The following is a 134,667-nucleotide window of genomic DNA, read 5'->3' on the forward strand; positions in this document are numbered from 1 at the left end:
AAATTGATGTTTGCATATCTTACAGTTTCACATCACAGCTTGATAATGAGGTGTCTATTTTTCCGATATTCGTCACAGTTATTCCGATACTTAATTTACAAGTAACCTACTGCATAAAATTTGAATTGTGTACAGTGAAAAATGTGGTCGCTGGCTACTTTACGTGTGGTTCACGTTAGGTCATACATCGTTGCCGATGAAAAGAAGCTAACGCATCGAAATTATTTTTAAAGTTGAGATCAGAATGATATCGATCTCCGTTTCCGAGATTTGGGCTCATACATCTCCGGGAGCGTCGCGACTAGCCGCCAGTTCTGTCGACGCGCAACGAGAATCGTGTGGTCATCACACGATAGAGAATGCATTTGTTTTGTTTCGCTGACACATTTGGACCTAATGAAACCATTTTATGTCATATTTCTCCGGTATGAGTTACTAATATTTCTCCATATGCTCTTGACAATTTCATTTAAAATGCCACGAAATGTAGGTTTCTTAAAGCCAAGTGATCAAGCAGAACCCATTTTCTTGGTTTTGCTGAGGCATCTGAACCTGTTCCAAGCTTTCTTTCTCGTTTATTTCTCTGATACGAGTCCCGAATATTCCTCCATCTGTTTTTGCACATTTCACCTAAAATTCCAATGAAAGATAAGTTTATTAACATTAAGCGGACGCTAGCGTCATTGCATTGTTTCAAGTTCTTGACAACAAGATAGGGCTACACCTTAAACATCTCTAGAATTTTGATTCTGAACGTCTACAGTATACACCGGCAGAAATGTGGAAGAAATAATGTCCGTGCTTGTTCACAAAATTTCCCTAAATTATACTTGTCAGTTTCTCCCATGCAGAAACTTTTGGAACAAGCTAAGGCAACTTTCATAGCCGACTGAATCTTTATTCCCATCCAAATGAACTTCCATATTCTTATATTCTCACAGCATACATCGTTATGGATGACATGAACATTTAATCTTGCCAAGCTGCACTCAAACGATGACTCCAGGATTTACAAAAGACGAATTGCAATTGTGAACTGTGTCAGACCAGAAGGGCCTTGTAAAACAGTAGTGCACTTTTGGCACAAGTTTTTTGAGCACCATCTTCTACCAATGAAATGAAGTGAATGTGACAAATTACTTATTGCAGCATACTGTTTGCGCAATCTGTTGAGAAACGCCTTCCTCAAAAACGAACATCTATTGATTACAGAAAGCTGTACAACAATCTGGTGGTGGTTTTTCACAACTAGAAGGTATCATCAAGACACCAATCTACCGTTTACTTTCAAAGTGAAGGTATTGTAAAATGTAACTTTCTCGTTGTACTTTAGATTGTTCATTTTATAATGTACTTGCCGTTTTCAATTTTTATCGTCACAAAAAAGAGTAATGCGAAAATTGACGTTCAAGTTCATTTTCATCATTCTAATTCTACATCTGCATGGATTATACTGATTTTCATAACAGGCCTGAAAAATTTGCATTAATGGGAAAATATTATATATTTCACTCACCTGGCAGTTTCAACTGTGCACCAATTTCTTCCCAAATTCTGTCTCTGAACATAGTGTCTCTATATTTAGGGTTCTTCAAATCGTAAAGGCAAGGATGTTGCGAGACCAGCTCACAGAGTATCACATCCTGTGAGTGGCTCATTTCAGTTTTCCTTGATTGGCTCGACATCTTTCTGGCAGCCGTACGTCTTTGTGTCGTCCGACTTCCGTCGCAACACTGCTCACTGGTGCAGTGCTGCGGCAGCTGCCGCAACAGTCGCGCGTCGCATCCCAAACTCGAACTGCGCATGCGCCAGCAGCCAACTTCTGACGTCACGTAGCGACCCGTCGCAGTCGCTAGTGTGAGTCGCGTCTTGGACAACGTACCTTTAGTGTTACATATCGGGACGGCATGGACTGAACAAGTCGTTGAAAGTCCAATGCAGAAGCATTGAGTCTTGCTGCATCTATAGCCATCCATAATTGCGAAAGTGCTGTCGATACCTGATTTTGTGCACGAACTGACCTATTGATTGTACCCCACAAATGTTCGATGAGATTCATGTCGGGTGATCGCTGTAGCCAAATCATTCGCTCGAACTGCCCAGAATATTCTTCAAACCAGTCGCAAGCAATTGTGGTCCGATGACACAGTGCATTGTCATCCACAAAAATTACATCGTTTTTTGGAATATACAGCCCATGTACGGTTGAATTGGTCTCCAAGTAGTCGAACATAACAATTTTCAGTCAGCTGGTCCATATGACCCAGTCCATTCCATGCAAAACACAGCCCATGCCATTATGGAGCCGCCACCAGTTTGCACAGGGCCTTTTTGACAACTTGGGTCAATGGCATCGTGGGGTCTGCGTCACGGGTTTCCAGTCGTCTGGGGTCTAACCAATGTGGTCATGAGCCCAGCCACGTCCGCAGCTCGTGGTCTTGCGGTAGCGTTCTCGCTTCTCGCGCACGGGGTCCCGGGTTCGAATCCCGGCGGGGCCAGGGATTTTTCTCTGCCTCGTGATGACTGGGTGTTGTGTGTCTTTCATCATCATCCATCATCATCCATCGACACGCAAGTCACCGAAGTGGCGTCAACTCGAAAGACTTGCACCAGGCGAACGGTCTACCCGACGGAAGGCCCTAACCACACGGCATTTCCATCTACTGCCATAGCCCATTAACGCCAAATTTCGCCGCACTGTCCGAACGGATACGTTTGTCGTAAGTCCGACATTGATTTCTGCGGTTATTTCAAGCGTTGTTTCATATCTATTAGCAGTGCTCTCGATCGTTAAGTGAACGCCGCCAGCCACTGCGTTGTCCGTGGTGAGAGTTAATGTCTGAAATGTGGCATGTTCGACTCATTCTTGACAGTGTGGATTTCGGAATATTGAATCCTATAAAGATTTCCGAAATGGAGTGTCCGGTACGTCTAGCTCCAACTAACAGTTAGCTTTCAATGTCTGTTAATTCCCGTCGTCCGGCCATAATCATGCCGGAAACCTTTTCACGTGGATCACCTGAGTGGAAGTGACAGCTCCACCAATGCAGTGCTGTCCTTTTATACCTTATGTACGCGATACTAGCGGCATCTGTATAGGTGCATATCGCTAACCCATGACTTTTGTCACCTGAGTGTAAAATAGAAAAGTAGCTCTCACCAGCTTACATTTCTTACGCGAAATGTAGATAATTGTCGGCTTTTAAATGGTGAGGCAACATCATACTTCATCATATTTCCTCCTGAAACACGATACCGCAAGCGGTCTGTATTCCTTATGCGCACTATGTAACGATCACGGATTGCACAATATCGTTGCAGGTGTCCTTTGCTATAATTACCTACAGGTCAAAAACTGAAGCTTCATATGGAATCTTCGAAAGTACAGCTATGTCAGTATCGTGTAACCACTGCAACATCTACAGATAACATGTAGCACATATTGTAAAATGTCTTCCGTCTAGTAAATTGTGGAATTTCCCATTATGGAGCTCACATAATAGTTGTTTCTTACATGCAGCAATGTGTCAGTCTTCTCAGAAAACCTTGTGTGTAACAGGGAATGTGAAAGTGAGGATGATTATCACTTAAGTTGACGAATTCAGTGTTAGAAGGTTTCCATTAGGCAGTGTACAGCACAAGCTGCTGAGACATTTCTTGAGTCTCTCATTAAGCTGCATTTCCAGTTCCAGGTGAACCAGAGGACATTAAGGCACTGGTTATGGACTCAAGAACAATACTTCTCTCGTGGAGGCCTCCTCGATATCCAAATGGAAGAATCAAGAAGTACAAAGTATACATACGGTCCGTAGATGGTGTCGGTATGGTACGTATCTAGAAAAATATATATATTTTTCCAGTGAATCGTCGAAATTGCTATTATCTCCAAAGAGTCTGTAAATTTTTTCTCGAGTGTCCCAACTCCAAACACAGCGTGATACTAATAAGTTATGTCGAGTAATTCCTTTCAATGTGTGCATAATCTGTTCTGATATTTGTACAATTACCAGGACAGGGACCAGTACGATTTGCCTTCAGAGCAGACCTACTACAGTATATCGCATTTGGAAACTCACCACAGATACGAATTCTGGGTGACGGCCTTCACTATTGTTGGCGAAAGCAAGCCGTCAAGACACGTGGTGCAGGCACCAACCAACCACGTTCCAGCTCGGATTGCCTCGTTCAGTGAATCGGTAACTGTGGCATGGAAAGAAGAACTCAGACTACCTTGCTTAACAGTGGGACAACCCGCTCCAATTTTACGTTGGCACAAAAAGTAAGTCAAGTCTCGATTTCTGGCATTGTTAACTGTCTACAGTATTGACATTATGATAGCACCTGCAGTAGACATAAAATGTTTTCTTTAAAATCTCGGTTTTTCTTGTTTCATAAATACTGATACATGGTATTGGTTCTCTACAGTGGTAAAACAATTCAAGGGAACAGGCACATACAAATAAACTCAGAAGGTACTGTTTATATAAGCTCCATACAAAGCTCGGATGCAGGAAATTATTCTTGCTTGGCGGAAAACGTTTTCGGAAAGGAAGAAATAATATATTTCGTGTCTGTTCAAGGTAAATTAAATGCGTGTACAGATAAAACTTCTCTCTTGAAAGTAGGAGGTAAATCAGTAACTACATTTCACAATAAGACTTCATACTGTGTCTTTGAAATTAACGTCAGATATTTTGATCATAAGTAGAACAAAAGAATAACGTAAGATTCTGATGTACGCTCTTTTTTTCTTTTTTGCAACCTTCTATGAAGAAAGCAGGAGCAGAGGAAGTAAGTATATCGTTCTCCCGTAAATTTAAGTGACAATATGTATATCTTTACAAAATGGAGTCCACACTGAGTGCTAACGTTCTTCCTCATTTAGTTCTTCGACATTAGAAAGTCGTTGAAAACCACTTACCTCAAAAATTTGAAAGATCAGTGACTCAAGGAAGTAAAGACCAACATTGAACCACGACAAATACATCATTGACTTCACACTGAGCAAAACGTTTGTATGGCCACTGTCAGTGGCTAGTGATGTCGGGATCTGTTTCACTTCCCGTTACTGTCTCAGATACTACCATTGTGAAATGATCTGTACATAACAATGTATTTGAGATCAAATGACGAGTTGCACCACACAGAGACAAGCAAGCAACCCAAGAGAATAAACCACTACGAGCAGCATGACCTTCTTAATTTTTTCTATATTTATTCTATCTTTTCCGTGTGACCTGCAGACTATTAACCATCTAGTTAAACATGGCATCTTTTGTGTTCTTAATTCTTGCTGTATCATAGCAGGACACACAAACAGTTCTGAGTTTGATGTTTAAAGTTTTTCTCACAATGTCAAATTCGGTTTAAATTAAGAAGAGGAGACGAGGTGCCATCTACCGACTAAATACGCAATACATTGAATCCACATTGTTTTTCTTTTTGGTGTTCATAAAGAAAATATATTGTGTCGCAAAATAGAGAGATCCAGAATTACACTATACAAACTTGCAAATGTATCTAATACACACTTATATTTTAAGGCATGCACAACGTCGTCAATCTACAGATTTCAAGTCGCATCGTACTGTTATATTTCTGTCCATTACCTATGAATAACGTGATTAATGTGTGTAGACTATAAGCTTGATAGTATCCTTGAAATGCAGTTCTGGAATTCGTTTGTTGCATCACTAGCTTTTGTGTGAGAAACGCAGTAAAATTCATCAATGTTGTCAGATTATTTCGCAAAGAACGCATACCTCCCTACTGAGATCAAAGCGAAGTTCCAACCCGGGACTTAAGGAATCTATGACAAAAATTGGAACTGCTTGTGTAAATGGCACTGATACAACAATTGATATTGTATGGACGTCATACCTCGGCTACCTAGGTACAAAATTTTCACTACTTTGTTCTGTCTGAGTAAAATGTGTTTCTTAGAACTGATCAAGTTGGAGACATGTACATGCAGAATGACGGTTCCAATAGTAGCACGAGTTGGGGCAAAACATGCGATATGTTAAATGCACTATTAGCCAATAAAATTGCAACACTATAATGGTAGCATGCAACGGATATTAAACTGGCAAAATGTGTACTAAATGCTTGATTCTGCAGATGATTAGCATTTCAGGGCAACGCCTCAAAGTGGACGAGAGTGATGCCATCAGTGAGGGGCGTTCAATAGGTAATGCAACACTTTTTTTCTCGGCTGATTTTGGTCGAAAAAATATGGAATTTGTTGTGAGACATTGTGAAATATTCCCGCTTCAGCCGCCATAGTTCCATGAAGTTCTGATAGGTGGCGCCGGTAACGGAGGCGTGTTCCAAGCAGAGAGCTGTCACTGAGTTTCTTTTGGCGGAAAACCACAGCAACACAGATATTCGTAGGCGTTTGCACAATGTTTCAGAAGGTCTGGAAGTGAACAAAGGCACGGTGAGTTAGTGCAATAGTCCTCTGTCATCATCGCAGCAAAGTCCGCGAACCTGTCCAACCTACCACGCGGCGACCAGCCTCACACGACTGGGACTGCTGCAATGTTGGAACGTGCAGACACTCTCATTCTGGGTGATCGACGGATCACTGCCGGTAAAGTCATGACGACGCTCTTGTGGGACTCTGAAGAAGTTATTCTGTTTGATAACGTCCCTCATCGTGCAATGATCAACTCTGAAAAGTATTGTGCTGCCCTCAAGAAACAGAGGGAACGATTTCAGCGTATTCGTCGCCCAAAAATGAAGCGAACTTATTCTTTTCCATGACAAGGCAAGGCCCGACACAAGTCTGCGCATCCAATATTTCACAAAACTTCATTAGACTGTTCTTCCTCATCCATCCTACAGCCCGCTTCTGGCGTCTTCCTGACTTCCATCTGCTTGGCCCAATGAAGGATTTATTTATTTATTTATTTATTTAATCGTATGGTTAGGGCCCCCCGTCGGGCAGACCGTTGGACGGGTGCCTGTCTTTCAATTTGATGCCGCTTCGGCGACGTGCAGTCCAAATGGTTCAAATGGCTCTGAGCACTATAGGACTTAACATCTGAGGTCATCAGTTCCCTAGAACTTAGAACTACTTAAACCTAACTGACCTAAGGACTTCACACACATCCATGCCTGAGGCAGGATTCGAACCTGCGACTGTAGCAGTCGCGCGGTTCCGGACTGAAGCGCTTAGAACCGCTCGGCCACAGCGGCCGGCGACCTGCAGTCGATGAGGATGATAGGATGATGATGAGGACACCACAACACCCAGTCCCTTGGCGGAGAAAATTCCCCGACCCAACCGGGAATCGAACCTGGGCCCAGAGGATTGACAATCCGTCGCACTGCCCATTGAGCTACCGGGGGCGGATGGCCCAATGAAGGATGCACTCCACGGAAAGCAATACGTGGATGACAGGGAAGTTATTGATGCTGTAAAACGTTGGCTCCGACGTCGACCAGTAGATGATGATGTGATGATGATGTTTTGGTTTGTGGGGGGGCTCAACTGCGCGGTTATCAGTGCCCGCACAAATTCCCAACTTTTGCTCAGTCTGGTCTCGCCACTTACATGAATGATGATGAAATGATGAGGACAACATAAACACCAAGTCATCTTGAGGCAGGAGAAAATCCCTGACCCCGCTGGGAATCGAACCTGGGACCCCGTGCTCGGGAAGCGAGGACGTGACCGCGAGACCATGAGCTGCGGACTCGACCAGTAAGGTGGCCTAAGACCGTCCCATCGAACAGAGCCTGCTTTCAATAATGGGTTTTGGAGCCAAAATACTTGGGGATAATACGGCATATTGGCATCGTGAATAAAACCAACCTGCTTTCCGAAAAAAAGTGTTGCATTGCTTACTGAACTTACCTCGTGTGAAACTTCCTGGCATATTAAAACTGTGTGCCGGACCGAGACTCGAGCTCGGGACCTTTGCCTTTCGCAGGCAAGTGCTCTATCATCTGAGCTACCCAAGCACGACTTACGCCCCGTCCCCACAGCTTTACTTCCGCCAGTACCACGTCTCCTACTTTCCAAACTTCACAGAAGTTCTCCTGCGAACCTTGCAGACCTAGCACTCCTGGAAGAAAGGATATTGCAGAGACATGGTTTAGCTCAGATGGTAGAGCACTTGCCCGCGAAAGGCAAAGGTCCCGAGTTCGAGTCTCGGTCCGACACACAGTTTTAATCTGCCAGGAAGTTTCATATCAGCGCACACTCCGCTGCAGAGTGAAAGTCTCATTTTCCATACCTCATATGTTAGGTATAATAAGGAAACAACGAGTGAAAATCTCATTTTCCATACCTCATATGTTAGGTATAATAAGGAAACAACGAGTTTCTTAGTTAGAAATTGTGCCTGAATGTTGGTTGTTTCTGAGAAGGTCATTTTATGCCTCTTGCAAGAGGAACAAACGTCTGCTGGTACGCGTTAAAATTCAACAGTGACAGGATTGTGGTCTATAAACATTGGGTTCATCATTCTATAATGTTGCTTCTCGAGTTGGTCGTGACCCTGCGACTGTCATGCGGTTATGAAATTAATCGATTGAGGAGCACCATACTAAAAGTTAGGGTCTCAAGTACCTCACACGACTAACGTCGGAGTGGAGGGTCATATTGTTTGTTCGGCCGTGCAGGACCATACAACCATGTCACGTACTTTGAGTCAGAAAATGGGCTTGTTCTCAGCAAGACAAGTATTCACACAGTCAGTGTGTTGACATCTGTAGTACCACACAGTGCCATCAAGGAATCTTTGTTGCAACTTCCCATGACATGACAGCAGAGACATGTGCGCCCAGCAACGACACTGGACAAAGAAGTTGTACAACGTCGTTTCCACAGCCGAGTCCCAATTCTGCGCAGAGATCATAAGGGATGTATCTGTGTATGGAAGCTCATACGAGAATGAACGTTGCCAAATTGCATTCATTCTCCATCTGGAACAGCACCTAGTGGTTTGCTGCGGAATTCTTGAACATTTGCTCAGTTCGAATATAACAAATTCCCTCGAGACGAAAGAGCTTCTGTCCACATATCAGCACAGATTTGGAAGGCATCACTCGTGCGAAACTCAGCTTGCCCTTTTCTTGCACGATATCTTGCGAACCATGGCTGAAGGGCAACGGGCAGATTCCATATTACTAGATATCCAGAAAACGTGTTACACAGTGCCCTACTGCAGACTTTTAACGAAGATAGACGCATTCGGAACAGGTTCCAAGATATGTGGGTGGCTCGAAAACATCTTAAGTAATAGAATCCAGTATGCTGTCCTCGACTTTCAGTGTTCATCAGAGACAAGGGCATTGTCAGCAATGCCACAGGGAGGTGAGATTAGACTGATCTTGTCCTCTGTACACATAAATGATCTGACGGACAGGGTGAGCAGCAATTTGTGGCTGTTTACTGACGATCGCATGGTGTACGAGGAGGAGTCATTGTTGAGTAACTGTAGAAGCATACGACCGATGGAAGATCTAGTTCGTGTGATGAATGGCAGTGGGCTCTAAATGTAGATAAATATACGAGGGGTGCCCGTAAAATAAGGTTCCCAATTTCTTTTTCACAGTGTAAAACATGTTTATCTCATGAATACGTACATTTTAGGAAAGTTCAGATTTTAACCTATTTTGCCACATAGTCGCCACTGAGGTCAATACATTTTTGCATGCGGTGTACGAGCTTTTGAATGCCCGAGTCAAAAAAATCTGCCGCCAAGCCGCGCAGTTACCTGAGAACCGCTTCTTCCAGCTCTTCTCTGTCACCGAAATGCGTTCCACCCAGGTGTTTCTTCATGTCAGGGAAGACATGGTAGTCATTTGGGCTAAGTCCGGGTTGTAGGGTGGGTGTTTGACAATACCCCATCCAAATTTTCCGATGAGCTCGTTGGTGCTTTAGCAGTGTGCGGTCGAGCTTTATCCTGATGCAAACGCACCCCCTTGGACAGCATACACCTCCTCTTGCTTTGAATTGCACGGCGCAATTTTTGCAGTGTCTCGCAGTGCCTGGCAGCGATGATTGCTGTACCACTGGGCAAAAATTCGCACAACAATACCCCCTTCCTGTCCCAAAACACTGTTGCTATCTATTTGCCGACACTTTGCGTTTGTCTAAATTTTCGCGATCTCGGCGACTCTGGGTGCTTCCATTGTTTGGACTGTTCTTTGGTTTCGGGTGTGCAGTAGTGCAACCAAATCTCGGCTCCAATGACGATGGAGTCGAGATATTCCTCGCCATGGGTTCCGTGATCTTGAAGAAGTTCTTGGGCCGCAACGCGTTGACGTTTGTGGTCTTCGGTCAACATTCTTGGCACCCACCTCGCGCAAACCTTAGCGTACCCTAGATGCTCCGTCAAAATCTTGTCAATAGAGGTTTTTCTAACATGAGGGATCACTTCGTAAAGCTCAAGAACCGTCACTCTTCGATCTGAGAGCACCGCTGCCTCCACTTTTGCGATTGTTTCGTCAGAAACACATGGGCGTCCGGAACGCTCCTCATCATGGACGTCAGTACGCCCGTTCTTGAATTCTCTCCACCATTTGCGCACCTGTTGTACGCTCATACACTTGTCTCCATAGATTTCGCATAGCTGGGAATGTATTTCTGAAGGCGCAATGTTTTTTGCAGACAGGAAACGTATCACCGAGCGCAGCTCACACCTGGCGGGCGAAGCGAGCGGGAGATCCATCACGTACGGCTGCCAAACCGAGGCTGAGCTCCGCAGGCGGATCGCTAGGGAGGGGATTTGGAGTGGGGGAACCAAGGTACACTACCGAATCGCGGGATCCACCGTAACAGCGCTTTTCAGGACTGTAGCGCCATGGGAACCTTATTTTATGGACAATCCTCGTAAGTTAACGCGGATGAGTGGGAAGAACAGTCCCATAATGTTCGAATACAGCATTAGTAGTGTTCTTCTTGACACAGTCATGTCGATTAAATGTCTAGGCACAACGTTTCAAGGCAATATGAGATGGAACGAGCACGTAAGGACTGTAGTACCCACGCCCGGGTTCCCGGGTTCGATTCCCGGCGGGGTCAGGGATTTTCTCTGCCTCGTGATGACTGGGTGTTGTGTGACGTCCTTAGGTTAGTTAGGTTTAAGTAGTTCTAAGTTCTAGGGGACTGATGACCATAGATATTAAGTCCCATAGTGCTCAGAGCCATTTGAACCACTTGAAGGACTGTAGTAGGGAATGCGAATGGTTGACTTCGGTTGGTTGGAACAATTTTAGGAAACTGTGGTTCAACTGTGGGGGTGACCGAGTATGGAATCCTAACGCAACCCATTCCTGAGTACTGCTGAATTGCTTGGGATTCCCTCCAGGTCGTATTATAGGATGACATCGATTCAATTCAGCGGCGAGCTGCTCCATTTGTTGCCGGTAGGTTCAGTCAAAACAAGAGTATTATGGAGATCCTTCATGATCACAAATGGGAATCCATAGAAAGAAGACAACGTTCTTTTCACGAAACACTACTGCGAAAATTTGAAGACCGGCACTTGAAGTTGATTAGAAGGCGATTTTACTGCTACCAACATTTCGTATAAAGACCACCAAGGTAACAGAAACTAGGTCTCGTGAGGAGATATATAATCTTTTCTTCTCGCCCTATTTGCGAGAGGAACAGAAAAGGAAATGACTACTAGTGGTATAAGGTAGTCTTCTCCATGCATCGTACGGTGGGCTTGCGGAGTATGTATGTAGATGTAGATGGTATTACGTGCCTTTGAGATCACAACACAATCACCACCGATTCGTATAGCCCGTAATCTAGATAGCGGTCATTACATTTCTGATGTGTCAAAACTGGTAACAATGCTCTATCTTCGATGTCTCTATGACATTATCTTTCTTTCATGTAAAAATGTACACTTCACAAAACGTAATAACATAGTATCCTATGGCTACAGTATCAGTGATCACAAGTGGGATCAGTCAACTCAGGCAAGTATCTACGAGTAATAACTTGTGAGACATGAAATGGAACTGTTACATACCCTCAATAGTAGGTGAAGCAGTAAAGAAAGTGGCAGGCGTCGGTTCATTTGTAGCATACAGGGTAAATTCATTCAGGTTGTGATACAGATTGCTGAAGATACAGTTGTACGATTAATCCTAGAATATTCCTCTTGTGGGACATGTACCACATAAAACTAACAGGGGATAATGAGTTTCTATAAGGGGCAATCAAATGAAAACCGAACACCCGCCACAACGGGACCATGGAATGGTTCCTTTCAAAAGTAATCACCAGATTTATTAAGAAATGTATCCCACAGGGTGACAAAACGATGAGTTCCTGCTGCGTGGAAAGCACTTAGCCACTGACAGATCCACAACCGTACCCACTCTTGCAATTTCTGAAACTGACATCCACGCATATCTTTGTTGAGGTGGTCAAAGATCACATGGCAAAAGGTTCGGGCTGCACAGAGGATGTTGCCGTGTCTCCCAACCAAGTCCCGAAGCATAGCCTTCGTCCGATTGGCAGTGTCGGGGTGGCAACAGGGTGTATCCTTGTCTAGTTGCTTGTCTAGTTGCTCGAGCGTGGAACCACAATCAACTCGCTGCGCTATGAAGACACGTTCCAAAAACTAAGACGCACCGTAAAGTCAAAACGCCTGGGAATGCTGTCGAACTGAATCATCGTGTTGTACGATGGATCCCGCCCCACACTGCCAGCTGAACGAAGACTGCGCTTCAGTGATTTGGTTGGGAAACACTCCAACATCTTCCGTACAGCCCGGATCTCTTACCATACGATTTTCACATCTTTGGCAACCGGTTTCAGCCGGACGAGGAAGTGTAAGAGTGTCTGCGTTTGTGAATCCGTCAGCAGCCGACCGCGCTCTACAAAACAGGACTCGATCGTCTCGTATCCCAGTGGGATAAATGTCTTAACACATGTGGTGTTTGCTTTTGAATGGAACCATTCCATAGTCCCGTTGTGGCGGGTGTTCGCTTTTTCATTTGACTGCCCCTAATACAAAGAGGATACAACGGTGAATACCATGCATTGCACAGTGGATTGCAGAGTATGGATAGCTACGCAAGTGTAGGATAACATTTATTCAATAAATAAATCAATAATTTCTCGTGTTACGACTCAAACTGTGCGCAATAGGCTGCATGATGCGCAACTTCACTCCTGACGTCCATGACGAGGTCCATTTTTGCACCCGTGACACCATGCAGCGCAGTACATATGGGTCTAATATGATGCTCAATCGACCGCTCAGGACTGGAATCACGTTCTCTTCACTGATCGGTGTCACATATGTCTGCAAACAGACAATCGTCGGAGACGTGTTTGGAAGCAAACCCGGCCAGACTAAACGCCTTAGACACACTATCCAGCGAGTGCAGCAAGGTTGAGGTTCCCTGCTGTTTTGAAGTGGTATTATGTGGGCCGACGTACGCCGCTGGTGGTTACGGAAGGCACCGAAACGGCTGTACGATACGTGAATGCCAACCTCCGATAGATAGTGCAGCCATATCGGCAGCAATTTGGCGAGGCATTCGTCTTCATGGACGACAATTCGAGCCCCCATCGTGCACATCTTGTGAATTTCTTCCTTCAGGATAACGACATCGCTCGACTAGTGTGGCCACCATGTTCTCCAGACATGAACCCTACAGAACATGCCTGGGATAGATTGATAAGGGCTGTTTATGGACTGCGTGACCCACCAACCGCCGACCAGTGTGGCCGAGCGGTTCTAGGCGCTTCAGTCTGGAACCACGCGACCGCTACGGTCGCAGGTTCAAATCCTGCCCCGGGCATGGATGTGTGTGATGTCCTTAGGTTAGTTAGGTTTAAGTAGTTCTAAGTTCTAGGGGACTGATGACCTCAGATGTTAAGTCCCATTGTGCTCAGAGCCATTTGAACCAATTTTGACCCACCAACCACTCTGAGGGATCTACTCCGAATCGCGGTTGAGGAGTGGGACAATCTGGACCAACAGTGCCTTGATGAACTTGTCGATAGTATGCCACGACGAATACAGGCATGCAGCAGTGCAAGAGGAGGTGCTACTGGGTATTAGAAGTACTGGTGTGTACAGCAATCTGGATCACCAGCCGTGAAAGTCTCGCTGTATGGTGGTGCAACATGCAATGTGTATTTTTCTTGAGTAATAAAAAGGGCGGGAATGATGTTCACATTTATCTCTATTCCAATTTTCTGTTCAGGTTTCGGAACTCTCGGAACCGAGGTGACGCAAAACTTGTTTTGATATGTGTATCTTGCACCTTTTCCGCCTCGAACAAGGCAAAGGCTGTTTCCGGAAAGTGAGTGGAACCCAAGACCGAAGAGCCCACTACGCACCTAAATCTACGCACTCAGGTAAAGTTCCTAACAGTTGTTGAAGCCTCCTGAAGTGGAAGCATTTTCCGCCAATTACGGTTAAGTGCTTTCCTGTCCGTTATTTTTTTTTTAAACAGGAAAAGAAGGTGTTCGAGTTTTATTTTTGATGCTTTGAAACAAATATCTTCTACTGCAATCTCTTTGCTTTCCATATTTTGGGAGGAGGTAGTTGGACCAAAACAAGAAACAATTATGTTGTAAACACGGACTCTAAAATGCATACCTTAAAAGGTATGAATACTTGTTCAGTAGAAGGGATGTGTTCCAGAGTTGCTAAGATGAACAAGTGCTAGTGGCTCTTAAGGTACGCACTTAAGAGTCCATGATTACAATACTGTTTTTTCTTCTTTTGATCCCTACTTCCACCTCTCAGAATATCGAAAACGATGAACTTGCTGTATATGAAATTTGTATCACGGTTGCTAAGATGAAAAAGTGCTCATAGCTCTTAACTACGCATTTTAGACCCCATGTTTACTAGACTTTTTTTGCTTCATTTGCACAAGGATACTCTGCAAATCACACTAAATTGCGTAACAAAGGGTTCATCGAACCACGTTCACAATAATTCTCTTCTGTTCCACTCTTGAACAGCGAGCGGAAGAAAGAAGAAACGAACATCTGCATCTTTCCGTGCCAGCCCTGATTTCCCTTATTTTATCATACGATCATTTCTCCCTAGGTAGGTCGGCGTCAACAAACATTTTCGCATTCGGAGGATAAAGTTAGTGATTGAAATTTCGTGAGAAGATCCCGTTGCAACGATAAACGCCTTTGTTTTAATAATGTCCACCCCAAATTCTGTGTCGTGTCCGCTCTCTTCCCTATTTCTCGATAATACAAAACGTGCTGCTCTTCTTTGACGTATTCCGTTGATCTTATCTGGTAAGGATCCCATACCGCGCAGCAGTACTCCAAAACAGGATGGACAAGCGTAGTTTAGGCAATCTCTATGGTAAATCTGTTGCATCTTCTAAGTGCTCTGCCAATACAACGCAGTCTTTGGTTCGCCTTCACCACAACATTTTCTGTGTGTTCTTTCCAATGTAAGTTGTTTGTAACTGTAATTCCTAGGTATTTAGTTGAATTTACAGCCTTTAGATTTGACTGATTTACCGTGTAACCGAAGTTCAACGGATTCCTTTTAGCACTCATGTGGATGACCTCACACTTTTCATTATTTGGGGTCAATTGCCAATTTTGCTCCACACAGATACCTTTTCTAAATTGTTTTGCAATTCGCTCTGACGCGACAGTGCCTGTAGCACTACAGACTGCTAGCACAACAACGGTTTCTGCGGCTTCCTGTGACACAGAAGCAGAGAGATGTGCCGAAAGAGGTGTGCCTAAGACAACGCTGGACACATAGTGGCACCACGTTGTCTTTTCGGATGAATCCTCATTCCGCGTAGAGCATAGCTATGAACATACCCATGTGTGAAAGCTCTGGGAATGGACGTTGCCAGATTGCAGTGGTCGTCAGCATACAGGCGCAACACTTGGACTGATACTAAAGAGTGCCATTGGGTACACAGCATTATCACCTTTCCTTTGCGTAGCTGGTAATTTGAACGACGCGCATTACGTTTCTGACATGTTAAGGCAGCGGTAGTGCTGTATCTTCGAGGTCTCCGTGGCGTTATCATTCAACGAAATAACGCAAGGCACCATGTTGTACATTCTATACTGAACTATCTATATGCAAAGGATGTTCATTGTTTCCCTTGGCTAACTTTTGAAACTTATTCTCACCCACTGGAAACATTTGGTCATGGGTTGCTAGGATGCTGGTGACCCACTACTCACCAGCCACTCCGACTGATCAAAATTTTTATCATAGAACTAGAGTACATGAAATGTTGTTGTTGTTGTTGTTGTTGTTGTGGTCTTCAGTCCTGAGACTGGTTTGATGCAGCTCTCCATGCTACTCAATCCTGTGCAAGCTTCTTCATCTCCCAGTACCTACTGCAGCCTACATACTTCTGAATCTGCTTAGTGTATTCATCTCTTGGTCTCCCTCTACGATTTTTACCCTCCACGCTGCCCTCCAATACTAAATTGGTGATCCCTCGATGTCTCAGAATTTGCCCTACCAACCGATCCCTTCTTCTAGTCAAGTTGTGCCACAAGCTCCTCTTCTCCCCAATTCTATTCAATACCTCCTCGTTAGTTTTGTGAGCTACCCATCTAATCTTCAGCATTCTTCTGAAGCACCACATTTCTAAAGCTTCTATTCTCTTCTTGTCTAAACTATTTATCGTCCACGTTTCACTTCCATACATGGCTACACTCCATACAAATACTTTCAGAAACGACTTACTGACACTTAAATCTATACTCGATGTTCACAAATCTCTCTTCTTCAGAAACGCTTTCCTTGCCATTGCCAGTCTACATTTTATATCCTCTCTACTTCGACCATCATCAGTTATTTTGCTCCCCAAATAGCAAAACTCCTTTATTTCTTTAAGTGTCTCATTTCCTAGTCTGATTCCCTCAGCATCACCCGGCTTAATTCGACTACATTCCATTATCCTCGTTTTGCTTTTGTTGATGTTCATCTTATACCCTCCTTTCAAGACACTGTCCATTCCGTTCAACTGCTCTTCCAAGTCCTTTGCTGTCTCTGACAGAATTACAATGTCATCGGCGAACCTCAGAGTTTTTATTTCTTCTCCATGGATTTTAATACCTACTCCGAACTTTTCTTTTGTTTCCACATGAAATAAGATACCCATATCTCTCATCCAGTCTCAAGTAGACTCGATGCACACCCAGTTTAAAACTATTGTTTGCAGACAGTATGCAAACTCAAATGTTCTTTCCCACCCGTCCTGCTGACCAAACACAGACTTAGGTAGGCATGTGGCAATATGCCGTAGCATTCATTCCAATCAGCGACACACGCTTGATGAATGCCCAGTAACGTTGTGCCAAATAGTCAGAATCAGACCATGACTTGATACTTCACAATATGTTGTCTGCTGTGCAGTAACGTTCAGTGGAGCTTTTGTCTAAAGATTATAATGTGACCAACAGTGTCGTTTCGTTACCTACAGTCAAGTATGAACGCCAGATTGTGATTGTACCCACACTCTACCCCAGCGTACTCAAACTTCTGCACACAACACATTGGGGAATGTGGTGATTGAAGACTCTATCATGGCATCCCGTCAACTAGCTCATTTCTGATATCAGCATAGGGGGTATGGTGCAGAGCCTCCAGTCCTGCACCCAAACCCAGAAAGCCCCTGAGCAGCATTTCAACCCTGGAGACCAGACCATTCCCGGGATAATGTGGTTGCTAGTTGTCGATGCCCTCCCTGATGTCAAGTATGTGGCATGGATGGCTAATACATTGATATCAGCTAGCGTCTGTATCCTGTCCACCGTGCGGCTGGTCCTGGCGGAGGTTCGAGTCCTCCCTCGGACACGGGTGTGTGTGTTTTGTCCTTAGGATAATTTAGGTTAAGTAGTGTGTAAGCTTAGGGACTGATGACCTTAGCAGTTAAGTCCCATAAGATTTCACACACATTTAAACATTTTTCTGTCCACCATGTTTGCAATATAATAGCTTCTGATAAAGGCCATCACTTCATGGTATCTGTGTTTCAAGGACTCCTACAAATGTAACAGGACACACCACTTGACCACCACACTGTTCCACTCAGCACTGCTTTCTGAAGTAGGCCAGTTGGTCAGGGCTTCCAAAACATATTCGTGCAAGATTATGAAGATAGCCACTTCCTCTGGGCCAGTCAATGGACATGCTCTGGCCAAAGTATTGTGTGTGCCTACACTTACAAACACACAAACACATACCGTCTTAATGTCGTGTTGACTCCCATGTATGTGTCCCTGTTTTTGGCCAGAATCCCTGGTGGATTTATGGTGCTGTCATTGGCAATAAGGGAGGGTTAATATTTGAGTAGCCCAGATGCAAAAGGTGATAAATGCATTTTTTTTGTCGATTTTGAGTTGAGCACATTGTCAAATATATTTATTCAGCACCTACACGATGGAATAGGTTTCAGGGTACAAAACCCGCTGTAAACCGTTGAAAATAGCTGTAGAAAATCGTGTTCTGTTGCAAAAGCCGCTAACTGTACCTTTATCTTTGGGTGCAAAGCCCACTAAATGTCTATCGTTTGCAAAACCTGCCAAGTTCGACAGGCATGGCGGTCGCCGTGCCTTGTCTGGATGCAAAGCACACTAGCTGACATCAGATTTACCAATCTTGACATTCAAAGCTGCATTTCAGTTGTTGGGATTAGAAGGGATTTTTTTCTTACTCAGAGTTAGGTTGGCTGCGCTGCAGTGAACGCGTATTCAACAGCTAAGCTCTCGCTGGCGATACATTCTCGAAATATACTCCGGTACTAAGCACAGTTCAGCTAATCGGCACAATGTTTGTTGACGTATTTGAGTGAGTGTTTTGAAGAAAATGAATGATTTTGTGGTCGTTTTAAATGGATAATATGGTACAAACGAAGTAGGAATTCTGCAAAAAATCGAACCCGTCGTAGTAGTTGAAAATGACCAGAGCGGGTCCGCTGGCGACGGTCCCTCCCAGATAAAGAAGCGGCGTCCTAATCAGTGGAAAAGAAATATTCCAGAACAGGAAGGTAATGACATGAAATGTATTATTAAAGCAATGTTATGCAATGAAAACTTTGGTGACACAAATTGTGATGACATACGCGCAAGGCTTAGTGAACGGAATGCCAGATTCAAAACGCCGAAAAAATCGCGTTCACAGAAGCAAAAACAGAAAATTTGTCTAGTTCGTGGAGTGCCCTTCTACAATTTTGAAGCTAGACAGGGGAACAGCATTCTGAAAAGAGAAAAAATTTCGGCGTAGGAAACGGCCGAACACCAATCACAGCAAGTGTAGAACTTTCAACAGCTCAACTCGGAAATGTCAAGAAGCTTTTGGAGTTCCACGTTGTGAAGGCTGGGCAACCAACGACAAATTCAAATTCTACACTGAACTGCTTGATGAGCAGGAAGGCACTGCTAGGGTGGCTTCTGCCGCCAACAATCCTTACCATGAAAAAGCCGGAAGCGATATTGAGTTGACGGACAGTGTTAAGGTCAAAGTCACTTAAAATCAATTTTCAGCCAGTTTCATTTTCTAGAATTTTTGTCACCGTTTTAACTAAGATGCAACTTTCTGCCAGTTTTATAATTTTCTGAAATTTTGTCAATTTATTACAAAGACGCAACTTGGAGCTTATTTTATTTTCTACAGTATCTTGTGATGTTGAAAGCACGAGGGTGTATTTTTCTTTTTATAAAAAAAACCTAATCTTGAACATTCATTTCTGTCCTCTTTTTGACGTTATATTAGCTTTTCCTGGTTAAATGATGACACCCTCGTATTTTTATATGCCAATTTTATAGAATTTTCAAACTTCTCTTTGAAATAATACGTATTCTGTTTATATTCGCAATAACGAAATTCCATCCTTCTGTCATTCCTCACATATCACCAAATAGTGGGTTTTTCCGCCGACTATTTGTTTCGTAATTGGACCGATTATTTGCAAAAACTGGTAACTGCATGAATCGGGTGTAAAAACCACTAAGTCAATATTTCACTTAAGATTACCGTAACTTATAAAACATAATCGCAGATTTCTGCCATTAATACCAAGCAATTAATATTTGTTTACATGTTTTAAAAAAGGAATTAAGCCTATAACATTAATAGCTGGATGGGACAAGTTTTTCGCGATTATCTCAGTTTCACTTATCATGCAGTTAGCGGCTTTCGCATCTGGGCTATTCATTTGAAGTCGTGACTGATCCATCCCCACAGTTAACTTTGGCACAGAGATAAAACCACAACTATTACAACTCAGCCTACCAACCTACTTGATAGCACTGTTAGGTAATTTCCAAGAATGATTGCTTATCGAAGTCGCGGGGTCCAAAGGATACTATCGAACTTGCGATAGTAAATCGATCATTACGCTACAGGGACAGTTCCCTTTTTCCCATAGCCAGGGTAAACTCTGCCAATATCACTCAAGAATATCGGCAGTGTCGGATACGTTAACTTTTCCCCGGAAACGCATGTTGTGGATGTATAGGTACTGAAACAAGTACAGTTCATCTCTTTGTCTGGGACGCCCTTCTCTTTTTATGGAAGACTTTGCAGATTTCTGCAGCCGCTAAATATTCTGGGTGTGGACACTGGGGTCATCCGAAGACACGAACTCCACAGAATGGTTCATGAATTAGTGGTCGAACCCTTCAGCTTTCAATGTCTTTTAAGACTGTACTTTAAGACTGGATGTATAGGTACTGAAACAAGTACAGTTCATCTCTTTGTCTGGGACGCCCTTCTCTTTTTATGGAAGACTTTGCAGATTTCTGCAGCCGCTAAATATTCTGGGTGTGGACACTGGGGTCATCCGAAGACACGAACTCCACAGAATGGTTCATGAATTAGTGGTCGAACCCTTCAGCTTTCAATGTCTTTTAAGACTGAAACCCGTCTGTAATAACTTCAGTAACAGGCAGTATGAGGTGTTTTATGAGACCCACTAAAGTGACCTTGTCTCGGGACAATACTCTGACAATGAAACACTTCCGGGACCCTCTTTCTATTCCACCGAATTCCCAAATGTGATCTATTTCACTTTTTGAATGTCGTCCTCTCTGGCTCTTTCGTCTAGCTATATGAGATTCGTCTATTTCTACAACTTTATTCGCCTCACCAATTGGTACACTATCATTTGTCACTACCATGTAACAGACTTCTCAGCAAAACCCGAAGTAGTCACACATGGTATTTGCAGATAACTCAGTTTCCGATGCTGCTGCTTGCAACGTGTAGTCTCGAATCCACCACAATACAAGAATTACTCTCGTCTGAATGGATAAGTTGGAAGAGTCGAACCACGTATTTTTCCAGATACTCGTTCGTTTTCTGCACTCTCCGCAATGAAATGGCAACGGTATTTCAGTATCGACACTCCTCTTACGAAGTTTTACAGACTTAGCAGCACCACAGTCAACACAGTCCCTCCTTCTCTCGTCCGTTAGAACTCCATATTTGCGGCAAAAAGTCAAACAACTCTCTATGCTGGATATAGGCTACATGGAATTAGAGTTTTGCATGTCAGAGAATCTGGAGAAGAAACGTCAGGAACACCAGACATTACACTTGCTATCGACAGAAACCGTCTGGGTTTCCTAATCAAGTCACAAATAATTAGAGTGGGAATGTAATGTAGACGAACTAAAGGAACGACAGAAAGCAAATAAAAATGACAATCACAAATAATTGATCATATAGCCCGCCATGAGACTCGCATGATTGATTTACTATCGCGCGTTCGATATGTATCGTTTGGACCCCGAGACTTCGATAGGCAATCATTCTTGGAAATTACACACTGTTATGCCCTCTACCCCCATCTCTGAAACCTACTTAGTCAACAGCGGCATTCCAGACAAAATCATTAAACACAGCAGATATATTTCCCCTCTTCTTGTAGATATAATTAATGCATCTTTCAGTACTGGCACTTTCCCTAGAAAGCTGAAACAATCAATTATAAAACCATTATACAAAAATGGGGATCATTATGATGTAAAAAACTACAGGCCTTTATCAATGTTATCTTGTTTTTCAAAAATTATAGAAAGAGTAATGTATGGAAGACTCTCTACTTTCCTAAAAAAAAGTGGAATATTGGTCGACGAACAAAATGGCATTCGAAAGAATAGATCAACTGAAACAGCTATATACAACTTTCTAAAACTTGTCCTAAATTCCATTGATAATAATGAAGTAAATTGTGGGGTCTTTTTAGATTTATCAAAGGCTTTTGACGTTATTGATCATAAACTACTGCTCGAAAAACTTAGTTGCTATGGACTCCGTGGTACTGCTCATGCATGGTTTAAGTCATATTTATCTGGCAGATCCCAGAAAGTAGAAATAGTTCATGATGGAAAGTCATACTTTTCTGGTTATAAGGAAGTTAGTTATGGGGTGCCCCAAGGATCGGTGTTGGGACCCCTGTTGTTCTTGATCTTTATAAATGACTTGCCAAACTATTTAACACAAGCTGATTGTGTACTTTTTGCTGATGATACAAGTCTCTTTATTAAAGCTCAGAATGAGACTGACCTTAACAGCAAAATTGAAACAACAGCAGTTGAAGCAAGTAAATGGTTCAGGGACAACAGTTTATTTGTGAATGAGGGGAAAACATTATGGATGAATTACAGACATGTTTCAAATAATATGAAGCCCAATATAACTGTGAAGCTAGGCCAACAGAATATACTACAAACGCCAAATACAAAATTCTTAGGAATTTGGTTAGATGAGCATCTAAAATGGGACAAGCATATAGATGTGCTCAATAAAAAGTTAAGTAAATGTTGCTATGTATTTAGAATGCTCAAAAATTGCTGCAGTGATCAAACAGTATTGTGTACATATTATGCATTTATGCATAGTCTTTTGCGATATGGTGTCATATTTTGGGGCAGTTCAAGTCAGGCAAAACGCTCCTTTATTATTCAAAAACGAGCGATAAGAATCATAAAAGGAGCTGCACCTAGAGATCCATGTAGGGAAATTTTCAAAGAATATAAAATCATGACTCTTCCATCCATTTACATCTATGAAAGTATATGCTTTCTGAAGTCTCACCCCCAGTTTTCTTCTTTAAACAGTGAGTTCCATGACTATACAACAAGACAGAGTAATGAATTTCACAGAGAAGTGCATAAGAAAGCCCAATACAACAAGAGTGCAATATACCACCCAAAAATTCTCTATAGTGCTCTTCCCTTAAAAATAAAAAGGATTCAGCAGCTGAGCAGTTTTAAAAGTGAACTCAAAAGAATGTTAATCAGTAATAGTTTTTACAGTGTTAGTGAATATATGAATTCTTCAGAAAGATAGCGTGCCTTCACCTATCTTATAAGTTACTCATATACAAACTTGTGTCGTGTGGTAGACTCTTTTATGTACACACAAAAATTAATTAATCTGTCAATATAGAGTGTTATAATCATTGTTTCTTGTTGCTGTCCATTATACACAGAATATATGTAACCTATTTGTGTCCTATATTGTTACAAATTTATATCATGTAAGCTATAATTGTTTTGCCCATATATTTAATTCAGATTATTCACTGATAGTTTTTACATAATATGTTGTTATTCATATTTTTTCTGTATGTAACATATGACAAATCCCATATCATTGTACAAGATAAAACGGGTGCTCAATAAACTGAAACTGAAACTGAGAAATGGATTAATGGAGGTGGACACACTGCTTCCCCTCACTCAAAAGGGTTGCAGAGGTTAGAATCAAAAATGATGGAGTGCTCACTGAGATGGAATTACAGTCCCCCCATCTGGTCCAACACTAGCATCCACCTCCCTGCGGGTAAGCCCAAACAGCATCTCAGAGAAATACAATCAGTCAGTAATACTGTACACTGTACTGGAACCAATAAACGAATCAGTCAGTCACAATGTAGACTTGTAATAGGGTCCTTCAGTTACAATTCCAGTCCTCTCTCTTGCCTTTCTTCGTGTACCAGACACGAATCTAACTATTTTTGATACTACTAATCAATTGAAGGTGGAACTGATACATACTATCGATACAGACAAATGGTCAGAGATCCCTGGGTTGTGTGGCCATCAAGTTGAGTCACAGTCCCATGGAGGGAGCAGGTGACACATGGCTTGAGCGTGCCCACTCGTATGACATTGCTGCTACATATCTGGAATCAGGCATTTGCCAGTCACTCTCATTTAGGCTATAAAGCCCTTATATATGCACTAAAAGATTATTCTTAGTCTGACTTTGCTATTTATGTTTATCGTTTTGGACTACTCTCTGAACAGATATAGCAATCTTTCTGACAACTTTTGCTGTGTTTTGGAGTTCAGTTCTGGTCAGCAATTCACTAAGTGAACTCTGTCATGACTGATCACATGAAGCTGCGTATTTGTTCCACCAGTCTCAGCAACATGGTCTGTGCAGGTAATCACTAACTCTGTTTCTACTTATGTCCAGTCTCAGCAACATGGTCTGTGCAAGTAATCACTAACTCTGTTTCTACTTATGTCCAAGTAGGATAGAAAAGCCTCTTTCTTTATCTAAGTTTAGTTTGTCTATGCAGTGGTGAGTTCTCATGTAGCACATGTGACTGCGTTCTCTGTTCCACCAAATCACTGTGGAACAGAGCTGTGCCATCTTGTGACTCTCATATTTTATTGTATATATTGTTGCTTCTTTTATATGCTAGCAAGCCCAGCAATGCTTTGTAATTATTGAATATATATGGGAATTGGATATATGTCCTAATCTGAGATATCCCTGGGAACTGTCTCAGGACGCAGATTTCATCTCATCATTATGACTTTACCCACTTTACAAGTATTAAACTCGAAACTATCATAAATCATATAGTATATGAATGAAAAACACTCCTTTGTTTTCGTTTTTGGTTTTTATTGTTTATAAGGTTTTTTTTAAAAAAAATTGTACTCAATACAACTACAAAACGTAAAAGGATGCAACATTTTTCGTTTATTGGATACAGTGTGGTAAGAGTATGAACTGGTTGTCTGAACTACCAGTTCATGGAAGGCAACATACAATTGAATATGGTAAGAATGCTTCAGTTGTGAATCAATTTCAAAGCATTTTAATGTCTGACCTTGAGTCTTCTTTACTGATACTCCAAATCAAACATTGATTCACCTAAACTTAATGAGTAGATATGCTGGGATTATTGGTCATGGGGTATGAGAGAGATCTTTCCAGCTGCTGGATCTATGAAGGTAGCTTCAATGACATTATTTTGCATAGTTTTAGTTAACAAACAGATAGCATTATAAAGTTCTGAGTCATTGAGATTGCATAGTAGTAGTTTGGTCAAAGGTCAGTAAGTAACAAATACAACTTCCCTTCCCTAACATGCAGGTTTTCTATTAGAACCAACTGCATGGAAGAAGACAGATCAGCAAGAGTTGTGTATACAATTTTTATTTAAAATTACATATACAGAGAAACAATATGTATGGGAGAAAAAAATTTTCTAATGGTTTAAAGGCCATGTTATTATAGTTAAAACTGATTGTGAGAAAGAAAACAAAACCACACAATTTTACAGAATAGCACATTAGTTTCTTTCTTGAAGACATTTTCAAAAGAAAAGCTGTACAATTTTGCTTAAAAAATAATTAAATATGCTTCTTAATGTCCATTGGAATGTTCAATAGAGTATTGTAAGAATTTGTAAAATGGTCAAGAACGTTTCAAGATCTTTGCCAATAATGTTTCCTCTTTGCACATTAGTATTGATTTGATCATGCTGCCTATGAAATGGGCATATAGAATTTGTACATTCATTGGAGTCTAACCATACCACAACACAGTTTATATCAGACACTCAACATTTGAGGTGTTTTTCTTGTTGTGGGTTGATTGTAAGTGGGCTAGGCAGTCCCACATATTTGACTGCTGACTTCTTCTTCAGCTGCAGAGGAGTGAGGCCTATAAGTGAGCTTCTACATTTAAACAACTCACTACAAAATCACAAATCACATTTTCCATAGTTTATCTATATTCAAACAAGTTCTCAACTCACAACAACTGATAATTAACAAAGCTTTCCAGACAATACTTCAAAGCTCAACCAAAACCATAAGTTCATACTTAGCCCAAAATAGCATAGCATAGAGTCTATATAACAACATTCATTTTTCTTTAGTGCTCAACCATTGGCGTCAGCCTTCTTCTTTGGAGTTCACTGCACTCCTAAAGCATTACTGTGAAGTGCGTGTGGCCCCTCACTGACCAGTCCAAATTACACATCTGTCATCGCTTCCTGTGCTGTGCCCACATTTTTCTTTCTCATATCTGCAAATAAATTCCAAAAAGCCTGAGCACATTAGTGGTTCTTTACACTACTACTAGTTACAGTCATGTTTTTCACACACACACACACACACACATTGTTTTCATTGATCTAGTAAAAGGAAAGTGACATGTTGCTATGCTGTATAGCAACAAGTACCTCTCCATATTCGAGAGTACATAGGCTGCAACTGTTCACTGTCTACACTGTGATAGATCATACCTTAAAGTGTTAACCATGTAGGTAGCAAGGAGAGTTTTGAATAGCATTGCACAAACTAGAAAATATACTTGCATATATTCTGAAAATCATTAAATGAGTGTAAGCAAATGCATTTTACAGTTCTTAAGTGTCAGTCATATCTGTGTGACCAGAATTAATCAGTGATTGTTCAATATTGTGTGACAAGTTCAGAATATTTTTGCAAGCTAGTTCTGCAATAAAGTTTATAAGCACTGATATCATACTGTTGGTAAACTAGTTATTCACAAGAAGCACAGTTTATTTTAGTAAGGTTACTGAAGTTTGTCAGTGATACAGTCAGAAATATATGAATAATAATTCATGTTCACATGTACATAAACACTGTGAGCAAACAACACTTTCCATTCATTACTGAATGCAGTGTATGTCTATAAAAATACTGTTCTTTAGTTTTTCACAATACTCAAACCACATTGTGATAAAACATTGGTAGAGATGTTACCACTTCTCACATAATGCATTTTACTTTATGACATGGCACTGTCCAGTTATTCATGCAAGTCCTAACACATGCTGACCTCCAGCTGCCATGTGATGGTGCTGGGAACAATGATCAGCTCTGTTGACAAAACCTCAAAGCAAATTATAAGCACCACTGTGCTACTGAAATGTTCAAATATTGTACAAGGTGGTATGACAGTATGCTCACAAATATTATTTTGTGACTGATGCTGTTATCTGAGGTGAATTACTGTCCTTACTTGAACTGAACCTCATGTATTCTGCAGAAGGCTGGAGAAAATTGCAAATGGATAGCTTCCATTTTAACCCAGCTGTTTTTATTTAGGAAGCTGAGGGCATTTTCATTCTATTTGATCTTTTGGTGCACTTAACAGTAACTATCACATTATTTATTAATTTTTACATATTGGAATGTTCTGAATGTGTTGTCCTAGGAAGTGGAAAAAATTGATAAATGTAGCAGAAAAACGGTTTATAAATTACCAAGCCTCATTTGGAATGTTAGCCAAGACTTGCTTTCAATAGGTTCCCGAAAACCAGTATTAGAGATGGGTTCTTTCCTCTACGTTGGTGAATAAGTAGTTTGACTACAGAATAAGGTACCAACCAATAACTGTTCCAGTAACAAAAATGGCATTTAAATGGCTACACAGCTGGAATGTTTCATTTTGTCTCTTGTTTACCACAAGTAGCAACCAAACAGCTTGATAACACTGATTGCTCACAGATCAACCTATTGATTTATTTCTGTATATTTGGAACTTTGTGTTTGATAGGAGATGGATTGGGAACAAAAAAAGTAATTGTTGTCCATGTTTGATGTGTTTTGTTGCCTTTGAAACATATTGCCTGACTTGGACCATGCAAAAACTGATCTACAAACTTATGACCATCCAGAGTCTCAGGATACCATAATTAAACTGTGTAGGTAGCCTATGATGCATACATTTGCTTACATTACTTAACACAGTGATGAAGCATGAACCTAATTGCTAAGGCATGTGAGAATAATGTTCTGGAAACTCAATTTTTCTGTCTGAAATAATTTATAAAGTAGCATGTTATTCTAATGAAAGTACACATTTTTGGAAACAAAAAATTAGTAATACAAGATAATGGCACTGTAATTATGAAAGGACAACATTTTAGAATTTGAAAATTCTGCAATTGTAGTGATAATACTAATTTCGAATGAAGAAATTATCTTAGTTATGTAAGTTTCAAGAAAGATAATATTTTCATCAGAATGAAGAAAATAAGATGTACCAACTGTGAAAAAAATAATTGTTAGCAGGATAAAATGTTCAAGAGCCTGTGGTTTTTGTGAAATATTGAATATTTTTTAAAATAAAATGTTTGTACATATGCTACTTATACTGTTATTATCAGCAGCCAGGAAAATATGCACCACATGACAAAATCAAAAAAGAATATTATGTAAAGGATAGAGTCTATTCACCATACAGCAGAGATCCTGAGTCGCAGATAGACACAACAAAAAGCCTGTCTCAAAATAAGCTTTTGGCCTACAAGACCTTTGTCAAAAGTAGACAACACACACACACACACACACACACACACACACACACACACACACACACACAATTGCAACTCACACACACATGACCACAGTCTCCGGCAGCTGAAGCCAGTCTTTCTGTTGTGCCTATTTGTGATCAGTATCTCTGCTATATGGTGAATAGCAACTATCCTTTTCATAATAATGTTATGTTCCATCCTGGATTTTCCAAAGTTAAGAAAGAAATGGTTTGGATAATAATTTGCCGATTTCATATTTGCGAGTACAGTAAAGAGAGCAGAAAAGATAAATAATAGTATTTTCATAAAAGATAAATAATTGTATTTTTGTTGGCATTATACTAAATAAAGCTATTTTGCCTTGTTACATCTCCAAACAACAGAGAAGCACATAGGCATAGGCCAAATTATCAGACCATCAAAATAAATCCAACAAAAAAAGAAGGGAAACAAACAATCAAGAATGCATTGCGTGATTTTCTATTTTGTGAACATTCTCAATTCCCACGATACTGCAACTCTTGCAGATCCATGTTACTGAAACTAGCACCAAAGAACTTGATTAGTTTTCGAAAGTGGGCATTAGTTCAATAACTACATCTGAAATATAGTGGCTTTAAGTAACCTCTGCTATCAACACAAGATTTTTCACTTTATTTTTAAATATCTGTCTTGATTACACAAATTTTTACAATTCACTGTTATCAGTTTTGGCTACTGCCATCTTCCGATTAATGAATTTCAGATCTATTTGGATGAGCTACGGTCTACAAATCCTGTTGATACTATTTGCATTTCTGAACATCATTTAGGTAGTGAAATTGAAATGCTTGATATGGAAGGGTATACCTTAGCTTCAAAGTATTGTAGAACAGGGATAGAGAAAGGAGGAGTTGCCACTTACATTATAAAGGGTCACAATTATAAAAACATTGACATTCTTAAGTAATGTAGTTCCTCAGAAGACAGCTTAAAATATTTTAAAAAATGCATTTCCACAGAAGTTTGACAAAATTCAACTATATCCTACCCCACCAAAAGAGATTTCTAATAATATTAGCTCTCTTAAAAATAAATGTTCCAGTGGTTATGATGAAGCCAGCACTGCCATAATTAAATGTTGCTCCTCAGAACTTTGTGACATACTGAGTTATTTTTTTAATGAATCCCTCCACAGTGGTACTTTTCCAGATAGGCTTAAATATGCTATTGTCAAACCATTACACAAAAAAGGAGACAAATCATCAGTGGAAAACTTCCATCCCGTTTCAATATTGGTGATATTTTCAAAAGTGTTTGAAAGAGTTATGTACAGTAGACTTCATAAACACTTAGTACAGAAAGACATTCTCATTCGCAATCAGTTTGGATTTCGGAAAGGATTGTCAACTGATCAAGCTATATTCACTTTTACAGATGATATATTAGAACCAATAAATCAAAAGTTATTACCACTTGGAATATTCTGTTATCTGGGTAAAGCTTTTGATTGTGTTAAGCATGATATCCTTATAGGAAAGTTAAAATATTATGGGATAACAGGAGTAGCAGGCTCATTATTCTCATCCTATCTTTTTTCTATTTGCAACAGATCTGAAGATGGCAGTAGGGGAAACCAATAATTGTGGATTGTAAAATGTGTTATCAAGACAGACCTTCACATATAAAAGTTCTAAAACATGAGCACGGACTCACTTACAGACTTTATGTCATCAACAGACACAATTTTTCAGACAATTTGAATATTCTTATAGTCTTCTGTAAGGTTTAAATGCATCTGCATACAACCAAGAGTGTGCATCATATATTACATGTGTATTCATTTCATGCACATTTTTAATGCCCATTTTATAAAGCATGTACTTTTTTTTCCAGTTCCATCTGCTCCAACAGAATTTCAAGCAACTTCGCTTTCTACATCCACTATCACAGTGACATGGCAAGCACCTCTATCAAAAGGAAGCACTATTAAAGGTAAAACCCCAACTGTTAGCTTCCATGCTAATACAATCTTCCATCAAGTAAATCACTGTCAAGAAGAGTGAAAGATGTAGAGAAAAAATATGTGGCTGTAAAATACACTCCTGGAAATGGAAAAAAGAACACATTGACACCGGTGTGTCAGACCCACCATACTTGCTCCGGACACTGCGAGAGGGCTGTACAAGCAATGATCACACGCACGGCACAGCGGACACACCAGGAACCGCGGTGTTGGCCGTCAAATGGCGCTAGCTGCGCAGCATTTGTGCACCGCCGCCGTCAGTGTCAGCCAGTTTGCCGTGGCATACGGAGCTCCATCGCAGTCTTTAACACTGGTAGCATGCCGCGACAGCGTGGACGTGAACCGTATGTGCAGTTGACGGACTTTGAGCGAGGGCGTATAGTGGGCATGCGGGAGGCCGGGTGGACGTACCGCCGAATTGCTCAACACGTGGGCCGTGAGGTCTCCACAGTACATCGATGTTGTCGCCAGTGGTCGGCGGAAGGTGCACGTGCCCGTCGACCTGGGACCGGACCGCAGCGACGCACGGATGCACGCCACGACCGTAGGATCCTACGCAGTGCCGTAGGGGACCGCACCGCCACTTCCCAGCAAATTAGGGACACTGTTGCTCCTGGGGTATTGGCGAGGACCATTCGCAACCGTCTCCATGAAGCTGGGCTACGGTCCTGCACACCGTTAGGCCGTCTTCCGCTCACGCCCCAACATCGTGCAGTCCACCTCCAGTGGTGTCGCGACAGGCGTGAATGGAGGGACGAATGGAGACGTGTCGTCTTCAGTGATGAGAGTCGCTTCTGCCTTGGTGCCAATGATGGTCGTATGCGTGTTTGGCGCCGTGCAGGTGAGCGCCACAATCAGGACTGCATACGACCGAGGCACACAGGGCCAACACCTGGCATCATGGTGTGGGGAGCGATCTCCTACACTGGCCGTACACCACTGGTGATCGTTGAGGGGACACTGAATAGTGCACGGTACATCCAAACCGTCATCGAACCCATCGTTCTACCATTCCTAGACCGGCAAGGGAACTTGCTGTTCCAACAGGACAATGCACGTCCGCATGTATCCCGTGCCACCCAACGTGCTCTAGAAGGTGTAAGTCAACTACCCTGGCCAGCAAGATCTCCGGATCTGTCCCCCATTGAGCATGTTTGGGACTGGATGAAGCGTCGTCTCACGCGGTCTGCACGTCCAGCACGAACGCTGGTCCAACTGAGGCGCCAGGTGGAAATGGCATGGCAAGCCGTTCCACAGGACTACATCCAGCATCTCTACGATCGTCTCCATGGGAGAATAGCAGCCTGCATTGCTGCGAAAGGTGGATATACAATGTACTAGTGCTGACATTGTGCATGCTCTGTTGCCTGTGTCTATGTGCCTGTGGTTCTGTCAGTGTGATCATGTAATGTATCTGACCCCAGGAATGTGTCAATAAAGTTTCCCCTTCCTGGGACAATGAATTCACGGTGTTCTTATTTCAATTTCCAGGAGTGTACATAACAAGAAAGAAAAGTAAAATTCAGGGGAAAGAGAGTAGCACAGTATCACAGAAGTTACTTTCCACTTAATAACTAATTTACATATATAGAATTATATTTTGAAATGAAACTATTAATTCAAAATACAGAACTAAGTCTGTAATTAAAGGGGAAGGGTGATATACTTTGTCTCTGTAAGTATAGAATGTCAAAGAGATGGCAGTGCAAACTACCTGCAACTTCTCTCCAAAACTTATTGCTAAGCATTTATGACCCTTCTATAAAATTAAATAACACACTAAAGTATCTTGGACTAACCCTCAGGCATAAACTGTTATGGAAATCCTACCTGCTAATTACCTAGCACAAAGCTTACAACACAATAAGACTACTAACAGGCCAAACAAGTGTTGGCATCCCTCCGCCATTCTCCATATTCACCAACCAGACTCAAACAAACCCATTATTTCAACTGTAATTTCCAGTCGTAATAAGTTGTCATGCCTATACTAACAGATCCAACTAGCAAAACATCTGCAAACTAACCACATCCTCTAGCACACAATTCCAACTCCTCCCCACCCCCACCCCCCCTCTTCCACACAGTTACAACCACCCTGACTTTTACCAGAAATCCACTCTCTAACACTCCTTTCTTAACACACTGTGTTCTATAAGTCTCATTATGAAGGAGAACTTTCATGTACATAGGGGTCCAGAAAAATGTAGACAATCTCTGAGAGTCAATAATAATGTAACAAAGTGATGTACCATTACATTTCTTGCACTGGGGGAAGGTTATTTTATGTGTTCAAAGTGACTCCCATTTGCAGCCAAATAACATCAATGCCACTGAGCTGTTGACCGAACTATGGCTGTCAGTATTGCTAGTATAATAGCTGCACAGGATTCCTCAATAGTTTGTCATAGGTTGTCCAGTGTAGCTGGCTTCTGTTGATAAACTTCATTTTTCCAGTGTCCCATAGATAGAAGTCAAGAGGTGTAAGGTCTGGAGACTGTGGTAGGTACCTATCCACTGTCCAGGAAGATTTCCAGCCAAGTAGGCTCTGACATCTCTGGTAATCAGAAAGAAAAGTAAAATTCAGAGGAGAGAGTAGTGGACTATCACTGAAGTTACTTTCTACTTAATAAATAACTGCCATATCCTGAATGGTGCGAACTGGAAAGTGTACATTCCAACATTGCTGCATGCTATGAACAAGTATGACCTGGGTCGAGAGATGGAGTACTATGTGTGGTTTGGTGGTTTGAAGGCATGCTTTGTGAGGATGAACAGTTTGCAGGTATGGTTATCTGGTCTGACAAGGTGTAATTCAAACTGAGTGGTAATGTAAACTGCCACAACTGCATAGACTCAGCTCCTGAAAATCCTCACATTCACATTGACAAACATTTTAATCTCCTGTGTGTGGTGTGGTCTGTCATCATGTGGTTTGACTGGTCCATTCTTCTTTGAAGATAACATAACTAGCAAACTTCCATTTTACCTGACATCCGAGAGGTGTTTGGAAATGAAAGATTTTACCTACAACAAGTATGGATCCTAAGACCACTGTTGATACTCTGAAGTATGTTTGGTTATTAACTTTAAACTATATTTTTATGCATTCTTCTGCGTAGAATAAGTACTCTCCTGACCTTATTTGCGTTGTTCGAGAAGATTGGCATAGGATAGTATTAAGTGAAAGTGTGCAAAGTGTGCTGTTAATCCAATGTGCAGGTTGTGAGATCACCATTTCTACATCTTGATCAATACAAGAGCAAACACAAGGTTTTGGAGGTGTGACAATGTGTGATTAAATATCTCTGTGCTCAATAATTAATTTTATCCAAGTTAGGAAGAAGGGTAGCATTAGTCATAAATTTTTAATCTGTTTAATGCAGATTGATTTCAGCTACTGTGTAGCTACCTTAGTTTTATGGTGGCTTGTTTTTAAGAATTCACCAGTGTTTCAGTCATTAATCAAGAGCCTCCAGGTGTGATCAGTCAAGAAACCCTGGTCAGAGAACGTGTACTGATTTTTTCTAGTTGTGTGTCAGAAGAACATTGAACATCAATCTGCATGCAGGGAATGTCATCTGAGATTGAGGCACTCATGAAAGTTATTTTGTTTGAAGTTCATGGCATGATTTTATTACTATGATTCAATAATAACCTTTGACAAAAGATCAGACAGAATTATAACTCTAATGATTAACTTGTCTACCAATTGTGTGTAAGTATACAAAGTTACAGTGACACCTGACCATTTATCCTGAGTGCTTCACTTTTTTTGTCCGGCAGTGTGCTTGTATCATAAGCAAATATTACAGTTGCTGACATCCTGCAATGTCTTGGGTAAATCTCGAATACCATGATGTGTCCCCACTCCATATTTAGTTTTGTTCTTGTTCTTTAACTTGCTAATTTAACTGTCTGTTGTTAAGATAATACTTTGTCCATACAAGCTGAATGCTTCAGTAAGTTCACAGAAAATAGCAGCAGAATAATGAAGTTTCATTCTATTATAACTGAGTTTGTGACCCCATAAGTTGCTTTCTCTTTACAGCAGCCTTTTTGAAAGGCAAATGTGATGCTGTTAACATGTAATTCTCATACAGATAGTTTATTTTCTTCTCTACATTGCCTTTCCCAAAAATATTGAGAATTCAGACACAAGGGACCTCAGCCAGTAATTAGAGATCATTTGTTTACCTTAATGGTTATACGAGTATTTCAGTCTTTCAGGAAATACACCTTCACTTATTGACTGGTTACAAAGGCAACTCAAGGGAAAGACTACCAAGTCAGCACAACATTTTGATGCTTTGGTTAACTTTTGTTATCTCTGGAAAAACTGATACTATGTCTACCAAAATAATTCAGACACATCTGCCTTTGTGCGTCTTTTTTGTCCTTGTACTTCCTTTGTAGATACTGTTAGCAACAGTTTGTTAATTTTAGTAGCCAACAATTTGAATTTAGTACCATGTTTTGCTGCTACTGTCATCAGGGAGCTGAATATCATTTGGCTTACTGAAACATTATTCTTATTGTCATTTTCCACTCTTCAGAATTTAATTTTTGTTTTCTTCTTAACAGAAGATACCTTGACTGCAGATGTTAGCCACACTTACTCTTGACTTCCACTGTAAGTGTCCCTGACCCACTGGAAACAAAACTAGGTTAATGTTGTTCTCAGAATATTTTAAGGAAAGAATTAAGTTTATCAGCTACTATATATCCTTGATAAAGTTAGTCTATTTTCTTCATCCTGTAATTTCTCCCTAAATAACATAACTGAGTCAGTATTTACAATTCTTTGGTGTTTTACTCTTTACTTATAAGTTACTCTTGATGGATGGGGATACTTCATGGCTGGCATTTGATCTCACATCTATTTCATTAAATAAACAAATTACCAATTCCTACTGCACTACATCAGCCTTTCATGTTGGGAGCGTTACTGTGCATTTCACTTCAAAGCTGTACATCAGTAACTCAGTGTCTTCTCTTTCAATACAAAACCAGATTAAATCAATATTAATATCTCCATATACAATTAATTCTCAGTTATTTTTACTAATTCCTACTAGTATCCTCCCTAATCACTAAACAAAATATAAAACATTTCCAATTGGTATCTGCAGGCTGTCCGAATTGCTATGTTGTACGTTTGGAAATCTACAGAACTCAATGAATTGGTCAAAGCTGTACTCATTTAGATCTATGGTTCATGACATTATTCAACTTTTGTTTACATAATCATTCCCTTTCTCTCATATTACACCTGTGGTAATATGATACTAACTTATATCAATTGTTGTACACCTGTTTAATTTCTGTGACTTCCAATTTATGTGTTTTTATGCAGTATTCATCTGTAAAAATATCTTAAGCTTTTTGTATTTCATGCTGTGATGCAGGAAGCTCAGCTTTCTTGTTTAACAAGTTTCCCATGTTTTGATTGAAACGTCCAGATATATTATGATTGCTACACTTTTCATCATCCAAATTCCCATTTTTTTTATTTCTAAACTTGCTGTTGGAACGGTGTCTTAACTTATTCAGCAATTCTATTTGTTGGAAACATATTCCCTAAAAAAGTCCTACCAAAATTATTAGGAATCCCAAGAACTGGACAGACAGTCATCTGGTTACACTGAATGATTGTGGAAACCAGTCAAGTTGCTGAAAACATTCAGATGTAGGCTATGCTGCATGTGAGGTTATGCTTGTATCATACCCATGTGTAATTACAGTCCTCTAGCAAACAGTTCCTGTAGTTTTTCATTTATGTTTTTAAGAAAATGCTTCATCCAAGGCTTGTTAGAATTACACAGTCATCACATTTGTCCAAAAATCATTCACTGCTATGTGCCTGGTATTATCCTCAACTGCATAGTTGGGGCTATGATTCAAACTATTTCTTCCCCACATGAGGACTCCATCTCTCCTTCCCATCCTCTCCTACTGTTTCCTCTTCATAACCATATCCTAGTCTCCATCAACTTAACCTGTCTCAAATCTCATGTTTCCCTATGATCCACTCTCCCATATTACACTCATTCTCAAATATTGACCCTCGTGCTTCATTAATACATGTCATACACTACCCCCAAATTATCTCCTACCAGCATAAGAACTTTCATTTCAGTGCAAATCCTGCATTGTTTTCATCAGTAAACATTAATTATTTTAATCCGTGTCAAAGCATCATTTTAATCACTTTAAAAATCATGTAAATATTTTTTTTAAAAATAGATTTGAACTTCTGTCTGACTCCTTAGCTGAGTAGACAGCATGTATGACTGCCCTGCAGCAGGCCTGGGTTCAATTCCCAGTTGGGTGAGAGATTTTCTCCACTTGGGGACTTGGTTTTGTGTTGTCCTCATCATCATTTCATCACCATTGACACACAAATCACTCAGTATGGTGTAAAATGAAAAGATTTGTAATGCAGTGGATGAACTTCCTTAGGTGGGGACTCAGCCATCAATGCCATTTCAGCTGAAATCATAGTGGCTGAGCAACAGCCTTATCCTTGAGAGATGAAGGAATGAAAGAGTAATAAAGGAAAAGATTTGACTTCTTCATGTAAGAAGTAGTAAACAGCAGAGTATAAACATTAATTTAGGTAATCTGTAGGCCTACAGCACTTCACTGTTTGTTCTAATGTAGCAGTCACCACAGTCCTCTACTGTAGCAGTCACCCCTTTCCATGTTTCACTAATTTCACTTTAGATTTTTATACATGGTCTTCCAGTAACAAGTGTTTTTTACAGCAGAAGAAGCTAGGTGCACTAGAAACTGGAAATAAATGTTCTACAGTCAGAAATTTATATCAGCAAAATATTTAACAAAAATTAAAAGTGAGAATATATTTCTGATAAATGAAGGACTAAATGTAGTTGTCCCCAGAACAAACATTAATCCAACTTTTAGCCTTGAGAGATAGTATTCCTTCATTTATAATACAAGGACATAAACATATGAAAATGGTAAAAGAAAAATTGAAAACGTGATAATAATGATAATAACAACAACAATAATAGGTCTACTACAACCTGAGACCCATTTGTGATGTGTTCCATGTATTTTTCTGTTAGTCACTCATTGGCCATAGACCCTGACTGTTGTTGAAACAGTTTCATTACATTAACATTTAAACACATTGTTATGGTATTTGGTGTTACAGGCATTTCATAATTAATAATGATGAAATATCATTTCAGGTTATTATCTACACTTCAAAAGAGAATTTGGTGAGTGGGAGAAGATCAAAATTCCAGCTCATGATATGAGTTTCACTCTAAACAACCTTCAATGTGGTACAAGACACCAGTTCTATCTTCAAGCATTTAATCAATTGGGACAAAGCTCTCCAACTTCCACAATATCACAGCGAACACAGGGCTCTGGTATGTATTAAATGTACAATGCAATGTTGTCATAAAGCCTTACTATTTCTCAACATTTCTAACAAGTAATATGCTACTGTACAGTGCACTGTACAGAAGAAGATCAGGAAATAAACTAAACCTCACACACCAAGCCATTTTCAGTAATGTGTATTACCAAGGGGTGGGGGGTACTTTGTGCCATCACAAAAAAAGTAAAAAATAAATAAAATTTATTAATTGTTCTTGAATTACATTAAAAACATACTTTTGAAAGATCTGTTGATGCATAACCAGAATCCAGAACCTGAATATCTCTTTTAAAACTGTTTTCATAAATTCATTTTATATCTTTCACTTCCTGTGTCATATAAGTTTATTAAGTCTAATTATCTTGAGAAAAATTAGTAGTAAACACCATTACAGTACTATTGAAGTACACCTTACTATAATTAAAAATATTACAAAACTTGAGGTATTATACAAATAGTTTAGGCACATAACATAGTTTTGTGAGAAGAATTATTCACCATTTTCTTTGGAATCTACTTCACACATGGAACAGACAACAGTTTTCTTGTTGTGTTTACTGCATGTGTATCTCTTACAATTGTTACAGATTATTGTTATTTGCTTCACTTTGTTGTACTTTTCTGACTCTGTATGACTTTCCCTAATGCACAGATGACATCTACCTATATCTCCATGAGCTTCCTTTTCACCGAAGTTCTCCTTGATTGTTAAATTCTCATTGTTAAATTTTCTGTACTTGTTATCTACATGTGAGGTGGGGAGGGGGGCATGTGCAAGTGGGAACATGTGCGATTGTGTACAAATTCATGCAGAATATTTATAAATGAATGGTGTGCAACAAAAACTGAAGACATTATTGGACTTTTAAAACCATTCATTTTTCTTAATTAAGATAGCTGCAGATCATCTGCATATTTCCGACTGTATAAGAAATTCTTGATTTGATTATTTGACAAAAATATATTATAGAGTAATATTATGGTTAAAAGTCTGTGCAAATAAGGGAACTGAGATCCATATTCCTATGTTGCTTTTCCTTATCTACAAGCCTTCTATCTAAATCCACATTTGTGGATGTTACTATTTTGTAAACCATTTTAACCCATTCAATTCACCAGAGCTCTGATGGGAGGATTAACCCTGGCATAAATTTTCCATTGACTAGGAAACTAGCAGCTGATCATTGTCATATTTTAATACTTCATATCATTTCATATCTATGATACATTCTGTAAGTTATGTAATTAATGAAAGAGATTCTTTGAACTTTTCTAAGGAGTATTCCCAAAACACTGGGAAGTGTTATGAAGTCATGTTATAAGTTGCTGTTACATACTGCATACTGTTTAAAGTTAATCCATCAAATTTACATTAATTCACCACAGCAATAAATCACATTAACATGCTACACTCCTCAGTGTAATAAGAGTTGCATTGTGTGCTTATAAATACACTGCTAGAAAAAAATTTGTATAGCTGGATAGATGATGATGAGTTTGATCCGATGATGGCATATGCTACCTGGAGGCAGTAGATGTACTGACAATGGTTTCAGCATCATCCGCCAACAGATAGTGTAGTGGCATAGCCATCAGAGCACCGTCTGTGCCTATCCTTTAATAGGAAATGCTCACAGCCAGAAGGCTCAGTGTACGAAGCAAGCAGGCTGCCATGCTGCAGACATGCAATCATGCTTCCTATAGCCAAATGAGCAAGTTTAAAAGAGATCAAATTGTGGCCTTCCAAGTAGTGGGATGTCCTTTTGGAGAGTTGCCACACAAGTTGGACATGCCACATCAGTTGTGCAATGATGCTGGTGTCTGTGGTCATGTGAACATTCTCACACTTGTAGATGTGGTTCTGGGCACCAACACATCACTGATGCCTGCCAGTGTCATCATATTGTAAGGGCAGCAGTGGCAGTTCATACAGCTACCACAACACAGATAAGAGGGCTTGTTAGTGCAGACATGTCAACATGAATTTTTGCAAACTGGTTATTAGCAGTGGGACTGTGATCATGCACTCTCTAGCCCATCTTCCACTCACATCACAGCATCGATGCGCATTGCTTGACTGGTGCTGTCAGAGGATCACATGGAAGATGGAATGACACACCATGGTCTTCAGCAATGATAGCAGATTCTGCCTGCATGCAAGTGATGGTCATTTGCGTGTTCAGTGTAGGCCTGGCAAGTGCTGTCTTGTAGAGTGCATTTGTCCAAGACACACTAAATCCATCCTAGGTCTTATGGTCTGGGATGCTATAAGCTACAACTCTTATTCACTCTTGGTATTTCTGGAGGGGACACTAACCGGCTCTCACTATATGTAGAATGTTATTAAATTTGTTCTTCTGCCATTCTTTCAACAGCACAGTGATGTGTTGTTCTAACAGGGTAATGGTTGCCCACACACTGCCCTTGAAACTCAATGTGCTCTACAAGATGCGCAGCAACTGCTCTGGCAGCATGATCTCCAGGCATGTCTGTAATCAGGCACGTGTGGGAGTTGGTATGACAAGATTTGTGTGACTCATCTACCAACAATTCTTACAGAACTATGTGAACAGGTAGAGCAGGTGTGGACAGTATTCACCATCTGTATGACTGACTGGATGCCAGAATCAGTGCCTACATTGCCACCCATGAAGGTTATACCATGTACTAATGTAGATGTTTCTGCATCGCAATACCAATGAAACTAAGATGGCGGTGAAAACAGGTACGCGAAATTCGAGTTCCGTGAAAATCACGAAACAAAATGAGTTTCTATGCAACCAGTGCAGAAAAACTAGTTTAATCCAACGAGGGAAATGTTATTGCTGTAAGTTAAAAGTAAAAAACGTACATGAAATCATCACAAGATCGAAAGCAAGTGAAAAGACAGAAGCAAGTTCAGTGCACAACAAGTTTAAACATTGTGACGACTTTTGTACTGTGATATCCGCAAGAAATAGTGAAATAGAAGAACTAAAAAGGACTGTAATCCAACTAGAGAAACAGTTGGAAAATTGGGACTGTAATAATCAAGAAGAACATTATCAACACAAGCTCCAAACAACATCGGACACCAGGGAAGTAAACGAAAAAAGTACAGCAGCCACAAGCACAAAACTTGGACATATCAAAGTAACTGCTTCAAACAAAACTCCAAACGAGTCTGAAAACAGTGTAGCTGAAAAACAAGTGAGTCCAGAAACTATTAAAAAACAACAGGAGTCACGTTCCGTGAAATCTACTAGTGTTTCAAAACATGACCAACGCAAAAAAGATAAAAAAGTAATAATTTTTGCCGATCGTCACGGTCGTCAACTGGCGGAAAAAGTGACAGACAAACAGTCAAACCTAAGTGTACAAGCCTTTATAAAGCCTGGGGCAGGAATGGAAGAAGTTACGAAGTCTCTTGCAAAATCATGTGAAAACCTTGACTTCAATGACTGTGTCCTGATTTGTGCAGGCGCAAACGACGTTGACAGATATAAAGGTAAAATACTCATCACAGTTCTCGACAGTGTGCTGCCTAAATTAAACAAAACAAATGTAACTGTGGTAAATCAACCCCATAGGTATGACTTACCACCCTGGTCATGTGTAAACAAACTGATAGAAAGAGTGAACATTGAGATAAATGAACTGTGCAAAAAATATCCTTATGTGAATCTAATAGATGTCAGTACATTAAACAGAGACATGCATACCACTCACGGCCTACATTTGAATTACTATGGTAAACACTTCTTGGCTGAAGAAATCTGCCATCTTGTAAACAAGAGTGACAAGAAGCACAAAAAGATTGCAGGTCAGAGTACCTTGGAGAAATGGATCACTAGGGAAGCCTCATCTCGCCCAACTAGAAGAAACATCAGGCAGCCTCCTCATCTGAACGATTTTTTACTGCCAAAAGCAGTAGCTACAAATTGCACAAACAAGAAACATTTAAACTGAAGGTAGGTGGTACTGTAGGTGTTCCCACAAATTCTGTAATAAAGATCTTTCACCAAAATGTTCAGTCCCTAAGCAATAAAGTAGAAGAACTAAATATTTTATTAATACATGAACTAGAGGATATTTCCGTAATGTGTCTTTCAGAACACTGGCTTGACGAGAACTTAATTAAATCTGTCTGCCTACACAATTTCACTCTGACTGAGTACTATTGTAGACCTAGTGGTCATTATGGAGGTGTAGCCATATGTGTAAGAGATAATATAGAGTTTACTAAAATAGATAATGTCACCTCCCTAAGTTGTGAAAAAGACTTTGAGATGACAGTGATAAAAATTCCGAAATTAGGTTTGATAATAGCCACAGTGTACAGCTCTCCAACGGTAAAGTTTGAGGTATTTTTAGAAAAAATGGAAATTTTCTTAAATAAGCTGCATAAAACAAGGTGTGATGTTGTAGTATGTGGTGACTTTAACATAGATTTTCTTAGTAAATATAAGCAGAAAACCGCCCTTGGCAATCTCATTAAAACACATAACCTTACAGCCACAGTTAAAGTTGCAATGAGAATAACACCAACCAGTCAGACAGGTTTAGATCAAATCCTGATTGATAAAGAGAAATTGGAGTGGTCAGTAAAAGTGTTTAACACAGGGTACAGTGACCACAAAGCTCAAATACTTACCACCACAAAGGAAGGAAGACCAGTTAAGAATAACTTACTAAAGGTCAAGAGAAGGATCTACAGGCAGAAAAGCATTGATCACTTTAACTCACTATTGCATACTGAAGACTGGTCTGCTGTCTATGAAAAGCAAACTCTGAATTCGAAGTTCAGTATTTTTCTAGAAAAAATGGTAAAGCATTTTGATACAGCCTTCCCTCAAAAAATGGTAAATATAAGAGAGAAGACAAGACGAAAGGGTTGGATTACTAAGGGAATCAGAACTTCTTGCCAGAAAAAAAGGGATCTCCACATAATGTGCAAAGAAAACAATGCCACTGAGGAAATGCATACTCACTACAAAACATACACTAAAATCTTACAAAAGGACATTAAACAGGCAAAAACAATGTACAATGATTACTACATAAATAATTCTACAAATAAAGTGAAAGCTATGTGGGACATCATTAAAAAAGAAACTGGCAAAAATAAGAGAACTGAGGAGAACATTGTCTTGGTACACAACAATAAAAAGATTTTACAGCCTACAGAAACAGCGAACATATTCAACAAATACTTCACTGGGATAGCTGAAAATTTAATAAAAACTAATTTTAGTTCAACTCAGCATCAAGTGGTAAACAAGTGCAACAGTAATAAATTTTCAATGTTTGTGGACCAAGTAAGCAGGGAGGAGACATTGAAGGCTGTCAGAGAACTGAAGACAACATACTCAGCAGGAATTGATGGTATACCGAACCGAATCCTAAAACTCTGTATCCAAAATATAATTGACCCTCTTACTCACTTATGCAACTGTTCCCTAGAGTCAGGCATCTTTCCAGATCAACTAAAAACATCAAAAGTCATCCCTATTTTCAAAGCTGGTGACAAAGATGAAGTAATAAACTATCGTCCCATTACATTAACATCCTGTTTCTCAAAAGTAATAGAAAAAATTGTGTGTAGCAAGTTGTTAAAGTTTATAAACAAAAATAGTGTGCTATCTAATACTCAACATGGCTTTAGAAGCAAGAAATCAACGGAGACAGCAATCTATGAATGCATATCTACTGTATTAAAAACAATAGATGTAAAACAACAAACAACAGGTATATTTTTGGACCTAACCAAAGCCTTTGATATGGTAAACCACAAAACCCTATTGAAGAAGCTAGAGCACTATGGAATTAGGGGGTTGGCAAATGATTGGATTCATTCATTTCTCAGCGACCGTAAACAAAAGGTATCCATCAGACATATAGATGATAAAGCATGAATAATCACAGAATATGTATCATCAGAAAGCCCAATCACTTACGGGGTACCACAAGGGTCGGTAATGGGACCCCTACTTTTCTTGTTATATATCAATGATTTGGATATACATATTGATTCCCACAAAGTAATACTGTTTGCTGACGACACAACAATACTGGTAAAAGCAGCAAAAAATGAAGATATACAAGAAGAGTAAACACAGTTACAAAACATCTAAGTAACTGGACAGCAGAAAATCAGTTGATAATAAACTACAACAAAACAGTAGCCTTAAATTTCCATAACCACCAAAACACCACATTGATATATCCAGAAATAAAAATCAATCAACACCCTATTGCAAATGATGAGGCTACAAAATTTCTCGGCATCTGGATACAAAGAGACTTAAAATGGGACAAACACATAGAACAAATTAATGCCAAGCTGAGCATGGGCTGTTATCTTCTTAGGGTTCTCAAACGATGCATAAATGAACAATCAATATTGTGTGCCTATTATGCGTACTTCAATTCCCATCTCAATTATGGACTCATATTCTGGGGAAATTCCCCAGCAGCTCAAGGGACTTTCAGAAAACAAAAAGAGCCATTAGGATTATGACAGGGAGTGGTACTCGACAGTCCTGCAAACCAATATTTAAAGCACTGAATATACTACCTCTACTGTGTATGTTTATTGTTGACACACTAATGTATGTAAAAAAGTATATGATTGGAAATCATGATAATACTTTAAAAAACAAAGATATACATGATTATAATACTCGAATAAAATATAACTTGCATGTACCCCCAGCCAATACCAGTTTGTATCAGAAAGGTACATGCTATCTGGGTATTAAACACTACAATAGACTATCAAATAGTATAAAATGCTTACAAAATATTAGTGCTTTTGAAAGATCTGTCAGAGAATATCTACAGTACCACTGTTTCTACTCAGTAAAGGAATACTTGCACCAGAATAACTGTTAAGAACTAAAGCTACTGTAATTTGTAACATTGTATCATTGTAAGAACTACAACTATTGAAACTGGTAGCATGTTGAAAAATGATTATTTAAATATGTATCATTTTGCACTTAGTAATAAGTCCAATATCATCCTGTACACTGTACTACATATGATCAAAGGACTCAATAAATAAATAAATAAATGTTACCTCAGAACTGCTTGTACTATTGATTTGGAAAGTAATTGTTTCATTGACTCTGTGTGCACCATTGCACAATAAATCTTGAGTGAACTGGGAACCTCTAAAAGGGTGTACTATTTTATTTCTGGCAGTGTTTATTTAAGAGAGACACTGATTTTGTACTGACGCATTATTTGTGTCCTATTTTCCAGAACACTGCCCATCAAAGCTAATATAGTGTTACTCCATCCCAAATAGTTGATAATAGTGGCTTAAATCAATCATTATAATTACTGTATATTGCATGTAATGCAAATAGATGAGATCATAATACTGGTACTGACCTTTATCCATTACTTTGAACATTTGGAGATATACCTACAGATATCTGATTCAGCACAGCCATTTATATACAAAGTAGTTGTTACTGCTGGAATCTTCTGATATCTGCATTCAGGACTACTTCCAATTATGGCTCTGTAATACCATAAAAAAAATTTTACTGTATAAATGAGAAATTCAGTCACACAAATCAAAACAATATTTTGTTTTGTTTTCAGCTCCAGTTGCACCAAGTATATTTGACCTCATACATGTCAACTCAACTTCAATTTCCTTAAATGTTACATCATGGGGAGATGGTGGCTGTCCCATAACTTCATTTGTCGTGGAATATAAGTTGAAACATGGAGTGGACTGGACGTTAGTCTCAAATAATGTAAAATTTGATCAAACAGAATTTTTGGTGCTTGATCTTAATCCTGAGACTTGGTACACACTGCGGATGACAGCACATAATAGTGCAGGGTCTACAATTCACAAATATGACTTTGTAACCCTTACTCATTCTGGAGGTAATAATATAAGTCAAGATAGTCCATAGTCTCTAAGTAATGATGTTTCGTTGAAAGTAGTCAATGCAAAATTATATTTTATAATTGTAGTATAATAATTGTAAAATAAATATGTTTGTTTAATAAGTTATTCTGGCTACAAAGTTAAATTTACATACTTTCACCATAAATTATTGAAAGGTATTCTATAATTAAGTTGAAATGTGCATGCATAAATTTACTGTAAGGTATTATAAAATTGAATGAATTGTACATCATTTCATATTTTTATATAAGCTTCAGTGTAAGTCTTCTAAGAAAACAATGTCTGAAGGAATCATTATTATGTGGTAAGTCATACATAAGAATTAAAGTTTTTATTGTGTGAAAGTATGCATCAAGAATAATATGTGGTGCTCACCCCAGAGCAGCTTGTATATAACAGTTAATTATGGTCTCATAAGAAATTAAATAATAGAAGAATTAGATGTAATCAATCATATAGTTGAATTTTGGGGTCAACAAGTACATAAACAATATTGTCTGAAATGTTAGTAATTACATAATGTTCTTCCTCAGAGATCATTAACAACAAAAGTGAGCAAACACATGTGTGACTACATTGTTTTCCAGGCTGTTATATTGGCCCAGTGGTGGTAGTAGGAGGGGGGGGGGGCAATTATGTTGATGATGTCAATGAGATAAACAAGGAGGAGAGGAGGGGCAGGTAGGGGTAGAGAGAGTGGAGATTAGTAGCAGAGAGAGAGAGGTGACAAGGCCACAAGGTAGGAATGTGGCACTGGCCTGACAAGCAGGGAAAGTTGCAAGTGACACATAGTGAAGTGGATGAGTCATTTGAGAGGGAGAGAGTTTGGTTGATAACAAAAGAGGGAGACAGCAGGGGTAATGCTGTTGGAGATAATTAATAAAGTGGGAGGTATGAGGCCAGGGCTGGAGATGGGGCATAACAGAGATAAGCTATGACTGAGGCTAGAAGTGCATGGTCAGAGCTATGATGTAAGGGACCTCCCACCTGTGTAATTCAGAGATGCTGGTATGGGGGAAGAAGAAGATATAAGATGGCAGAGGGCACAAGGAGGAGATTCAGAATGCATAGGTTGTAAGGAGGCCATTGAAGTAGACCACATTACACAAAGTGGCATGTTAAGCCTCTCGGTGCCTCTGAGGTGGAGATACTATACGGGGGAGAGATTTATTTTAGTATGAAGGCATGGCAGTTATTGAAATGGAGTAACTGCTGGCAGTTGGTTGTCTTTAGATGGGTGGAAGTCTTTGTGGAGGCATCAATGAGGTGAAAGTCATATGTCCAGGAAGTTGGCACATTTAACATACAGGTAACAGGTAAATTGTGAAGGTCGTGGAGGAAGGCTATAGTGTACTGACCCTGTATTAAGAATACAAGAACATAAGTATGTCACAGATTTGTTTATAAATCTTCCCTCCGAAGGAGAAGCTGTGTGTAAGGTTCTAGTTGGTCATTCATAAACCTATCTCTAATTATGAAAACATCTCCTTGTTGAAGGGTGTTTTCATTTTTTAATTTGAATTTCATGTGTGCCAGATTTATTTCTAAAACCTATTAGATTTTTGCAGATTTCTTGCATTCACTGTTCCCCTTTTCTCATTTCCCTCAAAAACATTTTTCCCTCTCATATTTAACTTTTCACTACTTCTTAATATGCTACCTTTGTAGGTGCAACTTCAAGTTCTGTTGATTACATTTTGCTATAAATATGACAACATTCTGCATGGGTTATGATGTTACTTCCAACTTTTAAGAAAAGACTGAATTTTACTGATCTATTTCTAGTTCTTTTTGGCAGTCATTGTACCACGACATAACACTTAACAGTACTGAAGGCAGAATATTCAGAGAACTGAGAATAATTTTATGAACATAAGATATTAACACTCTAATTTTCATTTTCCCTGTAGTTGTGTCCAGATTACATTCACTTTTTGATATTATTTTCATTGTTGTACAACAGCATCAGAATTTACTAAACAAATAATTTGATTTATGAAATGTTTGTATGTGGAATTCATCTTCACATTTATTTACAGCTATTGTAGCTCCAGAGCTAATCATTCACTCTGGTTATGGGCAAAACAGTATCTTTAGTGATCTTGGAATAATAATACCAACAGGAGCTGCTTTAGTCATCATAGTAGTGTCTGGTGCAGGATTTTTCTTGTATATGAAGAGAAAACAAGAATTATACAATGCAAATAAGTATGGAGGTAAGGAGAAGGTTTCATTCTTATAATGTACAGATGTCTTATAGAAACCTACAGAAAGGCACTTGTAACATTATTTTGTTTCTCTTAGCTTATATTACGAACATGTCAGCTTAATATTGTGACCATTAAGGGAAGAGGAAAACAACCAACTTGTAAAAACTGTGTCATCAGACATTATAATGAAATTCCTCTTTACATCTCAGCAAAATTATGTTGTCTTTAAAGTCATACATTAGTTTTCTTTTCGTGTTCTAAAGATACTAGCATAAATTAAATCCCTAGGGCTGTAGAACAAATCAGAAAACATGTTTATACAATCAGCCATTGTAAACTGTTACATTTTGCCTCATTTGCTGTCAACTATCATAAATAAAAGTTGACTTATGTAGTATTAATAAAGGCTTGCTTTACTTTTTGTTTATAAGAGCAGCAAATATGTAGTGGATCACAGACTGATGAGAAATACCCATTGCAAAAAGCTGCTGTTTTCCACTTTTATGATTCATCTGCTATTTAATTTTTTTTTCTTTGCCTCTGTAGGATTATTCATAACATTAATTCTGATCATAAATTCTGGCAAGATGACCGTAAAGATGCAGTTTTGTGAATGCATTACACACACAATTTGTTTGCTTATTTGGAGGTGTATGATATTTGTTTTTAGTTGTGAACTGTATATTAGTGATGCCAGGCATTTACAAACACAAGCAGAACCAAAATTACTGCAAATACAAAAATCAATGGTGACTCAGTTTTTAATTTCATAAAACATGAACAACAGACTGCATTCTCTGACAAATTTGTTTGATTTTGAGGATGAGAAGCTGTGTAAAACTATTATTCATAGGCAGCTGTAAACATTCACTTCATGATGCAGAAATGTTCTTGATTAAGCAAACATGGTTAGCCATCAACTATGAGAGAGTAATATATAGAAACAATAAATGTAGCACTTAGGGAGAACACATGTTCCATAATAAAAATACTTCTCCTTTGATGCAAAAAGTGAAATGAGCTGTCACTTGTAGTCATTCTAAAACTTAGACAGGGATGTGAGCTGCAGAATATAGTAAGTAGGGCTGGAATTACGTAGTTATGGCTACAGACAATAAAGATTAAATATTTGACTTCTGTAACTTCAAACCAACAAATTGTTGTACATGACATAACCAAATGATGAAAAAGTTTCTCAACTGCACTGGTGCTTTAGAGTATTACGAGTCAACTAGCAAACTTTTTGTCAAGTGTTGCCAATGTGATGTCCTCCAATCTTTGCAGCAGTTTCCTACCAGTACCATCTCCATATACCAGTAACACTATCTGAGAGCTACAAAACAGTTAATATGAACTGTATATAGTTATTGTCCTGGCACACTGTGTTCATGTGCAGCTGATATTAATTTTTATTGTTGGTAGCAGCATACTGGGTGTTCTCACTAGAAAATTCCCAGTCCAGTCCTTTAGCTAGTTTTATACCCTATAAGAATCTCTTTAAAGAGAGCATCATTCTAAAATTGTATTCAAGACATTCCAAAAGTTAAGAAATGTGAAATCAATCAAGTGTCATTGTGTACTTCATTCTAGAACTTATAAATGAATGGATAGAGCTGAGTTTTGTGCAATTTTCAGTTGCAAAATTTGCAACAATCCTGCTGCTTACAGGGACCATTTGGTCTTCAAATCAGTTGTCATGTGTGAGCACAAAACAGTTCCATAACTCTACAAGAAACTAATGTCATCAGTGTAGGCCTTTATTTTCAGAAGTCCATCCTGTGGAATTTCTAAAAAATTTGGAATTACCTTCATGGTTTTCCAGAAAATTGTCTAATCTAAAAAATATATAAATGAATTTGAAATGACCTTCATGGTCTTCCACAAAAGTTATGTACTATAATGAGCTTGTAGAAGAGAAATCAGTTCTATTGCAGAGCTGATGAAGACTCAAAAGATATATCATCAGTTCTAGAGATGTTATCACATTAACACTCAGTATGCTGCCAACATCTCTGTGAATTGCACTCCTTGTGACATTAGGCTTTACATCCAGGGGTTTATAAATGAGTGAGCAGAGAGAACTCACTGAAATTGAAAGGGACATGACTGTCACACTCAAAAGTTTGGGAATTTCCAAAAAGAGCTTTCAGTTTATTTACATGGCAGTAGATTCACTCTTGCTACTGCATAATTTGTACTTTTCTTCTGTCTTCTGTTCCTTTTCACATAGTAAAATATTATGTGTCTTCTTATTTCTTATGCCTTTGATGTTCTTGAGAAGGCCACAAATCTCTTGTCTCATTCTTATTTTGCATCTTCTTCATGGTTCACTCTGTTTCCATTGCTGTGCATTCCCTCCATGTATGTTCCCTCTTCGATATTTTGGTTGAATTACTAATGTTGGCTTTACTTCAGTCTGTTTTTCTTCTTACCTGTATTCTTCCAGAATGCCATCTCAAAATCTCCATAGCTTTTCCTCTTGTTCCTACACATATACACTTCATGGTTGCATCTCCTGTTAGCTTCCTCAATACAAAACTGATCTTTTCCTCTTCTGTCCAACTGTCTGTCAGGCTAGATCAAGCCTTTTGGATCCCTTTGATCTTGTTATTTTTTTTAATGATGTCACACCTTGTTATTTCCATTTCATTATAAATTCTATCACATTTCTTGTGTATTTTCACTACAATATCCTGGAGTTTTGTGACATCACTATGCACTACTTGTAAGTCACTTTCTGTTTTCACATTTTGTTCTTTAGTTAATCCACACTGATGTGTATTTTCCCTCCCATATTTCTATCTGTTTCAGATTTGTTTTGTAGTCTTGCTTCCAGTTCAGAAATTCTTTCCTGATTGTTTGTACCTAATCCCTCATATTTACCTGTATAGTCTTCCAACTTTTGATATATTGACTCAGAAATTCTTCAAATTCTTATTTTGCTTTAATCATTGTGCCTCCTGTTCTTTTTTCTTTTGCAATTGTTCCTCCTTCTTTCACATTATTAAACCCATCAATGCTATGGGTTGATTTTGTATTCCCTATTCACTAACAGTCAGCTCTTCCTTTTGTTGATCTTTACATGAACCATGAACAAGACATACTAGTGTCTGTAAGATTTTCCTCCAGTCTGACATCACTAAAAAATAAAAAAAAAACAAAAAACAGACACCATCTATACAGGCATTGAAGGGTACCAACTGGGTATTATGTCATCCCAAGACCTTAGGCTTCACTGGATGCGGACACAGAGGGGCATGAGGTCAGCACACTACTTTTCCTGTGATTTTCAGTTTTCGTGACCAGTGTCACTACTTCTCAGTTGGCCTCACAAGGGCTGAGTGCTGTTGGCAGAGCCAGACGGTGACCCATCCAAGTGCTAGCCAAGCCCGTCAGTTGTTAACTTAAGTGATCTGATGGGGACCAGTTTTACCAATGACATCACTATTGTCCAAAAATCCTGAATCTTCATCCCCTTCTTCCATTTTGTTATCATTCTGGTCCTTATTTATCTGCTGTTTTGCCACAGTTATAAATTAAAATAGTACAAACTTGACAATCACACTTTACTTAAATAAATGGGTAAGATATGGAGTGATTCAAAAAGAAAGAACAGGGTTCAATTTATTATTACAGATCAGTTGGGGAAGACAGAAACATATTGGGCATCTCACTAGATAGAGGAAGGTTCAAAGTATTACATTCACACAGACGCTGTACCATACACTCACCATTAGCGCTAAGCATTGTTCAAGAAATATCAAAACAGTAGCCCGTTTTGTTCCACACTTGAAACCAGAGGTCCCTGTTTATTGAATTGAATTGACAGCTTCAACAATTTGATTTCTCAGCTCTTGAAGAGTAGCTGCCATATTTGGGACAAAGACTCTGCCTTTTATGTACCCCCACAGAAAACAATTGCAGTTTGTGAGCTCTGATGACCTGGGATGCCAAAAGTAATGAACAAGATCTTGTTGACCACTTCTTCCAATCCAACACTGTGAGATAATATTGTTAAGATAATCCCTTACCTCAAGATGATAGTGAGGCAGGGCACCATTTTGCATAGAAATGAAATCATTGGAAACTTCATGAAATTGAGGAAACAATCAGTTTTCTAGTATGTCGAGGTACAACATTCCTGACTTTGTACAAAATCCAATATACAAAATGATTTCTCTTGTGGTGTAGTTGCCATATTTCTATGAACAAACAACACTGCAGCAGTGTCAAAACTTTGAACCTTCCTCTATCTCATGACATGTGCAATGTGTTGCTATCTTTTACAGTTTGTGCATAATAAACAACTGAAATCTTTTCTTTCTTTTTGAATCAACCAATATAATTACAACATAGTTCAAAATCTTCAGATGCTATTTCACACCCAAAAATTCAACTGTTATTTCCAAAAATTCTACTGGAGCAATTCTAAGCAAAACTACAGCCTTGCTTCTTGAAGCACTTAATTCTTGTTCTCTTGAACTGTTGTGGATGCATGGCACAGTGTACTCTGTCATGTTGGAAATTGCTCCACAGCATTATTGTGGCTGTCTTAGTTGTTCAACATACAACGTTATTCCGTTTCTCACTTGATGTTCATTCCAGCAATGGGAGGTTAATTATGCTGGTTGCTACTCACTGTTCAAGACGGTCTACTCTCCCACCAGTCAGTTCCTTTGTTGGCATGTAAAATTAGTCTCTTCATTAGTACTTTTAATTTTAATATTTAATTTCAGTATGTGCTCCTTCATATTCTTCTGCACCAAAGATTGTGCTAATCACTCATTGCCACTTGTAAGGTTTCAGAGAGGGGGAAAAGTAACTAAACAAAAATATTACTTTGAAGAACAAAACCTTAAAACTTTTAGAAGGCAACAGTAATCAAAACTTTTTGTTTCACTACAACAATTATCTATGATGACAAATGATGAACACATGCCCCTGCTTTTCTTCTCATGTGCTTAGTAGTATGACTACCATTCTCATTTCAGTCCCACATTCCTCCACTCATCAAGCTACCCTCTGCGAAACTAAAAATCATCCAAAGAGCTCTAAAGACACAGTAATCTTACTATCATAACCTTATAACAAGCTTACTGATACTAATAAAGAGTCCAAAGTCATCTTCACCAGACAAAGCTCAGATGCTAGCTGAACAGCCTAAAACTGGTTCCCAGCAAACAGTTTAATGCTTCATCTCATAAAGACTCACATAATGTGATTTTAAACATGTGATAGTTACCTGTTACCATCAGAAGCAGATGTTAATGATTGTATACTAAATGAAACACTGTATGTCTGGGATACAGATGGATAACGAACCAAAATTAAGTCAAAACATAGTGAAAGCAGTCTAGAAAATCAGTTCAGCATGTTTACCCTTGGGAATATCTCTCATCATGTTGATCTAAAGACAAGAAAGTTGGCTTATTCCACATATTATTACTTGCTGTTGTCTTATGGACTCACCTTTAGGCAGTTCACCTTAAGTAAATAGAATACTTAGTCAACAGAAGTGAGCAGAATAAATATTGTGTGAGGAAGATAAATACACATGTTACAGAACCTTTTTTTCTAAGAACCTTGGAATTTATTTAGCCTTGTCTTAGTACACATATTTATTCCATGATTTTTTTATTGCTGACAATAAAAAACAGTTTCAGTTGAACTAAAGTCTACACAGTCACAATTAGTATACAGAAATAGTTTTTATGTAGACTTTTCTTCTTTGTCTAAGATTCAGAGTGGAGTTACATTCTCTAGTGCAAAGATATTTAAGAAGCTCCTATCTAATACAGAGCAAAAAGTTTTGAAAGCCAAACCATTCAAAAGAAAACTAAAAACATGTTCCATTAACTATTCCTTTACAAATTACTTTATATCCCAAACTCAGTGATTGAAAAGTTGTGTTGGCTACATAACAAGTAGCAGTATTTATGTGAAGCATCAAGACAAGTAGTAACATATTGTAATCAGCATTTTGTACTTACAGATGTAGGCAAAAATCCCCCCCATGAACCAAGGACCTTGCCATTGGTGGGGAGGCTTGCGTGTCTCAGTGATACAGATAGCCATACCATAGGTGCAACCTCAACGGAGGGGTATCAGTTGAAAGGCCAGACAAATGTGTGGTTCCTAAAGAGGGGTAGCAGCCTTTTCAGTAGTTGCAGGGGCAACAGTCTGCATGATTGACAGATCTGGCCTTGTAACATTAACCAAAACGGCCTTGCTGTGCGGGTACTGTGAACAGCTGAAAGCAAGGGGAAACTACAGCCATAATTTTTCCCGAGGGCATGCAGCTTTACTGTATGGTTAAATGATGATGGCGTCCTCTTGGGTAAAATGTTCCGGATGTAAAATAGTCCCCCATTTGCATCTCCAAGCGGGGACTACTCAGGAGGATGTTGTTATCAAGAGAAAGAAAACTTGCGTTCTACGGATCGGAGCGTGGAATGTCACATCCCTTAATAGGGCAGGTAGATTAGAAAGTTAAAAAAGGGAAATGGATAGGTTAAAGTTAGATATAGAGGGAATTAGTGAAGTTCGGTGGCAGGAGGAACAAGATTTCTGGTCAGGTGGATACAGGGTTATGAATACAAAATCAAATAGGGGTAATGCAGGAGTAGGTTTAATAATGAATAGGAAAGTATGAATGTGGGTAAGCTACTACAAACAGCATAGTGAAAGCATTATTGTGGCCAAGACAGATACGAAACCCGTGCCTACCACAGTAGTACAAATTTATATGACAACTAGCTCTGCAGATGACAAAGAGATCAATGAAATGTATGATGAGATAAAATAAATTATCCAGATAGTGAAGGGAGATGGAAGTTTTTAATAGTCATGGGTGACTGGAATTCGATAGTAGGAAAAGGAAGAGAAGGAAACGTAGTAGGTGAATATGGAATGGGGGTAAGGAATGAAAGAGGAAGCCACCTGGTAGAATTTTGCACAGAGCATAGCTTAATCATAGCTAACACTTGGTTCAAGAATCATGAAGAAGATTATATACATGGACGAGGCATGGAGATACTATAAGGTTTCAGATAGATTAAATAATGGGAAGACAGAGATTTAGGGACCAGGTTTTAAATTGTAAGACATTTCCAGGGGCAGATGTGGTCTCTGACCACAATCTATTGATTATGAACTGTAGATTAAAACTGAAGAAACTGCAAAAAGGTGGGAATTTGAGGAGATGGAACCTGGATAAACTGAAAGAACCAGTGGTTGTAGAGAGCTTCAGGGAGAGCATTAGGGAATGATTGACAAGAATGGGCAAAATAAATACAGTAGAAGAAGAATTTGTACCTTTGAGAGATGAAATTGTGAAGGTAACAGAGGATCAAGTAGGTAAAAAGATGAGGGCTAATAGAAATCCTAGGGTGACAGAAGAGATAATGAATTTCATTGATGAAAGGAGAAAATACAAAAATGCAGTAAATGAAGTGGGCAGAAAGGAATACAAAGGTCTCAAAACTGAGATCGACAGGAAGTGCAAAGTGGCTAAGCAGGGATGGCTAGAGGACAAATGTAAGGATGTAGAGGCATATATCACTAGGGGTAAGACAGATACTGCCTACAGGAAAATTAAAGAGACCTTTGGAGGAAACAGAACCACTTGCACGAATATCAAGTGCTCAAATGGAGATCCTGTTCTAAGAAAAGAAGGGAAAGCAGAAAGGTGGAAGGAGTATATAGAGTGTCTATACAAGGGTGATGTTCTTGAGGACAAAATTACGGAAATGGAAGAGAATGTAGATGAAGATGAAATAGGAGATATGATCCTGCATGAAAAGTTTGACAGATCACTGAAAGACCTAAGTCAAAACGAGGCCCTGGGAGTAGACAACATTCCATTAGAACTACTGATAGCCTTGGGAGAGCCAGCCCTGACAAAACTCTACCATCTTGTGAGCAAGCTGTATAAGACAGGCGAAATACCCTCTGACTTCAAGAAGAATATAATAATTCCAATCCCTAAGAAGGCATTTGTTGACAGGTGTTGAAAATTACTGCACTATGAGTTTAATAAACCACGGCTGCAAAATACTAACACAAATTCTTTACAGACAAATGGAAAAACTGGTAGAAGCTGACCTTGGGGAAGATCAGTTTGGATTCTGTAGAAATGTTGGAACATGTGAGGCAATACTGACCCTACGACTTATCTTACAAAATAGATTAAGGAAAGGCAAACCTACATTTCTAGCATTTGTAGACTTAGAGAAAGTTTTGGCAATGTTGACTAGAATACTCTCTTTCAAATTCTGAAGGTGGCAGAGGTAAAATAAAGGGAGCATAAGGCTATTTACAATTTGTACGGAAACCAGATTGCAGTAGCCACCAGAAAGATTGCAGGAGGCGCACATCGGCACGGCGCATCACGGACAGTAGTTGCCGCAAGTAAAGTCCCGTCCACCAGAGGGCACGCGAGAATTCGGCTCCACCCTCTGGCAGCAGAAGAACAACTCAGGCAGCATGGGCCGTGCGCAGTCAGTTTTACATCGGGCCTGCCTAGCAGACAGTTCCCGGTCTACACTATGTGAAATGCGACGGACAACGTGGATCGTGTTAGTACACAATTGGCGACGAGTAGGGTCATTCTTTCACATGTTGTGTCATTGCTCCGGTTTTGCAGCTTATCCATGGCATGAAGGATTTAGAGCGGGTTTTGGTTGAGCAGCAGACGGAGCTCATGGCAACCATGAAACAAGCACTTCCGGCGTAGCTCTCCACGCAGTCTGCTGCAGTGCCGTTCCCTCCTCCCTTTCTCCCATATGACGAGACAGCGGAGGATTGGGACGCATATGAACATCACCTTTGGCAGCATTTCCAGGCATTTCATGTTGCTGATGTGGAGGTATGTCATGCTCTTTTCTTGTCTTGGATATCTCCCTCGCTGTATCAAGATTTGCGTCTCTGTGGTTATGGTAAACAGTTCATCTTCCTACTGGGTCAATTCACTGCCGACATTACTTACAAATCAGTCACTCAGCCTCTTACTTTTATTGTTGTCAATGATGTGAGCTCTGCTAACCTTTTTGGATTGTGATGCCTTTCAAGCTTTCGGTTTTTCTATCGCAGACACCATACAGTTGATCTCCAAAGATGTTCCCTATCAATCATTGGAATCTTTGACTTCTGACTTTAAGAATATCTTTGAGGAGGGCCTGGGGCATGTTTCAGACTTTGAAGCTTACTTAACATTGAAGGCGTCGGCTCGCAAGCGTTTTCTCTGTGTGAGGCAGATCCCCTTGGCTCTCCGCCCTCAGGTAAAAGCAGAGCTAGACCAGCTGACAGCCCTCGAGCTCGTTCTTCCCATTTCTTCTAGTGAGTGGGCATCACCCCTCGTTATTGTCAGGAAACCCTCAGGAAAATTATGTCTTTGTGGCGATTTCAAGGCCACCATTAATTCCCAATTGGTGGTGGACACCTATCCCTTGCCTCGTTCTGATGAATTGTTCTCCAACGTAGTGGGAGGCCAATATTTTTCAAAAATCGATCTTTCAGAGGTTTATCATCAGATATCGCTTGATGAGAACTCCAAACAGCTGGCGGTTGTCAACATCCCATTTGGCCTTTACCAATTCCAGCAGTTGGCCTTCAGAATATCCAGTGCCCCGGCGATATTTCAGTGTTATCTTGAGCACGTCACGTCAACAATCCCTCATTGTATTAATTACCTGGACGACATAATTGTCACAGGCCACAGCACAAAGGAACACTTGCACAACCTTCGAACCCTCTTTCTCAAATTCAGGTCCGTGGGCCTGTATTGCAACCTGCGTAAGTCGAACTTCTTCCAACCGTCCATTGAGTATGTGGGCTACACCATCTCTCGGCATGGCGTCCAGCCGCTAGGAAGTTTGGTCCAAGGTATCATCAACCTCCCATGGCCCGCTTCGCTGAAGGAGTTACAAGGTTTTTTAAGCAAGATTGCCTATTACCACCAGTTCATTCTCAAGGCTTCCACCATAGCCCACTCCCTGTACTGCCTTCTGCACAAGGGTGTTCCTTTTGATTGGTCGCCTGCATGTGAGCGCACGTTCACCTCATTGAAGGGCCTCCTCATGTCAGCACCTTGTTTGGCTACTTTTGACCCCAATAAGCCATTGTTCCTGGCTACAGATGCTTTGCAGTATGGGGTGGGGGCAGTCCTGGCCCATCGCAATGCGGATGGCTCCAAGCAGCCACTAGCATTTGCGTCTAAAACTCTTAGTCCCACGCAGGCCCATTACTCCCAGGTGGAAAAAGAGGCTTTGGCCATTGTCTATGCTGTTACCAAGTTTCACCCTTTCTTGTATGGCATGAAGTTTCAGTTAATCACTGACCATGAGCCATTAATATTGTTGTTTGGCTCCACCTCTCAGATTCCGGATAGGGCAGCCCACAGACTGCAGCGTTGGGGCTTGTTCCTCTCTAAGTATCATTATGACTCATTTTCGTCCTAACGGGCAGCATGCCAACACCGACGCTCTTTATTGTCCTCTGGTGGGCCTGGATCTTAAGTATGATCGGGAGGAGATTATGTGTTTTCATTTGGATGTGGTGTCCCGCCAAGCAGTTGATGGCCTCCCAATCACTAGTTCTCGAGTCACCAGGGAAACGGTAGCTGAACAGGTTCTCCGGCAAGTAATTTGGCTTGTTCAGCAGGGGTGGTCATCCCGACCTCCAGGCCGGGCCTCGGACCCTCTTCGTAATTATTTTGTTCTATGAGACTGCCTCTCAGTCTTGGAAGGAGTTCTCCTTCTGGCTACCAATGATACAGCTCCTCGCGTGGTTGTTCATGCAAATTTGCGAATGGAGGTCCTCACGTTATTACACGAAGGGCACTGGGGTGTTTCCTGTACTAAAACCTTGGCTCGCAGACATGTGTACTGGCCTGGTATTGACAGAGAAATTGAGCACTTGGTGGCCGCCTGTTCCCAGTGTGCGAGCCAAAAGGCGTCTCCCAGGTCAGCGTTCTCTTCATGGCCACCTGCAACCCAGGCAAGGGAACGTGTTCACATAGATTTTGTGGCCCCGTTTCTCAATGGCTTTTGTCTCATTGTCATTGATGCTTATTCCCAATTCCCATATGTGGTTCACTGCTCCTCAACCACTTTAGAAGTTGCAATCCAGGCACTTGCAAAAATCTTTTCTGTTGAAGGTCTGCCAGTCACCCTGGTATCTGACAATGGATCTCAGTTTATTTTGCAGACCTTCCAGGATTTTTGTCGGCGCTTCAGTATTCGGCATGTTTGCTCTCCCCCCTTTCATCCACAATTGAATGGGAAGCTGAGCACATGGTGCACACATTTAAGACGCAGATGAAAAAGTATGTGCACGACTTTCCTGCGGAGGAGGCGTTGACATTTTTTGTGACGGCATACCAGACCACACCAATGGGTAACGCAGCCCCGCCGAGCTCCTCGACGGGTGCCAACCTAGGACTCTGCTGCACCTCCTCCAGCCTGGTCCTTGCCAGTCTTTGCAAAACGGGCTTTCTACTGGGTATGTCAGTCTGGGCATGTGGGGGTGGTCGCAATCCACGTTGGATACCAGTGGTGGTCTTGTGCCACAATGGCCACTGGCTCTATACCTTGCAGGTGGTGGACCAGGAGGTACGTCGTCACCAAAATCAGCTACATCCACGTTTGGGCACCCACCCTCCGACCCCTCAGGTGCCGGCTTCCCCATTGCCGGCACCCGTGTTGTTTTCTCAGTGGACGCTACCGCCCCTCCCACCCGTGACTCCACCACACTGCAATGGTTCTCAGCCTTGGCGGCCTCCAGTAGCTCCAGCACCAGTATCGCCATCGTTAGAGATGCCCCGGTGAGAGCCGGCCCCCCTTGCAGGTCCGGTTTCTCAGGAGGCTGGTTCACCAGTGGTCATGCCTTCCCCATTGTCCCCGCCACTGGGTCTTGCCCCTCCCAAGGTGGAATGGGATCCGGAGTTCAACAGTTTGTCACCCATTCTGCCCTGGGCTCCAGTGGTGGGACGATGGGGGACTCTTCGTGTGGGTCACTTCCAACCGTATTCAAAGGTTCCAGCTCGAGGGTTGGCAGATCCCCCCGGCTCCAGCATTCCAATGGATGTGGAGGTCATCACTACTGCACGATGCTCCACCTTCTGATGCAGTGGATCACAGTGGCTTCACCCCCCGAAGGAGGAGGAGTGCAGTAGCCACCAGAAAGATCACAGGAGGCACACATCGGCACGGCGCGTCACGGACAGTAGTTGCTGCAAGTAAAGTCCCATCCACCAGAGGGCACGCGAGAATTTGGCCGTGACCTCTGCCAGTGGAACAATAACAACTCAGGCAGTATGGGCCATGCCCAGTCAGTTTTACATTGGGCACGCCTAGCAGACAGTTCCCGGTCTACACTATGTGAAGTGCAATGGACAATGTGAATCATGTTAGTACACAGATGGCAGTTATAAGAGTTGATGGGCATGAAAGTGAAGCAGTGGTTGGGAAGGGAGTGAGACAGGGTTGTAGCCTATCCCCGATGTTATTCAATCTGTATACTGAGCAAGCAGTAAAGGAAAGAAAAGAAAAATTTGTAGTAGGAATTAAAATCCGTGGAGAAGAAATAAAAACTTTGAGGTTTGACGATGATATTGTAATTCTGTCAGAGACAGCAAAGGACCTGGAGGAGTAGCTGAATGTAATGGACAGTGTCTTGAAAGGAGGATATAAGATGAACATCAACAAGAGCAAAATGAGGATAATGGAATGTAGTTGAATTAAATTGGGTGATGCTGTGGGAATTAGATTAGGAAATGAGACACTTAAAGTAGTAAATGAGTTTTGCTATTTGGGGAGCAAAATAACTGACGATGGTCAAAGTAGAGAGGATATAAAATGTAGACTGGCAGTGGTAAGGTAAGCATTTCTGAAGAAAAGTAATTCGTTTACATCGAGTATAGATTTAAGTGTCAGGAAGTCGTTTCTGAAAGTATTTGTATGGAGTGTAGCCATGTTTGGAAGTGAAACATGGATGATAAATAGTTTAGACAAGAGGAGAATAGAAGCTTTCAAAATGTGGTGCTACACAAGAATGCTGAAGATTAGATGGGTAGATCACATAACTAATGAGGAGGTATTGATTAGAATTGGAGAGAAGAGAAATTTGTGGCACAACTTGACTAGAAGAAGGGATATGTTGGTAGGGCAAATTCTGAGGCATCAAGAAATCACCAGTTTAGTATTGGATGGCAGGGTGGAGGGTAAAAATTGTAGAGGGAGACTAAGAGATGAATACTCTAAACAGATTCAGAAGTATGTAGGTTGCAGTAGGTACTTGTAGATGAAGAAGCTTGCCCAGGATAGAGTAGCATCAAAAGCTGCATCAAATCAGTCTCTGGACTGAAGACCACAACAACAACAAGCAAAAATTTTCTTTGAAAAATACCAGTACAATCAGTAGTAGATAAATAAGGGCTTCTTACGTCACTGCCCTTTTACTGACTCATAAATCATCTTCAGTTAACATCAGATACATGACTGCTAGATAGTTTAGACAAGTTTTTAAATAATTCAAGTCAAGACCATCGAAGTTAATTTTCAACTGACACATATTTATTTTCAATGGTCATATTAATTATGATAATATTTCACATATCAGGATTCTTAATCATCACAAAATAATTCAGTAATACACAAAGATTTCAAAGTGTCTAACTTAAATAATGAGTGTCTGTTCATAGGGATACAAATGATAGAATACACAGAATTTTATTCAGCTTAGGCTAAATGCAGACTCTATATACATTGATGAGTGGCTTCTCAACCATAACTGACAGTAGTGGTGCATACACTAAGAACCACAAAGTTCTCTATTCTCTGTGTTCTCGAGAAGCAATCTTGATACTCTGTTCTTGGTTTTCAGTCCACACCTCTAAACTCTCCATTGATTGTTCTCACTTCTTAGTTTTTGTGTTTCAGTTCCCATATGGGCATGTATTTCCGGAGCAAATGTGATCAAAGTTCCCATTCTCAGATTTGCAGTCATTTTCATTTCATGCTTGCTGGTAGTTACAGTAGGAATTACAGTAATGTCATTGATTTGGTAATTTGCTATAAAGTGGAATGTTAAATTGAAGGCATTTTCTTTTTTTAAAAAAAAGCATAAAATATGTTTACCACAACAATCACATAGAATTATGCTATGAAAGTTATATTTTAATTTTCAAAAATGATTATGAAACTGCAAGAAGATAAAATATTTTTAAAACAAATTCAAATGAAAATAATAATGTTGTTTAAGGACTAATGGTAAATGAGCAGCAGAAATCTTTGTGGACACACTGAAAATATTTCTACATGCCAATAAAGAATGTCATGGTGGTTGGGCTGCTGTCTGTCTAACTGGCATCAGATGGACTCTGGGAAAGTAACAGGTGACCATAGATTCAAGTCCTGTGTGGGCATTAAATTTAGTATGAGCCATTGGTGAATATGCCCTCAATACAGATCAGAATGATAACATCAATGAAATTCAGATTTCAGTTGGATTTGTTGTTCGTATATTAAAACAAATTCTCATGAGAATAATAAATAATAAGTGATGTGTAATTCAACAGTGATGAGCAGATTGGAATCAGTGTCCTTGTATATGTTTCTACATTTCTCTGGAAGATTTGGGGCAATATCAGCCTGTAACACATATAACTTACTATCTGGGCAAAAATAGAATAAGGATAAGACAGCCTTTGCACGCTTATGGATGAGGGTAGCAGAGTACTGCGTGTACTGAGAATGACCAAGAATAGTTCAGACACCCAGTATTTTGGGTCACTTGACCAACTGATAAAACACATGGTGAAATTGATCCCAAATATTAGAGTGTAGAACTCTGTGTATCATTCTAGAAAACTTTAGAAATAACCAGAGCTCTTTGGAGCCATCTACAGGAAACTGAAATGTAAGACATTGCCATCTCGCTATGTTCTGAGAAATCGTTCATTTTCCTATACTCAAACATACAAAAACCATTGTTATGATTTATATAGGATGGTTTGAGGGGCCAAAACTGCATACAGGGACACAAGTGGATAACAGTATCATTTAAAGCATTAAAAAAACAGGCAACCTGCTGTAAACACTGACGTTCTTGGATGTGTATTTGAGACCTTTTGGTTTTCAAGAACAGAGCATTTGTTTCCTTTGAATTCTTGTTTTTCCCATATCTAACTGGTAGTTGCTTTGTTCACAACACCTATTTAAAAGATTAGTGTAGGAAGGTTTTTACAAAATGATGAAACACAAAACTATCACTTTTTCAATAATAATTTGAAAGAGTAGAATGATTGGTAACATGTATACAGTTTTTGCAATGAAGTTATTTTGTTTAACTGTTGACATTCTATTTTTCAAAAGCTGCCAATAATCAGGTTCTGCTCTCTGGAGAAGATTTTTGGGTGTGCACTTGTATCCCCTAGTTCTACAAAAGCCTGGCAAAAACTCATATTTTGGGTCCTGAAGATTTCATTAAATAGCAGGTTATTGTAGCAAATGTATATATTTTTGAATGTAGAAAAATCAGCACCGTAAGACAATAGGGCCTAACATTGGAGTTTTGAAAAGGTTGAAGACTCTGGAATTCTTATGACAAAAATAATTTTATTTGAAAATATTTCTTGAAACACAAAAGCTTAAGTAAAATTTAAATTTTGTTTATAATGAAGGAAATGAGTGCTTTCAAACAAGATATGTCAATCCTAAAACAAACTATTATTACCTAGGTTGGATTTTTATGTGCACATGGTTTTTCTGGATCATAAATTTTGAGTAAAGAAAATGTTCCTGCATGAACTACTTATGCGGTTGTCATCTGTCACATGTAAATTATACTGTGAATGATACTGATATGCATCAAGCACACAAGAAAAGAAAAACTATAGATGTAAATGAACTTCCTCTGAGTATCAAGCTGAAATAGTAACCAAATGACGTCCTGCATACTATCAATTACACTTCTGCAATTTTTAGTATGGAAGAGTGGAGACTCAAATCTCCATCCTGCCATCTGGAAGTAAGTTTTTCATATCCTAAATTAGTTCAGGTGCATCCTGGAATGGTTCCTACTTTAAGTCCACTGCTGACTAAAACTGTTTCACCCTTGTCAAACTAGACCTGTAAGTATATAAATGTCTTCAGGGAGGGGTGGGGGGTCTTTCCATCCTCATGATTATCATTAGTGAAGAATATTTAATATGGCAAACAAAACCTGTTTGATACCTGATACAGCATGTTAACGCATTTCATTGACTTGTGCTATATGTCTGAAATTCTCATTCAAACTGGGGTCTGTGACAAATGTGTGTGTGTGAATTTATTCTTGTATTCTAAATTAATATTGAAGAGTTCCTAGATAACAGAACACAGCATGTCATTCTCAATGGAGAGAAGTCTTCCGAAGTAAGACTGATTTCAGGTATGCCGCAGGGGAGTGTCGTAGGACCATTGTTATTCACAATATACATAAATGACCTTGTGGATGACATCGGAAGTTCACTGAGGCTTTTTTTGGATGATGCTGTGGTATATCAAGATGTTGTAACAATGGAAAATTGTACTGAAATGCAGGAGGATCTGCAGCGAATTGACACATGGTGCAGGGAATGGCAATTTAATCTCAATGTAGACAAGTGTAATGTGCTGCGAATACATAGAAAGAAAGATCCCTTATCATTTAGCTACAACATAGCAGTTCAGCAACTGGAAGCAGTTAATTCCATAAATTATCTGGGAGTATGCATTAGGAGTGATTTAAAATGGAATGATCATATAAAGTTGATCATCAGTAAAGCAGATGCCAGACTGAGATTCATTGGAAGAATCCTAAGGAAATGCAATATGAAAACAAAGGAAGTAGGTTACAGTATGCTTGTTCGCCCACTGCTTGAATGCTGCTCAGCAGTGTGGGATCTGTACCAGGTAGGGTTGATAGAAGCGATTGAGAAGATCCAATGGAGAGCAGCGCACTTCGTTACAGGATCATTTAGTAATCACGAAAGAGTTAAGGAGATGATAGATAAACTCCAGTGGAAGACTCTGCAAGAGACATGCTCAGTAGCTCAGTACAAGCTTTTGTTGAAGTTTCGAGAACATACCTTCACCAAGGAGTCAAGCAGTATATTGCTCCCTCCTATGTATATCTCATGAAGAGACCATGAGGATAAAATCAGAGAGATTAGAGCCCACATAGAGGCATACCAACAATCCTTCTTTCCACTAACAATACGAGACTGGAATGGAAGGGAGAACCGATAGAGGTACTCAAGCCACACACCATCAGGTGGCTTGCAGAGTATGGATGTAGATGTAGATGTAGAATATTTTAATGTACCTTGTACTTTAACTGTATGCTTTTCTTTGAATTTTTGCTCCTATTTCTTTACCTTGTCCCACAATCTTCTGAAAAATTTTTACATACTTTACTACACTGTGTTAATTATCAACAATCCTTGGCATATTTCCCATGTGTACTTATAATTGCCATTGATTTTACAGAAAAGCCATCACAGATAGGACTTGTGCCTGATGTGCAGAAGACTGGGAGATGTGAGTCCGACACAACAGCAGGAGGTAGTATTGGATGTGGTGCAATGGTCAGTTCGAGCCCAAATGAATCACTGTGCTTGCCCACTCCAGTGCATATATCACTGGGGCGCAGACAAGATATTAGCCCTTATGCAACTTTCCAGGTTCCTAATTCCACAGGTGGTGAAGGAGCAATGGAAAGTACACCACAAACTATTGATCACTGCTCACACAGTCAGCACATAAAGGGAGCCAATACTGATACATATAAGGTAGTATATTGTATCTTTGAACATGTATGTATATCTATTTGTAGACCATATGTTTATTAATGGAGTTCGACAAAGATTTCTGAATACTAATTCTGTCTTTACTTAAATTTGTTGAAACAGATGCTTTAAATGACTTTGAGTAATCCCAGTCTCAGTGATTCATAGTCACTGAATGCTCTGTAAACATTTTTGACACATTGCAAAACATATTGCACATAATGTGTGTTTCTGATTGCATTAATAACAATCTAAATTCATATGGAAAGAAAGCATGCTTGGTCAGATGGAAAGCATCTACTTACAAAACACTGAAACAGTAATATGGTAGCTTGAAAGACGCAAGAGTTTAAAATAGTCTCCAATCCATAGCTCTCAGTAATTTTGAGCCTTCCTTTCATCAGTAAAAGAGAAATGTAGGAAATAGGGAGAAAGGATTGAGACGTAAAGGTGCTGAAAGGAAGGAAAGTCACTCTATGTTCTGGATTATGAGAAATAACATGTGCAAAAAAGATGAAAGCTTTACATCTGGTGAGTAAGCATGGATCTGAGAACCTTTAGCCTCCCTTCAGCATTTGTACAGCTTACCCTGCCCTCTGATTTCTTTTATGATTTTCTGGTGCAGAAACAATCTTAACAGTATGAAAACCAGGGACTGAAATGTAAAATAAAACAATAGGAACTCCAGGTTAAAGTTTCAACAATAGAAGGAATATCTACAATATAATGCATTCTGGTCCAAGTAGAAGCAGTCATAGATGGTGGTCATGTGTGAGTGAGGTATGCTCGTTTGTGTGAATGAAAGTGTTTGCATTTGCTTTTCTGAAGAATGCTTTGCTCAAACGCTAATGTGTAAGTGTCTTTTTGTTGTGCCTGTCTGCAACTCAGCGTGTAATCTTTGTGGTGAGTAGCAGGCTATCTTTTCCTTGTATTGTATAGCTTGAAGTGTCTTATTTATTTATTCCATTGATCTAGTGTACAAGATCACATGGATATGTAATGAGTCATAATTATACAAGAGAACAGTACTTATAGATGCTAATAGATATATATTACAGTATGTACAGAAAAACAAAATACGCTAACAATTACAAACTTAGACATTTCCTACAGCAAAACAGAATTATAAAACAATCAAATAATAAATTTCAAGTATTCCACAATACAAATTATAAATCTGCTAGAACTGAAGTACATCATTAGCTTGAGTGAAAATTTCCATGCTGATGTACATTATCATATTCAGTTACAAAGTGGTAATAGTAAATGTTACAAGTACAATACATCACACCTAAACTAAAAAACAATGTAAAATGTTTACATTCAAGAATTCATCAAAAGAGTAAAAAAGAGTTTTCCAGGAGATAATCCCTCAATTTACTCTTAAGTTGTGGCATTACACTGGTAAAACTTCTCGTGTCCAAACACCTTTGTGTTTGAGCAGTGTACCCCATTTTGTATTAGAGTCAAGTTTTCCCTATCAACATGCAAGTTGTGTTTTGATCTTGTGTTGCAATCATGAAAGGCACTATTGATTTTGTGCATGGGGAGGCTATAAATTAAAAAGCACATAAATGATAGGACATATTATAAGATAATTGTTAATATTTTATGCATTTTAAAGTGATTTCTGCTTGAATAATTTCCTCTCAGAATTTGAATTGCACTTTTCTGAGTGATGAATACTTTTTTGCCATTGGTTGGTTACCCCAAAAAATTATGCCATAGGACAAAAGTGGGAGAAAACAATATAAGCAGCCTTAGCAGCATCAGTATTAGCAGTTGTTACTATAAGTTATAGAGCATAAGTTGCTGAACGAAGTGTTTCATTTTTGTGTCTTACATATGCATTACTTGTTCCTTTTTCAGTAAATAATCATTAAATATGCATTTTTTTCTCAAATATTATCACTATATTTCCCCAGATGAATTTTATTTGATAAGTGTCAATAGAGGTAGTGTAATGCAATACCCATCACATTTTACATGTCTAATGTAGGTTATAATAATAATAGGATGTAATGTAATGTAAACATATTGTCTACTGCACTAAACAACCTACAGGATATTTTGAGCTGGTTGCCTTGAGTCACCTTTGTGGTCTATCAGCAGTGACAATCATCAACTTCTGCAACACATTTGTGTCAGTGTTGTGACCAAAGATAATCCTGACAGGTGGAAACCACTGGCATGTGTTACTGTCCATGGTTAAATCCCTACCCTAGTCAAGCCAACTGCTACAATTGTTAGCACACTGGACTCACATTTGATAGAAGCAGGGTTTTAAAATGTGTTTAGCCATTCATGTTTAAGTTTCTGTAAATTGATTAAGGTGGATACAAGATTATTCCTTCAAAAACATAATGGCCAATTCCTTTCCCCATTATTGCATTTGCTGGTCTTGTGCTCCATCTCCAGTGACCTCATTGTGAATATTATGTTAAACCATAATCTTTCAGCCTTCCATTTCTGTTTATTACATAGGCAGTGTGGCAAACTATCAATACTGATCCTTCTGGACCTGTTCATAAGTGAGTGCTATTGATATATGGAGCATAATTGCCTTGTTTATTCATAGCATTAATAAAAAAACTAGGAACAGAAGTAACCTCAACTAACCACAACATAACTTTACTCTTGAACAGAAAGGAACAAAATACACAGCCATAAAATATTTGATCACCTTCTTTGTAAATTAAATGCACTGACAGATAATTCAACATTTAAAAACAAACTGGACTAATTTCAACTTGACAACTCAGCCTACTCAACATTTGAATTACTGTGCAGTCAGTAAGTATGTTGTAAGGCTACATTGATTGGTAGCCATGTTATCGTAGAAAAAATTTATCTTACTTGTGAACTTACTGACACATTCCATCTCATGGAGAACTGTACATGCATAACCCAAAGCCCACAAAAAATACAGAAAAGCTAAAACTAAACAAGCTCACATTGCTGTCCAGTTATAAAGGCAGAGAGATATCAGCAGTTGACTACTGAGGACTTGAAACATTATACAGGATATTTCAGAAAGATTTGTCTGATTTTGCAACACTATATCTTCCACATGAATGAAGATAGAAACTTGTGGTGAATTTCAACTAATCCATCAAAACTAAGAGTTGATTGATCCTCTACATAGAAAACAAACTCACATCCGCAGAAAAACTGCAATTCACTGCCTAAAAACTGACCCTGACCATATAATACTACCTGATATCAAAGGCTCCACAACAGTGGTTATGAACTGTAGGATTAAACAGATGGAGGGACTCTGCCCTCTGCCAGGTATGTCCACTACAAGACCTACATGGTTCCTAAACTACATAAACCCAACAACACAGGATGACCCCTTGTGGCTGGTAACTGTGTCCCCACCTTTTTGGACCAACACATTCAGAGTATTACATGTAACCAACCATTTCCTCTTCCAAATCTCCACAGTTCCTGTTCCTTTACCACCCAGTGCCCTGCTGATCACTGCCTATGGGCTTGTGGCTATTGAACACTACTGCTTTTCCCAATGCCTGACTGGCTCCAAACCTACAGCCTCTTTTCTGGTCACTATATCCTCACCCACAATTATTATTATTTCTACTTTGAAGACATCACCTACAAATAAATCCATGGTACAGTAATGGGCATCTGTATGGCACCATCCTTCCTAAACTACTAGTGAGTCACTTACAGGAATCCTTCCTGACCACTCAGAATGCCAAACCCTCATCCAGTTCAGATTAATCAATGAAATCTTCATTATCTGGACTGAGGATGACGATACTCTAGTCATATTCCTCTATTTTCTCAACACCTCCTTCCCTTTTCACTTCACCTGGTCCTCTTCAGCCCAACAAGCCACCTTCATTGATACTGACCTCCACCTCAAAGATGGCAACATCAGTACTTCCATCTATGTCAAACCTACCAATATCAACAGCTGCCACCAATTTTACACCAAGAATTCCCTTACACACATCATAGCCACCCATGATTATTGCATTTGTAGTGGCGAGCAGTCTCTCTCCATAATATGCCGAGGGTCTCACTGAGGCCTTCACAGACTGTTATTATTTACCCCACCTTGTCCAAAACTGATCTCCCATGCCTTGTCTCCCCAGTCTCCCACCATCCCCAAGTACCCACAATCTGCCTACAGAGGACCACCACTCTCGTGATTCCTCCACACAGGACTGGAGCAACTGAGTCACATTCTCTGCCAGGGTTTTGACTACCTCTCATTGTGCCCTGAAATGAGAAATATCCTCTCCACCCTCCAATAGTAGTATTCCACCACCCACCCACAATATCCTTCTCTGTCATCTCATGCTCCGAACCCCTTGCCTCATTGCTCGTAACCCTGCAGTAGATTTAGATGAAAGACCTATCCCATACATCCTTTCACTACCACCTACTCCACTCTTAGGCAGGGCCACCTGTGAAAGCAGGCCATGTGATCTATCAACTTAGTTGCAACCCCTGTGCTGCATGCATCCTAAGTGGACTTGACAACCAACAAGCTGTCTGTCAGCATGAATAGCAAAGAAACAGCTGGGCCACCCAGTACTGAGCATACTGACCAAAATAATGCGCTTAACTTGAACAATTGCTTCAGAGCCTGTGCCATCTGGATTCTTCTCACTAATGCTAGCAATTTTGCAGGTGGGAACTCTCCCTGAAATATATCCTTCATTCCCATAAACCCCCTGACCCAACCTTTACTAGTTCCTATCCTTCACCTACCTCTGTCCTCTTCCCTACTCCTAATCCAACCTCACACACACCTCCTACACCTCCAGTAAACCTGTTTAGTCCTTTTTGCTTCTCTGCTTCTCTCCTCTCCCAATTATGCCTTCCCCCTCCCAGCACATTCTTTTGTTGCACCCCACTATCTTGTCCCCACCATGTCCCTGCATGCTCCCACAGGCAGCATTAGCATATTCTCCCTTTCCCCTGCTCCCCCCCCCCCCCCCCCACACACACACACACACCACCACCCACTCTGCCATCTCTCTTGCTCCACACCTCATACCTCTTCCGTACATCCACTACCTGCACCAGCAAAGAAAATCACTCATCTCAGGTGCAGTCACAGTCAGGCCTTAGCACCTGGAAACCACAGTGACTGTATGCGTGTGTGTGTGTGTGTGTGTGTGTGTGTGTGTGTTGTGTGTGTGTGTGTGTGTGAGAGAGAGAGAGAGAGAGAGAGAGAGAGAGAGAGAGAGAGAGAGAGAGAGAGAGACAGAGAGAGAGAGAGTTGTGAATGTGTGTAAGTTTTGTACTAGTACAAGAGCTGAATAATATCTAGCAGTTTTTCAATGTGCATGTCTGTCTGTCAACGCCTCCTCTATGTTGTGAGTAGCAATCCGCCCTTTTCATGTTGCTGTAACCTCTATACACAATAGTATGTATTTTATTTTGCCACAAAGTAACTTGTGACCTGGAGTGGCCTGGAACAAGGACATAGCCAGGATTCTATCAAAGTGGGGTCCAATTTGTTAAAGAGGACCTTAAAAAGGCTCTTGTTTTTCATTTTATTCTGAAAACTCATTTATTTGTTTATTTTATGTACATAATTTGCCTTTGGGAGGCAATATATTTTTGACTACAATGGATTGCTACTTTGCTAAGAAAACACAGCTCAGTCTTCTAATATATGTTTCACTGTCACAGAGAAGAATTTTAACATTAAGGTGAATATCTTATAAAGTTAATGGTTCAGATCTCTTCCGACAATAGCTATCTTTCTCCTACTACAGTCTTCTATTCAAATTTACAACTTATCTGAAACCAAGTCACAATTCCTTCAGCACATCAAAGCATCCTAAATTCCTCAGTTCACATTCTATTAAATATTTTAGATTTCATGACAATGTTTCAATTTCCTTGACTGATTAAGAACTTCTTTTAAATTATTATTTCAACAGTCAACTTGAAACTATAGTGACCAAATTTATTCACAAAATGAAATGGAATGCAGAGATGCTTTGTGCTACAGTTTTGAAATCCTAACGTTGATCCATTTGTTAATTTCAGCCAGATTCTAATGTATGTGACACCATAAATCAGTTTTTATTTATCTATGATAATAGGATTATATAGTCATTGATGCTAATAAATTCATCTATACTGTACAACATACATTGTTGCTTATATGACGTTCATTTACAAGTACATTAGAGGTGTGGCGGTTGGACTGACTGTTCCAAGGACATTACGAATAAGACATTTCACAGTAGAACATCATTCTTGTAGCAAAACTTGAAGATATAATATATCACCGTTTCACAAGTGAGGCATCTTTATGCACAAAATGGCAGTTGCTAGCTGCCTTCCAATGTAAATATAACTTTTGGTCCCAAGAGTCTATGAAGAGATGTTCAACTCACCTTCGATGCAACTCTTTTTATTTAAGCAGAGAGTCTGCATCTTTAAGGGAACTGGAATCTGTAGGCAAAGAGAGAAATTTGAAAACAATTGACTGTGGCCTATAGCAAGGCACAACCCCTAGTATTTGCATAAACTGAAAAGGGAAACCACAGAAAACCATTTTCAAGGTTGCTGGTGGATGCGTCCCTCCTGCTTCCTGAATCCAGGGACTGCTATATCCGTACCTCAAGATGCAGAGCTACCCCAGTTGGTGGAAAATTTGGCAACACTGGTTGTTGTACATTGTTTTCAAATAAAATAAAATGCATCACAAAAAAGATGGAATTCTCATATTTTATATTTTTCCTTTAATTGTGAATGTTATGTCATCTGATAGTGGATGAATTTATGCATATTTTAAGATTTAATAGTGCTGGGAATTTGTGGCTTCAGTTATTATAATATTACAAGAGTGTAAACTGATTGTGGATGAAAAGGGGAAGGATGCAGGTTGCAGTTGGCTCAGACAAATTTAAGCAGCCCAATGAAAAAATGGTTTAGAAATGAATGAACTAGAGACTATGCTGTCATCACATACCCCTTCTTCTCTCCACATACTCTTCCTCATCAGTCTGTATCAGAACCAGTTTTCATAATCTGCATATGTTCCATGTTACCAGATTGGGTGATACTTAAGCATTTGGGCTAATGATGATAGAATTTCTAGCAAATTTTTAAAGAATGTTTATGCAATATTTTTGTTGGTCAACAAGGTTTTGGAGTGTCACAGGCAAATCCAAGTGTATTTTTATGCCCTGATTTTAATGTTAATTATTGCTCCATTGCCTTGTAGAATATTGAAATATTGCAACCCCAAAGTTCTATGGTCTCCAAATAACAAGTCCAATGCTTACATTAAACTGCTATAGATAGGTAATTTGGCTATTATAGTAGTGCATGCATATTTTTAACTTCTCACAATATGAGTGGATGAATCAAAATCGGGTTTCCTCTTCTTTCTTATTACAAACTTATACAAAGTTAGAAACTATCAGAACAATGCAGAAACAATAAATGACAGCACTTACATTAAATTCAGTTACTAGTAAGCATTAAACTGATTAACAAAATAACAGTTGAACTCAAGTAAAGTCAACAATGTACAATAGTTGGTCTTGGCTAAAGTAGGGATAGGCAGTAGCCAATTGTACTGTCAATATATTGATGTCTTAAATCTATTTATAGCCTTGTTGACTATAGATAGTGTGTAATGTCTTCTGTCATATGGTTGAAAATAGATTACAGAAGGTGATCAATAAGTTTCCATTCAGAGGCCGTACAGTCCAGAATTGGTATGCCACTCAGGCAAAATTGCCTGGGCACTGAAGCAATGATTCCATTGATGCACCTGGTTAAAGATATTCTTATGATAAAACATCATATCCTCCTGCATGAAGAAGTGCATAACTGCATGCTGCACATCCTCGCACACAAGAATTGTTGACCTCTTAAGGCCTTTATTAAGGGACCAAAGGCATCATAATCACACAGGGAGAGATCAGGACTATAGGGCAGGTGCTTGAGTGTCTCCTACATGAGTTGTGCAACTTCTGCGGTACAACATTTGCAATATGGGGAGGTGTGCTGCCTCATACACATTCTTCATTCTCTGATAGATGCCAAGAGAAGAATAACAGCATGTTGGTCCTGTTTGGATGCATTTGGTAATAACACCACTATAGGTCATGTTTCTGCATTCAGTGCCCGCATGTCAGAAAGGCGTGAATGTCACACTAATCCCTTGCCCACATGCCAGTGATTATATACCTACTCCAGAGTCTTGTTACATTGCATAAAAGTAGCAGCAATGCCCTCAAAGGGGGGGGGGGGGTGTCTGGATCTCCTGGACAGCCCTCCCCCCCCCCCCCCTCTTGTCTATGTCCTTGTGCGTAAAGACCTTCACAACATAAACATCTCGTGCTCTTGTTGTTGGAACAGTAGACTAGTGGTAACTATGTAACAGCATAAAGTAGGAAGCTCTCAAATTACAAATATACGTGGCCTGTTCAAAAAATTCTGGAACTTGGTCCACAAAATTTTTCTGTGCTTACCTTTCACTTATTGTGCATGGCCTCCATGGAAATACTCTCCTCCATAGTTGATACACCACTCTCAACACTGTTTCCACCTCTGGAACCAGTCTCGCTATGCTTCTTGCTGGATCGCGTGAAGCGCAGTCTGCATATTTTCTGTTACCACATCTTTCTTCGCAAATCTTCATCCTTTCAATGTGGTTTTCAACTACGGAAATAAAAAGAAGTTTGCAGGGGCCAGGTCTGGAGGGTACAGGGAATGAGGCAGCACAGTGATCTCGTTTTTCATGCAATAGTTGCACACCAACAGGGACAAATGTGTGGGTTCATTATCGTGATGCAAGAGCCATGAACTGTCTTTCCACATTGTGAGTTGTGTTTTATTCATCTCATGACATACATTTGCAATCCATTTGGTTTGCATACAGGAGACATGTCAAAATTTATAAAACAATTAGAATGATTTTTACATTAATAAATAATAGCACTATAATAAATAACAACACCATAAGGATAACACATTGTACCCAGCTCAAATTTCCAGTTTGTCCTGCATGAATTCATCCACTGAGTAATAACACTTCAGTGTCAGTACCTCATATAGCTATTAAGTGAACCTAAATTCATCTGCATCAACTTGTTCCCCTTTAATTTATTACAAATTTTCATTCCCATGTATTGAGGTCCCTCGGCATACAGTCTGAGGCAGTGGGTGGGGAGCATAAAATTATCTTTGTTTCTGGTATCATGTGAATGGACAAAATGGTTTCCCTCAAATAATTTGTCTGGTGTACAAAAAAATAATAATCTCATATATGTATAAGGATGGCAGATAATTTAAGCTTACGAAATAATGGTCGACGTGGTTTTTTGTGATTTGCAGTGCACAAATTTCGTATGGTTTTTTTCAGTATTTTTAGTATCCGCACTATGTTTGTCGAGTTACCCCAAAAAACAATACCATACCTAATAATGGATTCAAAATAGCTTGTGTACACTACTTTTTGTGTGTCCATGTCAGTTGCAGTTGACAAAATTTGCATTGCAAATGCAAAGCTGCTCAGTTTGTTTGCCAGGTATTCAATGTGTGCCTGCCAGCTCAAATTTTTATCTACATTTGAACCTAATAATTTGGTTGAGTCAACTTCTTCTATACCTTGGTTGTTGTGCACAGTCTTAATCTGCTCACATTTTGACTGAACTGCTTTCTGAACTGCATCACATGAGCCTTAGATATGTTTAGATTTAGCTGAAATCAAGTTTCTAAGGTACTGAGGGTACTGATTACAGATTTGGGAATTTTTTCCAAGTCCTGATCTTCAACAGAAGTATCATTTGCGAACAGAACTGATGGGGAGCTGATATTTAATGGTAAGTCATTAACATAAAAGAGAAATTGTACCGGGCCTAATATGGAGCCTTGTGAAACACCCTGAAATATTTTTTTCCAGTCGGAAAAATAATATGTGCCATTTGAAGAAATGCTAACTGTTTGCTTTTTGTTGGATAAGTAGGATTTAAGCCGTTGTAGGGCACTGCCGCTAATGCCATACTTTTCAAGTTTATAAACAAGCAATGCATGGTTTACAGAATCAAATGCCTTTGTAAGGTCACAGAAAATTCCTGCCACCTTATTTCTTTTGTCTAATGATGGTATTATTTTCTCAATGAAACTGTTTACTGCATTGATGGTGTTTTTACCCTGCTGAAAACCAAAATGATTGTTTAGAATAACAGAATATTTTGCAATGAAGTTTTGGATTTGTGCAACTGCAAGTTTTTCATATATTTTAGATAGGACTGGGAGAATCAAGATAGGATGATAATTTCCCATGATCTCTCTTGACCGCTTCTTGAATATTGGTTTGACTTCAGCGTATTTCAGTACCTCTGGGAAACAGCCCTCTTCAAAACACTGATTTATTATCTGAGCTAGTGGGTTTGCAATTCTATTGTGTACCACTTTAATAACTCTGGTGGGTATTCCATCCATTAATATTAGAATAGAATTTTCTATATCCTTCACAGAAACTTTTGAGAATTTTGTAAAGTTTTCAGAGTTTTCACCTAGGCCAAAGGGATTTACTTTGTTTTGATAATCTGTGATGTAACAGACTTTGCTACATTTATAAAGAATTCATTAAAGTACACTGGTATCTGAGTTGGATTACAATAGTATTTCCTACAATGTCAACTTTTGGAAATTCTTGGTTACAGGCTTTAACACCTAACTCAGATTCAATGACTGACCACACAGCCTTTATCTTATTTTTATTATTTAAAATTAGCCTGCTATTTTCCAGTTATTTTGCTGCCTTGACAACTCTTTTAAATATGGTTTTATAGAGTCTAACATATTTAATGAAATCAATATCTTTATTATATTTTAGTTCTCTGTGCAGTTGCCTTTTCCTTACACTGGAAATTTTTATGCTCTGGGTAATCCACTTTACTGTATTTGTTATTTTACTGCTGCAGAGTCTAGGTGGAAATGTTTCATTAAAGTCTCCAAGAAAACTATTTAGGAACTTCTCAAAGCTTTCATTACTTGAGTTACAATAATCAAAAGCCATGTTTTATCTCTTAGCTTCTCACTAAATGTTAGCAAGTTTTCTTTGCTAAAGTTTGGGTTCCCATACTTGAAATGTTCCTGTCTGTCTGTGGCAGCTCAATGAACAATGCACAATGATCTGAAATACCTAGATCTAGACAAAATTTATACACCTCTTCATATACATAATTAGTTAGAACATTGTCAATGCATGTTGCTGATTGCCCATTGTCTCTGGTAGATTCAAAGAAAATCAATTTGAAACCATATTTCTTTACTAAATCAGTGAAACTTGAAGCGTTGCTACTATCACATGTGATATCAATATTAAAATCAGCAGCTATTACAACTTTTTTCTTTTTTTTCTCTGCAAAGATCTTCTAGCATAAATTGAAGCTTAGATAAGAATAGTTCTGTTGTTGATATCCCTGCAATTCTGTATATTGAGATTATTACAACACTTGCTAGTGGGTCCACTATTTCTACACAACAACAAAAAAATGGTTCAAATGACTCTGAGCACTATGGGACTTAACTTCTGAGGTCATCAGTCCCCTAGAACCTAGAACTACGTAAACATAACTAACCTAAGGATATCACACAATCCATTCCCAGGGCAGGATTCGAACCTGCGACCGTAGCGATCACATGGGTCCAGACTGTAGCGCCTAGAACCGCTCGGCCACTCTGGACAGTCCTACACAACAGCTCTCCAACATACATTCTTCATTTAAATAATTAAAGCAGTTTCTGGTCTCATAATTTGTATCACTGTGTAGAAGTATACATGAACCTCCACGTCACTTGTTTCTTCTGCAAAATCTACTTGCTAATCTGAAGTTGGAGCTTTTATTGTTAAAAGCATCAGTGTTTAAGCCATTTATATTCCAGTGGATAACATACCCACTTTGACTATCACTTACAGGCTTTAGCACATTTCCTGCTAGATAATGGTTTGGTTCTGTCTTTCTTAATGCTACATGTTCCCCCACCCCTCCCCCCCCCCCCCCCCCCCACTGTGCTGCGGTAATGGACTCTTGAGTCCAGTATGACCAGTGAGTGTGTGTGTGTGTGTGTGTGTGTGTGTGTGTGTGTTGTGTATCACTACTTATAAGTTTCCCTTATTTTTTATGATCTGGTAAGTATCTATGAACATCTTACTGAATATTTTTGAGCCCAATCTATTCAGATGTAGACCATCTTTGGTAAGACACTTTGCACTTAGAAATTTGTGGGAATCAATGAAAACAACTCCTAGTTTATTGCACTGTTCTTCAATATTGCCATTTATTCTCTGCACATAGCTGTTACTCACCGATCTTCTGTACACAATGTCACTTATTATTATTCTCGCCATATCCTTCTCAAATTTTCTCAAACACATCGCAACACATCCTGATAGTACCACTGATTAATGGTTTGTCTCTGTGGCACATATTTATGATGAACTAATCCTTCAAAGTCAAAGATAACTATCAGCTTGGCTTTGACATTTGACCTGACAAGCCTTTTTTTGGTCTTGGAGAATGTTTCCCAACCCATTGTGAAGATTTCAAGGTGCTGTGTAAGGATTTCATGACATGATCCAACTGAAATGTTACATTCTTCTAAAATATCTTTGAGAGTCTTTGATTGGCATGCACAATTTCATTGATGTTCTTGCCGTGAGCATTGTCAGTAGACATCAGAGGGTGTCCTCAAGGGTCATCTTTAACTTTCATCTGGCCATTTTTAAACCATGTGAACCATTTGTTACACTGAGTACAGCTTAAGCAATCATCACCATAGGCTTCCTGCATCATTTGGTGTGTCTCTGTAAAGGTTTTCTTGAGTTTCATGCAAAATTTAATACAGGCACGTTGCTCCTCTAACTCTGAATTCTCAAAATTTACAAACTGTGCTACACAACTTTCTGCTCAATACGGCACTGAACAATAATAACAGACATACAACGATGAAAGTTCTGGCAGTTACACACTAAACATAGGTTTGTGCAGGGATGCCAACCCTTTTTCACTACGCCACACCATTGTTGCAAAATTACAAATGTTCCAGAATTTTTTGAACAGCCCTTGTAAGCTTAAAAATATACACAGTTTTAAAAAAGGATTGTGAGAGAAAGCCTTCCAAAAGTAGAAAACTAGTAAATTACTACTCAGCAACTGGTATAGATAAGCTAGACATGGACTGGAAGCATGAAATATGACACCAGTCTGCAGATGCTATCAGCAAGTAGTAAACTAGTAGCTGGCAGTTGCAAGCATCCCTAAACAGCCAGAATGGAACATTGATAAATACTACTGGACAAGTGTGAACTGGCAAAGAAACAAACCACAAAAAGGACAAGGTAAAAACAAGGCAAATAAGCATCCTAAAATCTCAAAAAATACTTCAGAAAAGGCTTTGTTATGGAAATAGCTTTGTTCATTTAACAAATGTTCTGGTCATTTTTTTAAATTAATAGATATTTCAAGCTCTTCAGGAGTGTTAAAATGGCATCCATTCAGAACATAACAACAAAATAGGCACTTTTATATTCTAACAAAATAGACTCTTTTGCATTCCTGACTATGTATTTATCATGAACTTTTTTTTGGAATGAGCTGTCTGTTCAGACACTTTTCCTCTGTAAGCTGTAAGTCAGTTCAACATAATTGCTTTTTTATGTTTTGCTTTTATCATCTACCCTATTCATTTGTTTCTTAATTAGTTTTTTGTACAATTTAATGATGCACTTTTCTTTATAACTGTTGCACAGCTACTTCTTTCAGTATCCAAAGTCCATAATTGTACCTGTCCTGATTTAGAGGGAGAGTATATTGTAATCTGTGTGTCCTAGACCAAAGATATGACCACTATACTAACAAAAGTTTGACCATTTTGCGTAACATTTATCTCTGCATACACAGTTAAGTACGGTACAACTGCATGCATATATGGTTATGATGATATGGCAATAAGATGTTTGCTTGTAATTGAACACACAGTGCTCAGTCCGACACTTGTTATTATGTTTACTCAGATCTGCGTATATTTCACCAATCAGGTGTAAGCAGCTTTACTGTCATTGGCTGTTGCATTCAGCTTAATGATGGATACCACAATTCAAACAAGTACAATGCCTAAATAATTGCAGATTAAATTCACTCACAGAAATTACAGTGCACATATGTTTTACACTTACCAAAAGATACTTAAAATAGCAGGCAGTGGCAGCAGTGTTAAAATTATGAATGAAAGAAATAGGCATAGGATTGGAAACAACACTAATGCAGGTTGAGAATGTCTACATTAATAACAAAATTTCGCTAACATGACATTTATTTTAAAGAAAAAGCAAATTAAAGTAGAACAAGTTCCAAATATAAAGTTTACAGTTTTAACATTTGTTTTAGTCTTTGACGAGGTCTAAAGCAGATATCCTTATCAGTTACAATGCAGGTGGTGAGGTGCAATGTTGTCGACAGCTCATAATTGCAGACGGCGTGTTGAAATCAGCTCCTAGATGCTGCAAATGAATTATCTCATGTGGAATTTTACTTTCCACTCAGTGGTGATTTCATCAGTGGGATTTTAAAGGCCACTGGATAGTTAGATGTTGTTACAGTTGTTGCCAACTTTCAGCTTTGCACAAGCGATTTATTATGTCTCTCATGCACAGCACTGAAGTAACACAGTTCAGTAGACAGTTTTAAAGCTATTTCCATTACAGGAAAGAGCAGAAATCTACTCATCATTAATCAGTTTTGTTCACACCAATTGTTTCACAACATGACATAGTCAGCACACTTTTTAATTCCCTTCCGCCTTCCTCGTAGAAACATTAGCTCTGCTCACACTGTTTGACCCTCACAATCAATGTTCTGATCACTCCCACTCTGCTTGTACAATATCTCAGTATACTTTTAACTTTGCAAAGGCATTCCAATCAAAATTAATGCAACAAATGATAAATAAAGAATCAAAATATTTTACATATTCAATGGACATGAAAACCTAATTACTAATGACCAAAAGGGAAATAAAATCTTTTGCATATTGTTATTTTCAACAAACAGTTACTCATTACATTATAGAACGAAATAAACACTATGCTTTATTACTAGACATTCATGTACAACTATGAAAAAAAAAAGAAAGTAACAAAGAAAACAGAAAAAAGTTCTTATATAGGTCATAAGTAGTGTTGCCTTCACAGTTCCCACAACACTCATTACACTAATGTTTTACTTCTGTCCGTAGCATGCTGAGGGCTTCTTTCTGAAACTTCTTATTTTAATACTTTTGTATTAAAGGAAACCATACACCAAAACACAGAAATATTGAGTTGTTGATAGGTGTACATAAAAGAAAGGAAACAAAAACTTGTTAGCTTTCAGAGTTATCCTTTGATTAGCTAGAGTAACCCCCCCCCCCCCCCCACACACACACACACATGAGCCTATGCCTCTACATGGTGCCAGTTGAAGTAACATTGCAAATGCTGTATTTTGGTAGTTGTGGAGGGAGTAGAGTTCAGTGGGATGGGCAGAGAGGGAGGAAAGCAAGGAGAGGGACTGTGGGTGGGTTGTTGCAGCTCAGGGGCTGGCACCCAGTTTGCTAGGTACAAATGCAGGAGAGAGATGTGGTATGTATGTGGGACAGCCATGTAATGCATTATTGTAGGGGCCAATTGGAAGCAGTGCATGCTGAAGGCTAAATGGAGATGTTAAATGGAAGTGGATGACAAGATCAAGGAAGGGGAAACAGTTGGCAAGAGGGTGCAGAGACAGTGAGTTGCCTGAGGTTTAAGTCAGGATGATTATGGGAGCAGAGAGTTTGTTGTAAGGATCATTCCATTTGTGTAGTTCAGAGAAGGTGGTGGTGTAGGCAAGGATTGAGATGGATCAGATTGTGAAGCAGCCACTGGAATTGAGCATATTGTGCTCAGCTGCATGCTGTAACCATGAGATGGTGAACTTCATTCTTGGCTTTTGTTTGGCGGTGAACATTCATCGTAGTGATCGGGTGGTTGGTAGTCATACCAACATAAACAACTCTGCATTGTTTACAGCAGATTCAGTATATGACATGGCTGGTTTCACAGGTGGCCCAGCCTTTGATGGGGTAGGATAAGCCTCTGGCAGGATTAGAGTAGGAGGTGCTGGAAGAGTAGATTGGGCAAGCTTACACTTTGGTCTGTCACAGCAACATGACACCTGTGGCAAGGGGTAGAGAATGGGAGTGGCATATGGATGGACTGGGATGCTGTACATTATATATATTACATAATAGTTACCTACAAAAATAACAATTTTAATATGGCAGCTAGTATTAAAATTATTTTAATGTTTGCAGTAGTTGTGTGAGTAAATTATCCTGACTATGAACTAACGAAGTTAATACTGGCATTTCTTGTACTACTGCAGCTCCAGCCACTGATAATGATAATACTAATAATAATTTTGATAATAATAACAATCATGATGATAATACTGACAATAATTGTGACATTAGTAACAATAATGACATTGACAGTTAAAAGTATTTACAGATCTACATCACAAATATAAAAAAACACAGCATTCATAACCAGTTCCAGGCACTGCGAACTCTCCTGAGAAAGGTCTTGAAGGATAACATCATTGTAATCAATAATTGAAAGTATAAGTGTTTGTACAAGTTTCCTTTTAAAAGTCATATTTTTGTAGGGCATGGAAAGATGCTATGGTTTCTTGGACATCACAGTTATGTGCTGAGTCCAATTTATATCTATTACTCCTAGACTCTTTGCTGAAGGAGAGAAGTTGATATTTATCCCATTTAGGGTTAAAGACTGTAGGATTCTTGATATTTCAGGCTAATGAATCTAGAATGGCCAACCGGTTCGGCTTGGGTTTTGGGTGGGTTGAGCTTTAATCCTGTATCCTGAACCCATTTGGATATTGCACACAGGTCAGTATTTAGATTCCCAGCAGCTCTCTTCAGGTTTATAGGGTTTGTACTTAGATACAAGTGGAGGTCATCATGTGGTATTTTCAATACGACAATATTGATGACACATCATTTAAATACAATGAAAAGAGTATATGACGTAATACTAGACCCTGACAGATACCTGACACCACCTTCCCCCCTTGTGACTTTATGGTGCCAGGCACTGCACTTGGAGAGAAATTTAGGCTGCTGAGTTTGGCAAATAAGATGTCATAGTCACTGGTGTCAAAGGCTTTGCTGAAATCCAAGAAGCATGTCATAGTTGCCCCATGTGCACCCATGGCAAGCTTCAGGTCATCTGTGATCTTTATTAAGGCAGATGATGTGCTGCGATGTTTATGGAAATGTGACTGGTATTTGTCTAGTAGATTGTTTGTAGTTAGGTACTTTGTTAGTGGTTGTGGATTGTAACTACTAAGGACTTGGACAGAGTGGGAAGAATGCAAATAGTTTAGTTATCAGAAGGTGCTGTGGCAGAGTCCTTTTTAGGTAATGGCTTAAAAAGTCACTGTTTCCAGGCCTCAGGGGAAACACTTGGGGTTAAGGAGTAGTGGAAGATATCTGCTATGGTGAGCAGTAATGGATCAATAAGCTTCATCATTTGGACTGCAGTGCCACCATGACCAGTAGATGCTGATCTTGTAAGCATGATGACATTTTGGTGCTGCAAGTAGAAGAATTTTTCATGGTGACAATCATTTGCCCCCCAGAAGTAATCAATGAGTGTTTCATTTGTGGTTCAGTTGTCATTGTAGATAATGTGAAGTATCAATTCAATTCATCGGCTGGGACAGTAGTATCAGCTGTAGCTTTTACTTTTCCTATACTAAGACCATGGAGGTTTTTTCATAGGACAGCTGGTCTATTTCTGTTGTCAGTTAGTGTATGGGGATGTCTGAGTTTTCATTTCTCACAGCTTGACTGACTCTGTTTTACTTCTGCTTGTAACTAACATGATTTTCAGGAGTGGGGTTCTGTCTGTAAACTGATGTCCAGTGTCTCTGAGATTCCTGAGCTATATTAGTACTTCTTACTTTTTGTCTTTAAGGGGGCACATTTGTCATGTAGTTTAGTTTTTTAAAGAAAAATCCATGAAGTTTCTCATTTATGCCTGAGAAAGGTACTGAAGATGTCCCCCAAGCTATGTTTTGTACTTCAGCTGCAAGTTCAGGCAAATTAGTTCCTTTGAAGCATGTAGTCAATTGTGGTTTCTTTCTGGGACATTGTAGTGAGTACCTTATAAAATTATATCATAGCCAAACATGCCAAGCACAGATATTAGGGAAGCACAAATCACTCTGTTAGGGGATTTTATAGCATATGTATCTATGAGAGTAGGGGCAAACTGAAGTAGGAACATGTTTGAAGAAAAAACCATGAGCTTAAATTTTGCGCTGTTGTATAGAAAATTTATATTAATATCCCCAGCTATAATTATAGGCTCAGATGTCAATTTGAGACTTAAGAGATCAGTTTCAAAGCAGGCAAACTGCATACTTTAGGAGGTTTGTAGAGGACACATAAAAGGCACTTTCTGTTAAGGGAATGGAGGATGATGGAACACAACTTTAGGATAGATTGGAAGGATCTGTGGCTGGATGTCCCACATTTCAGGGCAGGATGTGAGATAATCAAAGCTCTGACGAAGGATATGGTTCAGTTGTTCCAGTTCAGGGTTCAGTTGTTCCAGTCCAGGGTGACATTGGGTGACGAGGAGACCTCCTTCGTAGCTAATTCTTGAGGGTGGTAGGAGAATCTGGGAGTGTGTGAGGATGTGGCATGGAAAATGTGTGTGTGGACTAGATTTTGGAGGGGGGGAGGTTATCGCCAGTCTGTGAAGGCCTGTGTGAGACCTTCAGCAAACTGGGCTAGGAAGTTGTTCTTACTATTTAAATGTTGCCCACATGTGGCTAGGCTGTATGGGAGGGATTTTTTGGAGTCAAAAGGATGGCAGCTGTCGAAACACAGGCACTCTTGGCGGTTAGTGGTTTAATGTGGTCAGAGGTGTGGATGGAGTCATCAGAGATGTGGAGATCAATTTTCAGGGAGGTGGCACATTGGGTAGAGGAGGACCCAGTGAAGTAGATGGGGGGAAATATGTTGAGTTTGTGAAGGACATGAAGATGACATTAATGAACCTGAACCAGACTAGTGGTTGGGAGTTTTGGGAGTGTGCCCATGGCACATTATTTGTAGTATGTAGTTGGTAAGGGCTGAGGTGGTGTGTGTGGAGTCTGAAAGACATTGGGAGAATTAGTGTACAGTAGTGGAAAAATCATGGGTATGAGGGATGTTGGCAGATAGGGAGGTGGTATCAACAGTGATGAGAAGGAATCCAGGAGGTAAAGTGGTGGGGATGGTGAAAAGTCTGTGAAGGAAGCAGTTAATATCTTTGATAAGGGAGGCTAGGTTTTGGGCAGTTGGTTGGGGGTGTTGGCCAACAAGAGCAGAAATCCTTTCAGTGGGAACATAATACCCAGCTGCATTGGGGCATCTAGGATTGTTGAATTTCTGGATTTTGGGAACCTTGCAGAAGATGTGTGAGCAGGGTGTTCTTGGGGTAAGGAAGGAGATGGGCCGGCCACGGTGGTCTAGCGGTTCTAGGCGCGCAGTCCGGAACCGCGCGACTGCTACGGTCGCAGGTTCGAATCCTGCCTCGGGCATGGATGTGTGTGATGTCCTTAGGATAGTTAGGTTTAAGTAGTTCAAAGTCTAGGGGACTGATAACCACAGTAGTTAAGTCCCATAGTGCCCAGAGCCATTTGAACCATTTGAAGGAGATGGATGCAGGGGAGAAATTCTTCTCAGGATTGGAGGTGGACTTATGGGAGTGTTCTGGCAATGCTTATTGATGGAGGAGTTAGACAATTGGTAGAGTCTTTCTGTCAGGTAGTCATTAGGACTCATCATGAAAGTGATGGAACCTTTGTCTGATGGGAGGATGATTTGGTCAGGAACTATTTTCAAGTTGTGAGTGGCTGTCTTTCCTTCTGCTGAAAGGTTAGCATCCTTAGAAGGAGTCTGGGGAATGATGGTGAGGCCAAGTTGAAGGTAAGGAATTCCTAGAAAGTAACTGGAGGGTGTTTAGGTGGGAGGTGGATGGTAGTAAGAATGGGGGGAGGCAAAGTTCAATGTTGGGGTTAGGTTGTTTTTCGTTTTGGTTGGAGGAATTTGTGGCAAAGATTTGTTTCCAGTGTAGGTCTATGAAAGAGACTGCTTATGTATGTTCACCCTCTTCTGAAGTACTGCTGTGCAATGTGGGATCCACATCGGAAAGTGTCAATGGATGACATCGAAAAAGTTCAAAGAAATGCAGCTCATTTTGTACTGTCACAAAATGGGGGAGAGAATGGCATAGATATGATATGTGAATTAGATGGCAATTATTAAAACAAAGAGACTTTTCAATGTGGCAGGACTTCTCGTGAAATTTCAATCAGCAACTTTCTCCTCAGAGTGTGAAAATATTGTGTTGGCACCCACCTACATGGTGAGGAATGATTATCATAACAAAATAAGAGAAATCAGTGCTCACACAGAAGGATTTATTGTTAATTTTTTCCGTCCCATTTCATGCATCATATCTGTGACACTCTCCTTTATTTCACAATAATACAAGACAAGCTGCCCTTCTTTGAACTTTTTTTATGTCCTCCATCAATCCTATCTGATGCAGATCAAACACCATGCAGCAATAGCACAAAAGAGGAGGGACAAGTGTGGGGTAGGATGTCACTCCAATAAAAGAAAAAGGCCTGAGATATTACTATTATGAAATCTTTCCCAGTGTGTCATGACAAATAAAAACACTGATTATTATGCAATTCAGTGATGAGTGAGAGAAACATTCAGAGATGGCAAACCTGAGCAAAAAGATATAGGTAAATGAAATTAATGATTGCTGTCAAAAGGCATAAATTATGTATTTATGTAATTATCAGGTTTCTGCCTATTATTATCATAAGGCACATTATTAACCAAGCCAGTAAAGCAACTGCCGATTAGTTGAAGGGAATTGAGTGATTGACTTAACATGATTCTTATGCAAAAAATATTTGAAAGGAATGAAAGGAGATGGTCATCACTTGATCTAGGTTGGTTACACATAGTGATATGAATAGGTAAAGAGAACAAGTAATGTGTTTGGTTGTTCTACACTCAAACAATTCATAACCATTCCGACACACACACACACACACACACACACACACACACACACACACACACACACAAACACAAAAAAACACACACACACACACACACACACACACACACACATCAAAAAAACTTTTGCATCACCTTGGTTCCAAGAGTTCTGGAACCTGTACAGAAGATTGGAATAGAGATCAACATAAACATCATTTCCACCCTTTTTATTGCTCATGAAAACCACACATTGCATATTGTACCACCATACAGTGAGACCTTCATAGGTGATGGTCCAGATTGCTGTATACACTGGTACCTCTAACACCCTGGAGCAGATTGTCTTGCATTGATGCTGTAGTGGCGTGGCAAGACAGCCAAGCCACTCGGTGGTAGCCGAAAGGCATGCATTAAACTCATGCAGATTGGTGTGAGGTCTGGAACAAGGTAAAGTAATTATCCTATAAAGAAAAGAATGTAGTTCTTGGAATACTTAACTTTAATCCACAATTGATCAACATCTCTCTGGACTGTACATCATTTCCATATTAATATAAACTGGTAATGGCACCTTGCTAGGTCGTAGCAAATGACATAGCTGAAGGCTATGGTAGCTATCGTCTCGGCAAATGAGAGCATATTTGTCAGAGTAGCATCGCTAGCAAAGTCGGCTGTACAACTGGGGCGAGTGCTAGGAAGTCTCTCTAGACCTGCCGTGTGGTGGCGCTCGGTCTGCAATCACTGACAGTGGCGACACGCGGGTCCGACGTATACTACCGGACCGCGGCCGATTTAAAGGCTACCACCTAGCAAGTGTGGTGTTTGGCGGTGACACCACAGATGCATGCCTGTATTCATCATGGCATACTATCCACAAGTTCATCAATGCACTGTTGGTTCAGATTGTCCCACTCCTCAACGGCGATTTGGTGTAGATCCCTCAGAGTGGTTAGTGGGTCACGTCACCCATTCAAAAGCCATTTTCAATCTATCCCAGGCACGTTTGATAGGGTTCATGTCTGGAGATCATGCTGGCCACTCCAGTTGAGTGATGTCATTATCCTGAAGGAAGTCGTTCACAAGATATTGCATGATGGAGGCACGAATCGTCATCCATGAAGACGAATGCCTCGCCAATATGCTGCCAATATGGTTGCACTATTGGTTAGTGGATGGCATTCCTGTATTGTACAACCATTACGGCGCCTTCCATGACCACCAGTGGCCCCACATAGTGCCACCCCAAAAAAACAGAGAATCTCCACCTTGCTGCTCTCACAGGACAGTGTATCTAAGGCATTCAGCCTGACCAGGTTGCCTTCAAACATGTCCACAATAGGCTGCATGATGTGCAACTTCACTCCTGACATCCATAGCGAGGTCCATCTTCGCAACCACGACACTGGTCCAACAACATGCCGAATAGACCCCTCAGGATTGGCATCACATTCTCTTCACCAATGAGTGTCGCATATGCTTTCAACAAGACAACAACCAACAGTCTTGTTGAAAGCATATGCGACACTCATTGGTGAAGAGAATGTGATGCCAATCTGGAGGGGTCTATTCGGCATGTTGTTGGACCAGTGTCGTGGTTGCGAAGATGGACCTCGCTATGGATGTCAGGAGTGAAGTTGCACATCATGCAGCCTATTGTGGACAGTTTGAGTCATAACATGATGTCCTGTGGCAGCATGAAAAGCATTATTCAACATGGTGGCGTTTCTGTCAGGGTTCTTCTGAACCATAATCTGTAAGTTGCAGTCATCCACTGCTGCAGTAGCCCTGGGGCGGCCTGAGCAAGGCATGTCATTGACAGTTCCTGTTTCTCTCTGTATCTCCTCCATGTCCAAATAACATCACTTTCGTTCACTCTGAGACACCTGGACACTTCCCTTGTTGAGAGCCCTTATTGGCCCAAAGTAACAATGTGGATGTGATCGAATCGCTGTAATGACCATCTAGGCATGGTTGAACTACTGACAACATGAGCTGTGTACCTCCTTCCTAGTGGAATGACTGGAAATGATCAACTGTCGGACCCCTTCCGTCTAATAGGCGCTGCTCGTGCATGGTTGTTTACATCTTTGGATGGGTTTAGTGACATCTCTGAACAGTCAAAGTCTGTGATACAATATCCACAAGAATTATTGAAGTATGGGTTTATTTGTTTTACATCAAAAAATACACAGAGTTTGTTTGTGTTTGGGATCTTTAGTGAGCCTCTGACCAAATACGTTTGTTATGATTTTAGTTATGAAATATATTTTACACAGAACAACAAAAAACAGAAATTCATCACATATTAATACAATTCTATTGGTATATTTTCATCTCACACTTTAGGCTGTTATGAAGTTAGATTCGGGCAATGCAAACATGTATTTCCTGGCTAGCACATATAATGCAATGTAGCCCCCTTGAATGCATGAAGTTATGTTATGAACAGAACATGTTTTATGCACTCATCCAGTTAGCAACTAGTAGGTGTTTAATATTCTGTAATAGAATTTTAATTTTTGCTAAATGAATCAATTAAGAATATCGAACAACAAATTACAAACAATGGAAAATCCAGGCTGGAATAAAGACAAAATTATGAAAAGATAGATTGCTACTCATCATATTGTATTGTATTGTATTGTATGGAACTGGGGACCTAGAAATGATTGAGAGGCTTTGTCCCCGTTGTAGCCCTCAGTGGTTCACAACCCAACAATACGCTACAGCAGTCCACTCACACCATCGCCCCCCCACACCTAACCCAGGGTTTTGTGTGGTTCGGCCCGCGATAGACCCCCCACGGGAATGTTTCTCACCAGACGTGTGTAACCCCAAATGTTTGCGTGGTAGAGTAATTATGGTGTACACGTACATGAAGACTGTGTTTGCACAGCAACTGCCAACACCATGTAACTGAGGCAGAATAAGGGAACCAGCCTGCATTTGCTGAGGTGGATGGAAAACCACCTTAAAAACCACCCACAGATTGGCTGGAACACTGGACCTCGACAACAATCTGCCAGGCGGATTTGTGCCAGGGACCGGCATGCCTTCCCTCTTGGAAAGCAGTGTGTTAAACCGCATGGCTAACTGGGTTGGCACTCATCATATAGTGGAGACAGAGAGAATTCAGTCATGGTTGCAATGAAGGACGTTCTATTAGTTCTTCATTTGCGAAACATTTTGCCTGTGTTGAAAGGTGTCTTCAGACAGTCTAGGAAAATTACAAAACCCAATAAGATATAATGCCCATATACAAAAATCTACAACAACAGCCAACGTAAAAATTCTGTAACTCTACAACATAAAAGTTAGAGATTCTAAATTGTGTTTATAGGGTAGCAGGGGGAGGGGGGGGGGGGGTTACTACTAGCTCCTATAGTGAGAGGACATTTGATATAGTGGAGATGCTGAGTCACAGATAGGCTCAACAAAAAGGCTGTTAAACAAGTAGGCCATTGGCTGTTGGCCAAAAGTCCTTCTTCTACATTAGACAACATACAGACACAAACTCGCGCAGCAACTCACACAGCCATCAGCAATGTCTCTCTCTGCTGTGGCTGGACTACAAGCATCAGTGCATGATGGGAGAAGCAATGTGTGTGGTGGAGGTAAGGAGGAGGCTGGGTCAGAGAGAGGAATAGATAGCAGTGTAGGGGCGGGGGACAGAAAAGTGCTACTTTTAGGAGCATACAGGGATGGGAATGACTGTTGAGGCCAGGAGGGTTACAGAAATGTAGAATATAGTGCAGGGAGAGTTCCCACATGTGAAATTAAGAAAAGCTGGTGCTGGTAGAAAGGATCCAGATGGCAGAGGCAGTGAAACAGTCACTGAAATGAAGAACATTGTGTTGGACAGCATGCTCAGAAACTATGTGATACAGCTGCTTCCTGGCCACAGTTTCTCAGTGGCCATTCATGCAGACAGACAGCTTGTTGGTTGTCATTCCCACATAGAATGCAGCATAATGGTTGCAGCCTAGCTTGTACATCACATGGCTGGTTTGACAAGTAGCCCTGCCTTTGATGGGATGGATGATGGTAGTGAATGGACTGGAGTAGGTGGTGGTGGGAGGATGTAGGGCACAGGTCTTGCATCTAGGTTTGTTGGGTTTGTGGATGTTGGGTAGCATGTAGAAGGTGGGTGTGTGGAATATCATAGGGGTGAGGAGTGAAATGGACTCGGGGCAGAGTTTCTGGGAAGGGCCTAAGACTTTAAACAGAGGCTGGAGGTTGTGTCAGACTTCTGGGATGGGATCATTCTGGCTGGGTTTGAGAATGGATGGATGAGGATATTAAGTAGATTTGGTGGGTGTGGAACACCACTTTGGGAGGGAGGGGGGGGGGGTGTAAGGGTAGTGGGTAGGCCATTGTTCATTTCAGGACATGATGAGAGGTAGTCAGAATGTTGGCAGAGAATGTGATTCAGTTGCTCCAGTAATGTGTGGTACTGAGTAATGAGGGGAATGCTCCTCTGTGGCCAGATGGTGGGACTTTTGGAGATGATGAATGACTGGAGGAATACGGGATGAGAGATCTGTTTCCACATAAGGTTGGGAGGATAATTACAGCCTGATAATTACAGCCTGCATAGGCCTCACTGAGACCACCTTGTAGCAACCTTGTACAGAAACATCCTCATCCATCCTTACTCAGCCGTGCTCCCAAAAACTTGCCCCATGACAAGGGTAGAATAAACCTGTGTTAGGACTGAAAGAGGAAGTGCTGAATGGGTGGATTGGGCAGGTCTTTTACCTAGGTCTTCCATAGGGATAAGATTTTTGTGGCAAGGGGTTGGGATAGGGTAGGATGTTGTGGACATTGGGTGGGCAACAGATCATCACAGTTGGAGGGTTGGGAAGGATCTCAGGTAGGATGTCCCTCATTTCAGGGCATCTTGATAGGTAACAAAAGTCCTGGCAAAGGATGTGGTTCAATTGTTCCTGTCCGGGGTGGTACTGGGTGGTGAAGGGGCACTCCTTTGTGGCTAGTTCTTGGGGTTGGTGGGAGGTTTGTGGGTATGAGGGGAAATGACACAGGAGATCTATTTGCAGACTAGGTCTGGGGTATAGTGCCTGTCTCTGTAGGCCTTGATGAGACCCTCATCCTACTGGGCAAGAGAGTTGTTGTCACTACAGGTATGCTGTCCCTGGGTGACCAGGCTGTACCAGCAGGATTTTTTGGTGTGAAAGAGACAATAGCTGTCGAAATGCAGATGCTGTTGGTGGGTTTAATGTGGACAGCGGTGTGGATGGAACCATCAGAGAGAGGGTCGGCATCTAGGAAGGTGGCATGCTGGGTTGAGGAGGACCGTGAAGCAGATGGAAGAGAAGGTATTGAGGTTGTGAAGGAATGAAGGTAGAATGTAGATGGCCCATAATCATGTTGGCCTAGTAGGGAGCCATGAGGGTATCCATGGCTGAGCCGCAGATTTGTTTGTGTACCTTCCCCTCAAAGCAGAAGTAGTTGTGGGTTAGGTTAAAGTTGGTAATGAGATAGTGGATTTGGAGTCTGAAAACTTTGGGCATGAGGGATGTTGGTGTATAGGGAGGTGGTGTCAACAGTGATGAGTAATGATCCAGGAGGTAAAGGGGTGGGGATGGTGGAGAGTTGGTGAAGAAAGTGGTTGGTATCTTTGATTTAGGAGGTTAGATTACAGTCAATTGGTTGAAGGTGTTGCTCAATGAGGGCTGAAATTCTATCAGTGAAGGCACAATTGGCTGTCCAGGGATGTTGGGTTTGTGGATTTTGGAGAGCATATGGAAGGTGTGTGTGTGGAATATCATAGGGGTGATGAGTGAAATGGACTCAGGGCACAGTTTCTAGGAAGGGCCTAAGGCTTTAAACAGAGACTGGAGGTTGTGTCAGACTTCTGGGATGGGATCACTCTGGCAGAGTTTATATCTGGAGGAGTCAAATAATTGGCTGACACTCTCTACCAGGTAGTCACTGTGATTCGTAACAACAGTGGTGGAACCTTTGTCTGCTGGTAGGATGATTAGGTCAGGATTTGATTTCAGGTTACATATGGCTATTCTTTCTTCGACTGAAAGATTGGTGTTCTGCGGGATTAATGGTGAGCCGAAGTTGGATGTAAGATATTCCTGGAAGGTGACCAACAGGTAGGTAGGTGGGAGGGAGAAGGATTACGGTTGGATGGTGGTATGAACTGGGAGAGGTAATGTTCAGTGTTGGAATTAGGTTGGTTTTGGTTGGAGAGGTCGGCAGCAAAGAATTGCTTCCACTACAGGGATTGGTAGAAGAAGAGTAGATCTTTCACAAGTCCAACATGGTTAAATTTGAGAAATAGGGTGTGGGGCTGGGTTTAAGCCAGAAAAAACATTTTATGAACTGATGCAGAAAGATGGAGCAAGGGTCCATTGTGGAAGAAATGGTGTGAAGGGAAAGGGCGTGATGTGGAAATGGGCAAAATAGGTGTTGATGGTTGTGAGAGGAACTGGATAAGAGGAAAGACACATAAAAAATAAGTAAAAACACACAGAAATGCACTCAGATATAAAATAATACACTGATACGTAGGAATAGAAACAAATATGTAGCAATACACAAAAATGTGTGAAACTGAATGCGACTATATAAAAATGTGTTAAATATGTTAAAAATATACAGAAATGTGGGTGAAAATGAACAGATGAGACATGGGACAATGTGTGTGTGTGTGTGTGTGTGTGTGTGTGTGTGTGTGTGTGTGTTTTGTGATAAGGGAAAATGGGGTGGGGAGGGAGGGCAAATGGGTTGAGTCGAGGATCATAAGTTCTTGTGGCATGGGCGGGTGTGTAAAATAAAACAGTAAAGTACGTCAGGATGTGGGATGAAGTGCAAACAGTAAGAATAAATATAATAATAGCTATTGGAGGAAAGAATCTGGGGGATCTGATACTGCATCAACAATCCGCATGGTCATGAAGTGTGTGTTGTGCACAAGAGTAATGCTACAGACAAGAGTAACAAAGGAAAGCATCTCAATTGGTTTTGAACTTCTGATTACTTTACTACATGGTAAAAGACTCAACTGCAAACAATCTATGATTACTGCTCAGATTGTCCCCTGAATCATTTATACCAGGTGTAATGGAATGGTGTTTCAAAAATTTCAGTGATTGTAGATGTTGATACTTTGAACTTATATAATGTAAGGAAACTATAACCAGAAATGTGAACTAAAGTTTCTATAGCACTATACATTTTCTACACATTCAGTAGACTAAATAAAACACAAGAATGCTATAGTTTGGAAAATGTTTATTGACATTAGAGTACTATCAAATAATGCAAATCAAATCTGTGGCTTCACTACTGTAGAGTAAATGTTCAATGTGACAACCATCAACCTTGTTACGTAATGTGTAACAATGAACCAAGTTTCATCTGATTATATGCAAGATTCTGTGCTCCCCTCTTGTGATATCAAGTGCTATAAAGATGCACTTGATTTGATTTGATTTGATTTTTTATTGGTCCAGTTTTATCATATAGCACAAATTGTACAATTGATATTGGACAGGTCAAAGATAAGTTACAATAATACATAGTATTAGCAATTAAAATTAGGTACCTACTACAATTAATTTTGTTACTTATTCAGAAATTCTCTGACAGAATAGAAACAGTGCTTTATTGGAAATGCCTTTAGTTTAGCTTTAAATATTGGATGAGTAGTATTTTTTATTTCCTCTGGTATCTTATTGTGTAGTATTACACCAATGTTAACTATGCTCCTCTGATAGGTGGTTGTTCTGTGATATTTTTGATGTATATTTGATTCCCTTCTGGTACTATAGATGTGTACACTTTTGTTCTGTAGCAGTTTGCCTGTTATCAGGAGGTAGTTCCTAGTGAACAAGATAGTTTCATAGATGAATAAACTTGGAACATTTAGAACACCAAGCTCAGTAAAATGGGATTTACAGGACTCCATCTTTTTAAGGCCACAAATTATTCTTAAAGCTCTTTTTTGCATTTAAAAACCTTTAGACTGTGAGTTGAGTATCCCCAGAAAATGATCCCATATCAGATTAGTGAGTGGTACTGTACTGCAGTACTGTTGTTTTGCTTGTTGTAGCCTTTAAAATTCTTAGGCCATAGCACACAGATGATAGTATTCTATACAAGTTATTTAAATGTGTGTCCCACTTTAAGTCTTGCTGAACCCAAAGACCCAAGAATTTTGTGACACTTACATTTTCTAGGGGATCATTTCTTAATTGGGCTTGAATAGACATTTGATTAGTTGGAGGAATTAAATGAAAATCGACACACACAGTTTTTTTCAGTATTTATAATGAGTTTGTTTTTTGTGGACCACTCAGAAAGTCTTTTCATAGAACTTTCTGCTGTGGACTGCAAAGTTTCTGGACTGGATCCAGTGAGCAATATGCTGGTGTCATCGGCAAACAGGATAGTTTTTGTGGGACTCATATATTCAACTAAGTCGTCCACATAAATCAAGAAGGCTAGTGGACCTAAGATTGAGCCCTGTGGTACACCATATTTTATTGGTAATTCCTTAGAAAGAAAGGAGTTGTTTCTTGTTTTATTCATTTTGTTGAGTTCATACTGAAGTGATACTTTCTGCCTGTGGTTTTTTAGGTATGAATACAACCAGCTATGTGATACACCTCTTACTCCTCGTCTTTCTAATTTTTCGAGCAGAATGTTATGGTCCAGGACATTGAAGGCTTTTGATAGATCTAGAAAAATATCTGCAGCTAATTTATGTTGATCAAGGGATTTTAAAATGCAGTCTAAGAATTCGAAAATTGCTGTCTGGGTAGATTTAGACTTTCTAAAACCATGTTGTTGTACTGTAAGAGGTCCATATTTATTTATGAAACTTAAAAGCCTGTCATAGAAGAGTTTTTCTAGAATTTTTGAGAAGGAACTGAACTGTGATATGGGTTGGTAGTTTGATATTTTTTCAGAAGAACCTTTTTTAGCAGTGGTGAAACTTTTGCTATTTTAAAAATATCTGGGAATACGCCAGTTTTTAAAGAGAGGTTGAAAATTTTTGCCAAGTGGTTTGCTATGTGGTGAGCACATGATTTTAATGTGAAATCAGGTACTTCATCAAGACCACTTGACGTTTTATTGCTTAATGATTTAATTTTACTTATAATTTCATTGGGGTTTGTTTCAAACACATACATAGAAGCAGTTGAGGTAACTGACTTGCTGGAGAAACTTGGGACTGGTCCTTGACAGTGTACTTGAATGAGGTCTTCAGCTAGTGAGGTGAAGTATTCATTGAATTTTTCCACAACTGAATTTGGGTCTGTGACATTTGAGCCTTCTAGTGTTAATGATACATTCTTTATCTTTGGCATTGAACTACAAGTTTCTTTCTTTATAACTCTCCACGTGGATCTCATTTTGTTAGATGAGTTTCTTGTCAAATTGTTATTCCACATATTTTTTGCCTCTTCGACTACTCTACCATAGATTCTTTTGTAGGCTTTTGAATAATCTGTGATTTCTTGCGTTACTCTATATTTCTTACAAGAGTACTGCAGAAATCTGTTTCTCTCACTGGAAATTTTTATGCCTTTAGTTACCCATTGTTTATTATTGTTAGGTTTTACTGTTTTTACTACTTTTGGAAATGCTTCATTAAAATAGTGAAGGAAGATGCTCTGAAAACTCATGTACATGCTGTCAACATTGTTCTGAGTGGCGATGCTTTCCCAGTTTTCCTTTGTCAGTAAGAGATTAAAAATTCTAATGTTATCTTCAGAAAAGGTTCTTTTTTCAACAACTTTTCTGGAACTGCTACTACTTGTTGGCATTTCTAAACACAGCAGCTGTGCCTCATGATCACTATAACCCATGCTCAGTACTCTGCTTGTGAATCTGTAAGTTGTTTCTGAGATGAATATTTGGTCAATAATGGAATTTGTGCATTCTGTTAATCTTGTTGGACAGTGTATTGTGGGGATCATATTGAATGTGTTGGTCATATTTATCAAAGCATCTCTGCTGCTGCTGTCTTCTGAAAAATCAATATTGAAATCCCCGTACATTTGTAGATATGTGATTGAGACGAGGGAATGTGGAAAATGTGACTTTAGCTGTTTCAGATGGGAAAATAGCAACCTTCAATATTCCAGGGCAACAAAAAAATAAATAAATAAATAAAATGGGAAAGTAGCAGCCTACAATGTTTCAGCTCTTCATATTTAATGTACTGATCCTGTTTAGCAGAACCTCTAGTTTATTCGTGAAGACTGACAGGTTTCCACTTGGTGCTCTATATATGTTAATAACTATGAAATTAAGCTCTGGCAGTTTGGCAATGGAAAGTTCAAAGTCTTTTTCAATTGAGTCAATATAACTTGTACTGACATCACAGAACTTTATTTGTGGTTTCACAAAGATAGCAGAGCCACCATGTTTGGAAAACTCTCGGCTAAAATGACTTGCTAATCTATATCCTGAGATTGAGGTTAGTTTTACTTCGTCATTTCATAGCCAGTGTTCAGTGATGCAAATTATGTCTATGTTTAGTGCATACTGGAGTAGTGCTTCCAACACGGAAATTTTATTTGTGAGTGACTGAACGTTATGGTGTAGTATAGCAAAATCTGGGTACTCAGTAACTTTAGTTGAAACGGTTTCTGATTCTTTATCTAATGGCATTTCTAATACAGCACTTACCCTACTCAACAAGCTCTCACTGGTGTTGAGTACACAAGGGACTTAACTCTCCGGCTCAGGGTGATGAGGATGTGTATATTCAGCTCTTCCCGTATAATTTAGTGGGGCCCACAGTTATCACATCGGACATAATTTCTGATCATTTTGCAAACTGGATGTCACAATTTACCCATCTATTACTTTATTATTGCTCTGAAACATTGTAGGCTGCTACTTTCCCTTTTTTTTTATTTTATTTATTTATTTATTTATTTTTTTTTTTTTTTTTTTGTTGCCCTGGAACATTGAAGGTTGCTATTTTCCCATCTGAAACAGCTAAAGTCACATTTTTCACATTCCCTCGTCTCAATCACATATCTACAAATGTACGTTCTCATGGCATCAGTTTTGCATCCCTATTCCTGAGCTTGAGTATAGAACCGTGCTGTAAGATATACAACTCTCAGAAAATTTATCAGTATGTTTATTCTGCTTTTATAACGTTGAACCTGATTTTTGTGTTTCCTGCATTATGTATGCTAAAACTTAATTAAAAATCAACTATGAAATAAGTTTTTGGTTTTCTTATTACATTCCAATAATTCTATTCTTATAACTATTCTAATTATCAAATAAAATTGCCCCACACCCAGATAATCAGCAAATCACCCGTGGTTAGAAGGTTAACAGACCATAGAGGGTTGAGGTCAGTGGAGTGCAGAGACCAAGGGACTTTGCCTGAAGTTGTCTGTGACATATTCCCTGACCTGACAATCAAACTGCACTGGAGCACCATTGTTCTGAAACCACAAACTATACTTTGTTCATCATAAAAGTAAGCCTGATGTGAACAAACACAAATGCAATGATTGGTCAGCAGCCACAGTTCTCATGCACTGGTGTAGTTCCACTCCTGGAATTAAGGCCAACTAATGTATTAGATATCTTATTGTGTATTAGATATATTATTACTGTTGTTGTTGTAGTCTTCAGTCCAGATACTGGTTTGATGCAGCTCTCCACACCAGACTATCTTATTCCTATGTCACTGTAAATAAAACTTTAGGACATTGTGGGGTATTAACAGCCATCAATGCTTTCCTTAATCATACTTTAGCTACATAATTTTTATTTCAAAAACCTTGTACAGTCACACTCTCTGTAAATGTTACTTGGGCTCTGATTTTCTAGCTGTTCATATGTACCACGCAAATGGATGAAACTGATTCCTGCTTCATAGTGAAACAGGCATGCAGAAGACCATTAATGGTGAGAAACAAGTTGTTGTTAATGTTTTTCACGAGACTACTAGGAAAAATTAGATTTCACATTTCTCAAGAAGCACTATGTAATAATAATAAAGGAGGAGATTTTAATTATATGAATGACGCAATCAATAGCACCAAAGATTGATAGTCGTGTATGTTAGCGGGCGGCGGTTTGAAATTCGTTGTGGTCTATAACCTATTTTTGTTTGGTTTGAATACTTAAATCCTTTAAATATGATATTCATCAAATATATGGTAATTAACTTATACTTAATCATTATTTTGAAGAAAAATGTTTGTCTTCTAGTATATCACATACAAAATTCTGAATTCCATTGCAAATACACTTTTTTAATTATTGATAGTTTAAAAAAGATTGTTAAGGTTAAGAAAACATTGCACAATTAAATTTTTTGGAGAAAAATAAAAAATCAAATACTCTTTGTTTGAATATGCCCATTGTTTTCTAGGACAGATTTGATCTCACATGAGCCAAAGTGATAAGTGTCATAGAAACATAGAAAACAATAATTTCCATGGCATTGAGCACACTGTACAAATACTGCAGTTTTACAGTTGTCACCTCAACACTGCAGTCTGAACCCAACAGAACTGATCTGGAGCCAAGTTAATGGATTCATCATGAGAAATAACAAGACATTTAAACTGCCAAAAGTACTGGAACTATTTACCTACATGGTGAAATCCCAGCTGTGTATTTTTATGCTACACATAGTTCATGCAGAAAAATTACCCTAATCAGAGTCAGGAATTCCTATCACTCTTGTTTTAAAATACAAAGATATGTTAGCTAATATCAAGAGCATGTTATGTTTTCCAATGTTTTCCATCTGGTCACCTATGAAGTTTATCAGCTGAGTTTTACAATATATTATTTCCTTCTGTTTAAAAATTAAATGACATTCAAAGCTATATTCCTCTCCTCATCTCTTTTTATGTCTTTGCTGGAACTGTTCACATCACTGGAGGTTAGTTGAATCAACTGTCTGGCCACTGGTGTCCAAGTTAAATGCACTGGTAAAGCTGTTGCCCCATAGAATAAGGTGCAAGAAAAAGATAACATCATTGTAAAAGGAAAAATTGGAAAGTTATTGGTTGTGCCCACCAAATAAATACACTTACCTTGTGCTATGCACCTCAAACAGCAGTGCACAGTTCCAAAATAGCATCTTAGAAGAGATGTGAGATCTTTGGTTCCTTTGTGTTTATTACAAAAATTTAGACTTTCTGTGTGAGACAGGCATGTGTGTGTGTGTGTGTGTGTGTGTGTGTGTGTGTGTGTGTGTGTGTGTGTGTGCGTGCGTGCGTGTGTGTGTGTGGTTATTTTGTATCAGGTAACTCCAAAAACTCATTTATGTACCTGCTAGTCAGTCAGTGTCTCAATATATGGGTAGTGGTTGTCTTTATTCGTTCCAATATTTGTTATAATGTAGTGTGTAAGGGAAATGCAGAACAGAATGGTGCAGGTACTATCATATAACTCTTTGTAACTTCAGTATTAATGAAGTCTGTCTTCTTTTTCAGTATGGCAGCAGCGCAGACTCTGTTTATACAAAGATTTGTAAGAAGTCACAGTATGGTGATGATGATGATGATGCTGTGGACTGGATTCCTCTCCACAGTTTGTACAAATCTCACAGGTACTGACAGTAAATTGACTTGTGCTGGTATGGCATCTGTCTTCCAAACCGTTTCCTCCATTGTGCGTTTCTTGGATAAAAGAAAATGAAAATATAAGATTGTCGATTTAATAACATAGTCTAAGATTTTTCAAGTGCCTTATTTTAGGAATTTGTGAGAACTGTTTTGGGGGTGATACAGTCAAGGATAACTTCACAACACCTTAAGTGCCCAGTGTATATGAAATCATACAAGTGAGCTCGAGAGGCATCATTACCTACAACATACAGCAGTACAATGACAAGTGGTGCCTCAGATAATATTGTGAGAAATGAATATATACAAATGCTGAAAAACAATTGTGTATTATTTTAAGATTCCCTGATTAAACTGTTAATTCCTTAATGTGCCCATTCATTTGCCTAACACCCATCAGGTAGCAAATATTTGTGGTGTAATAATATTTACATTCACATAGTTAGCAATGTTGTCAATTCCATTTTCCTGCAGAGTAGTTTGACAAAGGTGACAAGTGTGGTTGTCAAAATATGGTGCAGAAAAATGGAACTGTCAGCCTGCCAATTAAAATGGAAAAAGTCTCAGGAATCAGTTGTGACACTGTTGAAAAATTTCATTTATAACACCAGTAACTAATTGCTTGCTGCTTTATGCCTTATAAAATGCAGTCTTCTTTGGTTCAAGATAACTTATATTTGAATGGTTTCAAAGGAATACAGTGTCACAATACATTAACACACTTTCTATTATGTATTTCAAATACATGAAAGGTTGATATTTAGATAATCTCATTCAGTTGTGGTGAGAAAACAAGATAAAAGTCTGTTATGTTTAGATTAATACTGTACTTTCACAATTCTGTGCTACTGTAACATTTTGGAAATAAGCTTTTTATAACCTGGTGATATAATTTTCTATGAATAAAGTTCAGTTTCTAGAATATTAAACGAAACAACAAGTTTACTGTTACCTGTCACTGCTTTGTGCCAGGTAAAAAAAAAATAAAAATAAAAGAAATATAAAAAACAGTAAACTTGTTGTCCCTTTTAATGTCAATAACAGTCACGGTAAAGAGTAACCTAAAATGTTCTAGAATATTTATGTATGTAAAGTTGGCATAAATCTGACACACTAGAATGTGGAATGAAACAAGAAGCTGCAGTCATCATAAAGACAGTCAGAATTATTATTGTTGATATGATGAACTCAAGTATCTGGCTGAATAAAACTTGTTTTATTGTGAAAACTCATCTTCTCAGCAGCTTATCTTTTATGACTCTGCAGCTTCTTCCATTGTTTTACTTCTTGGGGAATTCAGATAACAAGAATGAAGAACTAAAAATTTTAAAGATGTCTATATGTTTGAAACTGATGATATTGTAACAGAGAGATAGCTATAAGCTATTTGCCTGTTGATATATTTACAGCCAATAAATGAAATAATAAATTATTTTGGAGATGTTATAACTTGCAATAAAACAACTGTAACAAAATCTCATGTCCTGTTGCATCCAATGAAAATGATAGAAAGTAATAAATTGTGTATATCATGAGTAATGTGCTCCAAAGAGTATAGATTCCCATTTCTGGTGATGCGTGAATCCAGGAGACCATGAAACTTTTACTACTCCTATTAATTCCTTAAATTCAGAGAAAACTGAACTATCAGTTTGGTTGCCTTATTTCAGATAGACACCACACAGCAAGAAATAACATTACCACACAGTCACCTAACTCACAGTTCGTTAATTAATTGTTTAATATATATATATATATATATATATATATATATATATATATATATATATATATATATAAAAACAAAGATGATGTGACTTACCAAATGAAAGTGCTGGCAGGTAGACAGACACACAAACAAACATACACAAAAAATTCAAGCTTTCGCAACAAACTGTTGCCTTATCAGGAAAGAGGGAAGGTTTGTGTGTCTGTCGACCTGCCAGCACTTTCATTTGGTAAGTCACATCATCTTTGTTTTTAGATATATTTTTCCTACGTGGAATGTTTCCCTCTATATATATATAATAGAGGGAACATTCCACTTGGGAAAAATATATATAAAAAACAAAGACGCTGTAACTTACCAAATGAGAAAGCGCTGGTAGATAAACACAATAAAAAACACACACAAATTTCAAGCTTTCACAACCCAAGGTTGCTTCATCAGGAAAGAGGGAAGGAGAGGGAAAGACGAAAGGATGTGGTTTTAAGGGAGAGGGTAAGGAGTCATTCCAATCCCAGGAGCAGAAAGTCAATAGTTGATAAGATATATCTATGGCCCTCCAAAGGAGGAAGAGGACTGATCAGAGCAATATGTACGTGATGGAATCATCCTGCGGGAATGTCGAACTTGCCCAGAAGCGGGGAGGTGTGGTGGCTGATCTTGTTGCGCTGGTAAGCGACACAGCTGAGTACCCAGGTTTGACAGTCCCATTTGATATTCTTCCAAACAAAATGTTATGACACGAGATGTGTGGTGGCTCGAACGCCCAGCTGGGCTAGGTTATGAAGGGCATCATAAACTTGTCGGTGCAGCCCAGGTGGGAGCAAAGGGCATAGGGTGCCGGTCGAAGAATCACACCACATCTCATCGTAAATGCCATGAAATTTAGCCTTTGTGAAAATAAGTGATGTTTGTGGGTTTCGTAGGAGCTCCAAGCTTCATCAGAAGCTTAGAGGGAGGCCAGATTGGAAGGATCAACGATGCGGGAAACAGCACTGATCCACGAGAAGAAATCCGCAGTGACATTATCTGCACCCTTGATGTAACAGACATCCATTGTGAATTGAGAAACCAGGTCAAAGTGGCAGTAATGCCGAGGGGGTGGGTCCTCAGGTGGGTTGCAGAATGCTTATGCCAGTGGTTTGTGATCAGCGAGAATGAAAAACAAAGATCCCTCGCGTTGGGGCATAAATGTTTGATTGCTTCATAAACAGCAAGGAGCTCTCTATCAAATGCAGAATATTTTCTCTGGGCTGTAGATAGTTTCTTGGAGGAGAAATGAAGGGGAGAAACCATGTCACCCTTGCGTTATTGCAACACTGCCCCCACAACGATGTTGCTGGCGTCCGTAACGATGAATAACTCGGCCCAGGGGAGGGGTCAGGGTGGGTGAGTGTCACAGTGTGAGCTAAAGAAGTCTTCAGAGCCTTGTAGGCCTCTAACATCGGAGCAATCCAAGAGATGGGTTTGATACAGTATGTTTGTGTGCCTGATAGTGCGTCCATCAGGGGTGCCTGAACAGTGGCAGCAGAAGGCAGATGATGACAATAGTAATTGATGGTGCTGAGGAAATGACGTAGTTCTTTGTAAGTAGCTGGGGGCGGCAGAGACGTGATAGCCTGCACACAAGATCTGGAAGGCTGTATTCTGTCAGCGAAGATGGTGTAACCTAGGAAGGAGACTGACGCCTGGCGCAACTGAAACTTGTGTTTGTTAACCTTGATAGCATTGGAGTTCATGGCCTGGAGGACTGCAGACAGATGATTTTCATGTTCCTCTGCTGAGCTGCTGAAAATGAGAATGTCGTCCAGATAAGCAAAGTGAAACTCGAACTGTTGCAAGATAGAGTCAATGAAAAGTTGCCGTATTTGCGCTGCGTTCTTTAGGCTGAATGGCATGAAGTGGTGTTGGAATAAACAGAGCAGCATGATAATAGCTGTCTTAGGAATGTCTTCCAGCGCCATGGGAATCTGGTGAGAGGCACATTTACAGTTAATAACACTGAAAATTGTGGCACCCGATAACATATGAGTGAAGTCATTGATGTTCAGCACTGGGTAACTGTCAATGACAGTATGAGCATTTAAGCATCTGTAATTGCCACACATTCAAAAATATCCATTGTGTTTGGAGATGAGGTGGATTGGTGAAGACCAGTTGCTCTCTGAAGGTTGCAGAACACCTGTCGCCAAAAGTTCATTAATCTGCTGTCGGGCCGCACGCAAGTTGATAAGGTTGAGGTGTCAGACATTATGCCTAATAGGAGGGCCGGCAGTGGTAACTATGCACGTGCAGCACCGAACGACAGGGAACGGGTGGCAACTGTCCACTGTTAACCTTGCCCGGCGAGGGCGAGAGCAGCGCTGGCATCACATGCGGGGTCACAATGGCCGATGGTTCATGTGGCTGCTGAGTGAGAGAGGGGGAATGTTTATCAACATGCGCAATAGCTGTCGGAGAGGTGGGCATGATTGCAACACATGCGCGACTGTCATTAGCAGCAGTGTTTGAAACACACGGCACTGGATGAGGCGAGCATGACGGGCAGTGGTGAGGGGAAGGGGGGGGGGGGGGGTTGGAAGGTCAAATGCAAGTAAGTTTGTGGACTAACCCGGTGAGTGAGAGTTTGAGCTAGGCTTGGCCAAGCAATCTTGTTTAGGTGGCGGTGCCATGGACTGCAGTTGCAGAAGTGAGGTACAAGCCGTGACAAGCTCACTGTAAGTGGATGCGATGCATTTTTTCAGCTTCTTGTTGTCCTGGCGGAATTGTGTCACCAAGTTGTATTCTGACAGTAGGTTGGTAATGCAGGTCTTAATGAGGATGGAGCACTTGTGTATTATATTGTATGTTGCAGTGGAAATAGAGCATTGGATATAGGTGCGGGTGTGTGGTATGTGAGTGCTCATAGGATGGTGGAGCACTGAACCCTGTATGACATTCGGAGATAGTTTGTAATGAGACAAAAAATCCATACCGAGGATTGGTTCATCAATGTCAGCAATGTAGAACGTCCACAGAAAACATAGAGAAGTAGATGGGGCCACCGTAACCTTTACTGAGCCTGAGGTAGGTAACATTGTCGTGTTGACAGCCCGTAGAAGTGACTTTGTCTGTGAAGAAGCGGGTGGAGCCATCGAAGTAGGTATGATCGACACATCAGCACCAGCGTCGATCAGGAAAGCTTGACCTGACGCAATGTCAGTTGCATAGAGATGGCCGCTCAGCCAGGCAGATGAGTGAACAGAGTGTAAAGTAAGAGGACGCCTGCTAGGTTCCCCGCAGGATTCAGCGTCTCTCAGTTCCTGTGGTAGGTGTTTGGGTGTTGGCATGGCAACCTGCACTTCTTGGCGTCGTCACCAAACACTTTGTGGTACCAGCAGAAAGGGTAAGCAGGGTGAGGAGGAGGTGGAGACTGCGACAGCAGAGGTGGCTTGTCCTCATTGATTTTTTCCGGTAAATAGACCGGTATGTAAGGTGCGTGAGTGATCCTGGAGTGCTTGGAGAGCGGAGAGAGTGAGCTGACACTGCCAGGAGAAGCGGATGAGGTGACAGGAGAGCAAGCCCTGCCTCTGCTGGCCAAAAGACGGTATGCGAGGGCAGCTGTGCCAATGAACAGTGTGGAATGAACCAGCTGATGTTGCCGCAGCAGCAAATACAACTGGTCAGCGATGCGTAGGTGGGAGCCGATGGACTTGAACGAGTGTGGTAAGAGATGGATCTGTAGATCAGTAGGTAGTTTGGCAGGCCACACAGCCCATAACATGGCATCAGGCATGGTATGCTCATTCACGAGCAATCGAAGGCAGTGCCAGAGTTGTGAGGGGGTGCATTCCCCCAGGTGCTCATCGTAGACAATCTTGATTATTAACACTTGTGGTGAGCAGATAAGTCATTCCATTATAGTCTACTCTGCAAACTCATATTATGGTGCAGGCAGTGGCGAAAGGAGCAGGTCACACATCAAATCCGAGTGGTCGTGGAAGTGTGTGACGAGGCAGAGAAACTTTGAATTGTCATCAGATGCATGATGTAACTCGAACAGATCCTCAACAAGTTGTGAACCATGATGACTGGTTGTCCTCATATAAGGGCGGTAGCTTTGGCAGGTGGCCAGGAGGGGGTGATGACAGCAGCTTCGGTGACTCCTGGGGTAGCGACTGAACTGAGGTTAAGTCAGAGGCTGGCGCGGTAGGCCCGGATTTAAACGAGGTGAGCAAATCCGTAGTAGCGGCAGCTGGTATAGTTGACTGTGTGTCATGAAGACATGGTGTGGCAGGCACAGATGGTATGGTGGAAACAGGTGGATGGATGGCACACAAGGGGGGCCCAGAAACTGGACCATGAGTGATGAGTGCTGGATGGAAATGACCCGCTTCTGGAACAGGGCGAGAGACCGGCACTGCAGAGGCAGGCAGTGCTGTGGAGCAGCAGGCAGTTGAGCGACCGGAAACGGGGACCGCGCTAGTGAGGGGGGGGATTGAGAATGCCACCAACTGCATGGAAACTATTTGACGCATAACCTGCATGTGGTGGGCCACTGAGGTGAGGTAAGGGGTCCATAATCTGGTGATGCGAAGCCTGAGTCCACTGTTTGCTCTAACAACATAGTTGTCGGCCATTGAAAATTAATGAGGTTAGCACATGGCATTGGTTGAAAACGTGAATCACTGTGCGTAAATGATGAATAGGCCATTGGCAAAGAAACGGCAAAACTCGGTGAGGGTAGTTGTGCTTCCAAATCTTCAAACAAGGCATTGTTTGGCGTGGTCATTGTGTAGTGCATATAACCTGTTGCATAAACACTGTTGTGGAAGATGCGAAACACAAACGAACTGCGGGGCCACCACTATGGAAATGGGATCAGTAATCGGGATATAGAAAACTTAATTCCCATGTACGTCATAGCTCATATATATGAATATAATAGAGGGAAACATTCCACGTGGGAAAAATATATCTAAAAACAAAGATGATGTGACTTACCAAACGAAAGTACTGGCAGGTCGATAGACACACAAACAAACACAAACATACACACAAAATTCAAGCTTTCGCAACAAACAGTTGCTTCATGAGGAAAGAGGGAAGGAGAGGGAAAGACGAAAGGATGTGGGTTTTAAGGGAGAGGGTAAGGAGTCATTCCAATCCCGGGAGTGGAAAGACTTACCTTAGGGGGGAAAAAAGGACAGGTATATACTCACACACACACACACACACACACACCACACACACACACACACACACACACACACACACACACATATCCATCCACACATACACAGACACATGCAGAATATGGATTTAATAACAACTGTTACTGTGTGTGTTGTTACTACATAGTATGTTCAGCAAAGGGTATTGTTTAGTGGGACTGGTATTTGACAGAACTGAAGCCCAACACAATCATTGTTCACAGTCAATTGACCGAATCCCTCTCCCACCAGTGTTGACACAGGGAAAGTGTCAGAGTGTTATCAGTGCTGTTGTGGCAGTCTCTGTAGACAACTGGTGATCGTATGCAGGCAGCCAGACGTGATAGTGGTTTCAAACCCCCTCATCAGAATATGACTTTATGAAACAAGGTGAGAAAGGCAGAACCAATAGAAAGATAGAAGCTGTAGGGCACAAAGCTGCCAATGTGTAGATCACTGATCGAACTGCCTGTTGTTGCTAAAGAAAACTTGCAGTTACTTAATGCAGTCATGATCCACAAATATGTACAGGGACTTATTTTACTCACTGGTACTAGTATTTATGTTTGCTGGCTATACTAATACTCAAAGTGAATTGATTTATTTTACACCCTCGGCTCCATGGTTTATTGTTCCTTTACTTACTATAATACTTCGGCACATGCACTACAAGAGTGTCCCTTCATGGCAGTTGGGTGTAATCCATGCACAGTGAGAAGCTTAAACTTGTGTGATATTGGTCTCCTGCAGCCTCACAGGATTATGTGTTTTGACCAAATTCATCACTCATCTCCACCCTACCTGCAGCTGGGCAGAGGTAAATGTCTTTTCACTGTGCACACTCATATATCACCAGCACTTTGTTTTCACATTGGTGATACTGCTTTTTGCACACAGTGTTCCAGCACTTCCATTTAGTTCACCAACAGCGTTATTTTGATTTATACTGTTCTTGTGTTGTGCCATCTTCCTTTTCAACACATACATTAGCATTTCTTTTTTTACAGTCCCAGGCTCTTAATAATCAATCTTTACAAAGGATTTTAACATTACACGTGCTTTTCTGTTACAAAATGCAGTGATAGGGTACACATAGATTTTGAAGTGTATATATTGTTACTCATTGACCATGTTCCCAATTGTGGTATATACTGCCCAGACACTTACATCTTGGCCCAGTACTCAAAACAACAGAAATAATTACATGGAAAGTGTTAGAAGGCCAGGCATTCTACACGTGAACACGACTTGATTTAAGATACCTGACGTTTTGGAATGAAATATAAAATAGCAAATCACTAAGTATGTGACCATCACAAATGGTCAAGGTATAAAAGAAATTCTCTAATTACATTGCATTCCTAAACCTTTACAAAAACAATTCATGGCTCAATTTGCCTTTTGATACGATAAAAACACAAGTACAAAAAAATAACTGAAACAATATTACAAAAAGAAGACACATCATTACTAGAATCTAAAGTGGATTAGTAAATATAATGACCTACAATCCAAGTAACTATTGCCTTTGGCTTGCTACTTAAACTAAGGAATGGCACAGTGCATAGCTTTTGCACCATCTTTTCAATGTGCACACAATATTTTGCTATTGGCAGAAGATTTTCAGTTCTATGTAGTGTTTAACACTAGGGTCTTATACATCAATTAGAGTGTGGTACATGATGAAATATGGGTTTCAGCTTTCTCTCATGTTTCATCTTTCACTGGACAAATATCTTCCCTATCTTGTAATAAGATAACTCTAAATTCTAAATTGGTATTTACAACATAAAGAAATTTACACAAATAGCCCTAAATGGACTTAATAGCTACATGCATTTTTCATTACACAGCTAAATTATATCATTGCTTGAAATCTACTTTCATAGTTGTGATCATTCAACATTTCAGAGTAATCAACAAATCTTCATGTTAACATGCAGCATTTTAAAATGTGACATTGTATAATGGTCTCTTCTTACAGTTAGCTCTCATTACACATTTATTTATACTACATTTCAATGGAGTTCATGGGCTTTCACATACTTCATTACAAAATGAAAACAACAAATCACCTCATAGAATAATAAAACCAACAAAAATTCATCCTAGGTACCTCCTACTTCACTGCTTTCCTCTTTTTTTTTTTTTTTTTTTTTTTTTTTTTTTTTTTTTTTTTTTTTTCCCACTGACTGGAATAAGTTTGGTGTTAAAAGCTATCGTGGGGGATGACATTCATATGTTGAATGTACCCATTTATAACTCTGGATTTACCAAAGAATACATGAACAAATTACTGTAATAACTTTCCTAGATCAGCCTTCTGACGTTCAGTAAGGCACCCAGATTCTTATGCCTTGGTGTAAAACTTATTGGTATGAGGCTAATTGCCTTCTCCAGCTGTTGACAAAGTATCATCGCATTTGTAATCAACAAGATCACTTTGTGGCCCCAGCACATTACTGGCTACAATTTTTCACTTAAGTTCTGGCAGAATCTGCTCTGAGTACATATTAAATTTAACTCTATTTCTCTTCCTCCAATATCTAGCAGAAACTGATTCTTGCATCCCCTCTGTCATAGGAATTCCATGACCAGTATACATGGCATGGATAAACCCTTGGCAATGAAAAATTTACCCTCAATAGCACTGTTCTCAAATTTTAACTCCACCCATGCCTGCTTTTCTACCCTGCATGTACAGGTGCACTAGCCCCGAACACAATGCAATTTTGCACTAGCAACATTGGAATTTTAGCAGTCTCACAGATCTTTTTTTTAAAAAAATGACTTGCTAAGACATTCATTTTTGCACCTATGTCCATCTCTATCTCTAACTTGGTTGGTATTCCACCCACAACAGTGTGACTTGTGGCCTGAATCTGGCCTTCATAGTGTTCTGTACATGACATGGGACTATCACATATTTTTTTGCATATATCTTTTAATTTGTTATAATGTCATCAGTGACCTCAACCACTCTTATAGGTTCGAAATGTTGTTGTGGCCAACCCAACCAGGAGGTGGTTCAGAATAATTTACTGGCCAATTGCTGATAGCATTCACCTTCTGTGTAGATGGTGGTCCACAACAGTTTGGTTGCCAGTGGTTTCTGTTATTTGAGGGAGTCCAGTATCCTTGATAAGATACATTCCTACCCACCTGGTACCCAGGATGGTACCAACGCCAATAATTTTTTTTTTTCCCTCAAGAAATATGAACCATTTTGGATCTGACTGTGACTAATTTCATTTTGAGGGCCTGCTGCATGTGGCATCACTGCCACAAGTGACATGATTCTGGACATTGTTGCTGTGGTTTGCAGAGTGTGGTGTCATCACACTAGCATTGCAATTAATATGCTTGATGTTCTGAATCAGATTTCATCCTCCTGAGTCAGACTGAGTGAACCTACCACAGACAAAAAGCTTCCTACAGCATCCGACAGTGTATAAATTAATTTTTCGTGACTACTGATCAGTAGTTTACCTTTCAGTATTCCTGTGACATCTCTGCGTGCCATTGAGTTGACTCAGTAGCATGTTTTTCCTAAATGTTTCATAAAATATTTTCTGAGACAGCCCATTTCAAGTTGTAGGTCTCAGGATTAAACACTTCACATCTTAAGCAAGCTTGGACATACTCTGACCAATACTTCACAAAAAAAAGCATGTTCAAATTGAACAAAAGATTTCAGAAGTTGCCATGGCCACAGCACAGATTTTTTTCTCTCAGTCCAAATTCTACGTAGGATACCCTAAAAACTTTGAATGAAAATGATGGGATGTGGATATTTTTCCTCATGCATGAAAACCTGGAACTGCTGGTGTTTGAGCAAACTTTCATCTAAAAACGCAGAAGTTATTTGTTATCCCCACTGAGTCACTTGAACATTCCAGACATGGGCTATTAGGCTCTGAATGATTTGAAATACACTGATTACAACGACTAGTATTACCATACCTTTCATTTGCATGTGTCAGTGTAGGCATTGTCTCATGCAGTGAGTTCTTTATCATCTTTATCATCTCAAGTTCAGGTTAGAGACTTGTGTATTAACATTCTCATACCAGCCAGGTAGGTCCCAGGTTGATATCTGCCTTTATCTGGCTGAGCTCATTTTGCATTGTCTTGCGTGGAGGCCTTGTTTCAGATAGAACTTCCACAACAGTGGATAGTACCATTGCAGGGTTTTCCTTTTTGGCCTTTTCAAGAATATCAGTATTTTTCTCTGTAATCTTAATTAAATGATTTGCTAAACTGTTTACCTTGCGCAGACAGGGTTTGGATTATTTTCTGTTCTTGCTCAAGTCACAAATTAACTTGTTACAGCAACTGTGTGCCCGACCGAGACTCGAACTCAGGACCTTTGCCTTTCGCGGGCAAGTGCTCTACCATCTGAGCTACCAAAGCATGACTCACGCCCGGTACTCACAGCTTTACTTCTGCCAGTATCTCGTCTCCTACCTTCCAATCTTTACAGAAGTTCTCCTGCGAACCCTGCAGAACTAGCACTCCTGAAAGAAAGGATACTGCGGAGACATGGCTTAGCCACAGCCTGGGGAATGTTAATCTGCCAGGAAGTTTCATACCAGTGCACACTCCGCTGCAGAGTGAAAATCTCATTCTGGAAACATTACCCAGGCTGTGGCTAAGCCATGTCTCCGCAGTATCCTTTCTTTCAGGAGTGCTAGTTCTGCAAGGTTCGCAGGAGAGCTTCTGTAAAGTTTGGAAGGTAGGAGACGAGATACTGGCAGAAGTAAAGCTGTGAGTACCGGGCATGAGTCATGCTTCGGTAGCTCAGATGGTGGAGCACTTGCCCGCGAAAGGCAAAGGTCCCGAGTTCGAGTCTCGGTCAGGCACACAGTTTTAATCTGCCAGGAAGTTTCATATCAGCACACACTCTGCTGCAGAGTGAAAATCTCATTCTTGTTACAGCAATTTTGGCATTTTAGTCTCTGTTATACTTTGGATACTTTTTACTTTCTTAACATCACCAGATAAATGCTTACTACATCCATTGTTTCATGGTACACTTCAGTAACACCTAATATTTCAGTTTTCACCGACTCTGAAGTGGAAGCAGTCTGATTAATTACATTATGCTGTCCATTCGAATGGATTGTGCTTTCAACGTGTCACTGATTCTAGCGAACTGTTCATTTGCAATGTGAGAGATATTTTCAGTTACTTTAGTAGACTATTCTTTTGCAGTGCAAGAAAAATTTTCTTTCAATACATTCACTTAGCTTTGTATGCTGAGAAGCTAACTCATTCTTTAGTTTAGCATCTTGAGAAGACATTATTTCCACAAATTTTTCAAATGAATCATCAAACAATGTGAAAGGTTGTCTGTTTGGTGTAACTTCCATTTAAACTTTTGGTTGTAATTCAACCTTCTTGAACAAATCACTAATGTTAGCAACTGCAGATTCTGAAATATCAAGGTCAGAATCTGTTTTTTTCCACAGTTTAATCAACAATGTCACCGCCATCAACATGGACTTATTTTTCTGTGTCAGGTTCCATTTCCATCTTTCCTGGATACCCAAATTTTCTCATGATTAAATCTCATAGAAACAGCATAACATTTTAAAACAGACTTATTCACAGAGTTTGTGTTCTCTCGTTCAACAACCACACTCTGCAACAATTACTGACTAATACAGATAGACAAGGTGGACGCTCATGTAACAGAAGAATGGCTAGCTCTCCATCTTGTCAACGCATGGCACAACAGTGGCCATGTTGGGCATCTTCCATACAACACTGTGCAAACTTATATTAAGTTAATAAAATTTATCACTCAGCTTCCGAAATGAGCCAAGAGCTATTTAGGAAAAATTCAAGGAAGTTGTTGAACATATAAGGGCAGGCTAGCTATCCTGGCATCCCTTACATTTTCCTTACAATGTTGCATCATACCATAACAAATTTTTCCTTGTCCAAAAATATAATACACGAAACAAACAAAAAAAACAAATATACAACCTGAAACTTAATGGCAGATTAAAACTGTGTGCCTGACCGAGACTCGAACTCGGGACCTTTGCCTTTCGCGGGCAAGTGCTCTACCATCTGAGCTACCGAAGCACGACTCACGCCCGGTACCCACAGCTTTACTTCTGCCAGTATCTCGTCTCCTACCTTCCAAACTTTACAGAAGCTCTCCTGCGAAACTTGCAGAACTAGCACTCCTGAAAGAAAGGATATAGCGGAGACATGGCTTAGCCACAGCCTCGGGGATGTTTCCAGAATGAGATTTTCACTCTGCAGCGGAGTGTGCGCTGATATGAAACTTCCTGGCAGATTAAAACTGTGTGCCCGACCGAGACTCGAACTCGGGACCTTTGCCTTTCGCGGGCAAGTGCTCTACCATCTGAGCTACCGAAACACGACTCACGCCCGGTACCCACAGCTTTACTTCTGCCAGTATCTCGTCTCCTACCTTCCAAACTTTACAGAAGCTCTCCTGCGAAACTTGCAGAACTAGCACTCCTGAAAGAAAGGATATAGCGGAGACATGGCTTAGCCACAGCCTCGGGGATGTTTCCAGAATGAGATTTTCACTCTGCAGCGGAGTGTGCGCTGATATGAAACTTCCTGGCAGATTAAAACTGTGTGCCCGACCGAGACTCGAACTCGGGACCTTTGCCTTTCGCGGGCAAGTGCTCTACCATCTGAGCTACCGAAGCACGACTCACGCCCGGTACCCACATCTTTACTTCTGCCAGTATCTCGTCTCCTACCTTCCAAACTTTACAGAAGCTCTCCTGCGAAACTTGCAGAACTAGCACTCCTGAAAGAAAGGATATAGCGGAGACATGGCTTAGCCACAGCCTGGGGGATGTTTCCAGAATGAGATTTTCACTCTGCAGCGGAGTGTGCGCTGATATGAAACTTCCTGGCAGATTAAAACTGTGTGCCCGACCGAGACTCGAACTCGGGACCTTTGCCTTTCGCGGGCAAGTGCTCTACCATCTGAGCTACCGAAGCACGACTCACGCCCGGTACCCACAGCTTTACTTCTGCCAGTATCTCGTCTCCTACCTTCCAAACTTTACAGAAGCTCTCCTGCGAAACTTGCAGAACTAGCACTCCTGAAAGAAAGGATATAGTGGAGACATGGCTTCGCCTCAGCCTGGGGGATGTTTCCAGAATGAGATTTTCACTCTGCAGCGGAGTGTGCGCTGATATGAAACTTCCTGGCAGATTAAAACTGTGTGCCCGACCGAGACTCGAACTCGGGACCTTTGCCTTTCGCGGGCAAGTGCTCTACCATCTGAGCTACCGAAGCACGACTCACGCCCGGTACCCACAGCTTTACTTCTGCCAGTATCTCGTCTCCTACCTTCCAAACTTTACAGAAGCTCTCCTGCGAAACTTGCAGAACTAGCACTCCTGAAAGAAAGGATATAGCGGAGACATGGCTTAGCCACAGCCTGGGGGATGTTTCCAGAATGAGTTTTTCACTCTGCAGTGGAGTGTGCGCTGATATGAAACATCCTGGCAGATTAAAACTGTGTGCCCGACCGAGACTCGAACTCGGGACCTTTGCCTTTCGCGGGCAAGTGCTCTACCATCTGAGCTACCGAAGCACGACTCACGCCCGGTACCCACAGCTTTACTTCTGCCAGTATCTCGTCTCCTACCTTCCAAACTTTACAGAAGCTCTCCTGCGAAACTTGCAGAACTAGCACTCCTGAAAGAAAGGATATAGCAGAGACATGGCTTAGCCACAGCCTGGGGGATGTTTCCAGAATGAGATTTTCACTCTGCAGCGGAGTGTGCGCTGATATGAAACTTCCTGGCAGATTAAAACTGTGTGCCCGACCGAGACTCGAACTCGGGACCTTTGCCTTTCGCGGGCAAGTGCTCTGCCATCTGAGCTACCGAAGCACGACTCACGCCCGGTACCCACAGCTTTACTTCTGCCAGTATCTCGTCTCCTACCTTCCAAACTTTACAGAAGCTCTCCTGCGAAACTTGCAGAACTAGCACTCCTGAAGGCTGTGGCTAAGCCATGTCTCCGCTATATCCTTTCTTTCAGGAGTGCTAGTTCTGCAAGTTTCGCAGGAGAGCTTCTGTAAAGTTTGGAAGGTAGGAGACGAGATACTGGCAGAAGTAAAGCTGTGGGTACCGGGCGTGAGTCGTGCTTCGGTAGCTCAGATGGTAGAGCACTTGCCCGCGAAAGGCAAAGGTCCCGAGTTCGAGTCTCGGTCGGGCACACAGTTTTAATCTGCCAGGAAGTTTCATATCAGCGCACACTCCGCTGCAGAGTGAAAATCTCATTCTGGAAACATCCCCCAGGCTGTGGCTAAGCCATGTCTCCGCTATATCCTTTCTTTCAGGAGTGCTAGTTCTGCAAGTTTCGCAGGAGAGCTTCTGTAAAGTTTGGAAGGTAGGAGACGAGATACTGGCAGAAGTAAAGCTGTGGGTACCGGGCGTGAGTCGTGCTTCGGTAGCTCAGATGGTAGAGCACTTGCCCGCGAAAGGCAAAGGTCCCGAGTTCGAGTCTCGGTCGGGCACACAGTTTTAATCTGCCAGGAAGTTTCATATCAGCGCACACTCCACTGCAGAGTGAAAATCTCATTCTGGAAACATCCCCCAGGCTGTGGCTAAGCCATGTCTCCGCTATATCCTTTCTTTCAGGAGTGCTAGTTCTGCAAGTTTCGCAGGAGAGCTTCTGTAAAGTTTGGAACGTAGGAGACGAGATACTGGCAGAAGTAAAGCTGTGGGTACCGGGCGTGAGTCATGCTTCGGTAGCTCAGATGGTAGAGCACTTGCCCGCGAAAGGCGAAGGTCCCGAGTTCGAGTCTCGGTCGGGCACACAGTTTTAATCTGCCAGGAAGTTTCATATCAGCGCACACTCCGCTGCAGAGTGAAAATCTCATTCTAAATATACAACCTGTACAAATAATTTGCCAATGGCCTTGCTGCAATGGTAACACTGTTTCCCATCAGATCACCGAAGTTAAGCACTGTCTGCTGGGTTAGCACTTGGATGGGTGCTCATCTGGCCTCCTGAGCAGTATTGGCAAGCGGGGTGCACTCAGCCCTTGTGAGGCAAACTGAGGAGCTACTTGATTGAGAAGCAGTGGCTCCACTCTCATTAACTGATGAACAGCCGGGAAAGTGGTGTGCAGCTCACATGTCACTCCATATCTGCATCCAGTGGTGCCTGTGGGCTGAGGATTACACGGCAGCTGGTCGGAACTGTTGGGCCTTCATGGCCTGTTCGGGTGGAGTTTTAGTTTTGTACAAATAATTTGTTATGTCCCATATTGGGTGCCTGAATGACACACTTCACTATAAAAGTTGATAACAATTTTGGCTGAAAGTAAACATTGCAACTGCGGCAATAAGTTCAATTTAATGAAAACTAACCTAAACAAAATTCTTCATCCATAATGAAACTGTCACCATTGAGAGCAACACATCATTTAGATATGTGAATATGGATTTAATAACTAACCACTATTGTATGTGGTATGACGATGTAGTATGCTCAGTAGAGGGTATAGATATGTTACCAGCAAATACCTAAGTTAGTTTTCATCAACCACCACCATCAATATTGTTTACAGGAACCAGTGTCTGACAGAATCAAAGCCCAACAGAATCATTGTTCAGAGACAAATGGCCAAATCATTTGTGATAATGTCTGGCAAGAAACATTAAAATGATCAGCATATAATATCAGGGCTGTGATCTGCTATAGGTAGCAACAAATTAATGGCTGAACACAGTGTATGCTCTGCCATTATGTCTCTTCACAATGATATACTGATTTTTGTTATTCCAGCTAAATTATCTGAAACAGTGTTACTGTGTACACAGTTCTGTAAACTGGGAACTTATGATAAGAATAATAACAAAGTGGTTTTCTTTTCCATTTACTTATAAGACTGAAACCAGAAAACATCAAATGAACCTACACTATGCATGTGCTCACTAGGGTAGACTAAGGAAGAAGACATCTGGGGAAAAAAAGACAAGCAAAAACCAATTTAAAATACATCTTTTGTTTCAGCCACAGATTGATTTTAAATCACTGATTTTCCTTTGCAACTGTTTTTACATTACATAATTCTTGAGTTACAGAGATTTCTGAAAAACTTTTATGTATGCAAAGAAAATAGAGATACCATTTCACACCAAATATTCCCAGAAAAGTAACACCTTTACATTAAGTAATACTTGAGAGCCAACTAAATAAAATGAAAATGATAAGCAGAAATAGAGGCAAAGAAATTATGAAATAAAAATGTAGAAGACAATTAATAAGAAAAGAAGAGAAAGAACTAGCATGTGCTGTGACTTCGTTATTTTCTTATGGCTTTCATTTTTATGTAATATTACCCTTTTTTCTATAATTTACATTTTCATTCTGTGATTGGGTTTCAGTTTTTAATTCCTAACTTTCCCCTAGTAATTACCTGTCAGCAGTAGCATCACGCAATTCTTGCAGTTTAGAGTAAATCTGCTTTATTACAACATTTAATAGCACAGCATACAATGGCGTATGACAGTCTGAGAATTCACAGTGAGAATCAGTACAATGAATAATTAGAAAAACAAAGGAATAAACAAACATCAGCAATAGTAATGCATTGCATAAACATTTTGCATCTTGCACATTTTGATACAGTGATGCACAATCACTGCAACCCCCCCTCCCCCCTATGTGCTAACAGTATATTCAGTCAACTTAAGTGGACACAACATCCAGATCATGTGACAACAGATTTTGTGGCTGGCGAAGCATCAGGGCTGGAATTCAACATCTGTTCGAGCTTGTCTATGATGGGTGGTTGAATGTTGCATGATTCTGTCTTGTCTGTGGTTGATGTGAAAGATAATTTCCTCGTACCAGTCTAGGCAGAGCTGAAAGACAGTTTAAAGCAGTCAATGGCGGTTGTTGTTGGGATACATAACATCAGCCTTAAACATTTTGACATCTCTGTTGAGGACTGGATACCATCCATCATAAGGTGGCTGCAGAAGCTTGATAACAGCATTGCAGTGAACAAAAAATTGGTCACTTTTGCACAGATTGGTCAATACAAAAGAGTGGTGAGTCTTTTGATTTCTCTGTGCAACAGGACACAGCTGGTGGATCTAAGTACATAGATTGTTGACAAAGTCTAATGCCTTGATAACAGCATCCAGCATGTTGTTGAGGAACTCACCAGGCAGTCAGATCAGTTGACCATAGACAAGATCTGCAACCATAGCTTTCGGATCATCCTTGATGGATGCACAGAGGCCCTGGAGGATGATCGGCAGTGTTTCTGTCTAACATTGTGATTTGTGGCATCAAAGGAATACCTTTAATTGTTGGTGCAGATGTTCCACTAAACCATTTTCTGCAGAGTGACAAGCCATTGTTTGAATGCACTTCATGCTTGAAAGGGTGGCAAGTGCTTCAAACAAGTAACATTCAAACTGCCTGCTCTAGTCAGCAGTAATGTGAAGTAGCACTCAAAAATGAGCAATCCATCTGTGAAAGAAGGTGGTCGCAATTGTTTCAGCAGTGATGTCAATCATGGGAAAGATTTAGGCCTATAACTGAAGCAGTTGATCACTGTTGGGCAGTAAGTAAATTCTTCAAATGCTGGTAAAGGTCTGACAATGTCAACTTGTATGTGACTGAACCATTGGTTAGGTGGGGCATGTGTGCCAGATGGTGCACTGATATGGCAAGTGATCTTATTCCACTGACAGGTCATACATTGGTGCACAAATGCTTTGAAATCTTTGTCAATATTTGGCCACACAAAAGTTCATTCAACCAGATTTGTCCTGCCTTGAACCCCTGGATGAAACAAAGTGTGCAGGGACATAACTGCCTGTTGTCAAAAGTCAATAGTCACAAATGGTATTGACTTCAATGTATAGACTTGGGCATGATGAAGCTGCAGACAAGATGGCTGTGCCATTAAATCTTGGAGCTCGTTGTCAGATTGCTGCACCAAAGTGAGTGCTTCATAATCAATTGTGCCTGTAATTGCTTCTACATGAGAGATAACATCTGCTCTCCCATGATGCAGACTATAAGAATTCTAAATTGTCCAGTACAGCCTAATTGCCATAGTTCCCATGGTTATGCTTTGTTTTGTTTCTGACAGACAGTATAGATCAGTGGCTTGTGGTCAATGATCAGCATAAGCTGTTGGCCTTTAAGTGTGTGCCAAAACTTTTTGATTGAAGCATATACCACATACAACTCATGAACATACATTGATCAACTCTGCTGTGATGGAGATAGCTTCTGGCTAAGGAATGCTAAGCACTGCCAATATTGATGCATCAGCCATTAGGCCATTAAGATGAGAGGTGCTTGAGGGACAAGGTGAGCGGTGGAGTAACCTCTGGGATAGCAATCTTCACCTTGTTGAAGGCTGTCTGAGCTTTGCTTGACCATGACAATCTGTCACTTTGTTTCAGTGAGCCTAGTAAAAGTTCATTTAATTGGGTGGCCAAGAGTGCACATGAAACAGCAGTAGAAATTAGTGATGCTGAGACATTGTCACAACTCAGGGACAGTCACAGGCTGCAGAAAGTTGGTTATAGCTTCTGCCTTCTCCTGTGGTGGCCACATTCCTTGAGTATTGATATTGAAACCCTGGAAGTGGACTTCTGTTGCCCCAAAGATGCACATTGACAGATTTATGAGTAGTTCATGCTAAAGGAGGTGAGTAAATGTTCCAGGTGTTCAGTTTCATAGCTGGACATCATCAACGCATCTGTGACATAAACGTAAGAGAAGTCAGATCTCATGTCACTTCATCCATAAAATGTTGAAAGATCTGTGCAGCACTTTACAGTCCAAAAGGCAGTCTCATAAATTCAAATAGAATAGATGGGATACAGACAGCAGTTTTACCTATATCTTCTGGAGCCACAGGTACTTGGTAAAATCCACATACCAAATCTAATGTGGAAAACGCATGCTTGGCACAGACTTTGAATGCAAAGACTTCAGTGGTGGAACTGGATAGCAATTAGGAATTGTTCTAGCTCTAAGCTGTCACTAATCATTACACGGATGCCATCCAGTGGTCTCCATGGGAACTGCTGTGTAGCAGTAACACCCTGTTACTGCTTGATTGGTGGCAGATTTCTTGTGCAAGGATAAAGGAAAAATCTTGTTTCCCTATTTTCAACTTTTCTGCTATCAGATGACGAAGTCTGGCATGAATTGGTGGTCCTGGTGTTGTCAGTGTGTTATGTACTGTCAAATGTCACACTGTTGCTAGTGTAGGTAGCTGCCAACACAGCATACACATCCATGGCTGGCCAAATTAATGGTGGTGTCAAGAAGACAATGATGACGAAGGTCTGGTAGCAGGCCAGAAAATGATAGAAAGTGTGCTCCAAGGATTGGGTACATCACATCTTCCACAATAAATTGCCACTCAAGCTTGTGACATAGGCCTAGATTCAGTGACAGAGTCATGTGGTCATATGTCTGGTGGTAGAACCACTAGCAGCAAGAAATGGCAGTCTTCGCTACTGGGGCAAGGCGAATGCTAACATGAATACGCTGATGTGCCATTTCCTGTTTTTTCTGAGAATTGCAATTCTATATAGAACTCAGTGACAACCAGTCACCATCATTACTGACCCATCTCACAGGGAGAACTGCATTTCTGTACTTCTGAGCAAAGCCATCTGTGGTACCAGCAAAGCTTCGTGGCTCAGGCTGATGGGGTGCATTTCCTCAGTGAGCAGTGGTATCATGGCTGGTGACTTTTTGCTGTCTTTGCAGAGCAGCAACTTGCACAGTGAGTTCAGTAGTTTGCACCTGTAATTGTGCAGCAGTATTATCTGACTGCTAATAGCTGCTACACCTGTGGACATTTCTGTGATGCAGTCTGCAGTTTGTGCAATTGTGTCAAGACTGCTGATGCATATGTATCTTCTGCATGTCTGGTGGTTGGCACGACAGCCAGATGTTCCATAGGATATGCTTGTTGATGGCTTTACTTGCTAGGGTCCAAAGCCTGCACAGTAGCTGTGAGGGAATGCTGTCACCTGACTTGTTTGTATGCAGTAACTTCTCTAGATGCTTTGCTTCAGACTGTGACAGGTGAGTGATCAGGGCATTCTTGATGGTCAATTATCAGTTGGTGCTTGGTGGTAAAGACAAGATGTCCTGCACTTCCACAGCAATGTCTTCATTTCATGCAGTGGCAATGTAACTTTGGTTTCATCAGAGGTGACGTGAGCTGGCAAAAGCTAACTCTCAACTTGCGCAAACCACAAAACTGAGTTTTGCTGCCAGAATGGTGGTTGTTTGACCATGACCCTGTTAATCAGTATGCTCAGAGGCACATCGACAGTAAGTGGCAGATCTTACACTGCAAACTGTAATTCATTACATGGACAGCATGTGGTGCAGTTGATTTGTACTTGACATTCAGACGGAACTGCAGTTCAGTGCATGGATGGCACGTGGAACAGCTGGCATCATTTGTTTGTGCTTGACATTCAAAATAGAAATCTACAAAACATTGATTAACTCAGGATCACATTGGCTACCACGAGGTATTATATCGATTGGCATAGGGGTTCACAAAGGAGTCACCAAATGTTGTAGTTTTAGAGTAAATCTGCTTTATTTGCAACATTTAATGGTGTGGTGTGCAAAGGCATAAAACAGTTTGAGAATACATAGTGAGAATCAATAGAAAGAATAATTACAAAAATCAAAGAATAAATGAAAGTTAGCAATAATGTTGCTCAGCATAAACACTTCACGTCTTGGACATGTTTGATATAACAGTGCACAGTCACTGTTCAGTATGTTCCACACCTTTATAACTTTCCTACCTAATGTTTCTAAAATGTTGTTTTCCTGCTACTGTTTATCTCTTTTTACCATATGAAGTATAAACGGATTTCAGATAGTAGTGACTCTTACAATTTTTGTGTTTGTTGATCTATAGTTGCCAAGTAAGTAGTTTTCTTTGATTAGTTCAATTTTAGTTTCATTCTGGACTGTTCTTTCTTCAAAACACTATAAATTTATGGCTGTTCTGATCTTTCTGAATGACACCAAAATATATGTGTTAAAAAAAGAAAAAAGGTTACTGAAACAGAAGGAAGATTTTTAAAAATAGTGATGGATTATAAAAGAAGAGAAAAGAAAAGAAACACAATAAGGACAGAGCTAAAAATAGAAAGTATACTTATGTACTTATGATACAAGAATCCCCATAAATAACTAACAACTTAAAAAGCAGTGGAACTTGCTACCATTATTAACAACATTTGTTATCTTGACACAATGACTTTCAAATACTTTCACTATACCTCCAGGCTTTTCAATTATGTGAGCTTAAGTAACTCAGTCAAAAAAATTTTCATGGATAAGAAACATTGAAACAGAATCTTACTCAAATCTGAAACATTCACCAAATATTTCATAGCAAATCAGTGCTTTTGGTTCACAGTTCTGCCAAAGAATACATCACACCTGAATTTCATTATATATCGACACAAATAAATGTGTATTTTTGAGAAGTGTCAGAAGCTAATATTGTCCTTTGCATAATCTATGAGCAATTTGTAATAAATCAGCATTTGTGATTTAGTTACAATAGAAACTATTCTAACATACTGCATTACATCTAGTTTTCCCTTAAAGAAGGGTAGCCTTATATATTGTCTGCATTTGTTGTAAATTAACTCTGTTTTTGAATTTGCTAACAATTACATTAAACTCAAAATGTTTTAGGAAACCAGTAATTTTTACCACAGGTTTTTGTTTTGCCTTAATAGAAGTCTCATTTTGTGTATTTGCTTCAATTCTTATAGGGAGTTAGCAACTTTTTAGCTCAACAGATTAAAAGATAATCAATGGGCTTAATTTAAACTTATTTGTCCACTGCCTTGTAAAATATTTCAGCCACACTGTGAATGCTGTTCTTGAACATGGGATGAGTTGTTTGCCATTCATAAGCAGCTAGAAAATCATTCTAATTACTGTCAAATGATTGGCAGCTTCTGTGAATCAATTTGTTGGAAGAGCTCCTGAGATGTGTACCTGTAATACTGGTACCAGAGTTACCTCAAGTATTATCCTCTCCTGTGACTCCTGTCTCCACTGCAGAAAGTACAGGATATGTCATTACTCATCCACTTGACTGCAAGTTGAGTGTCAGTGGTGGATCAAGGCGTCCTGTACAGGGTGTACAGGGATCAGGGAAGACTCAGGATGATGTATTGATCTCCCTAACTAACAAGTCTGAGGTGCTGCCTTTTACTGAAACTGAAACTGAGCCAGTAGCACTTACTTCAACTGTTTTTGGGAAACCTGTTAAGTACTTTTTAGTATGGCATCAAGAGGAGGCAAACACAAAAGGGTAGGGGTCTATTCAGCATCGGCAATTCAGACATACAGTGAATGATGGTACCTCTTAGGGAAATGGCAGCAAAGGACAGGAAAGGGCACCAGATGCACTCATTGTGTATGCCTGGAGAACTTGTTCAGCACATTGAAGAGGCTTTTCCAGCAGCCAGTGAAGGAACAGCGTGCAACCAACAGCATATTGAGTGTTGGAACAAATGCTGCTCGTTGTCTGGGCTCTAAAGTTGCATTTGAGTCATTCCAGGGACTGGCAGAGAAGGTTGAGAAGACCAGCCTTACGCAAGGTGTCTCAGTGAAGCTCACAATTTGCAGCATTGTCCCCAGAACTGATAGTGGCCTTTTGGTTCTGAGTTGAGTGGAAGGACTGAACCAGAGACTTCTAAGGTCTGTGACAAGCTAGGCTATGAGTTCCTGGACTTGCTCCATTGGGTTGAGAACATTAGGGACACCCTAAATAGGTCAGATGTGCACCACACAGCAGAGGCTGCTACTCAGGTACCTGCCTGTGTGTGTGGTGCACATAAACACTTTCTGGATTAGGCAACTCTCTGACCAACCCAGATAATGATAGCTGTACGAAGCCCAGAAGTATCAATGTAAATCGAAAGAAATGTGTCCCACAGGTGAGAGTATCAAAATCCTAATGGTTAACTGCTGAAGCATTTGGAACAAAATACCAGAGTTTGAAGAACTTATGAAAAACAGTGAACTTCACAAAATACTAAGTACAGAAAACTGATTTGAAACTGGAAATTGATATCACTTAGATTTCTGGGGAAAATTTAAGTGTATTCTGAAAGGCTAGGCAAATGGGAAATGGAGGTGGTGCACTTGTCGCAGTACATAAGGAATTTAAATCCACGAAAATGAAGCCACATGTGAGATTGTTTGGGCAAGGTGGGGGTATAAAATGATAATTGGATCTTTCTATTGCCCACCAGACTCTTCTCCTAATGTAACCAAAAACTTTAGAGAAAACTTCAGTTTGCTTGCACATAAGTGCCCCAGTTGTACTGTAATCATAGCTGGAGAGTTTAATCATCCAATAATAGATTGGGAAAATTAGTTTTGTTTGTGATGGGTGTGATAAGACATACTCTGAAACATTACAAAATGTCTTCTCCAAAAACTACCTAGAGCAGTAGTTAGGAACCCCCAGTCATAATGGAAATATGTCAGACCTAATGGCAACAAATAGACCTGACCTTTATGAAGATGTCCACTTCAAAACTGGTACCAGTGGCCATGACGCTAGCCCTGGTGGAATCCCTGTCAGATTTTATGCTGATTTTGCAGCTGAGTTAACCTCTATTCTAATTATAATCTACCATAGATCCCTTTAATAAAAAAACTGTGCCCAGATCTTGGAACAAGCACAGGTCATGCCCATCTCCAACAAGTGTAGTGGAAGTGGTTCACAAAACTACAGTCCAATATCCTTGACATCAGTTTGTTGTAGAGCAATTACCAAATCATAAAGGATAACTAAAACAAGCAATAAACTAGATTAAAAAAATCAGTACTGTCATATCTCAGTGAGAAACATGAATCTTTTAGCACAGGACAGGAGCATATAGAGTAAATATGGCTCAAGTTTAAAAGAGTAATTGAGCAAGCACTGGAAAGATATATACCCAATACAACAGTCCATAATGGAAATAAACCTCCATGGTACACAGTCACTGTAAAAAACATTTAAAGAAACAGAGATTACTGCATAACAGGTGTAAAACAAAGCATAGGGCTATAGATAGGCAGATGCTGAATGAAACTTGTTTGGTTGTTAAGACAGCAATGCATAATGCCTTCAATGACTACCATAGCAGAATATTGTCAAATAATATTTCATAAAACTCAAAGAAATTCTGATCATGTGTACAGGCTGTTAGCAGCACTAAAGTTAGTGTCCAGTCCCTAGTGAATGAGACAGAAACTGAACATGAGAATAGCAAAACAAAATCTGAAGTGCTTAACTCCATTTTCAAGTGTTCCTTTACAAAGGAAAAACTCAGGAGAATTGTAATAATAATAATATTTATTCAACACCGAATAATCAAGTACAATACCTAGAAATAATACAGTTTCAGGACATCATACAGATTATTCTTCTGAATACGTCAGTTTATAAATTACAAACTAAAGATTTGTTTGTATTAAATTTTACATTTTGATGGATTTTACATGTGGTAGTATACAATCACAATATTACAAATATTGTTTTTATCAACATTATATTAGTTGTAGGTTACTTAAAACTATGAGCTTCACATACTTATGAAGCACTTTTCATACAGATATAATACTCGTCTAGGGAATAAAAAGGGTTTTCAATTAGAATTCTTTTTAGCTGATCTTTTAATTTGTTAGTAGGAAGGGTTGTGAGACTTTTTGGTAGAGCATTAGCTAGCTTCAGCCCAGCACGAAGTGCATTTTTTTCATATAAAGCTGTTTTGTGGCTATTTACATGGTATCTGAACTTTTGCCTTGTATCATACTGGTGCAAGTCACAGTTGAAATTTGGATTTATTGTTTTCACAAGCAATATAACTTTCAATATGTATACACCTATAATGGTAAGCACACCTAATTTTGGGAACATATTCCGACATGATTCTTGAGGTTTGGCACCACAAATAATTCTGATAACTTTTTTCTGTAGTATTAATAATGTGCTTAGGTAGGCTTGAGTTGTTGCACCCCATATTTCCACAGCATAGTTTAAGTTTGATGAGAATAGGGCATGATAAGCAGTTTTTAGTACACACATGTCCTTACAATATTTGCTAATCATATTTATAGCAAACACATTCTTTAACAGCTTACATGCTAAGGAATCAATATGCATGTCCCATTCGAGGCTGTCCTGGATTGTAATTCCCAAGAACCTTGTCCATTTTTCCTTTTTTACAATGTCATTTCCTATGGATAACTTCATGTCAAATTCTATTTTTTTCCTTGTGTTAAATTCCATCATTGCAGTCTTTGAAGCACTTACATTTAGATGGCTTTCATTAAAATACTTGACTATTTCATTAGTTACACTGTTGCACAGTACCTCCAGACTCTCATAGTCTTTGTGTTTACACACTATTGATGGGTCATCTGTGTACAATATTTTTGTACAGTTAGGCGAACAATACTGTGTATCATTAACATAAATCAAGAAAAGAAGGGGTCCCAAGACAGAACCTTGAGGCACTCCATATTTTGTATCAATAATTTTAGATTTGTAAGACCCACTGCTTGTTTTAAGCAAGACAAATTGTTTTCTGTTGCTCATATACAATTTTATTAGCTCATAGCCAGTTTCTCTGATACCCAGGTTCCACAGCTTGTCAAGTAATATGGTGATGTTGACACAATCAAAAGCTTTTTCTAGATCAAGGAACACTCCAGTTACATACTCCTTGTTCTCTATGGCTGTTATTATTCTGTCTATTAATTGTGCTGCTGCTACTGATGTTGACCTGTTTTTCATAAAGCCATTCTGATTTTCAAATATTAAATTGTGTTGACTCAGGAATGTCATTAGTCTAGTATAAATAACTTTCTCAACTACCTTAGAAAATGCAGGTAAGATTGAGATGGGGTGGTAGTTTTCAATTTTAGATTTATCACCTTTCTCATAAATCGGGGTTACTTGTGCTGTCTTTAGACTATCTGAGAAACAACCTGATGCAATTACATCATTTACTGCTGTGGCCATGGCATCAGGTATGTTGTCTATGCATCTTTCCAGTCTACTGATAGACAATCCATCATAGCCCGCTGATTTTGTATTTTTTAATGGCATTAATATGTTTTTTACTTCCTTTCTATTGGTTGGGGCCAAGTATATGCTTTGTTTGATTGGAATGCCCCTATATCTATGCTGAAGATTCTTAAAATGGTCATTGACAGATTTTCCAACAGAAGAAATGTACTCATTAAAAACATTTGCAATCTGACATTGACATTTCATGATATGCCCTTTATGGTTTACAGTAAAATAACTTGTTGATCTGTCCTTACAATCCCTAAAGCTATTTATTACTTTCCAAACAGCTAAACCCGTGTTAGTAGAGTTTCTTAACATTGTGGCTACATATTTACTTTTAGTTTCTAGCAGAAGATCTTTATAGTAATCCTTATAGTTCTTAAATTCTACCTTTAGTCTATTTTTATTGTTATTATTTATCATTGCATACTGGAAAAGTCTAAGTTTCTCTCTTGCTGTTTTTACTTCATGATTTATCCAGTTATTTTTTGTATCTTTTTGCAGTCATTTACTGTAAAGGTCATTTCTGGGCATGAGACATTGAAGCAACAATAAAAATCTGATGAAAAATCACTGAAAGTAATGCTGTTTTTTTTTCACCCCATTGTAAGCTTTTCAGCAAACTGTTGAAATCTTTAACATTCTTGTCATTGGTGATTCTTTTTGTCACATATTGTTTCTCTTTTCTATTGACATGATTTTCAGCTTCTATCAATACCTGTATTGCGTAGTGGTCAGAAATGGCAAGCTTCAGAACTGATGCACTGCATGTAAAGTGGGGCATGTCAGTTATAATGTCCCAGTTTAATCCTCATACCACCAAAAAGATGAATGAAATAAGTATTAGCGTCAGTGGTGTTGAGAAACAGCTGAAACTTTTAAAACCGAACAAAGCTCCAGGCCCAGTGGAATCCCTGTCAGATTCTATAATGAATTTGCGGCTGAGTTAGCCCCTCTTCTAATCGTAATCTATCATAGATTCCTCAAACAAAAATCTGTGGCCAGTTCTTGGAACATGCACAGGTCATATGCATCTACAACAAGTGCAGTAGAAGTGATCCACAAAACTACCATCCAATATCCTTGACATCGATTTTTTGTAGAATTTTAGAACATACTTTGAGCTCAAATGTAACGAAGTACCTTGAACTGAATGATCTCCCCAGTGCCAACCAGCATGGAGTCTGAAAACATCAATCATGAGAAATCCAGTAGCACTTTTCTCACATGAGATACTGAAGGCTTTGGACCAAAGCAGTCAGGTAAATGCAGTATTTCTTAATTTCTGAAAAACATTTGACTCAGTACCACACCTACACTTGTTGTCAAACATATGATCATATGGAGTATCAAGCAAAATTTGTGACTGGATTGAGGACTTTTTGGTAGGAAGGATGAGGTATATTATCTCGGATGGACAGTCATAATCTGATGTAGAAGTAATAACAGGTGTGCCCCAGGAAATGTGCTGCGGTCCTTGCTGTTCATGTTATATATTAATGAACTGCAGGCAATATTTATAGTAACCTCAGACTTTTTGCAAGTGATGCAGTTATCTATGATGGAGTACTATCTGAAAGAAGCTGAATATATATATTCAGTCAGATCTTGATAAGATTTCAAAGTGGTGCAAAGATTGGCAACTTGCTTTAGGTGATCAGAAATGTAAAATTGTTTACTTCACAAAACGAAAAATGTAGTATCCTATGACTATAAAAGCATGGAATTGACCAACGCATACAAATGCATGGGTGGAGTGCTTTGCAGGAGTATGAAATTGAATGATGACATAGGCTCAGTCATGGCGAAAGCAGGTGGTAGACTTGGGTGAATTGGTAGAATACTGGGGAAGCACGATCAGTCTACAAAGGAGACTGATTAAAAATCACTCATAGAACTGGTTCTAGAATATTGCTCAAGTATGTGGGACCCATACCAAATAGGGCATATTGAACATATACAGAGAAGAGCAGCACAAATGGTCACAGGTTTTTTGGCCTGTGTGAGAGTGTCAGAGATACTGAAGTGTTGAGTGGTACTGAAGATAGGTAAATAAATTAGTGAAATCAATGTGAAGTGAAGTAGAAATTAGAAAATAAATGAAAAACTTAGTTTACTTTAGAAGAGTTACATACTGGCAGACAGCGGGCAGAGCAGCAGTGGCAACGGCCGGCACTTGCAAGTCAGCATGTTCAGGAGAAGCCATCGCCCTCCCCACATAAGCTCACGTGTTTCTCAATTGTCACATGTGTTCAAAGGCCCTCGCCTACATTCCAAGAGCCAATGACATACATTAAGAAAATTCTTCGAGAAGCTTTTCAATGTAACAGAAGAGGCAATGACCGTAAAGTCATTCATCTCCAGTTAACTGAAGTAAATAAATACGCCAGATGCAGTGGGCCCAACAGTAGTTTCAGTTCAGTTTTGGTTCAAGTTCAGTTCCAGTACAGTTCAGTCGGTGCTGAAGACTGTCACGCAGGAAGAGACTACATCACACACAGAAGCACCAAGTCCGCTGCTGTAATGGAATAGCAAGCAGCAGCCTCAACCAGAAGTTAGAAAGTATTTGAAGACTGATTTTTACGTGAGGACGGGAAGGAGACAGCCTCCCGTCAGCAGTCACATGTGAGCTGGTGATGAAGATCTTGCAGCCAAAGACTGGCAAGCTGGAGTCCGTTGTTCGAGTCCAGGACACTGGTCTTCCCCCGCTGTGCCGCTCCGCTGGCCGATGCACGACACTGACACATGTGGCCGCACAGAGAAGAGAAACACTGGGACGCCACCTCCAAGGTATCACCATCCGATTCATAACTTTGTTCTCAATAGTTAAATGGACAAGCTCATGATGTGCGTCTCCAGTTAACTGGGCAAAACAGCGACACGAGATACACACTACCAAGCGTAATCAGACACCGCTGCTCACGCAGCAGAAGGCTTCACAAATGACATAGCTGCCGCTCTCCCAGCCAGGACAATCCAGTAAGGAAACCATTGTACAAATCTTTCAATAAAAGTTATCTTATGTAAAAATGCTGTTTCATTCTACCTCATACCCAAGCCAAGGAAGAACCCATCCAGCCCACATGTTGTTAAGAGAGAAAAAGTAATTTATTTAATGTTTTTCACCCTGACGTAATGCTTTAGAATCAAATGCCCTTTGCAGTAATGCTCATCCTGACAATTGACTAGCATCAAAAGAGGTTACCCAGTTACAGAAGGAACTGAAACAGCAGACTTTTGAAGATAGACTAAAACTACCCCAAGAAAGTCTATTAACAAAGCTTCAAGAACCAGATTTAAATGATGACTCTTGGAATATACTACAACCCTGTTTGTATTGAGTATAAGGTTAGAATAATTACAGCATGCCCAGTGGCATTCATATATTCATTCTTCCTGTGCACCATTCGTGAATGGAACTGCAAGAAACCCTAATAACTGGTGCAATGGGACATACCCTCTGCCATGCAGTACATGGTGGTTTGCGGAATATAGATTTATGTGCAGACAAGACACCCTTCCGACCATTTTATACAGTTAAGATATATGAGTATTTATATTGAAAAATATTTCCCATAATGTATTTCACTGCTAAAATAAATTAACCTTCCTGTCAGTTGTAGTAATGCCACTACTTATAGACATACCAGTGTATTATTGTTTATTTATTTATTTAATGTTCTGTAATTCCAGGTTGTGAATAAATCACAGGATATGAAACAAGTCCATTTCATAACTATGTTAATGGTTATTACAATACAGACATTCTGTGGGATTATGTTAATAACAATAGTCAATTAAATACTTAAATACGTACATTTTAGACAAGGTCCCTTACAAAAAATAAAATATTTAAATAAACTTACAGTGATAAACACACACAAGTATCTGAGGATAAATCTAAATGTTACAGTTGCATAGATAATATACGTTATGATTTAAGAACTCTTGTATAGTGTAAAATGAATGGTACATCAAGAAATGTCTTAATTTTTAAAATATGATCTAATTCTTCACTAGAAATTTAATTTGTGAAGGCAGGGTACTGAAAGTCTTGTAGCCACTTTACTAAATGCCCATCTACCACATAAGAAGGTTTGTACATTCAGAGTAGATGTCTTCTTTTCACCTAGTTTCATGACTTTAAAGAAGAGAGGCCTTTTCCACTTATAAAAGATATCAAGAAGAATGTGTATTGTGCAGTAAATGTGAAGATCTTAAGTTTATTAAAACTTTTTCTGCATGTGGATGTTGGGTGAGCTCCACTTATATCTCATATGACCCATTTCTGCACCATATAGCACTTTCCTAGCCAATGGCTGAGTACCCTAAAAGCACGTTCTGTATGCCATAATGGGATGAAAGTAACCATAATATGATAATTTAATAGAATTCATATTCCCACAAGAACAAATTATGCTTATAGTAAAAGTCCAGAACATAGTTGTTTGCACAGATCTAGGATGTGACTTGACCCTTTCATTTTGCTATCAGTACATAAGCCCAGTTATTTTTAATATCCCTGCTGCCATTTGCTAGTCATCCAGTTTTTCTCCTATCTCCTTATGGCCTTACTAGTTCTTCAGAACTGAATAAAACTTCTGTTTTTGAGGTTGACAGAAGGTCTATTTATGGTAAACCAACTTACAACAAACATAAAATCTTATTTTTGACACTCCAAGTTTGTCCTCTGAATTATCAGTAAGTGAGTAAGTAAGTAAGTAAGTAAAGAAGGTAAATTTACAGTAGTCACTAAAAAGAGGTAGGTCATTAATAAAAATAATAAATGGTAGAGGATGCAGAACTGAATCCTACACCACTCTAGAAGTGACAATATACCAGTCCACTGCCAATGAGACACCTTCTGCTCTATCCAATATGAATTTCTGCTTTCTGTTAGAGAAGTATGAATTGAGCCACTTCCCTGCTGCACCACTTTTAATTATGTGCTTGGATTTCTGTAAAAAATGTCATGACTGATACAGGTGGATGCTTTTGTTGGGCCACAAAATATTCCCACTACCCTATTTTTTCATTTATAAAATCCTAAAGATTGGTAGCAAAAGCAAATATAGCGTCTTCTGCTGACAATCCATTTTGAAATCTGAACTGACTGTTGTTAGTGATTTTACTGTCACTAATATGATGAAATATTCTGGCATGCATCAATTTCTCCAAAACCTTTGGAAAACATGTAAGAAGCTAGATTGGCCAGTAGCTAGCAGCATCTTCCCTCTTATATAGTGGTTTAATAACTGGATACTTGAGATGCAGAAACTATTTCTTGTTTAAATAAATGAACAAAAATATAGCAAATAATTTAATGTAAGCAGCTACAGCAGCATTTTGGTAACTCATTAAATATCTTAAGAGTTCAAGTAGGGTTTTTACTTTTTAGGGAATTGATGATTCATTCAATTTCCTGTATACTTACTGCTGACTGCACTAGGTACACTGACTTGTAGAAACTTTGTAGCTTGAGCCTTGCAATCCTATTTGTTCTGCTACTGTTATAAAATGTTTGTTCAATTCATCCACAACCATTTTTGGATCAGTAGTCAAAGAATCCACTCATTTGATTTTGATATGTTCTCCATAGACTGCAATTTTTATCAATTCCTTCTTCACAAATTTCCAGGTGATTTTCAGTTTGTTGTTCAATTTATTAGCTCATGCCTCAAGAACTTTTTTATTACTTTATGTTGTTGTTAAGAATTTTATTACACATGTATTCATTTATTTGTCTTCTGACCATTCAACATTATGGTATAAGATGTGAGAGGTACATACAGGCATAATGTATACAAAAGATACACAGACTTGGATTGGATTAGGCAAGGATGTGGCTGGAAGATGGCCATGACCTGTTCAGTGGTACCATCTTAGCATTCTCCTGAGCAACTTCAGGAAACCACAGAAAATCCAGTAAGTCAGGGTGGCCAGAAAGGAGTTCAAATCCTGCTCCTCCCAAATACAAGTCCAGTTCCATGATATGAAATATGTCAATAGAAGCACACACATGTAGTTTACATGAACTTGCATCTTGGACAAGCAGTATAAACAATAACGATATCAGGAGGTGAAACTTTTTACCTAACACTTCTGAAAAATGTAAACACATAAATATATGAACAGCTGCCAACACTATTTGGTTCACAATTATTCCTTTAACTGATTCCCTTCATTGAAGTTGCACTGCGTCTACTAGCCCTATTCACCTTTCCAGACAACATAAAATTATAATGTTTATTGTAAACCTCACTTTTAACAGTGAATTAGTTTGGTTCACTGTCCTTCAACTGTTTAAAGAACTGAAGACAGAATGTGGTGGATTAGGCTGTAAATCTTAATGTCAAGAAAATTGTAAATAATTATTTGGACTTATCCTAATTTACAACATTTTCTCATTAGTGCTGGCACAGTCATCTTGAAGCATGAATTGTTCCTACATGGGCAGAAGATTCTTTGCATTTGTTTAATTTTGGGTGTTATCATTAGTAATAAAAGATGCATAATGTTTATATTCACTTTGTAGTTAATGCAGACAGACACATTTAACAAAGCAGCATATTGGGTACAAAAAAGAAATGGCATCCATCTTTCATACATCTCATCAGCAACTACCACTTCCAACCCATCAATAAGTTAGACTAAAATTTACTAACAATAATCAGCTTGCAACACAAAGATTACAGTTACATATCGATCTCTACATTCAAATGTGAAAGTTACCTGTCATTAATATTTTGCAAAATTTGTATTACAGATGCTTTCCAAATTATAATCAAAAAATTGTGCAAATAATAATAATAATAAGAACAATAATAATAATAATAACTCTGATAATATCAGAAGTTTTTCTCAAAATTAAAGCAAGATATATTCAATACAACTTTTAGTGATTAGATTCTTATTTTGAAATGATTTCATATTACATGTCTATATACTTGTACCTAAGTAAAATAGCTCTCTACAACTTATTTAAT

The 134,667-nt window shown here is 39.7% G+C and overlaps 1 protein-coding gene and 1 long non-coding RNA gene across 2 annotated transcripts; both read left to right on the forward strand.

Annotated features, from left to right (window-relative positions):
- The first annotated feature begins 4,153 nt into the window (after nucleotides 1-4,153).
- On the forward strand, nucleotides 4,154-30,511 carry LOC124589393. The gene is made up of 4 exons (XR_006976074.1): nucleotides 4,154-4,279; nucleotides 4,426-4,580; nucleotides 4,774-4,791; nucleotides 30,424-30,511. It is a non-coding gene; the product is annotated as an uncharacterized LOC124589393 (long non-coding RNA).
- A 17,540-nt stretch (nucleotides 30,512-48,051) lies between these two features.
- Nucleotides 48,052-101,308, forward strand: LOC124596403. Its single transcript, XM_047135530.1, has 3 exons — nucleotides 48,052-48,095; nucleotides 65,597-65,898; nucleotides 100,497-101,308. Exons 1-3 carry the CDS (start codon nucleotides 48,053-48,055, stop codon nucleotides 100,617-100,619), a joined length of 468 nt encoding a protein of 155 aa, XP_046991486.1. The 5' UTR covers nucleotide 48,052; the 3' UTR covers nucleotides 100,620-101,308.
- The last annotated feature ends 33,359 nt before the right edge of the window (nucleotides 101,309-134,667 follow it).

This window comes from Schistocerca americana, chromosome 2 (genome assembly GCF_021461395.2).
Source record: "Schistocerca americana isolate TAMUIC-IGC-003095 chromosome 2, iqSchAmer2.1, whole genome shotgun sequence".
In the NCBI taxonomy this organism is placed as follows: domain Eukaryota; kingdom Metazoa; phylum Arthropoda; class Insecta; order Orthoptera; family Acrididae; genus Schistocerca; species Schistocerca americana.

Coding starts and splice junctions, on each gene's coding strand:
- LOC124596403 (XM_047135530.1), top strand. CDS start 48,053: ATGAAGAGAAAACAAGAATTATACAATGCAAATAAGTATGGAG. Junction 48,096..65,596: donor CAATGCAAATAAGTATGGAG/GTAAGGAGAAGG, acceptor TTGATTTTACAG/AAAAGCCATCACAGATAGGA. Junction 65,899..100,496: donor CCAATACTGATACATATAAG/GTAGTATATTGT, acceptor CTTCTTTTTCAG/TATGGCAGCAGCGCAGACTC.